Source organism: Odontesthes bonariensis, chromosome 18 (assembly GCF_027942865.1).
Source record: "Odontesthes bonariensis isolate fOdoBon6 chromosome 18, fOdoBon6.hap1, whole genome shotgun sequence".
Classification (NCBI taxonomy): Eukaryota; Metazoa; Chordata; class Actinopteri; order Atheriniformes; family Atherinopsidae; genus Odontesthes; species Odontesthes bonariensis.
The window spans coordinates 13,634,938-13,779,116 of NC_134523.1; the positions used below are offsets into that span (position 1 = coordinate 13,634,938).

The 144,179-nt window shown below is 42.3% G+C and overlaps 1 protein-coding gene across 1 annotated transcript; it reads right to left on the bottom strand.

The window, feature by feature from the left end:
• Positions 1-1,580: 1,580 nt before the first annotated feature.
• On the bottom strand, positions 1,581-104,542 carry jarid2b (jumonji and AT-rich interaction domain containing 2b). Its single transcript, XM_075449714.1, has 18 exons — positions 103,983-104,542; positions 58,293-58,419; positions 48,465-48,591; positions 35,796-36,019; positions 27,634-27,852; positions 22,647-22,873; positions 14,373-15,840; positions 12,611-13,152; positions 9,730-9,822; positions 9,368-9,486; positions 9,173-9,243; positions 8,881-8,995; positions 8,653-8,758; positions 8,333-8,515; positions 7,539-7,669; positions 5,294-5,480; positions 4,880-4,987; positions 1,581-4,123 (listed from the first exon to the last, which is right to left on the bottom strand). Exons 1-18 carry the CDS (start codon positions 104,025-104,027, stop codon positions 3,866-3,868), a joined length of 4,350 nt encoding a protein of 1,449 aa, XP_075305829.1. The 5' UTR covers positions 104,028-104,542; the 3' UTR covers positions 1,581-3,865.
• Positions 104,543-144,179: the final 39,637 nt, after the last annotated feature.

Below are 144,179 nucleotides of genomic sequence, written 5' to 3' on the forward strand. Positions count from 1 at the left end.
TTATGTGCACACAGCTCATTCTGTTTCCTAGAGGAAATAGTCTCTCAGCGCAGTGTCTTTACATTCGTGTTGTAATCTGTCAGTTCACCCCAGTAACAAACCTTGCTTAATTTATGCATTTATCATTAGTCATATCTTACACATAAGCAAATTAATTGGGGTTTACTAATGTTAAGCAGACATAACAACCTATAACAATGATTTTCAAGTTTAAATGGTGAACTGATTGTCACAAATTCCATATACGTAATGCTTTTTACCCCCATGCCCAAGTGTCTGAAAAAAAGACTCATGAATCTTGTGCTCCGTACATTAAAAATTCTTTAAAGTTAGTATCTTGTAGAGATGTATAGGGAAGTGCACCAACGGATCATTGGCGATAATGATCTCAAAAGTTTCTAAATTTCAATGTCTATGAACAACAATACACCATAACATTACAGTGTCATGGTATGAAGATGTCTGTGTTGCATTGCAAACATGACCTGCTCGGAAATGTTCTGCCACCATTGATTTTATCTAGCGGTGCAAAAACAAACAAACAAAAAAAAACCTTGGTATATATACATGCCAATATTCTATCTATTAGCCTTAATCTTTAGAAGACAATGTTTCAAATATGGTGTTTTAAAGAAAGAAAGAATGAATATGGCTCTCATTTTTGTCAGTGGTTACATGTTAGACCAAGATCCTACGAAGAGTTTAGGTGACCTGTTGTGGGCTAAGGTAATCAGGAGCTGCTGTTTAAATGGTGATGTCTTATTTAGTCAGGTTTTCACCAGGTGCATGTATGAGTTAGTTTGAAATGCAATAACAGTTGTGTGATTAGAGGGCTCAGTAATTAATATTAGTTATAACTGTGACTTTTCTTTAATTGAAAAATATGAAAATAAAAAAAAACAGTAAATATTAATATTTAGAATGATTTGCTTAAAAGAAAATTAAAAAAAATAATCAACTGTCAGTTAGACTTTTTTTTTAAATTCATTTTAGCCATTTCAGTGAGGTAGCTCATTTAAAGCAGAGCTGAGCAGTTATTTTAAACTTTTCAAGCAGTCATTGAACTGTAAGAAATGTAATAGTTTGTGACCATCATATTAATATGGAGCTATTTGGATTTAACTGGCAGCTGGTGCTAATGTGTTGCTACCGCCACAAGGTGGCAGTGTTGTACGGAGCTGCTTACCAACCTCCAAGAAAACGACAACTGCCCAGCCCTGCTACAACCTCTCTGGCAATGTGAGCTTAGATGCTGATGATGCTCCAACAAGAGGGAAAGGTGCAACTGATGTATGGAACAGTATGACGATATGACACATTTTGCATAATATTATTCATAGCTTTGCCTTGTTAAAGAACATATGAATATAAACAGGTATATCAATAAGGGTGAGGGGCTGTACATGTACGCGGGTATATGTCGACAGGGTGTGGGGGGGGGGGGGCTTATGGTGCAGTTAAATAATTGGCCTGTGATTTCAAATGGTATTTTGGGTTTTTTCCTGCAAAAAAATGAACTCCGCAAACGAAAAAAAACACAAAAAAAAAAACACAAGCAGGTTGGAAAAAATGACAGTGAATTGTCAGTAAGTTTTTATTAAACCTTAAGTACAAACTCCAAAAGTAAAAAACTGTCAATATAACCAACATGAAACTCTTTCCAAATGGAGGGAAATGCCAAGATACGGCACTAATAAATTAAGTCACCAGAGACCCCGCTGTGAGCAAGTAGTTTATACTGTAGAAAATGGAAGAAAACAAGAGAAACTAAGCAGTAAACAAAAAAAAAAAAAGAAAAACATCCCATCAGAATAAAATATATTGTAAGGCCATAAAAACTTGACAACCACTTTTTTTTTTTTTTTTTTTTTTTCAAATGTTGAAAACACCCGACTTGGTGTTTCATTAAATAGTCCTAAAACAGTTCAGTCTTCTGAAAGGGACAACAACCAACAAACTGGATTATAGGATTTTTTCCTTGACAGTCACCACTGGCAAGCTCAGTGCAACATGAGTAGCTACTACATTTTTGTTGAATTTTCAGTAATGAAAATGTAAAAACCCATTTTTTTTTGTCAACATCTTTTTTTTTTTTCCCTTTTCTTTAAAAAAGTAAAGCTAAACAAACAAAACTAATTGGGGAGGAGGTGGGTGGGGGCAATTGTTGGCTACTCAATATCTTCTTTCTTAGTGATATAAGCAGCACTTAAAAATTTTTTATACACATTTACCAGAGCAACCCTGTAAGCGTCAAACTCACACGGATGAAGAAAGGGAAATGTAAGGCTTTTTCTTCATCAAGCACTCTCCTCTGGAACACTTTCTCTTTTTTCTAGTCCGTCCTTCCTTTCTTACTTACTTAACCTCAGAAAAAGGCTCAAGTATTTAAAGAAATTTACAGGATATATGTACAAAAAGTTGATGTTTGTTTGCGTTGGATTTCTTTCCTCTCTCTCTAAAAATTGCTCAGAATATATCTGGAAAAAGGGAAAAAAAATGCAAAACGATTAAAAAACAAAACAAAACAAAAAAACACAAGAGAAACAAAACTTGGATTTGATATTTCACATTTTACACTCTTTAACTAGTGGCTCTACTTGAGATAACACATCAGATCAACAAAATAATAATAATATAATATAATAATTAATGTTTACTGGTACAGATGAAACAAGAGGACTGGAAGAATGGAATGTTAACACGATTGCACATCTAGAACCAGAAAAGCCCGAAAGCCTTTCTGCCCTGTGGGGTGGGGGTGCGTGAGTTAGCCGACAGCTAGCGCTAACCCCCAGATTTGAACTTTTGTGTTGTTATACAGTAATTATAAGCAACAGCACCAATAAAATGGATCTCCTTTCTATGTATCAGGCACAGTTTTCATTTGCTAGCCAAGAAGGGATCCTTCCGTACTACAAGGAAGTGCTCCCCTCACATCCACAGAAACATCCATGAGGACAAAAAATAAAATACACAGAAAACTTCTCACAAAAAAAAAAAAAAAATCAAAAAGAACTAGCAGAAAACAAAGCTAAAATTCAAAATAGAACTCGAAAAGAAATTGTAGCCAACCAACAGTAAACCAACATAGTTTGTCTTTCAAGTTTTTACCTTGCGTCGCCAAACCCCCCCGATTTAAAAAGACAAATAAACGTTAAAGATGAAGCAACTGCATCGCACTGGAAAAAGAAAAATTAAAAGGGACTCTTCTGCCTCGAATCGAGGACAGAGAGAAACTTTTGGTAACTACTTGATGTCATTCTCATTTAAAAAAAAAAAAAAACTAAAAAAACTGGGGGCCGTCTTTTCATTCATCCCAGGTTCACAGTCAAGTGAAGGGAAGGGGTGGGATTTAGTCTCAGGGACGACAGGAGGGTAGGAAAGAGTGATGCAAGGAAAATGAAACGAATGTAACCCATTTCAATTGTGGAAGGATGAGTTGTTGGGGGGATAAAGGGGGTCTGTGAAATCTTCCTCTGAATGTTACACTAAATGCTTGAATTGTTGACTCAAGGAGGGGTGGAAGTTTTAATATCATCCAGAATTAAAAAAAAAAAAAAAAAAAAAAACGCCAACAAATTCTTCTTTCATACTAGTGCAAAAAAGACATCTTGCTTTTGTTTAGTTTTTTTTTGTGTCCTTTATATAAACAAGCCTGTCGAACTAAAGGTGAGGTGAGTGTATTGGGAAAGGTCAAGAGGGGGGGATTTTTGAACAATTTGTAATATTGAGCGATGGTGGAGAGATTGATAGTGATCATACTTATGAGAATAAAAGAAAACAGTGGTCTGGGGAAGAATGTGGAGGAGGTTGAAGGGTGGGGCGGGACGTGGGTACGGCACACAGAGTGGTGACACCACCCCTCTCAGGATACAGCTGCGGCTTTGGGTATGTGGTTGGAGGACAGGCGTGCCAGGGACACCTCTACAGTGGCACGTTTTCGTGGACCTCGCTTGGCTGGCGATGCTTTGGCAGGGCTTAAGCTGTGACAGGAGTCCCCTCCTCCTCCGCCGCTTACGATGACTCCAACTCCTCCGCCGCCGCCGCCACCACCACCACCACCAGCTCCATTTTTTAACATGGCCCTTCCACACACCTGGTTTACCAAACTGGTGATTTGCTCCTGTTTGGGAACGGGACAGAAGAAAATGTACATTTTAAATTGGTGTTAAATGATCAAATTAATCATTCTTAGTTTTTCTACTGGAGGTGCAATTACAGGGGGAGAATGCACCGGGTGGGCTTTTTGATTACGTACAACTAAAACTAAACTACACAAGCTCAACATTAATTTACTTTAAGGAAAATTAAAACCCTTTTCTAAAGACTTAAACATCGTGACTCAACAGAAGTAGTAGTTCTGTAAGTTATCAACCACTTTCTTTGAGTTGAGCAATAGTAAAGTACTTTTGTTTTTATTTATTTATTATTTCAATCTTGAATATTAGACATTTTCTTCAGGGAAAGAAGATGCATTTTTTCTCAAATTATATACACTGAATTACAGCACTGCCACACTAAAGCCGCATTTCCACTGCAGTCCGGTACGGGTCGGGTCGGAACGGTTCGCTTATTTCAGTATTTCCACTGCCACGTAAGAGTACCGGTCCCATGGAACCCGTTACCATTTTTGTTACCCTTCTGCTTGGGGTACCTAGCACACAGGACCGGTTCCAGGCTCTGCTCTCCGTTGTTGGTGAGGAGGCTGTGCAGCGGGAGCCTTTGTACAGTGGGAACGCAAGCCGACCCCAAAGCAATCCGACCCGTACCGGACTGCATAATGGAAACGAGGCTTAAAACGGTGTCATCCTGACAGGAGTGCTCTCAGACTACGTCGCCCTCTGCTGGACAGAGAGAGAAATTAACTGTGGCAGCTTACCTCATCGTAGCGATACATCATCTTAAGGCCTCTGCAAGACTTGTGCTTCTCCACGTAGCGCAGGGCACACTCCAGACAGAAAACCACATTGTCAGTCTCCTGCACAACCTGCACAGACACAAAACAAGACAAAATGGAACCTTGATTAACTTCACTGCTCCATTACATCACCAATGAGTGCTACACGAGTCACTATAGCTTACACTCTATACATTTTAAATAACACCTAAAACATTTGGTTTAGATTTCTCTTTTTCTACAGATGTTTATTAATTAAATTGAAGTCCTGCTGAGTACAGATACAGTCAGTTTATGCAGTAGTGTTTCACTGGCAAGTTGAAGCCAAACCACTTTAAATAAAAGTCTTCCTGTAACAACCACAGAGTGTTAAGCTGTTGCGCCCTTTGCCCTCACCATGGACAGGTAGCAGAGATGTTGACAGATTTGGCAGCGTCTCTCTGAGGACTCCAGTGCCAGCCATTTTCCGCGGGGCTTCTTGCGCCCCTCGCTGGGCCCCAAGCAGCCATCATGCGTGCCATAGCGAGCAGACGAGAGCAGACCTGCCTTGTAAAGTTCCTGACGTTGATGCATCTCTAGGTTCCTGTTAGATGAGAAAGATGCTCATTTATTAAAAGCAAGAAAAATCTACTAAGGGAAGACAGAGCAGAAACCCTGAGAGTGGTAGCTTATTATTGCCCCGGGAGGATAGGATGAGGGGAAAACTGCTCTATTTAAACTTTTCAGAGGATGAAATTTATCCTGAGCATAATATCAACAAATAAAGTGGAAGCAAAAATACAGATTTACCAAACATAAAAGGACTACACTGTATTACACTGTATTACAAGGGTTCCCAAACTTTTCAACCCGCGACCCCCAAAATAACGGTGCCATGAGACTGGCGACCCCCACCATCCCCGGATGTGACTGGAAAAAAAAAAAAATGTGCGCACAGGCCATACCCACTAGGCTTATCCAAACACGGGCTTAACGACAACACAAAAGAACAGAGAAAGCCTGTTATGATTTTATATATTGAAATTTACTGATTGATAAAAGCAGAATACCTCAGTCAAAATAATATCCATGTAACATGAGTGCACAGTATTACTGTCATGTGCAAACTTAACTTTGAAATATTACTTTAATTTCCATTTGAACAGAAGAATATCTCAGGGTAATTTCCACAAACTGTTATAAACATATGTACATTGTTGCTGGCAACTATATTTCAGCGTTAATCTCATCTAATGAGATGGATGCGCGATATGCGCGGAACACAGCAAGTCGATTCTCGGTTTAATTGCGGAGACGGCCACACGGAGATCATCCTCCACATTTAGCCGTGATCTGTATTTATTTTTAATATATGTCAGTGCAGAGAAAGTTTTTTCGCACAGGTATGTGGAGCCAAACGGCGTCAGTACGTCCATCGCGGCCTTGGACAGCTGTGGATATTCCCTCTCGACTGAAATCCAGAAATCAGCAAGCGTCTTAGAATGAAACTCTGTCTTTAAACTGCGGTTGCACGACAGCTCAACCAGTGCGTCCTCCATGCTGGCTGACAGATGACTTGCAGTGGTTACCGTGAATGATGATCTTATCCAGTCATTTTGTTCCGGAGCCGTTTCCTCAGGGAAATACTTGTTAAAGTGTTCCAGGAGGGCTTGAAGGTGGGTAGTAATTGACGTCTTCACAATGTGAACACTCAGATCATTTTCTTCCATGAATTCGTCCAGCTCATTAAACATGTCAATACTGTCCATTTCAACTCGTGCAGTCCAGCGATCCACTTTTCTCTTGAATACACGGATTTTATCACTCATTGACATGATGCTTGTGTTTTCACCTTGCAATGACAGGTTAAGTCCATTCAGTCTGTCAAAAATGCAAGACAGATACGCTAGCCTTGTTACCCAGGCAGGGTCAGTCAGGTGGTCAGCGAGCTGGGACCCATGCACCATTAGAAATAAGCGCACCTCGTCCCGCAGCTCAAACAGGCGGCTGAGAACATTTCCCCGTGAAAGCCATCTGACTTCTGTGTGGAACAGCAGGCCCTCATGCTGTGATCCCAGTTCGTTGCAGAGAGTGGCAAACAGCCTGGTGTTGAGTGGACGCGATTTAATGTGGTTGACCATTTTTATTGCAGTATCAAGAACACTTTTCAGCTCTGGGCCGAGCGCTAATAAAGCTAGCCGCAGTGAGCAACGCACTTACGGTTATTTTGACAAAATAAAATAACCGTTGCCTTTTATCATAGGGAAAGCCATTACGATAAAAAGGTGCTTTTGTTTTGAAAACAGGAAGTGAACCTACCCTCGTTGTAGCTAGCTTGAAACTGCCGTTTTGACAGGAAATGACGGTATGCCGAGTTATTTGATTTATGAAAATCATTTCATCACCCCCAATTCGGGAACCACTGCTGTATTACACTGTTTCAACTACAGACTGAACTCCACATTTAAAAACGATAACGTAATGCTCTCACAGAAGAGTGCATTTTGTTGCTCTTTATGAGGGGAGATATACCACCACCAGCTCATTCACCCTAAAACCGGAAGAGCATCTTTTCAACTTTCAACCCTGAATGCTACTTTAACTGGATTTGTAGCACCGGTGTGCCATGTTTAAACTGTGAGTGTGCGCTGCCGCATCCTACCTGAGGTCTTTGAGTAAGGTGGAGATAGTGGTGAGGAGAAGGCCATTGTCCCTCTTGGACTCCGCTGTGGCGATCTGATACAGTAGCTTCTCCATGGAGAAGGGTTTGGCTATACAACGACATTTCAGGTCCTGGGCAAACACAAACGGAGAGGATTACACATTCAAAATCTATCTTTGTAAAGATAGTTAACTTGATATATTTTATCATGAAAATCAAAAACACCCTCAACAGTATACAGACATTTTTTTTTTTCTAAGATATGGTCTGATACTCTCTTGCAGTACTGAACCGATATTTCTGCCTTTCTACTCTTACAAGTCAAAAGGTTTGTTTTGACTCTGCCCAGGCAGAGCATTATTATAGAACTCATTGAATGAATGTCATATTACCCTTGAGGGCAGTGTTGGTACAGCTTGTAATATGATCATCATAATGCCTGAGGGTATAAGTGCTTCCATGACCATAATGCCCATTGTGATGATAAGGAACATTTTCTTCTCTTCTATTACGGCTATAACTGTGTTAAGTGGTCCAGAGTCTTATATGTGATCACAGAAATATTATATCCATTTCCATAAAAAATATAAATATATGCCCACAAGGGGACTTGCTGCTAAATTACAGCTTAAAGCCCATCATTCAGGCTTATTAAATAATTAAACTCTGGGTTCCAACTTTATTTCTTTGCTTCAGTTGCTTTGAGAACAAAGCTGGAGTAAAAACAGCAACTCAGTCATTATCGATTTAACATGGACAGCCACAGCTCGGTCCACCCTGATTTATTAGCTGACCTTTGCGGCCTGGTAACCTAGGTTCATCCAGTGTGGCGTGGCAAAGTGCACCGTCTCTGACACGCTGTAGCCACAGCACACTTTAGAGACAAAGGCACCAGGGAAGCAGACCACAAACTGGCCACACCGCTGGACTGTACGGTAAACCTTGATGCCTTCGCGGCACAGCACCTCCGGAGAGATCTGGAAGATTAGGAGGAGAGAAACTCTTAGATTTCTGTGGCTGTTTTTCTTTTCCAGTAACAAAATAGACAGATGGCCAACAAAGATGCCTTTAATGTTGATATCACAATAAACATTAAAACAGAGAAAACACAGACCATGATATTCTTCTCCAGCATTTCTAGTCCTGGGGTGCCATTGGCTTGAAGCAGTGTATGGACCACTTTGTCCAGCTTAGCCTTCTCCTCAGCAGGGACAGAATACCTGTCAGAGGAAAACACGCACACATATTCAAAGTGCACATTGCTCTCTGTTTTTGAAGAGATCATTTCTATGACATGAGGCCGAGCTTTTAGTGATGGAGAGGAAAAAAGGTGCATACTTACCAAATGCAATCAGCACCAGTGTGTAAGTAATCAATATATGGAAGGCGATTTTGGTCTCGAGACCAGCATGAGGTAGAAAAGACCATGCCAACGTTTAGCCAGGGAATGGTCACCCCTGCAGAGACAGGATGATGTGAGAAAAACTAAGCATTCGTGACTCCAAGAAACGCAGCAGCATCTGAGGAGATGCAGCTAGTAAGCATAAACTATTTGCTCTCCCCCAAGAGGAAAGCTTTAAACAATGTTCAAAGCCATAGCCTATAAGCAGTGTAGAGCAGCTTTTAATGCTTACCAGGCACAGCACCCAGATGCCTCAGTATGGATCCAGAGTTATTTGGAAGGACAGCGAGGTTCCATCCATGTCTGAGGAAAAGAAGAAAGAGAGTCACCTCTTTGTTTTTTTTGTTAGCGAGACACGTGAATTTCAGCAGCAAAACTGGCAGATTATTTTGTCCAAATTCATTATAATCAAATAGGAGGTGCTTACTTTGCAAATGGCTCTGACTTTCCTGTGGGGAATCCACTGCCGTGTGTACTGGTGTCCACTTTCCCACAATGCACTGCCACGTGGCAGTCTCTCTGCTCCACAATCCTCCAGTACTCTTGCTGCAAGGAGGAGGGGAAAAAAAGAAAAGGAAAAGGGATGAGTGGAAGAATGCATGGAACAGGTTTCAGGTGTCAGCCATGTTAGTTAATTGTACCAGTGCTGCCAGCTGATATCTATGAGAACATGTCTTTTCTCACACTCTGATCACATGCGCGTTTAATTAACAGCTAACCACTAAAAGCTGTTTTAAAGACTGCAGTTTACATTTATTATGTGTTTAATGAAAGTGTTTGCATGCTAACCTCAACCTCGGCCGCCCCCGGTTCCTTATTAAAGCACATTGTCATTGTGTTCCGGGCTATCCTGAAGAAGTTGGTCAAGGACACCGATTTCCCCTGCAAAAAAGGCAAATTAGACATCGGAAATGACAGCACACCCTGTTGGGGAGAGAAAAATTGCACTCTAAAATGTTATGGTACTCTGTCATGGAAAGGAAACTACAGATGCGAACCAAGAGTTGAAGGTGAATTAAAAAAAAATTAGTACAGCGGGATATCAATGAATTCCCTAGTTTCCCATCTTATATGTACATATTTGCAGAGTCAAAGTATTATAGGGCCTGTTCACACACAAATCATCTGTATATGCATGTGTTCCCGAAAGGCTCCATCTTTTAACTCAGCCATAAGTCCTTAACACATTTCCTCTGGACTTGACCCTCCCTCATGAAGACTCCTGCAGCAGAGAATCTTTTAAGGTGGCCATAAATCTGTTCGCTCCAGGCCTAGAGATGCACAGACCCTGCTAAAAGCTGACCTTGTGGATTCCTCTTGCTCCAACTAACAATTTGTCTTTCTTCTCTTTATTCCTTCTTAAAGTGGGTGTGCAGATGTTCTCAAAATGGTAACAGGCTTTAACCTCCAGTTGAATGAGAAAATATAGTGGCTACATTGTAAGCACTGACAAGCACTGCTTCCTTTTTCCCCGGTCAGAAGAAGCACTTTCCAAGCTTTTTCAAGAGTAATCAGCGTTAGTTATAAACTTGACGTCTACTTTGTTCTCTTGATAGATAAGGTGAAATCAAACCTCCTCTTGGAGGCTTCTCATGATAAACAATGCATAAAAATCTGAGCTGTGCAGAAAAGACAGTCATAATTTGACAAGCATGTCCTGTCAGGATGGTGACAGCAGTTCATATGTCACCACACGGAACGGTACTTCTGTACCTCAAAGGTCTATTGATTGGACTGGGTCAAGTCTGTTGACAATAGCTCAGTTCTTCAGAGGGAGATTATATAGAAGGATTTAGTTACCGATGGAACTGGGAGTAAAGAAAGAAAATCAAATAAGATCCAGATTTGAAATGGGTGGAGTTTTGTGTGGAGTGAGACTGAATGTGAGAGCGAGAGAGACAACACAGAAACAAAAACATTTTAGTGACAGAAGTAGTTGCTGTTTTGCCACATCAAAATGCTGTGGCAAAATACACAGTAACATGGTGGACAATTTTGTACATTTTGGTATGCATAAAAAAACTTGAATTGCATTGCTGCGTGTATACAAATCAGTGCCCTGGGGTTGGGGTGAGGGTTTCAACAGTGGCAGAGGGTTTTGGAAGGGAATTATGCATTCAGGGGTTTGGAGGGAATGAGAAGCCTAGAGATTTGGAGAGTAGGAAAGAGCAAGGACGTCTGCTGGAACCTCGGGGGGGGGGGGTCTTTTCTCTGACATACATTTCTGCCAGCCAGGAGGAAGGGGTGATGGCGATACATCCCGTGTGGGTGCTACACACAAGCAAGCCTACAGCCGCCTTACCAGACACACAGCTGCACAGAAATATGAATACGTGCCGGGTATAAACACTCCTGTCCTATGCTCTCACACTGAAAACCAGTTCTGACTCAAGTTTGCTTATATTAATATCAAGGCGCTGTTATGAATAGCACAAAGTAAGACTCTCAACAGTCCATAACATCTTTATCGTCATGCCAACACTCTTCCTGAATCAGACCCAGTTAAAGTAAGTGGTTGCTGAGGATGCATTTCATTTCAGAGGTCATAAGTCAGACTTAACAAGAACAACACTATCTCACAGTATCAGAGGCCAAATGCTTGGAAAGGAAGTAATAATATTGTGTTTGAGAGGCGAGTGCACTACCGACTGAACTACAGTCGAGGATCATGTTGTACTCTCAGTCCTATTGATGGAAAACAAGAAACACAACACAGACTTGCATAAAAATGCATTGAAATGACAAGTACCATGTCCTAAACAGTGGCATGCTTTCATTTATTTTGTCATATTCCTTGTTGCTTAATGATACAGAAACCAAACCTCTGATGAATAATGCAGAGATTTGAAATTGCAGCAGCACTTCAGCTGCTCCTCTATCGTGAAGAATATGGTGAGGACAAAAAGAGAGTCAGTTAAAGTATTTTGGAAAAAATAGACAACAGGCAAACTTTTCGTTAAGTTTTATGTCTGCTCTTTTCTATCTTAGTGTCTTAGATCGGATGAGAATGACTGACACGGGCATACGATGCTAGATTACGCAACCAAAAGGAATGTGGAATAGAGTTATAAAGTGGGAGGGTCAATGAACCCTTGGCCTCCCTACTTTCGGCATCCTTGGTGGTAAAAGTTCATAGCAAAAGCTGACACGCATATTTTCTCACTTAAGATCTGGCACAATATTGCCAAGTCTCAAATAAGGAAACACGTAGACTTGTTACACCCCGCAGGCGACATTAGACATCAGCTTCGATGCCCACAGCAATGAGACGGCAGAAAGGTATAACATGTAAACAAAAAAATGCACACATTACTTCTGAGTGACAGACCAAATCAAACCGGATAATAGATGTTGAACATCAGAAGTGGTAGCGAGCTAAACCTCTTCCTTATAAGTAGTCTTTCAGCTGGCTAAGATTTAAGTAAACCAAACTATGTTAATGAGGCAGTGAAGAAGCAACATCCACAGATGCTTCCATGCCGTGCTACTGCTGATGGCAGGCCAGCTGTGTGACCTTTAAATGACAATAAGAGTCGTTAACAGCACTTATTGACTTTAGATCACAAGAGGGAAAGTACAGGAAAGAACAAGGAGAGACAAAGATAACACGTCTCTCGTCTGTATGCTTCAAGAGTGTGGCATGAACAGCAAGTGCCTTCCTCATCCTCACCTTGTAAATACATTTGTGCTGGTCACTGAGCACGCCCCTGTTCTCCTCCATCGGCTCCTCTCCATGCTGCCTGTCCTCTTTGCCTTGTTTTTCCTGAGCGAAGAGCCGGCGCCGGCCCGCTTTGACCTGAGCCTCCAGCTCCTTCAGTCGGTGATAGACTCCGTTGGTGCGGTGGTGCCCTGTTGCACCTCCCACTATCCCGCCTACTAGCCCGTTTTTGGGCTCATAGCGTGGCAGCGAGAGTCCATTAGGAACTGAGAAGTCCGAGAGACCCTCCAGAGGACCTCGCCTCGACTCCAGGTTCTTTTTCTCATGCAGCACCTCAGCCAGCAGCCGAAGGCGCTCCTCAGCACCGAGTGAGTCGTAGGAGAGGATGTACTGGAGGTAAGCTTCCTGCAGCTTGGCCAGCCGGTCCTGTGCAGACTTAGGGATGCGGAGAAGGTCAGCGAGCTTGGTCCACTTCTTCAGGTCCATCACCTGCTGCATGCCGCCCATGTCATTGATGAGCTGGAAAAAACATGACAGGTCCACTTCACAGCCACCTGCATGAAGTAAACAGACAAAGAAGTTAAATCAACCAGAGTGGTGAGCCAGTGGCCACAATACAAAATAGTAACAGTTTTCATAGAACTTCACATGTTCTTTATTTTGTTCCATTAAATCAAAAGTGTGTCACCTGAAATCATCTTTGAATAGAGAGATAGATTAGAGACAGATTGAGAGATAGAGATAGATTGCCTGTTTCATATAGTCTCTGGTTTATAAAAGACGAATCAAAAGCAGAACGCTGACATCTTGGACCATCTGCTCCAACCATCCAATTTCCTCCAGCCCATTTTATTTGAAGCAGCCAATTCGCCTTTCAAAAATGATTTGGTCCATCATTGTGCCAAACAGAGACACAAATTGCTGTTAATGTAGAACTGATCTTCTAGGGACACTACAGGAGGTCACTTGGAAGCAGGGTATTCTGGCTGGCTGCAGACACTCCACTGTAGCTCTCTGGCTGCCAGGTCTCTCAGGCTAACAGCTGCAACAGTGCTCACGACACTGAGCTGATCTCTACGCAGCTGTGCGTATATGCTACAAACAGGGCACAGCCCAGTAAACCACAAAGCCCAACCAGTGTAAAACGATCACATATCTACAGCCGCAAATCTGCATGCATGGGAACATTTGCACAGACAGAAACTCATACAGTCGCTGTTTGAACTTGTGCCCTTCAGATTCTCAGAAAATACTAATAAATTCAAGGGAATACGGCAATAATGGAGAAATTTCATCTTTGGTGTCCATCTAGCTTCTTTGTAGAGCTGTTCCAAAATATTACTCTCAACTATAAATGGGAAAATAGAATCTGCTGAAAGAATGTAAAGAGAACCAGATTTGCAATACACTAATGCCGGCTGCTTTCTTTCCAGGCTTTATCAGCCAAGTAAAAATAACAACAGTTGAATTGCAAGCGGTAACCAGCTGTTATTTGCAATTATGCGCCGCTTTCCTTTGATACACTGCATCTTCTTTATTCTCTTTGAAAAAAAAAAAAAAGCAACATGTGTAAGTAGAGTTGAGCCACAATTTAGAATGGTGTGTGTGGGATTAATTCACTCCTGTGAAATCAATAGCTCCCGTCCTCTGTGGCAGTGAGCAGGAAGAAGGTTGGAGCTTATTGTTTAGTCAATTCATGTTATTCTTGACGTAGCTTTGTTTACTATCGCCTTGTGCAAAATCACATTTAAGTGCATGTGTCTGGCTTGCTTACCAATGACAGGTGGCTCATCCATGGTAATGCCCTGAGATTTAAGGTGCTTACGGATGCAAGCCAGCCTCTGCACGTTGGGACCCCAGCGTCGGCCCAGCATGTGGACCCTCTGCACCTGTGTAACAAAACGCATCTCCTCGTTCAGCTTGCACTCCGGCCGCCAGTCTGCTGGTGGCACCACACGGCACATGCCAGCCACCTCGGCCTGTTCCCTCACCGCATCCAAGTACACCAGGGGGTCCTGGAACTCCCTTGGAGCTGGCCGGAAGAGAGGGACTTCGCCCAGCGCCGCCCAGCCCTCTGGCTTGCTCCACTGGCGCTCCCAGTCCTTCCCCTGCTCTCGTTCCTTCTGGCGCGTCAGGTCTTTCTCACGCTCCCAGTCTTTGTCACGGTCAGCTGCCCGCAACGCTGCTGGTTTGAGCTGTCCAGGGCTGTTGGAATCAAGGAGAGAAGAGGTGGAGGAGGAAGAGGAAGAGGACACAGAGGTCTGTTGGGGGTCTGAGGTAGTGCTGGCACGACTGGGATTTGGTGAGTGATTCTGGCCTAATAAAGGGGAGGAAGAGGAGGCGCTTCGACCATGTGATCTGCTTTGCTGCTGCTGTGCTTGTCGTATCAACATCAGCTTGCCGGCCGATGCACGCTTCGGTCGCTGGTTCACAGGCTCCACATTGGCTGCTGGTGTAGAAGGAGGTGGGGTTTGCTGAGGAGGGGGTGTAGAAGGTGGAAGTGAAGCAACAGGTTTAGTTAGTTTGGGAGAGGGGGATGTTTCTGATTCATGTCCATTAGAAATTGGAGTGGTAGGGGTGGCGTTCTGCTTGGTAGCTTTCTCCTCACTGGCCACCTTCTTGCTGCTGCTGCGCGTTTCCAAAGGCGTGGGTAGAAGCTTGGCCTTCTTGGCCTCAGAGCCATTTGTTTTGGCTTTCTGATCAACAACACTTGTCCCTACTGCATTGAGCACCACCTCTAGACGTCGTTTGGAGTTGCGCAGTCCCTCTCGACCCATGCACTCCCCCTGGCCTTGCTGGCACTGTTTCTGCCCGTCCTCCCTGGCCAGGGTGTTGTGCCGCTGCCCATTTAGCCTGCCATTTGGTCGGGCGTTGGCAGCCACATTGTGCAGCCCATTGGATAGTAGCACCTGTTTGCGGGTTTTTGCATTGCTGTAGTGGGCTGGTGCCGCTGCTTTTCCTGAGTTGGCCAGCCCGTTGCTGGCTGCTGGCTGGCTGTGCTGATTGTGATTGTTCGCTGACGATGATGCCGAGGCGGCGTTGCTGTGTTTGTTGCTGCTGCTGAGTTTGGTTTTCTTGCCCATTTCTTTCTGTTTGGCTTTGGTGTAGGTGACGTGGCCCTTGGACACGGTGGCTGTGTACTTCTTCACAGTTTTGGACGGCAGTCGGAAGTCACGGCTCTTTTTGGCACCACCGACAGCTTGTGCCGAGCCTGCCCGCGTCAGACCGTTCACTTTTGAGACCTAAGATGAATAGAAAGAGTAAAACAGAGTTAATTAGATCAACGCAATCTGGATCTGTATTGGTCGTATGTTAGATCACATCAGCATTAAAAAATACCATTGCAGCACTGATAGGTAAAATGTGAAAAAGTTTTCCATTTTACACAGATAAAATGATTAAAAACAACCGAACACATGCAGAAGCGTGGGTGCGCCTACACTCCTAAATGAAGAGGCCAAATGCTCAGTTTCTAGCTGGGTGGTGAAATTTTGGCTGGTCAGACCAAAGCTATTTGTGGACACCTATGCTATTCATTAGGAAACCAATAGACTGTCTAGATTACTATCCTTTCAAATGCAGTGCACTTTCATAAACTGCAGTTCAAACTGCTGTCAACACTATGGCTGAGGTTTAGACAGGGATATGTGAAAACCAAAAGCATGACATCCAAGAGTAAACAACGGTTGAGAAAGAGCTAGGAAAAAGAGATGGCAGACGTGAAATGGAAAGCAGAGACGGTTACACATGGTTTCTGCAAGCAGATGGCTGGACGATATGAGGTAGAAAGTGGGGTCACTCGGGCTTATAAAAATAACTTTCTATTTGCTGTGGGTTTCCTTGAATGTATGTTTTAATGAGCCTGCATGTAAGCAAGAAAGAAAAAGAAAGCCATCGAGTGTGCTGTAACATAGGTGTAAGAAGTCTTTCAGACACCAGCTGTAGATCTGAGGTTGGATGCACTGGTGCTGGTTCCTTCGCTGACTTGGTGGGTTGATCTGTTGGGCGAGACACAGTCGTCCCCTTTCTTGGTTCAAAGATTTTCTTCCCCTTACAGCTGGCTTGGAGGACATTCACAGAGTATTTTTTGACAATTTCCCTCGTTAAGTCTTCCACAGTCTGGCTTTTCAGGATGTGGCCATTTTCACTCACTTTCTCTCCATCACTTCATTTCCTCCAACCCTTTTCTTCCACATCCGTTTCCTCCAATAAGCATTTCTAAAAATATCAATTTCTCCATCTTCCCCCTTAAATCTACATTTCTTTCCCCTTTTACTGACAGGTGGGGCAAGGCCCAACCCAGAGCAAAAAGATCTGACGTATTTAACAAATCTGTTTTGGCAAGGCGAGATCTGAACGGGTTGCTCTGACGACTTTCTAGAGGTGAATTGGCTCTGTCCAACTGTATTGTGGTATTTCGTTTTGAGAATGTTTTCAAACCACCTCAAATGTGATCTTTCTTCCCAAATGTCTATATTGTGCACACAAGGTAGTGACAGACAAACTAATAAATTAATCATTACGGAGTCCTAATTCTGAAAAAAACTACATGAGAAAAATTGCATGTTTGCATGTTGTTGCCAACTGTCTGCAGAGCCTGACAGTCATTCTGTTTCCACAAGCTTAAACTGAGTCACAGATGAAGGACCTAATGGAGGAAGGGAGAGATGGAGTTATCAATCACAGCCAGGACGCCACAGGAGGGAGGTGACAGCCGGTCCATTGACAGGTTTGCCTTTGAAGGGCTCTTGTCTCACATACACACACACACACACACACACACACGTTAATGTGCGTATATGTGAGTGCACATGCACATATATTGTGTTCGTCTCAGGTGGCATGGGGCCGACACAAAGACCAGGCCATTAAAAGATAAGGGGGGGACTGAAACCTAACCCTGCCTCTGTCAATCACTTCTCCCAGCACACATGCACGCTCTTACTCACAATGGAAAAAGGAAAAAAAAAAAAAAAAGCGCGTCAAGGAAAAGGGAGGAGAGAAGGAGCTGCTACAATTGGGTGAGAAAATGAGAGGACAGGGGTGAAAGAGATCCACAACACAATGTGCTGAGTGGTGTGTTTACAAAGTACATACTGTATTTTGTGTCACACTCAAAAATGTTCGCTCCTGATCTGTATTTTTGCTGCTTACTTGAGAGCTCATTATCAAGCCAAGACGTAACCCCACAGTTCAGTTTTTAGAGCAGGTAAAGTTGACAAGTTAACACCATGTTCTGAGTAATCTGGATGATGAAATGGTAACTAACGAATAACAGTAGTTGTTCAAATATTTAGTCCGTTTTGTTCAGCCACAATAGCCGCTTTCGGACAGACCGTTCTAAGAAAGTAGTTATCAGAACTACACTCCTCGAATTTCGTTCTGATAACTATCCTTCCCCAGCGGAACTGTTTCAGTCTGCATTCGCACATGAGTCGGACCTGATAGGGACTGATGCGCCGCGCGCAGCCGTCTGCTTCAGTGACGTGTTAAGGCTGATTCATACTCGGCGCAAACGCGCAACTGTTCTGGCTCGAGAACCATTAATGACGTCATCGAAAGCGCCAGCCCCTTCACAGTTCCTTCAGCTCATAAGCGCAGTTTGCGCCGAGTATGCGTCACATTTGCAGTTCTCTCCAGACCAGCGGGCGTCACTGTTGAGGAAACAAGCTGAAAAGCATACGAAGAAAGCATACACAATGCCACCTGTGGTGTCACGTCAGCAGAGGCTGGCACATCTGATGAGGAATGAATTTACTCTGGGTGTAGAACTGTATATGTATCTCAGAGCTAAGCGGCTGCGGCAAAAACAGAAGAGAAGGTGGAATGTTCGTCCTTTGCAACAAGACGAACTTTGTCAAACGTTGTCCCAGTGTAACTTCATAGACGTGTCGTACAGATGTTTGTAGAGGCGCATCCTCTCGGTCACCGCGGTCTCTGCAGTGTTCATTTTTTCTTTTTCTTCGTCAGCTGTTTCCGGTTGAGCGCGCGCGAAGTCAGAAAAAAAGTTGTGTGCGCGCCCTTGCGCCGCGCGATGATTTTCTTGCTTGCGAAGGGGGGCGTGGCGGAATTTTGGGACACGTGACCGTTTGCGCCATTTGCAACCAGCTAGTATGAGCGAGGTTGCGCCGAGTATGAATCAGCCTTTAGCCGTTAGCCGTTTAGCGCTACATTCAAACACAAAACAAAATGGTAAAAGTAAGGAGAGAAGAAAAAACACCACCAAGAAGCTAATATGGAGAGCGGGGAGGCCACTGTGTTCATGGTCTGCATGATGGTGATATTAATCATGGACAATCACATCAGGCGTCTAATATCGAGGCTGGAAAAGCTCACACAGAGAGTCAGGAGACAATACTTTTTCATTTCATGAAGGAAGAAAGGAGAGCAGAGCGCTGCAGACAAATGAGACCAGTGTAAGTTGAACTAATTAAACACCCGCCGGTTGTGTCTGTGTCTTATGAGGAAACATTTCAGCCGTGACAGCATGACATGGGGCGTAGCTACCGACCACCACACACCTCCGTTAGATTCGTTCTATAGAACCATGAAAAGACCCGACCTCGGAGAAGGAGCTAAATAGTTATAGGAACTAAGGGAGAAAGCCTCGAGTTCCTGTATGTCCGAACACGGGAGAAAACGGCCCCGCGGATTAAAAGGTTATTAGAACTGCCAAAGGTTCCTACAGTCCGAAAGCGGCTATTGTGCCAGCAAAGCTACTCAAAGAGACAAGGTGTCATAACCACTTCCTGCCACCGGAGGGCTCAGTGGACCTATTCTCATCAGGGGGGCTCGACAGGTATCCCTGCTTTCTATCTTTGATCATTCGTTCTGGTGGAAAAGGTGGATAGGAAGGGTGAGAGGGAGGGGAAGGGAAAGAGGGAGAGAAGGGGGGAGACAGAGAGAAAAAAGAAAGATAGATACCATCAGCCACGGCCAGGGAGAGTTAAAAGAGAAATGAAAAGGATGATAAAGAGAAGATAGACAATGAATGGAGGGAAAAAAACATCACACCGGAGTGGAAGAGTGGAGAGGATTTCAGCTGCACGTGAGCAAGGAAGGGGAGGGAGAGTGAGGTGGGTCTAGATGACATCATGTGTTGCTATAGCCCAGCTGAGGCCTGGCAGAAGGAGTTTTTTTTTTTTTTTTTTTTCATGAAAACACAACAACTGCAGGAGTCGGCCCTGAGAGAAGGAGGAGGAGGTAGGAAGGGGGGGGACACAGAGACAGACTGGGAGAAAAGGCCAGCCAGAGGATTGAAGGAGGCAGGAGGAAATTTAACCCTTAAAAATGCATGCTGAATGACAAAGGAGAGGAAATGAAGAGGGTTGGCACCTTGGCTCTTCTGGCTGAGACTATCTCCATTAAATCATCCAAAGATGGTCCACATGCTGCTTAACATAATGGACTCTGCACAACTGAATGGCTTAAACAAGAAAGCAAGTGCAGACTGAGACCGCTTCAGTTCTGCTACAATGGTGACTGTTACAGGGGTCATTCCTGCCCACAGCAATATCCATCTACAATAAATTCTCTCTGGGCTACTGTATATACCTCACTGAAGCTGTTTTCACACATGCACTGCAGTCCTGAAATTTTCCAGAGAGGAACCACAGGGTCACCACGTGAGAACACAAGCGCCTGCGACATTCCTTCCGGAAAAACTGCAGATGTTATCAAGCCAGCTCCTAAATAAAATCTGCCAAAGATTGCAGAGTGAGATCATGTGTAAATGTGGGACATTTACTGCGAGTGTGTGAGCCAGTAAGAGTTACTGCATCATTTTCTTTTTTGCTGACCTGTGTGTTGCTTGCCTCCCGCTCATTGATTTTGCAGATACGTTCAAACACATGAGGTATCGATGTCAACACAAAAAAAAAACACTGATCAAGCAGCCTGCCCCGTCCTCGATGTGCTACAAACAAAACAAAGATCTCCGCGGCATGCATTTGCATCATGTCCTGCATCCTGTTTGCTCTCCCGCTACCCCACCTCACATTTGTGTGAGCGCATCTCCGGTTAAAAAAAAAATTCCCCCACTGCAAGGTATGTGTGTGCACAGCAAGCAGGGAAAAGTCTCATCCTAACTCTTTGCACAAGAAACTCTCTGGTGTTCATGTGTGCATTTTGTCTGTTTGTTAAATCCTATGCTGAATTTAAAGTAATTATTTTGTTCTGGTCATTCATGGCACGGCTGCTCAAACACTTAAACAGCAAGGCATACATCCAACCTATCCCTCTTCCCTTCTGCTGTCTGCCTTGGGTACGTTGATTTTCAAAGAGCAGGGAAATGCCACCGCAGCCTGTTCTAACTACCAACACACACCCAACCCCCCCTCCCATAATTAAACAGAGAGAGATCTACATATAGCTGTGGTGTTCAATCACTAATGGAAGGCATGTCCCAAAAACATGATTTAATCTTAAATGCGCCTTTAATTCCCGGTGGCTTGTCATCTACTGTAATTCCATTCCTGTAGGAGCGCAAGGGAGGTTAATTGAGGAGAAAGGGTGAGTAAACAAGAGGGTCTTCTTCAAAGGGTGCAGAGTCAGCTAAATGGTTTAGCCTCACATACCCCACCTGCCCTCGCCGCTGTGTAAAGCTGCTTCTGCTGACACCCCCCACTTTTGTTATTCAATTAAACTAGAAACAATCATGTTGGGTTTTTTTTTACAGTGCATGTATTCTGTTGGTGCAACCTGCCATTAGATTAGGGAGAAGTGAATTACAGTGATCTGAATTATGATAATGCCTTTACCCTTTGGTTTTACACACACAACCCTGAGTTTGTTTTATGGCAACATGATCACTTAACATTTTTTATGTCTGAGCTAAACAGTTGATCATGCGTATAAATGCACGTGTGTCTTTAAACACACATGGTTAACACACATACTGTTCGTGCTAATTGGAGGGGAAGGGAAGAAGAAAAAAGAAGCATTAATCCTTCCAAATGACTGGAGCTGTGTTGTCAAGGGCAAGATCTGTCTGTCGGGCACAGGGGCAGAAAGAGGTGAGAGCAGAAGTGTGTGAAAGAGACGGAGAGAAAGGCTGAAAGAGCAACTCGAGTAAAAACAAGTCAAAAGAATCACACAGGGTGCCAACAGTGTTAAAAAGAAAGTAGAGGAAGAACAGAACAAAGACGAGCTGGAAAGTGAGGCTGAAGTTCATCTTGGCAGGCAGTCACTCAAATTGAGATTCATTGGGAGTTTTACTAGACACCCCAAGCTGCTTTAAAAACCAGAAGCACATGTTTGTGTCAGCATTAGCAGCTGTATAGCACAACAACAACCACCACAGGATAGAGGTTGGCATTTATTCGTCAGGAAGCCAAAGGGGAGGAAATGGAGAGAAGGTAATATGAGCAAAGAGGATGATAAGAAAATGTGGGGCCTGGGTAGACGATTACTTTTAATTAGCCAGAATGATGAGCAAAATGCCAGGTTTCTGACCAAAGCCATCACAAGCCCTTCTCTTATTGACTTTTTCCTTTCACTTTGTGGGGTTCCTTAAAACCTGCTAAGTGCCATGGAGTGAGGCAAAATTTCACATCCCCTTGCCAGCACTACTAAATATAGAACAGTCACGGCAGGCCAAAACACAATCATTACTCTCCCAGACACAATGGATGAAGGGGGAGGAGAAAGAGAGGAGAGGAAGTGGGAGATATAATAAGATAGGAGCCTCAAAAAGAGAGGGAGGTAACAGGGAGTGTGAAGAACACACGGCAAAGGAAGAAACCGGCAATAAAAATAAGGCAAAGGAGTGAAAAAAGAAGAGCACAGGAGAAATCACAGAGAGGAAGATTAATAAAAGGGGGTGTAGCAGATGGGTAGATGAAAACAAAAGTCAAGAATTGACAGACATAACTGTATGAACACGCTCAAAGATGTTGCACACCATTTCAGTTGGTTTTGGTTACAACCCAGCTAACTTAAACCATTTACAAGGCACGGAACCTTTTTTCTTTGCAATATGAAGTATATTCTCCACAATTTGCGGAACACATTTCTAGCACAATGCCGGGTACTTCCAGCTCCACCGTACCTGCTTCCGTAGCTCCTCAGCCGCTCTCCTTGATGGCAACCCGTTGGCCAGAGCCTGCTGCTCCCTTGCGTGCTCCCGTGCCTCTGCCCGCTCACTGCGCTCTCTCAGTAGGGGTGGAGGAGGAGGCGGAGGGGGGGGCAGCGGAGGGGCAGGTGCTTCCCTGCTGTGAATCCCCGCCTTAGGTCGCGGACTCTCCCTGGTCCCTGCTTTACTGTGGCCGTGAAATACTGCGAAGGAATCAAGAATGAAATAGATAAGGTGGGATGCTTTTTAAATGAACACCAACACAGGGGGAAAAAAAAAACAGCTATTCACATTTTTATGAATAGTGCAGCAGTAAAAGCTCTACATGATCATTTTTTTCAATTTCAATTAATTCAGGTTTAGTTGTATGGCGCCAAGTAACAAATTAGGTAATCTAACAGCACTTCAGTCTAATGTTCAACTGAAGTCCCAATATATACAAGCCCATTCAACCCAATTCAAACTAATTCTATCCAATTAATTCTAATTGGCCAATTTAGTCCAATCCAATTCAGTTCAACCCAATTTAGTCTAATTCAGTCAATTTCAGTTCAACCCATTTAATCCAATTCAAACTAATTAAATCAGATTCAACCTAGTTTGATCTAACTCAGCCCAATTCAAATCAACCCAAGTCAATTAAATTTAATTCAACTCAATTTTATCTAATTATGTCCAATTCAGTTCAACTCAATCCAATAGACTCAATTGAATCTATTTCAGTCAAGTTAAACCCAGTACAATCCAATTCAAACTAATGAAATCTAATTAAATTTAATTGTGTCTAATTTAACCCAACCCAATTTAATTCAACTTAGTTTGATCCAATTCAGCCCAACCAAATTCAGTCCAATCTAATTAAACCCAATCTAATCCATTTTAGTCCAATTTAATTAAACCCAATTCAATACTGAATCCAAGTGAATTCATTATTTATATAATGCCAGTTCGTAAAATGTAGTTTAGGCAACTTGTAGACCAACAGATCGTATCGAAACTTAAAATCGATTCAATCCTCCGTCCACAGAATGCACGGAGCAGCAGGTAACTGTGGAAGAAACCTAGAGCAGAACCAAAGAAGAAAAAAGAAAAGTTAATAGGTGCAATAATGTCAAATACATACAGAGTAAAGAGAACAGAGTTAGGAGAGGTTCTCAGAGTATTATGGGATGTCCCCCATTACTCTAGCCCTCTAATGACACAAGTAAAGGGATGGCTGGGGGCCACCCAGTCATCACCTCTACTACAAGCTTAATAATAATAAAATAATATTAAATATTAATATTAAAAGTGGCAAAGGAATAATGATTTATACACACATGGAGAAAAAAAAGACGCTCAATGTGAGGAGAAATGTTCAGTGCATCATGGGAGGTACCCCGGCAGCTTAGGCCTCTCTATAAAAGTTGCTGCTCCATTCAAAGCGTGATGGATCACATCTCTTCTTTTCAGACCAAGTGTCCCCAGAAAGTTGCCCTGTCATCCAAGTCCAGCCAACTAGACAGTCAGCAGTTGAACAATGATAAATGGCTGAACGTACCGACACTGGTCAAATATGGCAGGGGTCCAGAGAAAACTGCAGATTCCCACATTCTCTCAGTAAATGAAACATTGATTCAACATTCTTTTTGGTGATCTTCAGCTGCTCATTACCGCAAATGTGAATAATAATCTTACTGTATGTTGCTCGCCCAAGGAACACAACTAACAATGGTAGCTGGTGTCTAACTTCATATTTTTGACTACGGATCTGAAAAAAGGATTTGATTCCAAGCATTTGTGTAAAGTCAATAAGAAGCGTGGACCAGCTGGTTATGAACCATGGGCTTGAGTTTAGTTTTACTTTACTCATCCTTCCTGTAACCCAACAGGCTGGGATCTTGGCTGCTCAGCGTCTGCTGAGGATCAGATAATGGGGGGGGGCTCGATGGGCCCGGCTATCAGGATCTACCAGCTACCACACTTTTAACCGATGAAAAGCTGTGGATCAAATTTGGTAAGCTGGTACATTTTCCATTGCAACTAAAGGATGCAGAGGAGTAATTTGACAACGGTGAAGTGAAAGCAGGCGATGCAGACATGAAGACAGCTAGTAGCAATGTTAACTTTATGGCGCTAAGATATACAGCGGCACACCATAAGAAAATAGATGCGAGAGCAGAACACAAGTGTGTTACAGAGTTAAGGAATTTAGTGATATTCAATGAGGAGCTAACAATCTAACAGGGTATCAGCAGGAGGTCATACACGACGCTGTGGTCCTTAAGATCTAGCAGTGTTTTAGCCGTATTCATTTGATTGCTCTTTTTTATTTTGTCTCTAAAACCTGGTAGCAGCTTTTAGTAGATACAAAAAGCCAAAAACAAATAAACAGAATTAAAAAAAAATTGGCTAAGTGGGAAAAAGTGGGAATGTCATAGTCACAGGCCACACTATGCTTTTTCAGGCTACCATCTACCAATGTCAATAAGCCAAATGGACTATAACCACTGAGGACCAAACCACCGCGACCAAGTGGAAAAGCCTGTACAAACACTGAAGTGACAAGCTTTTGGCAAATATGTAGTCCCTAATCAGTAAAATATGCATGATTTAAGGTGTGTATGAAGACGTCTTTATTCTAGTTGTCAATGAACCTGTTCAAAATGGACTAAGACTACATCGACCCCTGGAGATGAGGCTAAGCGAGTCACACAGCAGTGAGGCAATTAACATACACATTCAATAGCTCTCTTTGCAGCTTTAATGAGGCTCAATTTAAAATTTTACCAGGTCTTAAAAGCACCAACACAGAGCGTTTACAGTATATATGTGGTACTCAACACACACACGTGTATGAAGAGAAGCGGTGTGTGTGTGTGTGTGTGTGTGTGTGTGTGTGTGTGTGTGTGTGTGTGTGTGTGTGTCCATGCTTGTTATTCAGCATGTGAGGATCCACACACAACCACAAGTGAGCGTCTGCAGGTCTCTGGGGCCCCTTGCTCGATGAAAAATGAGAGAAATCCTGACATTTTGAAAGTGAGCTAAGGAAGAAACTGAGACCAATAAAAGCTGTTTAATTTAGCTATGTCAACATGGCCGAGAGAGAAATAGAAGTGGAGAGACGGTGCACTGATGAATGGCCTACAATGTTAGAGCGTTCCCATCTCTCTTTACCTCCCAGAATAACACGCGTCTCTCCCCAGTCTTTTTACTAATTCTATTTAGCCTTTCTTTTCCCAACTGCCCACGAGCCCATATAAACCCGCTCCTGTTGGAGAGTGGCCCAAGCGGCATATTAAAGTGTCACTTTTGACACCAATCTTAATACCACAAAATGCACTACAGTGCGAGCGTGCTTTTTCTCCATGTGTGTGCCTGATATCCAACAGAGCATAAACACTGTCAACGCTAGAGCAATGGCCCACTCTTGACTCTGTGTGTGTGTGTGTGTGTGTGTGTGTGTGTGTGTGTGTGTGTGTGTGTGTGTGTGTGTATACACAAACGTCTGTGTCCTTAACCCCCTCATCTCTATTGTCCCTTACAAAGTATATCGGCTTGTTTCCACGTTATCTATTTATTTAGCATATCACAGTGAAGGCGCCAAGCTGCTTTGCAAACAGTGTTTGTGCATGAGATAAGAAAGGAGAATAAGCGGTCCTCATGCACACAACAAGTCTAGATTTGCACAGGTTTCACTATCGTACCGTTTGTGTCGCCTGTACAGTTTTATGTTTTAAGCTGCAGCTACACATGTCCTTAAAAGGATCAGGGGGAACGTGTGCATGTCTGTGGGTGTGATGTGGATAGGCACTGCCAGTTAACCATATAAAAAGGCAGAATATAATTCTCGAAGAGTTCAATGTAAGTAAATCTATAGAACTCTCTCCTTTTCTTAATTCCTCGAGGCCCTTTACTGTGTGTCTCCTTCTCCACAATCCACTGGAAAGGATGACGGGGAGAAAAAAGCTGAACAAAGCATTACCATTGAAAACCATTCAGGTGGCAATTCTACAGACTAAGAAAGAAGTAAGAGTCAGGGAGGGTGAAGAGGAGGAACTGGGAAATTTAGCCCTTGTTTCATTCAAAGTATTCTATATGTCTCCCAGGACTGGCAGAGAGGGAATAAATCAGTCTGGTTGGAACAAATTCACTGAGGCTCTAAATAAAATAGAACAGCATGTATTTAACAAGTAGATGATGATTGCGATTAAAAATGCACACAGAATTTTGGATTCTGTGAAACTTGTAATTTGTTAAAAAAAGGTTTACACCTTTGGGATTTCTATCTATAACTGAGTCCTTAAAATATGATAAAAGACGAAGCACTATGTTTCTATATGTTTGCATGCACATTTCCTAAATGTTATTTATGTATATTTATATGAATGCAACTGCGTGTATTCACCCAAATGTCTACAAGCACCGGGGGCTGTACATATGCTCTCACTGTGTTGCATGTGAGCGTCTAGGGTCCTGGCCAGCTGTTGCAGTGTGTGCATAAACACCTTGTTAGGGCTTAGTAAGCTAAGTGTTAATTGGGGTGGAAAGAGTTGATGCGCTGCCCTGCAATCCCATGTGACTTGTCCCTACTCTGCAGTGGAAAGAAGGAGTGCAAACTCAGGAAATTGCTCACATGCGCACGCAAATGTAAACATAAGCATCAGATCTGTTTTTCGTCTCGTTCTGTGATGCATTCTTTGCTTCTGGACTCTCGAGTCCACTCCAGTTATTCCAGTGGCACGTTCTTCACCCCTGGCAATTCCATCCCCTCACTTTTCTTCCTTCTCCGGCATTTGTGTCCTCTCCCAGAACTCTTGCACCTCTTACTTTGATTTTCTCTCATTCATTTACTTCTCTCCCTGAGACCCTTGTGGTGTATAAGACTAACTGAAAACATCCAGTCCATTGTGTGAACTGAGGATTTTTTTTTTAATAATAAAAACATGGCATGCTTTGTTCCATGCTCTGGGTCCGTCCTTACCGTGTCCATTGAGTGGCTGCTTGGTGGGGAGTTTGCCCTTACGGGGTGTTAAGTGGCAGGAAGAGGAGGCTGAGGCTTGGCTGGTGCTTCCTGCAGCATGGGAGTGGACACCAGCTCCATTTTGCACCTCGTCCTCCTTCTCCTCTTCCTCCTCCTCCAGGTCCTCCTCCTCCTGGGAGCTTCCAAAGTAGGCCATATTACTGGGCAAGGCAGCTGAACCTGAGCACATGGAGATGGAGGGAAGGTGGAGAGAGGGATTAAGAAGGAGAGGAATAAAAGAAAGGTTGAATGAGGAAGGGTAGGGAGTGGAAAGAAGAAGGGGAAAGTTGCAATTTAATATACAAAAAAAAAAAAAAACAAGGGACTGGAAAAACTATGTTTACCAAAAGTTTATTTTATCCCTAAGACACAGAGACACAGTTCTAAGTTCTAAGTTCTATGTGTTAAAATAGATCAACGTCAGCATGTAAGTGTTGAAATATTAATGTTATAATAAAAGTTGCTCTGGGGTTTGAGAATAATGGTGACCAGGTTGCATCTATTATTATCCCAGTCGGTGGCCTATTGAAGCAGCACCATTGTTCCACTCACTCACAGTTAAATGCACAAACATGAGGACATACATGGCGCAATGTCACAATGATGACCATTTTACTTGACTACCGTTGTCATTGTGCCTGAATCACACTACACCACTAACATTTTCTGACCTCCCATTGATAAGCTGCATTGGCACAATTCTAATTTTTAAACTGACCTCGTCATTCACCATTGTGACTGGCGACTGTCCTGTATGTTTTTGAGCTATAGTGCTCTTCAAATGCCCCGGCACAGTATTGGTAGTAATTGTTAACATAGCAGAGGGAAAAGGACTTAACGCTTTCTGATAGCTAGAACTGAAGCCAGAGCACTGAAAGTATATGACAAGCAGTCTTTTCCACAGAGGCCCTTGATGCTGACAGTTTTATTGAGACATATATTATGTACATGTGCTCAAATTTCTAGCCCTGTAGAAGAGTTACTTAAGAAACTCTCTCTTGTTGCAGAGCTAATCCCAAATCTCTCGCTTTCAGTCTTCAAAACAGGATTACTGTCAATCTCTGCCCCTATCGGAGAAGAAAACCAATGTTCTCTCGCTTCCCTTTTTTGTCACACTCAATCACTTTCATTGTCATCTCTCGGAAATCGAGTCCAATAAGAACTCAAAGGAGGTAAATGGTGTTTGGCAGCAGATAGCCTCCAACGTTACCTCAGTAAGCTGAGTGTAGCCACGCTCTCACACTAACAAAAGGTCACAGAGCCCAAAGCTATGTTAAATCAGTGCCCAAACAGCTGGCTTAGTGATCCAGATGCAAGAATTAAAAACAAACAAACAAACAAAAAAAAGACGCTACATCAGGCTTTCCCAGTACAACATCCACTTGTATGTTGCAATTTTACAGACATATAAAATGTTTATGCACAGGCCAAGCTGGAAATGTCAAACGTTCCAAAACTAGATGCCACAAATACAGCAGACAGGAGGAGTACTTAATTGACAAGGATGCAATCATAAGTGGCCCTAAACAAACAAAATGAGCAACAAAACATATGGTTTTTAACCGTTTACTGCAGAGAGCGATAGGTGGCGCAATGCGAACTTTCCCTGTAGCAGTGTGCAGCAGAGAACCGTTTACAAAGCACACCTGTGTGACACCGAGCGGCTTGAAAAAGTGAGCGCAGTCGGCTAATTCAATAAAAATTATTTCAGTTTGCACACTAATAGGTTTTTGATTTTATCTCATGTTTGGGATTGCCGAATCCCAGTAAACAAACTGGTTACACAACATTCTCGCAGCTTTGATTAAATCTGGCTCTGAGCAGGAAACCGTACATTTTATGAAGTTGGGAGGCCTTTATGACTAAATCGATTGCATAGCATGAGCAACTGCTGTGGTTTTTATAACCCTTTTAGGGGCCTTGGTGTTTAAAGGGCATTAATGGAAAGTAATGTGTGATTATAAGCCAATCAAAATAATGCTAAGCCTCTGACAAATAGGCAGATTTCAACTGGTCTGTAATAAACTATACAGAGTACTTAAAATAGCACATAACAAATTAAGACTAAGCCAAGCCATTCATTTAATTACCAGCATACTTGTATTTGGAGAGTGGTAAATGCTCATCTTAGGTTTTATAAATTCCATAAATGTTAAGCAAATTAAGAGATAACGTGATGAGGACACCAATGTAATTATATTTTATGACAGACTAAGAAGAGGGATGTATCTTATGTAAACATTAATCCAGAAATTAATAACAAAATCACACAAGGAATTCACAAAGTCTATGGTTAGACAATAGGCTTTAAATCGCAGGGACTAATATAGCCCCACGCCAAAGCTGTTGGGAGCTGAATTATCATTCAGTAAGTGGCCCGTGTAATCAATATCTTCACAATGTGTCACACATAAACACAATGGCACTAAAGAGCTCTGCCTGGGTGAACTTAGCGACATTTGTGTCCAAGTGTTTATGCAAGAATAAATTGAAAATTTAAGGGACACTGAGTAAGCCTTGGCTTTACTTGTGTTATTATAAATAAATAAAAATACAATGCATAGCTTAACTCAGCAAAATAGAATAAGAAAAAGATGATGACTTAGAGTCTTTAAAGCAGATCTTAGTATCTTTGAGAAGAAGATGGGTTTTGCTTGAAAATTCAACTTTTCGATTCCACTCCTTCTCTACTGAGCTTAGGCTTTGCCTTCAAAGCCCCTCCCTTCAGTGAGGGACTGTCCGGAATGTGTTGGCTTGTAACCAGAGCAACTACAGAACTGACAGTGACTGAAAACTGTGAAAAGTTCCACCACCAAGCCTTTTTTCCCTCAAGAATGGTGGATTCTTACAAATCCACCATTAGACGTCCCTGTAGAAACCAACGGAGAAGCTCATTTTCATCACAGATTGTCTAACTCATTTATTACTGAAACAACACAGGGACTGTTTCAGCGAAAATGACAAGGTTTTTTTTTTCCAAGTTACCAAATTTTGCTTTGTGGAAAAAGTCAATCGTTAAAAAACCTAAAACTAATACTGACAGAATATTGAAATATTTTTCTTTATTCTTTTTATGAGGCACATAATCTATGTTAAGGTGGAGTATTTATTATTTTAAATTGTGTCGACTATCACCAGCAGGCTAAAGGACGCGTGGTTACCACATGTCACATTGCATTAACTTGGAAATTTGGTTGAAATATTTTGCCCATATCAACGGTTTCCCCGACACACAGGCTCTGTCAGTTTCCAGTTATCCCCTTAGAAAACTGTGGGGTTGAGGATTCCCTGTAAATGATTGTTATAGCTACTTTCTTAAACTACTTGTGACAAGTTGGAAGGGAAGAAAATAAAATAAAATTCTTGCTTTTTCTTTACCTTGAAATCGTACAAAGTCACATAAGATTATTTTCTTTACAGTTAACTCAAAAACTAAATCTGATTAATAAGTCACAGTTTAAGTCAGCGGATCAGACCGGAAGAGCTGTAGCGCACATACAGGCCAAACAGTTACAAAAAGCAGCACAAGTGTCCCTTATGCATGCGCACATACACCCACACACACACGCGCAGCAAAAAACATGTCAATTCATTTATCTTGGCGAAGGAGCAAACGCTCTCGAACAGACCAAACAAACACCCAATGCGACGGACACACTGATGCAATCAGTTTGTAATGACTGGCTTCATTACGTAAATGGTTTTAATTTACTGCCCTGAGAAGGTGTCAGTAGGCAAATGGCGACAGACCACAAAGCAGCCTGGGGGCAGAGATGGGGGATGTTTGAGGGTGTTCAGCATTGTAGGGCGTAGAGATGACACAGTGACAATGAACACAACAGAGAAAGCATGATGACTGTGCCTTTACAAAAAGTTTAAGACTTCTGTGATGCAGTGGCACTCTGCATCACATGCATGTTTGGAAGGATTATTGTTCACATATGGATATTGAAGACAGGAAGGCAAGAAGCAGGCTAACCCTGACTAACAGACATAACCCCAGTCCTAACCCTGAGATGGAGGAGAGAAGAAAGACAAACACACACTCAGCCTACAAAACAAATCTAGTGGTCCAACACTGACTGCTGGCATCACATCTATGGGAATGCCAGCAAGAATGTTATCAGAAATTCCCAACCCTCGTCTCCAGCACTGATGTTGAAAATTTATCAGTTATCAGAAAGTGCACAGACACAAACAGACATACACATTCCAGGTGGAGTGAAGAAGAAAAAAACAAAACGCAGCTCATTCTTTGTCCAAGATCTCAAGCAGGGCTTGAGCCCAATCCCCTAATTACACCAGCTTTTCATCCACCTCATTCTGGCCAGACAAATCATAATTAGGTCTGAAAGAGTCTATTAGGATTGTCATTTTTTAACGGGGCTCTTGGGTGGAGGGGGCATAATTATAAACCCTCCCTTTCTCGCTACTCTTCTTTTGTCCCCTTAACTGGAACTGAAACAATGAGGACAATTTAAATAGTCAATCAGGAAGGTTTAGCTGCCATGGGGACATGAAGATGTGATGACTTACAAATAAGTGCTGCATGCATGTGGAGAAAGTATGAGCCATCTTTTTTAAGGAAAGGTAAGAAAAGATAACAAATTTAGGTTCTTCTGGATAAGAGAGAAAAAGTCCTAATGGCTGAGCTCAGAAAAGAAAACTCATTGTTGTTCTCTTCGATGAGAAAAAGACAAGGATTAGGGATTGCATCAATGGTCGACATTTAATATTAGCAAAACTATTAACCTCACAAACTGTGGCTATGCTCATAGAGATGAAGCAGTATTAGACAGTGCTGCACTAAAAAAAGTTCTGCACAATCATCAGTGGGGAAAAAAATAAATAAATCATAGTCAGACTTGCACACAAACATTCAGCCTTCAGGTGTTAATCTAACATCCTTCATACATCAGAGGGAGAGAAAAGTACTTTATCCCAGGAGGGATTTCAGTTGTCACAGCAGCAATGCCCCGTTCCCAGGAGTTAAAATGTACTAATAAAAACATGTTCAGAGAAATCTAGCTGATAATTTGAGCCACCCCTCAGTGCTGCCCCCACCCTGCTGTTAGCAGAACTACCATCCCTCAATGTTTTACCAAAGGCCAAGGGGGCCAGAGGCAGACTGTCTGGCTACTGCCCAAATGGCTTTCTCCATGGATATAAACAGCCCAACAACAGGCCTGGACCACACATAAACACCATGTTGAGATCACAGACGAGGACTGAGCACTCCAGCTCGTGTGCAAGGAGGTCATGTGTGTTTGCAGGAGAAAGACGAACCGTAAGATAAATACATAATATAAGTCCAAAACAATGTGGGTGGCAAACATACATGATGTGCATCATTTCATACAGTAGATATTACTCTGTTCAATTACTCCCACGTTGCATCAGAATAATCAGGAACTCCTGCCCTCCCCCCGGGAGGATTTAAAAAATAACTTTTCCTCTGATTTACTACCACCATTAGAATGATCTGGTGCGATAAAGATGCCAAAAGAGTTTGACATTATAGAATACAGACTCAGTTTGGACATAAAGGTACACAGACAGCGCACAGAGTGATTAGTAAGTTATGATTTTACAATACTGAGCACCAGAGACGTCCTGTTTTTACAACTTCTTTCCCCTCCTCTTTTTTCATATTTCCAATTCTTTTTGTTTCAACTGCTTTTATGTAGCTGTCAGAATGAATGATGGGTAGAGGTCTTTAGGGTGGATGTGTAATGTTTACCAGATAAGATAAGCAAACATTGCAGAGGATGGGTGGGGGAGCAGGATGAGTGTTTACACACTGAACGTTTGACCTCAGACAAATCCCAGAAATCACCTATGCTGAAGTTTCAGGGTAGAAATGTCCCTTAATCTCCATTCCAACTTAAAAAAATAATGTTTGAATTCAACTGAAAAGAAATAGCAAAACGATGGGAAATGGAAAGAGATTATTTTGGAAACATTTTAATAGCAAACAAGGAGGGGCCTAATGTATGAGATACGAGTATCGGAATCTTGAAGGAAATAGAGATTTTAAATCCCATCAAAGACGTGAGCCCCTTTGAAAAGATTAACCTGGCTAACGCAGACGTTGTCATACACAGTCCTTCTACACCCTGAATGATATATAAAGATAGACACACACATACAAACTGGGAGGGCGCACACACAGACATCAGCGGTTAAAGTGGATTTGCACCCACACACACATACACACACACACACACACACACACACACACACACACACACACATATTCTCGCAGACTCATCCTCAAGGGCTCTGCTGACATTCTCCCATGTCCCCTCGCTTGGTAAGCATCCCTGCATTTGGGTCACATGAGAGGCCAAGTAGAAAAAAAACAGAGCAGCGTAAGCCTTGAGAAGGAAAATGTCATCCGCACAGACGAAACACACACACACACACACACACACTCACCCAGACAAAAAAAAAAAGAAAAGTGGGTCTTTAAATACAATAAAAAGCAGTTAGTTGCAGAGTGGTGAAAGCATTAAATCAAGCCTAGCTCCAAAATTAGCATTACTAGCAGAGTAAAGAACAGCACACCTTGCAAACCCTTACTAGAAAACAGCTGGCAAAGCACCAGCTCCAACCTTACAAGAGAGACAGAAATTGATCAATCACTTCAGTATGCACGGCTACCAATAATCTCATCTTCAAAGTATATTAGACATTGCATAGCCCATGCAACACTGTGGCCTATGTATGCAAATCAAGGTCCCTTGCATCGAAGACTTCAGTCAGCTTTAGCAACCTCCAATTATGCATTTTTCAAATGAGGCCCCCCTGAGGTTGAAATTACATTCCATAATGAGAGTATTCTCCCCAGAATAACAACATACAACCATCACGTCTCAGCAGAGACAAATAAGAATTTTCTTTGAAGTTTTGAGCCCACTTTGTGGACTGGCTAGAGGTTAATAATGTTAACAGTAAATTAATCTCGAGTCAAGGCATTTTGTCTTCCAAATGAATAAAAACTGTGCAGGTGGGATATTCAACAAAAGATAAAATTGAGATTGTAAAGACAAGTCAAAAACAAAATTAAGAGAGAATGTTGTACTTCCATTTTTATAATTAAGGCTTCAAATGTGTCACCTGCTCTGCTTTGAGTTTCGCAAGGAATATTCCAGACAGGTGACATGGGTGTCATTTTACTACTGGACTTTTACAATGCTTGTAAACATCTTAGTCCAAAAGAGACATAAATTATACATAATAAGTATGATATAACAAATAAAGGGGCTGTGACGTAAATTAAGCATTTCAAGAGAAGGAGAGAAACGTTTTGCAGGAGCCTGGGAGTGAACGAACTGATTCTGCCTGCTGGCCAGCACAGCATAGATTAAAAGTAACATGAGGTGCCTATTAGCTTTAAAGGGACACGCCTCGTCGAGTTACCCTAATTGTCTTGAAGGGTCTGGGCTACTTTGAGCCATTTCAAACTGGGTTGACACAGGTGCATGGTATCCTCTTGGTGTCAGACAGTTTTCCTTGTTAAAACACTCTCAAACTATGAATCTGTGTAAAAAGATGAAGTGCAGCACACAAAACAAATGCAGTTGCTAATTGCTCTGCCATGGTTTTTACAGTTCATTTGACATCGAAAGTGCTACATAGTCTCGACAAAGCTGAATAATGTTTGTAGAGCGGGGTGCGACTATGCGAGTACTCAATCCACTGACATCTGCTGTAGGACAGGGTTATACGCAGTGTTAAAGAGAAAGATGGTTGTTGAACAGTAGGAGAGGGAGATGTGCGAGCTGATGAGATGCAGAAAAATCTTACCCTCGAGCAGCTTGGCTGCAGTGCAGTTAATTGCAGTATGCGTGGAATTGTGTGTCTAGGTGCGTGGTTGCGTTTATGTGGATGGGCGGGGGGTGATCAAGCCTGACTTAACAAAACTTGCTACTGCATTTGAGTAAACTATGAGTCCATCTTCACGTGCAAAGAGCCAGCAAAATGTTGTCCGGCCTCCAGTGAAATATTAGAACAAGACGTATCTGCAGCTTTCTTGTTGAAAAGCATCCCTCCTGCTCTGCTGCTGGTTCTAAGTGTGCATGTGACTATGTCTCTGCGTGCTCCACTGCTCCGAGTCTTACCTCTGAGACAGAGGAAGGTGAGGAAGTCCTCCGTCTTGGGCTTGCGTCTGGACAGGTCCTGAATGGAGGAGGACAGGGATGAGGAGGAGAGCGATGAGAGGGATGCGGATGGCACGGCGGCCAGGCCGTTGCTCAGGCTGCCGGTGTCGGCCACTTTGACGGGCGTAGTGCTGGGTGAGTTGGGCTGTGACTGCGCAAACTTCCTCTGAGCCTGGAGTCGAGGCCTAAAAAGGAAAAAAAAGACAAAAGAATGACTCGAACTCTCTGTACATGGAAATAAATACAACAGGACGTATCAGATTTGCAATTAATTAAAATCAGGATGTTGCACTTTTTAAAAAAAAAAAACACAAGCACACCCTCAGCTCACGCCCTACAGCTATTGTTTCACTGTAGAGTGGTTTCCTGACACAATTACCCCGTAGTGAAGAATTGATTGTGTACACACATCTGTTCATCGAATGTATTAGACTCCATCATCACACGGCATTCACTGAGCGGGTGCTTATAAATGTTTGCACTTAACCGACACAGAAAACTACATGTGCATAGCCACAGATTCACACACTGGTTCACTTTTAATTACTATGCTGTCAGCGGCGGCTGATATTAAACAAATACAACTACAAACATTCAGAAACTTTCCTAATATTCCCATCTCCATCATAATAATTCATTTGCTCCCCTTTCACCCGTTTTCCGCACTTTCCACCATTTTACTCCTCCCCGCCTGCCTCTACATTGCACTTGCTCTCTTTCGTGGTGCACAAAGCGTTCTCGCTGCTCGTCTCTTTTCTTTCTTTATCTCACAGCATGTGTCAGTGGAGGCAAGGGAAAGAGAAGAATATTAAAGAAGTGTATATCTTAGAGAAAGCAGTGGACTTGTCACACCACCTCCTCCAGACACAGCACAAACACATTTGGACACTCTTTCACACTCTTTAACATGCAAGCACATACACACAAAAACTACAAAAGACCTGAACCATCAGGGGCCACACGAGCCAGCGAGCGGCCTCAATCGATTAGTGCTGCTATATATATATATGTGTGTGTGTGTGCGTCTGTGTGTGTGTGTTTGAGAGCACGTTGAGGAGTAGCGATAGAAGCAATGTGATATCCTGGTGTTATTTGTCAATTTGATGCAGACCGGTCTGAGGTAAGTGGAGATAGGATCATGTCTAGAGATCACCCACAATGCATTTGGCGCATCCACTGAGAGGTGCAGAGCTCCGATTACACTCCAATCAGAGAGATCAGTGCAGAGTTGAAACGTGTCAATTTCCTGCCCCGACATGGACTCAATATGTGAGAAATCGAGAGATGATTGCTCAAACATTGCCAAAGCCCTACATTTGGAGGCAAAGTGCGAAAACAAATGTTTATAGTTGGTCTCCCATGAAACACTGTGTAAACAACATGATAAGCATTTTATAAGCTGAAATACAGCAATATACATGCCCTAAGAGATTTAAAAAAGGTACACAAAGTATGGATTTTTTACAACCTCACAAATGTGGTATGAAGAGGCCACTAATTTCACTGAATGCAAGGTATGATATAGCTGCCTTATCTTATATTTAGTAGAAAGCTATGTGCAAAGGAGATACCGTTATCAACTGTTATTACACAACAAAGAACACAACTATTCAAAAGGCAAAACAGCACACTGGGGACAGATGCCACTTCACTCCAGACTCTGATAAAGTACAACCACAGAGATGATCAACAGTAAAGGAGTAACAGGTAAGAAATAAAAGAGATCAGAAGGGGTAACACATGTAACACACAGGACTTTAGAGTATGAGAGATGAAGATAAATGAGGAGGAAGGAGAGGAAATAGACAAAGGCAATTACACACACTATACCAAGAGACGGTATGATCATACAGTAGTTTGGCAACTTCAACCACAAACATGTCTGAACAGACACTTCAGCATTTCAACAGAGTTCAAGCCAGACATGCACATTTTTCAGTTCTGGTCGAGTGTCTTAGTTCAACTACATCAAAGTGTTTCTAATCTCTTTTTTCATGCACAATCCATCTTGATCTTAAAGTTCTGTCTACCTGAATACTTTAATAACATTAATTACAATATGGAATATTATCAGTATTATCAGCCACTGTACGGACAACTAGATGCTAAGAAGCACTTTGCCTTTGATCATGAAAAACAGAGAGAAAGAAAATGTTTGAAAGCATTATTTTTTTGTCCGTAAAGACCCAAATGCATAGTTTGATTTTTTAGCCGTCTTTATTCAAAGTATTTAACCCTCCATCTTAATGTAAGAGCTGTCGAAAAGACAGTGTGCATGTGAACTTTAATGCATTATTGATGAAAAATCTTTTTGTTAAAAATAGTCATTTAAAAAAGAAAAAAAAAAGATGTGCATTTTAAAAGCCCAAAAACATGTCAAAACATCAATAAATTCAGAGTGCTCAGAGTAACCAAAGCAGGGGGTAGACTGAGCCCATTTAAAAAAAACAAAAAAAACTCTTTGGCTAGCTGGTCGTGTCATAGCTCCAGCCTAAGATGAACAGGACTTAATGGTTTAAAGAGAAAGGGGATTGAGAAGGAGGTGTCAGGTATGTGACATACAAAAATAGAAGAACAGCGAGAGACGACATAAATAAAGCACAAGCAATTGTGGAAAAGAATAAGGACAGACACAGATGAGCTAAGAAAGCAATGTGCTTGCTACATCCAGTCTAGACAGTCAACCATAGCCTGCTTAGAAGAGGTTAATGTTTTTCTGGTTCACTGTTATCTGTTACGCATTAACAGGGGAGATATGGTGTACAGCCTTTCAATGAAAATACATCAAGGTAAGTCTTTGGACCCAACTGGAAGCATTTGGACTGGACCAAATTCTATTTCTGTACATTTTATGTTCAGCATCAATTCTCATCTCCTCTCCCTTTCAATGGTGTGCTAACAGCAGAGCCGTGGCCAACAAAAAAAGGTAATAAAACGGGCCTGCTTCACTGGTGATGTAATAACACAGGGCTTTGCAGAGAATAGAAAAGCTGTGGAGTTGATAAATGACACCACAGCACTTCATATTGCAGAGACTATAACTCTTTTTCTTTTTCTTCTAAACAGTGGTTAGTGGTCAAAACCGGATTAGTGATAGTATCAGTATTACTGGGGCAAAAAACAAAAGTCATGGAAAACAATCACGTGAACACATATTTACCAACTTTAACCCATTTCCTAACAAAAAATATGGACGGTTCTGCCATACATCAAGGCTCTTTAGTGGAAGCAGTTGAGGAGACAAACAAAGTCAGCAGGCAGTGATGAAGAGTCCAAGGGTCCAGGTGAATATTGAGAAATCAGCATGGGAACAATTTGCAACGACATGGCTGTTTTGTAAGTGCTGCCACTGCGCTACGAGCTGAGTGGTAACATGAGCCTCTGGATTAACTCCTCCGTGTGCCCCCGGGAGCATTGGCTGTGTTTGTGTGCGAGCATGTAGAAGTCAGGGTACACCATGTTCCCACGCATATCGAGCTATAGAATACACATTAGTAAGGTGCCCCTGTAGGAGAGTGAGGCATACGCAAGCTAAAATTAGACTGATTGCCCTGATTAAAAGAGAATGAGAGGAGAGTTGGAGAGACACAGCAGGGGGAAAATGAGGAAACCAAGATCCAATGGCGGAAGAAAAAGCAGAAAGATTACAGCAGGATGTCCCCATTCATCCCTTTCTAATCCACCTATCATCCATCCTTTCCCCTTTCCATTCCTTCCTGCTGCCACCCACCCACCTTCCTTCCTTTCAAAGAGCTGCTCTAATGTCTAATATTACACATGCCAGTGTCGGCGCGAGAGCAGAGCAGAGCAGAGCAGAGCATCGATTATCTCGGAGAGAGGCAGAGTGAGAAAATTTGACAGCCTTTTCAGTAAGCAACCCCAGCGAAGGCAGTCAGGAAGGAAAGGAGGAGGCCCATTTGTGATGTTCGGCTAACGTATAAAACAAAGTAAGAATGAAAAAGAGGGAGAAAGTTGGGAGAAGGCGTGCTCTGGCAGCACAGCTATGGACAGCTGTCCCAGATCACACATGCATGCGGACCCTGTCATTCAAAGACGGTGCGGCTTTCAGCTCGCTTCTTCAGCCTCCATCTTATCGACATCCTTACTGATGAGAATTTCCATGGGAACTGTTAAGAAGGCCGGACTTGTCCATGAGGTCATACAACAAGCAGAGGCAGCCACCCCGCTGAGGTGGCACTGAATGAGTAACTAACCCCCATCTCTGACCTGTGCAGGTGGAGGGGGGCAAAGGAAAAAAACAAACAAAACAAAACAGGATTTATTCTGCACAGCTGTACTCTTTAGCATGGGGAAGTAGTGTCTCAAAATAAAAACTACACCCTCAGTGAACCAGTTTATCGTCTGCCAAAGCACACGATGACTAAGCACATATGTGTTTGTTTTTTAAAGCGCAGACACCTGCTGATTTATTAAACTGCATATCAACTCCTTTGAGCACAAAAGACTAATAACAGGTTCACAAGAAAACAGGTTCAATGCCAATTAAACAAGACTGATTGTTGAAAAAGAGTCGACGTGAGTGTTATAGAATGAACCTTTGCTCAGCACATCAGCATCTTTCCGTTCTTTACATAGATTATATCAAACACTGATGAATGGTGTGTTTTATGTGAAACTACAAGTGACAAGGGGGGGACTAAAAGAATGAAAATACTTTCTGCAAGTTGCGCAGGTTTTTAGTTTGAAAAAAAATTTGTATTTGGAGCTCATATTAATGAGTAAACTCAAGCTGAAAGCAAATAACCAAGAGCAGATATCGAGCATGCTTCCAATTCCAAAAATAAACTCGAAGCCAATGTACTGCGGCCACGAGAGCTCAACGCCCTGCAACTTAGAGGAACATGTGCAAACAGACACAAAACGCAGACCAAAAAAAAACAAAAAAAAACAAACATCTTAATCGCTTACCAAAACATGCTGTGAACACAACACCTTGTAATGGAGGCTTGCTTAAAAAAGGCAAACACAGAAACATGCTCCTAATAGCACAGGCAAAGGCAGTGTTCATGAGGACAGAAAAAAGTAAAGGATCAGTCAAGGACACACTTGTTCATTCACACCTTGTGACTTTTCAAGTCATTCAAATTTTCACGTGTTAGCGATGAGCAGGGAGGGGGATTCTAAAAAATCTTGACAGCATGACTAATGCTACGATGTCTTTTTCAAATCACAACGGTCTGATGCATCACTTTTTGTCCAAGGAAACATGTTCAGGCGGAAACTTTCAATTTTCTACCCCAAATATCAGATAACAGGGCTTTGATGAGTTAGACTGACGCACTGAATGAATGAGCAGCACCTACATGACAACACCTTTTAACTCGAGAGTGCCCGCGGATCTGAGGTCACATAGTGTACACTCTGTCCCTTGTCGAGGCAACGTGGGCTCTCTGCAGTAGAAGACTGGCTATAATGTGGCGCAGTCGCTGTGTGGTTTGGTTTTCAGACCTTTGCTGTACCGCTGTAACCAGATATTTGGATAAGGCTGGCGAGGGGAACATGAGCTGCAAGTCCCCGTGTCGGTTTGTGCACCTTTAAAGCCCTCAATACTGTCAAGTTCCGTGGATGCACGCAGTCACCACAGTGATGCAGAAAATGAACTATTAATTAGAAACAGCTGCATTTTACTATAGGTACTTTCAAGCTAAACCCCTCAATCAAAGCAAATCAAAAAGAAAAGCAAGACAGGGTGAAAAGCAATTATTTTAAAGCATAAATAATCCTCAGGTTATGTCCAACATTAAAACATTGGCTGCTGTTTTTTTCTTTTTTCTTGTTTTTTCAAATAATTGTAGCACATAAATGAATGACTCTTGAGCTTGTGTACAGTGTGCCAAAAGTCTGATAAATACTGGCATGAGGCTGAGCTACAATCAGACTGTGTACACCCTCGCACGGTAAAGGTTATGGTTTGAAGAGAGGAGCGCTGATCCAGAGTCTGTACCTCAGGGGCTGTATTAATTAGCTCCAGATGGCCCACATGGTCCTTATAAAGCACTACCTTGCTGCAGCTGGCTCTGTGAGAGCATGTGTGCGAGGGTGCGCCTGGATCCATTTCATCCACATAAGAGCATTGCAAACGTGCGTGTTTATATGCTTAAGAGTGAAAAGTGTATGAATGTTTATATGTACCTATTAATCTCGACAATGTGTACGAGTTTAACCAAAAGCGCCTGTCAACTCATTTGCTTACTGCAAATTTGTCTGCATGTCTGTTCAGATCAAATCCAACAGCAAATCAGCAGATAAATGAGTTACAAATGTGCAGAACAACTTCTTAAGCTGGTGAAGATTTTCAGACATCAAAATCTAATGCAGACATGACATCATGTGCGTGTGCGCATACCGGCAGGACAGCATGCATATGACAGAAACAAGGCTCCAAAACTACATTTAAGCACAAATATGAAACTTTCTCAACAAGCTTTTAGTATTGCATTAAACAAATGAAAAATCCTGTGTCTTTTCATCAGCTAACCTCTTTAGAGATGTTAACTTATTAGCCTGCATGGAGCAACTGCGAGGACTGAGTGTACAAAGACCTATGAAAGTCTGCAGACCCTTCTGTGCAAAAGCCAACATCCGCAAACCCTGAAAATAAATGAGTCTTCAGTGTAAACACTCTTAAGTGAGTGCCCCCTTTCTTCAATGTGTTTGTTTTTTCTGTCTGCCTGCATTTAGGAGAGGGGTGATACTGCAGTGAAATGACCCGTCGACCCTTTGACCGTCACATATGCAAACATCATAGACCCCGGTCACATGTACACGGAGCATGCGCACACTAAACAAAAATAAACATTCATTAGTCAGCGAGTCAAGGCTACCATGAGGACAAACGCTTCACAAATCATCCTCTATATTTGCCCCCATACAAATTACAAATGGTAGTTCACTAGGACAGTCTGTCATAATAGTGACAGTGAAGTATATAGCAACGTTTTGTCTTTTAGGTTCTACCGTTTTGCACCCACATCAAGATAAAGGTATGAGAGTGATACTTAGAAGAGTGTGTGTTCGATCCTGTGTGTTGAAACCTATATGCTTCAAACAGGTCCAAAAAGACTGGCGTGCTTTTCAGATAAATGATAAAGCTAGTGCTGTGTGTATATTTAACTATAACCTTGATCCCCCTCCCACTCCTCTGTTTTTTGGGGGAGCGAAAGGATGAGAGGGGAGATAGCGTGATAGGCAGATGTGAAGAGAAAAGACATCTTGACAATAGATTAAGCTAAGCCGATCTCTGTGAATATATAAATGTTATATTAGGTCAGTTGGAAGTCACCTATTGTCCCCGTTGTCACTTTAAACATGCTAATGTATGAGTGGTGCTGCACTTGTGATAAATGGGACTAAAACAACCACTTTGAAAATGCATCAGAGGTTCGACCTGATGTCTCCAAGAAAGATTGAAAAGTAAAACAAGTACTTTTTGCTTTGCGTCTTTTTCCTCATGGTCAAGAACATTAAACGTCTAAATGTAACCTCCACATGGTCCACTGCACAAGGCTATTTGCCAACACCCCCAAACCCTTTACAACACATGCTGAACCCAAAGCCCTGTGACCTTTGACCCCGCAGTCCATCTTAAATCACCCATGGGAGTGGCTAACCACTGCCAGGTTGTCAGGTCAATAAATATCAGAGATGCTGTTCGTGTTTAGTGGTTTCTCTAATTTTAACCGAGTCCCATATGTAGACCTTCTAAGGTTTCAGGGGTAGTAACACAGGAAAAAGGATACAAAAAAGATAAAGAAGAGATGTAAAGGTTGCCAGCTAAGATGACCGTTGTGTCCTATCAGAAAAAAAACAAGCAGACCAATTTCAAAGAAACCGATATACACACGAACCCAGATTCATTCTTATCTGAAAACTAAACATACACACAGATCTAATCAGTCAGCCCCCCCCTCCCCCCGTCAGTGGGTCTTTGCTCTGCAACAGGACACTTCTTGTCAACTCTTCTGAAACAATTTCTGAGCCCTGCCTCCAATGCCATGGTAGTTGAAGTTAACTCGTCTTCAGTTTAGGTCTGCTTCCAAAAAACCTTTTATACATGCTGCTATAATACAAATTTTGGCTTACAGCAGATGTAGTCACAGCTCACAAAACTATTTTAGACTAAAGGAACGCAGCCAGGAACAGCAACCAGACCTCTTTTAATAGGCTTCATCGACGGTATAATCACATTTGTGTTCAACAAGGATTATGCGAGGGAGTTTGTGCGCTGAGTGACAGCGTGCACAGTGGTGGATGTTTAAAACTTCTTTATCCCGTCATTTCACTGGCATGGAAGCACTGAGACGAGAGACTTTTTTTGGGAGATTTTGGAGAGCGGCCTGCGACATTCGGTGTGAGTCACAGGCAGGGCAAGAAAAAAAGAGAAGAAAAAAAAAAGAGCTGGAAACAAAAAGTAGAAAACGTCAAGGGTGGTGAGCACAGACAATGTTTACAGACAATGTTTACTGGTGTTTCAAGTTTTTCCAGGATTTCAAAACATAAATGGAGCCAACATTTGACAGAAACACCAAGGGTACTATTCCTACTGACTAATAGATGAGTTTGCTATCCATCCACTTTTGCCCCACAGCAACTGAATAATTGTAAAACACATATATTAGCCATCTTTGGGTTTGTTTACATCAGCTGTACACTTTGTATTCATTGTTCCATTAACTGTTGGTCTAACAGCAAGGTGTTGTGCTGCATGTACTTTTTCCTCCGAATACCATCTAAAACAAATCAATACACACATTAAGGCCCTTAATGGCTCTAAAACGTGTGTGTGAGTGCACGGCTGCACGCACATCCTCATAAATGGAAACGGTGATTATGCATCACTGACAAGAGTCATTGGTTATGCTAGACAAGTGTGTGCGTCTGTGTGTGTGTGTGTACACACACTTGGCATTCATTAAGTCGAAACAAAACAAGCAGCAGCAGCTTAGTGTGTGTCTTGGCTCAGACAACAGAGAGAACAGATTCAAAGGGAGCCAAAAGTGGGGTTCAGTGAAGAGCGGGGAGAAAAAAAGAAGAAGAAAAGAAGAGGAGAAAAAAAAGGGCGAGAAAACGAAGAAATAAAGTTAAGTCTGAGAGGGGCACTCAACTTGTGATCCACACAATCGCACTCCACCCACGCTTTTGCAGTGCCTCAAAAGTTTGCATCGCTTTCACACAGAGCAACGCTGCTGGGGGCAACGCAGTGAAAACCTCTTTTAATCAGCTGAGCTGGAGTGAGACGGTCCTATCCTTTCATTTCTGGTTCCATCCTCGACTCAAAAACTCATTGATGCCATCAGATGTGCTCAAGACTTTACAATGTGATTTGCTGCACAACTGACAGGCTATTTAGGAAACACCTGGATGGCTCATGAATCGCATTGCATGAGAAGCAGACTTTAATCAGATTAATGAAGCGCAAAGCCGAATGGTACGGAGGCCGCCTCCGTCGGTTGTCAGCATTCACCTAAAAACCTGCTTGGCAAGATGGCTTACCGACTGAATGGGGCTTTGCAAATCACTTAAGAATGCAGCTACCTCACAAGGTCAAACCTTACACTCCATTATGAATAAACACACAACCCAAAAAAATGTTATAGCTTAAAAGGAAATATTAGAAGAGTCCTTTTTACCACAGTGTATCACTGAACGACTCATTTCCTTTAAGAGATGCTGAATAAGTTTGAGAACTGTGACAAAGGAGCTTCTTTTCCAAAAAGTTAAGTGCCCCCCCCCCCCCCCCCCCCCCCCCCCCCAAAAAAAAAACGACTTTTGAATAAAAACAGGCTTGTTTTTGGAAATAGTTGTTTGTACTGACAGGTAAACAAACAGGGGGGCATTTCTAATTCAATTATGGGAGAAGAACAGAAGAGCTGGACTGTAACTAGGTCAGTAAACCATGTGTTAGCTTGTGGATCGAAGTGTGGGTGTCCAGGGCCAAAGCTTGGCAGGGGGAGCCCATTTAGAGAATATGGTCTTGCTGGTAAGAGAAGGCTACAATGAGCTGGCATGTCTGAGGGATGAGACGCCAGTCTTTAAACCAATCTCAGGAGCATGGGAAGACAAACACAGAGTTGATCTCAAAGACTTCTAAATGGGGCCGCTTCCTGCCAAAAATCACCCGCACCTGTCCTTCTGTTTCTGACTCTGTGCTGCCCCACCCAGAGTTTTTCTCTCCGCCTAGACTCGATTCCTGCACCCTCTCCTCGCTAACTTCTTTCTTTTTCACTCAAAAGTGGATGCAGTCACACCACAGCTCCCCTCTTTTTCTGTTTTGGCCAGTGCCAGGTGTAAAAGCTCCTGGCATCGTCTCACTCAGTCCCGTCATGGAACAGCACAGCCCACCCAAGCCAAGGAACTAGACTCATCCTTCACACATGAAGCGAACACACGTCAATACACACAGATTCAAAAAATAATCCTTTTGAGAGGGCATGAGGCACTGCCAATCACTGGTTAGGCTTGTGTTTCATCAACATCGGATGGGAAGCCTTTCTCCACCCAGTCTAACCGATTGAATGTGCTCGTGTGCAATGAAGTAATAAAATTCCACCAAGCAGGCCGGCCTGTAGCTGAACTCCACTCAACACAGAGCGCTACAGGCCATCGGGGCAAGAGAAAATAAAATGTGAACGTCTTTGTTTCATTTCATTCCTTCGGTGCTTTACTTCTTTATTTGGTAAATAGAAGAGTACTTGTGCTCTACCGTCATTTAGACCACACTATCACTTCAGTACAACCCTTTCCAATTTCCAAACTGCAATTCTCTTTCTGTGCAATTCAGCCTCATGGTAGATTTTCTTATCTACTGGCAGGAAAAAAAAGAAAAATACATTTTCTGTCTTTCTTTTTACACTTTTATTCAAAAGTCAAGGCCACTTTATTTCTATAAATTCTAAAGTGCCAAAAAAAAGAAAGAAAGAAAAAAAAAGTATTTTCATCCGAGTTTCTGTAACGGCCCGTGAAATCTTTAATATCACCTGTTCCAGTTGACACCTGTTTCAAAGCCAGGTACACGGAAGCTTGTAATGACCACGCTGAGATTGTGAGTGAGACTACAGTATCAAATGACAGCTAGGAGGACTCGGGCAGGTGCTTGACACGCAGTGAATAGAGCCTGTATGGGCTGCTCATTACAGAAGGACATCTGCTGCAGTCCCCCGCCCCCTCCTTCCTGTCAGACTCCGCCTCTAGCTTTACACTGATGTTTGGATGCCCTGTCAATGCGTGCGAGGGACCAGCGGCAGAACAGAACCACACACCAAACCAAGCTGGCGTGCGTCAACGCTCACGCACACCTGCCACTAACAGCAGCCGACTGCTTGAAAGTTAAAAAAAAGGAACGAAAAACCAGTATTGGGACTGCTGGTTTTAAGCACCGAAATAAACGACGAACGGAAGTCATTTATTGCGAGTGCTGTGTTATCGGTGTGTGGATGCAATGCAGAGGAAAAACAAACTTTGAGACTCACCGGCCATTTTAAATTCGCCATACACCCAGCAGAGCTCGATTTACTCTCAATCATCGTTTCCAGCTTGCGACCGTCCTCGAGCTGAATTAATTAAAAGCCTATCGTTTTCCAAAGATAGTTTAAATCATTTTCCAACATTGTCTGTCGAAGAGAGAACTGTTTGGTCAGAGTCTCTCAAACTAATTGCCATTTTTTACAGACAAAATCAGTTTGAGTAATTCAGACATCGACAGATATGCATTAGAAAAGAGGAAAAAAGAAAATAACGTGGGCTGGAAATCAACAGATTTTTGTACTCTGCAACAACTCCAATTCTTAAACGATTCATTTGGAAATGCTCAGCAACGTTCTTTTAAGTAGGTAACTATCAATGATTTATTTATCAATGGTATTTATCAATGAAATTTCATTTGCATTAAAAAGATTAGGAGTGCTGCCATCTATCAATGTTTGTACTATATACACCTCTGTGTTGACTCGCATACCACGACAAAAAACTAGCAGGAGTCCTCCTCCTCAAAGGATTTTACCGCCAAACACCGATGGAGAAAGAGAAAGAAGAAGCCGGTCTCAGGAGAAAGAGGCAAAATATGACAAAGTGAGTGCACGCGTTCGGTTTATAAATCAGTGCAATAAATGTTGTTGCTCTGCAACATTCTGAATTGATTTTGCCGGGGATGTTGTAACAGAGGATATATACGGGAGTTACGGGGAGACGGGGCGAATAAATTACAGGAAGAGGGAACAGTTGTGAGAAAGAGGAAGATGGGCCGCGTGTGTGCGCGCGAAATAACGAGGAGAACTTGAGAGTGACTGGCATTGTGTGGCAACTCACGAGGCCTCAGAGTTTAGAAAAGTCATCATTACCGAGCCACGATTGCAATTTATATATCATGTGTGCAAAATGTCCCATCACACTCACAGTATCGGCAGCAGCAATGTTTGTTACAAATTCGTATTTACAGACACCAACAGGGCGACAGCTCCGCACTAAAACAAGATGCAGGGCTCTGTAAAGTTCTTTATGACCCAGTGAGACAGGAACAGCTATGGGAACTGTACACAGACACACACACACACACAAAAAAAAAAAAAAAAAAAAAAATCTCTCACACACACACACACACACACACACGCATACCTCTTTTTTGCAGGACCGTCCTCGCTGTACTCATTGCTCCCATGGATACCCTGAGAGCGCAAAGACCCATCTTCTTTGTGGCTGCCCTTTGACCCCGAGCCATTCAGCTGCCCATTGGCTAGGGAACCTGAAAACACAACACATAAAAACAGTTACAGTCCGGCCGCCACAACATGTTTAGAGACTACTTAACAGAAATCCTCCAACTCTAGGTATCTGACAAGCTTCTTTGTACACTAACCATTTCTGGAGCTCATGGAGCCTGTAGGGTAAACAGTATTTTTTTCTTTTTTTTATTCGCATGGCAGTGTTAATAAAGCTCTTCGTTTTGTCTTTGATTAGATATAAAGTGAAGTGGAATGACGATTATTCGATACGATTATGGTAGATCTGCCGAGCAGAGATCGTGGAAAAGAAAAAGTAAAGTGGATGAACAAGAGGGTATACTAATCATAACATGTCAAAACACACAGCTACAAACACAATTGCAGTCAATGCTAAAATCCGAGCAAATCTGTAATTACAAACCTACATACAGTTGCTGTAATGCCATCGCGCTTTTTGAGACAAGGAAAAGCTACTTATTCGTTTCCCCATCCATATTTTCCCCTGTCGAATGCTCCCGTTGTTGTTCTCCTGACATATGTGACGTGCGCCCTCAGACAAAGACTTTCTTTTCTTTTTATATAAACAAGCCAGAGGCAGTCTGAGAAATGGACAGCTACTGCTGGACTTGACATTCTCAATGAGCCCAATCGAGAGAGCCCCGATTAAATATTTAGCAACCAACTCACATAAACAAAAAAAGGCCCCAGACAGATTCTTAAATCAAAAGCAACAACAGGCACCGAGAATTCAAATTAGGTCAAAGAGTGGAGTGGAAGTCAATGGTAATTAATGGAGACACCTGAATTAAACAGATCTCACAAGGCTGCATTTCCTCACAGGCAGTAGTTGTAATTCTTAGATCGTGTCAGTCATAAAGGCCTGTCTGACTCAACAATATTATGTGCGATTGGGCAAACATTTCGGGGGAACAACTGGGGAAGTTGTAAGCATTTAGGATCAAGAAAAAGAGAATGATAAAAGGAGCCGCAGAATGGAGACCGAGGAGCAGTAACATATATTCAAAAGCAACCACTCTCTTGCACTCAAGTGCAGTTTCACAGAGCTGAAGGTTTAAGGTTGGGATGAGCAGAGGAGGAAAGCAGAAATAAGACACACGACGTATCAGTTCATCACATTTAAGCGCTTTCTGCCTGTTTTGACAAGTATCTGTGCCTGCCTGGACTTTAATGTGGCAGGTTATTAAATCAGTCAGATTCAGTTAGCAAAGACCGGTGATGATTCATAGGCTCCGAGGGTTTGTTTAACCAAGAACTTTGCAATCATAAACGTCCATTCACCAACACCTTTCCCTCAGGTATGTCACGCTCTCGGCCACAAGTTCTTAGCATCGAGCCTTCCCAGCGCACCCTGCGAATTCCATCTGAGTGATGACAAATGTGTCACCCGCCCTGCTTTGCACACCCCTAATAGTGGGTATCAAAAGAAGATGAATTGAGAGAATTACAACAGTGAGGCACAAGCTAGGATGAGTGGCAAGTTGAGTGATATTCTGTTAGTGAAGTTGCTGCTGTTGAACAAGTCCAGGGAGTAGTAAGATCAAATGACAATGCAGGAGGCAGGATGATAGATTAACGATTAAAATCTGTTTTTACCCACTCCAGAAACATGTGATTTAAGATTGCACTTTAGGCTAAATGAGCATGTGCACTCTCTTACACGCACTCACACACACACACACACAAACACACACACACGCGGGAGCACACGTTCTCATTATTATATAAACACTGCTTGGGTTTGCTAACACACGGAGGGCAAGTCAGTACCTGAATGCAGAAGTACAGTCATCAGAAACATCCTTGCGGTCGGAGAGTTAACAAGAAACGGTGGGATGAGTAAGGCTATTGCATTTCTGGCAATGCTTTATGTTGGTACTGAAGAGCCGCTAAGTCTATAGGCCACAGGTGAATCACTGCCTTACAATGTCTTAGTTTGCACGAAAGGCTTACATTTATTGAACCAGTTTGACTAAAAAGGCTTTTGAAGTTCCTCTTTGCGAGTAAAGGCATGAGAAAGGCAACACGGAATTCAATTAAGCTACATTTGAATATAACAAAAAGAAATCTAAAACAATCCCTCCACTTTCGCAAATGATAAACATTTCCATTTCAAATGCTGAGCATATTTAAATGCCTTTTAGGTCTCAAAGTCCCCATCCTCTGCTTAGTTATAAGTACAAAACTTTGATTTTATTATTGAATGTTGAAAAAACTGCTAAACTCTTCTGTGCAATTTTACGCCAAGCCTCTCAAAACACCAAGATTTTCTTGATTAGCCTAAATTAGCAAAGCAGTAGTGGTGGTATAAAGCAGATCTTGAGAATGGGTTGTACAAGCAACTGGGCTGATATAATGTGCTGTGAATCAACTTCATGACGATGCCATTAAATCCCAGATTAAAAGGAAGCCTGAAATCCAATGAGCGTTTGTATGCAGTTCAGGAACCCTTTCTGTGAAAGAATAACTCTTTCTCATCGACAAGGCTTCAGTAATATTGACCAAATTTAACAAGGATGAAAAGCTGCACAACAAACTGACTGAAAGGGAAAACCCAAAAAGCATAACATGGGCTCTTAAATATGTGACCATGAAAAGAAATGTTGGTACAGAAATCTAAGAGAGCAGATAAGGACTGATATGAATATCATGCACATGGTCCCATCTCAACTTCTGGACAATATTTTGCCAGTGAAGCTCGCGCCACAGCGAGAACAGATCAGCTCATTAACTTTAATTGTGCTCAGAAAATGACTGACGCATGGCGTCCCCAGAGAACGGTAACAAACAAGCAGAGGCCCATTTCACCAGCCTCCCTTCTTCTTCTGCCCACCCTCCATCCATCCATCTCCTCCATTCCTCCAAAGAGTTGTTTGACATATGCTGGTTGCACATGAGTGCCCATCTGAGGGGCAGAGCTGGGAAACTTGGGAAAGCAGAGGCCGGGGATGGGCGGGTGCAGCGGAGAGCCTTGGATCCTCCGCTCGAACTCTTGGAGCTGCGAACACGCCATGCTAGTGTGCCATCCCTATAGCTGCTCCTATGGGGGTGGGGTCTAATCAGATTTAGCCGTGCTTAACTAAGCCCATCGCTGTGCTACGTTCACCTCGATGTCTCAAGGGAGCAGGAGGTAGTGAACAGAGGTACAAGGCATAACGTGGCATATCACAGGGCAGAGAGGAGCCTATTAGTGTGAGCTACAGTGATAAGTAGAACTAAAGCAGGGCACTCATGCTATTGAAAAGATAATAATCGAGGGCAGAAATTGACCTTATAGGCTCTTTATTGCACCATTCTTCATCGGCAGAGGATTAAACACAGGCTTTGAATGCAGCCATTAAAAAAAATAGTTCCTTATTATGTTGAGCAGATGTTGCATATGATTTGCTTTTCAGAACAACCTGAGAGACAGTCTCTAACGACTAAAAAGTGATTGTCGAACTCTACGGATTTCCTCCCCCACAGAATAGTCCAACACCTAAGCATTATGAATTAAAAACTCCAGCGAATGTTCACTACAACGTCTTAATACGTGCATCTGCAACAACTTTCCACCCCCCTCACACAGACCACAGATGGCAAAGAGATATTGGTGAAAACAGAATCCTCAGAACAAATGGAAGATAACATTGAACTGATGACAATTACGCTCATCACCAAGTTCCCATGTGAGTAAAAAGTCAGTATTACTGTAGACCGACTGTTAAGCAGGCTTGGCAAGTCATGAGGAACATTAAGGCAAAAAAAATATGACTAAATACAGTCACTTTTAGATGTTGAAGAAGTGATGATGTTATGCATCGGGTGACATGTAAGGATCAAAGTTAGAAGACACATGTGAGCAATTTTTTCAGCGCCCTTCTCATGACGTGTATGCTGTACGGTTAATATTCAAATGTTACTGGAATCTCCCTTTTCTGTCTTGAAAAAACTAAACATGTAAAATTCTATATCCTGCCCTTTGCCCAAGTATTTCTCCCTGCTCGTATGCAATTAAAACAGCATGACAAAATAAAAATACACGATGGGCAATTTCATTCTAGGAAAACCCCTCATAGTATACATTCCCAGACATTTTTCAAAGTAGAGGAACATACTAAAATTTACTGCCTGGCAAGATTATCTGAAATGGCCCAGAATATATTGCTGTTCCTCCCAAAATGGGACCTCACAACACAGCGTGACACTTTACCACAAGCTGGAACAAAAGCCTACAACAATGTGCAGTTCTGAAACATGGCATCTGCTTTGTGCAAGTTCAGGGCAATAAATCTAAATGATCAAAGGCAAAGATGGGCTCCTGCAATGGCTTGAGTTGTTGTGGAGAAAGAGCATGTAAGGACAGAACAGATGCAATCTCTTACCCCAACATGATTTGATAGCTAATCTCTCCCTCTTTCGTCGACTTTGATTCTTTTAAGTCATCCATTCCTTTATACCTCAGTCTATTAAGATACTGAATAAACTTGGGAAAAAATGGGATTGAGTGGGACAAAAAGGGACCTCTGCAGTTAGTGTTTGTACTGTAGGTGGTGATGGAATGGAGAAATGACCATGAGGGTACTAGCTGAGAGGGGGGTATACATGGACGAATGTATCCTTGTTTTACTATTTTTCTTAAATTATGGAATGAAGGAATTCTAGATATTTATTATAGAGTGAATGTGTGTTTGGTTCTGGAGGATGGGTTGGTATTGGGGGTGTGTATGTGTGTGTGTGTGTGTGTGTGTGTGTGTGGGGGGGGGGGGGACAGGAGCAGTGGGTTAGGACATTCAATGTTTCTGTTTCTGAGCCTGTACCTTACATTTTAATGTTGTCCGTTTTGTCTGTTGGTGTTGTCTTCTTATGTGTTTTATGGTGCTGTAACCTCCCTGTCTACGAGACAGATTTCTCCTTTGTGGAGACTAATAAAGAAACCTAACCTAACCATTACTATCTGGCCTTTTATAACTTTCTCTCTGGGCTGGTATACCACCTTCTGTCCAGCTCTGTCCAGTGACACCATCACCAGACAGAGAACAGAGGTCCCTCACAGTGTTTTAGCTGCCGCTCTGGTAATGCAAGATGCTGGCACCACGGGAAATACAGACAGACAGCAGACTGAGTGATGAAGGAAATGGCATGATGTGTCTAAAAAAGCCAGGAATAGCAAGTCCTGAGATGTGCGGACCAACAGCAAAAGAAGGAAAGGGGAGAGTCAGAGAAAATGGCAAACAAGGAGCCCTCTCTTCAGCCCCCACTGGTATTTGGCCAACAGCCAACTCCTCCATCAATAGCACTCAGTAAAATGGAGAGGGAGAAAAGGAAAAGATTGGAGGAGAGACCGTCAGAAGAATACAGCAGAGGGAGATGGCGAGGTGGGGACATAGCTATAGAGATAAAGCTTCAGCCAGTCAGAGAACAAGAGAGGAAGAGTGGGAAACAGGACAGAGGGAAACGAAGGGAGGGTGGCAATGGAGCAAGAATGGAGAAAGAGGGAGGGACCGGTTGCGTGACAGTGTAGATAGTTAAGATGGATGTGCAGAGGACGGGAAGGACAAAACAGAAAAGAGGGAGATGGTGAGAAAAAGATGAAGACAGATGAAGGAAGCAGGAGGGAGAAAGGGGGATTGAGGGTTTGGAGATATCCAATCGAGGAGACTGAGCGGCAGAAGGAGGAGAGGAGACAGGAGCTTGCGGAGGAGGCAGTAACCAGAGTCCTATTGATGTGTAATGAAACCCTGCATCGAGGGAGAGACTAACGGAAGGACAAATGGTTGAAGGGAGATGCGGAAGCGAAAAGGAGATGAGGAATGTGGCTGGGTGAAGTATGCTTGGGTGAATGAGGAGAAGACGGGTTGCAGAAGGGCATAATGTCATTTGTTAAATAATGCAGGGAGGGAGCACGAGAGGCAGGGAGTGCAATGGAGACACACGGCTGCCAACAGCGAAAGGTAAAGAGGCTGGGGAGATGGCATGATTGCTGGTTATGGACAGGGAGAAGGCTGGGTGGGTGGGAAGACAGTCTGACACATACAGCTAACTGACAGGCAGCCACACCCCCTCGAAAACAGGAACCAAAGCCACTGCTGCCACACAGTGACCGAAAAGGGGAGGAAGAGGGGGTGGACGGAGATCTGTGGGGACAGGAAGATGGACAGGCAGATGCCCTATAAGGAGGAAGAAGATGCTTTACATTGGCTTAGAAGCTAGGTTTAACACAAAACTCCTAGTTCTCAAAATGGCAGACACATAATGAAGCAGGGAGGGTCATGTCAGATTTTACATTCATCCCAGCAAATAAGTAAATAAATAGCAATATTTTTCTGTAACTGGTGTCTTAAATGCTGCCTGGTAGAGCCTGGTACTGCGAGGCCTCCATAAAAAACACAAGTGTATTTGAAGACTCTTTAAAGATGCTTAGAAACCTTTGTGTAACCAGGGGGAAAACTGAGTTTTAGTAGGTAGTAGTATGCACCTAAGAGCTGGTGCATTACAGCAGTAAAGCATCTGCAAAACCCCAGATATGAATAATCCCAATGTTTCTGAAGCTCAACTGGGAAAGAACTGGCCGCAAACAACACTTGACACAAGGAGAAAATGCGCTGGCACCTTACCAGGAAACGATAGGCTTCCACTTTTGCCATGAAGACATAAGCAAAGTATCGTGTGAAACTTTTTTTTTTTTTTGCCTTAGAGTCCGTCATGATTCCCCTGTAAAGAGAACCGTTTCCTTTTCACTTGCTGTTTGGCTTGGGCTCCAAAAATAGTTGGTTAGATTTAGAAAACGATCATGGTTTGGCTTGAAATGCAGTCTTTCATGGCCCTGTGCATGTAAAAGATAGCCCAGAGAGTTGCAGTGTGAAGCAAGGGGTTCTGACAACGCTTTCTTATGGGATCAGATTGGAGTGAGGCTGTACTGTAAGTTATACATATCGACAATCATCAGAGATGTAAAAAGCCAATGTTTTATATGGCGGTTGGGCTGCCATAAAAACACAAAGTAGAAGAATGAGTTGGTTTGGCTCGCTCTTGACTGTTTTTATGTGAAGAGATTTTCCTTTTTTTCCCCCATTTTTTAAAGAGCAGTGCATATATATATATATACATATATATATATATATATATATATATATATACATATATATAAATTAATTAATAGAGAGAGAGAGAAGGGGTCAACAAAAAAGAGAGAAACCCGGTAACCCATATCCGATTAAAATCCAAGCAGTCCAAATATACTCATTACAGATTCAAGCAGAAAACAAACTATAGATTTTTATACCTGAGAAACAAACCAGCAAATGTTTACTGCTTTTGTTTAAACACTGATGCACTTACCACTTCTCATCAATTTACTGCCTATCAAGTTTCCTTGAAGCAAGGTATTTATATATGAAATCTGTCTCTAATTCATCATCTTATCCAGCTCTACAATAAGACTTATATATATATATATATACTTATATATATATTTATATTTTCAAGCACAGCCTGAATCTCCAAAATGGCTGTTCCAAACAAAAAAGTGTGGCACATGTCTGGCCCCAACATAAGCCCAGACTCTCTAACCCACAGTCCTCTAAAACAGCAGGGGCTGCCCATTCAGGATGTAGTGCCTGCTGAGCATGATCCTCCAAAATGGCTGACAGTTTCACCACAATGTCTATGCTAGATGGGAAACTGTGGCGCTCATACAGCGTCCAAAGCCTCAGTAACCCATGGTGCTCTAAAACAGCAGGGCCCGTCTATTCAGCCCGGCTCCCTTTTGTGTCAGCGTGGGCTGCTGTCGTTACCCCCGGTGCGACGGGCCGCCGACGCTTTCTAATGAGTCATTTTTATTCAGGCGATAAGGTCAGCTACCCGCAGCGGCTTAAAAGGCCCCAAGGAGCGCTGGAGTGGCAGCTATGAGAAGCCAGACAGACAGACAGAGATGCACCAGCCAAAAGGAAGGGAGGGGGCACTCCACACTGGCATACAGTGAATAAATTAAGGTGTGGAAAAAGAAAAAACATAATAAAGAAAACCTGACAGAAATGGGGAAGGAAAAGAAGGCTGGATATAAAAGCTGAATTTCAAAAGAGACTTCCCTCCTGTCCCCCACGTCAGCTGAACTGGATGGCTCCTCCTGGTTCATTTCTTTCTGTGTCTGGCTTGTGTTATCGTCAACTGAGAATAGCTTCTGAGGCACGTGTGAAGTTCAAATCTCTGCTGCTGGCTGACTGAGGACTTTTTGTCAGACTTAGACATGGTGGCTGCTTGGTTCAAAACAAGCTGTTCAGCTGCCTGTGCCCTCACTCTCCTTGTATTGTTTTAAGTTTAAACACCAAAACCCCTCAACTCCTAATGTAGAAAGCTTCCAACTTGGATTAGATTTCAGTCGGTGGAAGTGATTTCTAATTCTTGTTGTAGTTCCTATGAGCACATGATGCAATGAATCTTGACCCCTGGGTGAGTGTAAATGGATTAACAGCACTTGGACACTCATTCTGTTTTAGTAGCTGTGGAAAACCACATCGCAGTCCCTCTATTTGCTGCTTAAAACAACTTTCTTTTTTCTTTTTTTCCCAAAAAAAGGAAAACACTCACCACATTTACATTCACAGTTAAATTGAGCAATAGTTACAGCTCGACTGGGCCAATTGACTGGACCACCATCCAGAGCCAAAGTCTGGAAATGCTTTAAACGACTGCACACCGACACATAATCTTAACGGGACGATATTCAGTCACAATTTCTGACATATTTAGTCATCTGACAACAGAAACTGAAAAATATATGACTGGGAGCAGCTTCACTGGGAATTCCGTTGAATTAATATACACTATTTTAAACCGCTTTTTCCAATGGGAAAGTGTTTTAATCGGCCTTCATTCCTATGTTAAATGACTGCAGCAGTCATGGATTTCAAGCTCATCAGCTCAATCTTGGCACAGTATTGATGGGAATGCAACACCCTGGTGAATACACCAATTTTCGCTGCTGCCTTTGCAGTGACATCTCTCTTGGAGGCACTGCAAGTGTCAGCAAAAAATGGCGGACAAAAAGAAACAAGAACGATTGATTGAGCTTTTTTTAACCTGTTGTCAAGACAGCCGACACCTTCCTCTGTCCAGCTGTGTGGAGCCAACATCCGCACTCCAATCAAAAATACTTAAATAGCTCAAAAAAAAAAAAAAAAAAAAAACTCTAATCTAATCCGATACAAGGTCAATGAGCTTTAATTCCAAGTCACCAAAACAAAATGAAATCTTGTTATAAAAACCTTCAAATTTACTTCTCTGATGTTCCTACCAATTAGTCTGGAAACAACACAATTAAGCTCAGTGCTGCCAGATGACAAATGTTACAGTATTGCACAAGAGGCTTAAGATTCTGACTAAATTCATCATGCGTGTGTCATAACCAAGAGAGGAAGCCCTAAAACACTACCTGCACATGCTGCTTCCCCTGCATTTTTTTTATGTTGTAAGGATCCCCTGCATTACTCAGCAATGTGTCACACGTTTCACTGCCCTGACTGGTGGCAGTTCTATCAAAGTGCATCCAAGAGGTTTTGGTTTGTGCCTGTCAGTAACTCTCCTTGGAAACTGTTAATGAACCGAATGCTTCTCAACCTCTTTGAACGTTTGTCTGGCAATCCCAAGATATTCATTGTGTCCATCACACTACAAAACTACAATACAGTAAATGAATGGAGTAAAAAAACGCATTTAAGCTCACCACTGGAGTTTGTGGTTCCGTCACCATCAAGCTGCCGTTTCTGTGCGGTCCTAAACTCCTTCAGAGAAAGGTAAAGCACCTTTCGCATCACCCGCTCCTCCGACCACGGGATCCCATCACTGTCATCCTGTGAAAAACATACAAAGAACAAACTGAGTCAGTACAAATGATTAAAAGGGATAAAACAGAGTACATACTTTCTTTTTCATTTTTTTAGAAACATTGTCATTGTTTCTGTGCTCACAGGGAGGGAATTCTCACACTATTATAGCAGGGAAAAAAAAGAAACATTTAGTATGGGGGGGTGTCTCCACAAGTTGAGCAGTTGTTTATTTCTGAGACTTTTTCTTCTGTTGCCAGACAAATGCGTTGCAGTAAAACCGTGACCTCAGGTCACGGTCAGGAAATGCTCGCAGGCCAGTTGGGACATCCAAAACAAAACAATACTGCCTGTAAAACTTCAGTTTTCTGCCAAGAAATGCATACACTTTCTCTCTACCTTTTATCTACTTTGGAATCTATAATGAGCCTGGAAAAATATTTGTTTACAACAAGATAATCAGCCGACAATAGCTGCAGCCCGACTGTGGCTGAATGTGGAATTTACATCGTGAATTTGTGTTCCAAAAACAGCAATCGAATGTGGAGAAACACAAAGCCGTCATTAAGAGATCTGTTGTACAAATCCATGAAAAGTTTTTTTTTCCTTTTAAAAAAAAAAAAAAAAAAAAAAAAAAAGCTTTACCCTGGTTTTTCATGATGGGGAAACCCCCCTTACATACTGTTCTCCTCCTCTCACTATATCATGAAGCAACATTAGCATAACACAGCATTAGCTTGCCGTTTGATGCAGGGCAAAGCATTTGCAAAACAACCCATTAAGGACTCGCATATCCCCACAATGCCATGATGGTGCGTTATAGTGCTGAATATGTAGGAAGCAAATGGAGAAAGCATCACGGGACTGTGAGTTCATGTGCTGCTAATCTCTCCAAGCGAAACTGAGACAAAAGAGGTTATTGTCAGAGAGGTCACAGAGTCACACACACAGCACATCCTTTTCCAAGGCATGGCCGTCACTCTCAGCCAAGATCGGTTACCATCAAAACGTTACGGCAGAACATTTGAAAGCATCTCAGCCATTTTTATATCAAATGAATTACAAATGGCTTATTAAAACCCTCTATTGCTCATAACGAGCTTTAACAGCTTATCAGGAAACTAATTCTAATGGATGGGGCACTGTTTGGGTGAATGGCTAAACTTTATCTCAACAAAAGAAAAGCAAATAAAGTGATAGAATATATACTAATTATTGCACACATTGACCCAACTCTTCAAGCTCTTCAAATATAACTTGACGCAGGAGGCAGATGTTTAAAAAAAACAAACAAAAAAAAAACAATCTGTGTTCTGATCATTCAGTTGACTTAGATCACTTGAGTTTGCTCAGCTAAGAAGCTGGTGGGAATCACAAAGACGTTAGCTGTGGTTAGCTATACTAAAGATTTCCACCTGAAAAGAAAATGTAACAGTGTTGTCGCTGTTGTAATAAAAATATTGGCCACAGTACTGAAAAAACAAAAAGGCTGATGCGATGCTGAAACTGTGACATTGGGAGCTTGTGTATCTCTGAGTGTGTGTGTGTGTGTGTGTGTGTGTGTGTGTGTGAAACATTGAAACCTAATCTTATCATAATATTATGCATTCTCCCGCAGCCAGAGAATACAATGCCACTGAAATGACTGTTGCTCAAACATCTTTCTTTCAGAGCCGCTGAAATACACACGCAAACGTGTAAAGCTCGAGATGTTATGATGGATTTAAAAAGAAAGAAAAAAAATAAATCCGTGCTCTGATCAGTGCAGACAACCCGCTGCTAATAATAGCAGCATCACAACAGGATGTGCACAAATATGTCTATGTCTGACACCTCCGTGACATTTCTGAATGATTTCGGTGTCAAAACTTTACTCAGGGGAAAGAAAAAAAGAAAAGAAAAGCTGCTAGACTATTCGTCGTGATTTGGGTTAAAGGCCAGATTCACTGCTTCATTACTCACTCTGTAGTGTATGATAGTAAGTAAAAAAAAAATGGTCTTCTCATTGAGTCCATTAAAAGATGGTGATGGCTTACAAGCAAATAATTACTAATATCTTTCTGTATTTGGCTTTTCATTTGAAGTGCCTGAGAACAGATTAAACATTCACGAGCTCATGACATTTTTTGACAAGACTGAAGATTTAGTTTGGTTTCTTTTTTTTTTTTTTTAACTGTGCTTTTGTGTCTCCATCAGATAAAAAAAAATAAGATTCTGCAGGTCTGCTCGAGGTCCTTAGATGATAGGACCTCAGCAGAGCTTGGGGGGGGGCATTAAAATATGTGTGTCTGCGCATGATGGAGTTGATGGGTGGCAGCCATCTCTGCTGCATGCAGTACCCAATGCGTACACACACACACACACACACACACACACACACACACACACACACACACACACAGAAGCAGCCAAAGCACTCAGTGCACTGATGCTTTGCAGCCTCTGACAAAGGTGGATAGGATATGTTTTGTGGGGAAACGTGCGGTCCCTCATTACACTGTCACACGTGAGCGCGCATGTACACACACTCAGTAGCGAGAGAGGTAGCGCAAGTATTCAATTATGCCATTTCCTCCTGTAGTTAATGTCATCTAATCCATTCTTTGTGTGCGCGCGGGTGCATGTGTGCAAAAGCCTGCCAGGTAAGCACCAATTACCTAGACAGCTCACTAGCACTCTTTTCCTCACACTGTGGCACAAGGCCAAACGCACACTGACACACACAGCAAAGACAGTAGATCTCATGGTTGCAAACATTCTCAGGGAGCTGACAGCGAACACACACAAACACAACACTCAGCTCTACCGAGGGGAGACACAGTCTCCTCTCCAAAAACTGGCCTTAAACTTCATGTCTGCAATTCTTTTTCTCTCACGTTCTCTGTGGTTTCCTCTTAGTAGTTGGCGGGGGGGGGGGGGCGCGCACAGATATTTCCTGAACTGTGTACACACAGTAACAAGGAAAGGATGGAGAAAGAAAAAAAAAGGTGGAGTGCTGCGGTCACTGACCGACTTTTCATCAGGGGAAAAAAAAGTCCCGGCAACAGTAGCAGCTGTTGTTCCCCGAAACCCCCAAAATACTTCTACATAACCACAGATGATCAGTTAAATGGGCCCCTGCAAGCACAGCTCAACAGCAGAGTAACTGATTCTTTATTCTCTTGAGTTTAACAAAAAAAAAAGAGATGTCAAATCCTGGTGTTAGGGTCAGAAGTAATCATTTGAAAAATCTCTGCCTGCCACAGGGCGAGTTGGGGGTGGCAGAGGAAGCAAAACATCAATTCAAATATATACAAAATACAATATACTAAAGTGAGTTGCATCTCGGCATCCAAGTCAAACGTTGTCGTGCGTGTGTGTGTGCGTGTGTGTGTGCTCATCTGAGGTATTGCCAGATATTGTTATACACAGACAAATTTCACACATAAAGCTACCTGGCACCAACACACACATTTACACCCAAACCAGCTCCCACCAGGCGAGTGGAATTCCACTAATGAGCGCAGGGATCTTTTGAGTGCACCTGTGCGTGTGTGACTGTGTGTGTGTGGGAACAATCAAGAGATGCCTCAGGAACATAGTACACCCACTGTCACCCAGCAACACTTTACCCCCAACTCTGCAGAGCTGACAGATAATCCATCCTGCAACAATAAAGCAAATGCACACAGACACCATTGAAGCATCTATTGAGTTACTGTGCAATTTATGATCATTACATCTCTTCCTCTCCTGCAATGTCACAATTTTTTTCCCGTTCAAGACTACGCGAAGACTGTACTTAAAAAAATCCTGTAATTATACACCCAGAAAACCGCTCCAATACAGTTTCGCCCACAATAGAGCAATAACGGCGACCACGACTAGGAGAATTAGGAAAATGTTAAAAAGCTGTCTGGAGTGTGCCCCTGATAAGACCTCAGAGCCTGAACAGGATTAAATCTCCAGCTGCATATGCATATGCTCATCATTCTGGATGAAAAGTGGTGGCAGTTCCGCTTCATAACCCGAGCCTGGCTTGAATGAACCTCTCTGGAAGACAGACAGACAGACCCAATAATCCTGCTGGCCGCTGAAGAAACAAGTGAATTTAATTTGCTGTGCGCAACAATAGATGCTGAGAAGATATTGTGGATGTAGTACACGATAAAGGATTGACAGCTGCAGGATGTCTATTGAAAACTTGGAAAGAATAAAAATCTCATTATTGGCATCAAAATCAAATCCGACCACTCGTGTATCCAGTGGAGATTAATGGGTGCTATATCCTAAGAGACCACGATTAAATACTCAAACATTATTTGACGGTGAATTAATTTTGACAACAACACTATGTAAGCCCTCTGCCCAAAATACCCATAAGCAAACATTCTGACCAATACTGTCCAGTATCATCTGAGATACTTATCTAAAAAAAGCTTATTACAGCATTCTGCAACAAACGCACACTGTGCCTTTAAGAGCATCACAAAGCCCTTCCGTGCTCTGCTCTTGGCCTTTGTGTGAAAGTATGACAAAGTCACACCAACGTCGACCACGATGTCATAGGGGTTTATTCTACAACAGGGATGTTAACCTATGACTTACCAGCAGTGCTGATTTCCATTTTCACACAAGTTTGCAATCATTACTCGTCATTTAACTGTTAAAACAGATCATCTTAGCTTTGATCAGTGAGAACATTTATGCGTTTCCACATCTGTATATCAATCCAGTGTGTATGCTGCATATAAGACGCATGTGCGTGCGTGCGGGTGTGTGTATAAATGTGCACACACTAGCTGTTCCAAAAATAGTGCTGCGTTGCTGCCGACTGTGCAGACGTCACAGAAGAGGAATGTGGGCCATGCACCAGCTGCGATCTGCTCTACAAAACTGCTCCAAAATCTGTTATTCTAACACACATTTCCTCTTGGAAGAAGGACCAAGAGATAGAGGGACGGATGGATCGATGGAGCAGAAATGTTATTTTAACAAAGCCGGGGTTATTACATCCAGTAGCCATTACACTCCCGTTCCCACTGCTACTAGCTGTCTTCCTCACATCTTGCTCTTTTGTACCGTTTCACAGACACATGGGCCCCATATGACTGGCTGCAAAGAAATTACTGCTCATAGTTCACAAGTGGAGCAGATGACCAAGATAATAATTGCTTAATTTTCAAGTGCATTACTGTAATCCATCTTAAGGTCGTGACCAGCCATTTGCAGATTAAAAATATTTATAGCATCCAAATTATGGCCTTGTGGAGAGACAAAAACATGTGCAAAGTATTAATGGAAATCTTCACAGTGCCGCAAAAGGCCCAAATTATTCCTGCCGCAATATTAGAGGGTCCTGCCAGTTAAAAATAAACATGCAAATGAGACCATCTATGCAGACTTGTCCTTTTGTACAGAAGATTATTAATTAGGAAGTGATAGATTTGGAAACTGTCTTTTCAAGCCCACAGCATATATGTAAATAATGGCAGCAGTTTCCAATAAGCACCCTGGTCCTGACCTTATATCAGCAAGATCTGCAAACATCTGACATAGTTTCTAAAACTAGGTCAACTTCCTCTAATACAAAAGCGCACGTTGACTCCCAAAATTTACATTCCAGTCCTAACTACATCCTGGTCCCCATGTCTCATATGGCTTCAAGTAGACCGGATGCTTAGCTCAGAGAAAAGGCGAAGAGAACAAGGTTTTTTGGGGTTGCTGGGGACAAGAGGCCCTATATAATCGCCTCATTACACAACAAGCTCACTGCATTGGAATGCATGCAGCTACAGGGCCTTCCCTTTATAACTAGTTGCACTTGGATAGCCCCAACAGCTTCAGAGCATTCCTGCCTGCAGGAGAGGAAAGCTTCAAAGACAAAAAAGTACATCCTGCAGTAGAGTGAAAACTTAAATACGCTGTTTGAATGCCGTTTAACATAACCTTCTCAAGCATATACAACAGAACCACATTTCTCCGAGTTCAACAATTCAACTGTGGTCTCTTCTGCGAACCTCTTTCATTTAAAGTGTGTATGACATCAGCTGCCTGCATTTGCACACTCATGCACGGATACATCCTCCAAGTCTCTGAGGATACTGGAGTGACAGAAATCCAGCATCATCTACATTAACACAGTTATTGTCAACAGCTTGTTATTTTCAAAGTTCCTTTGTCCACATTAAATGTGGAAACAGAAAACACTCCTCCCACTGGACCTCAGCTTCCAGTCACTTTGTGCACACTGTTTGTTGCAGGAATTTTACACAACGAAATCCAGGACATCTCTGTTTGACAGCCGTCCTCCTCCTAAAACAGCATAGGTATTTATCTGTGCGTGTCAGATACATTTGCAGAACAACCATTAAGCTGCACGTGAGGCGTTTGGGGAACACTGGTAAATTTGAGCTTCTTCCTGCTGAATACATGTCAGGGGGTTAGGGGATATCTGTCATTTCTATCTACAGATAACAGACTAAGTTATGTTGTCCTCAAACAGGCCTGCACTAGTTACAACAGCTGTGGCTTTGTGACAAAGCGACCAGAGGTCAAACTGCTTTTAAAGGCTTTAATACACCAAACAGTAGTCGTGAACAAGCATTGATGAAATGGCCTGCTGTTTGTGAAAGAAAAGAAAAGAAAAAAAAAAAAAAAAAAAAAAAAGAGTGAGAAAAGGAAAATGAGGAGAAACCTCACTAGGCTACTGAACTCATGGATTCTCCAGAAGGGCCAGACAGCCAATCAGAATGATCTCTTTCACCGACAGACCGAACGGAGATTCAAAATGCTGTGTCGGCAAAGACAAAAAGAAAAACATGACAAGGTCCGACAGTGCAGATGGTGTTCCTAAAGGAAAATTGTCAGATTGGTGTAGAAGGGCCTTAAGAAATACAGACAGGAGCATTATCACAAAATGCTGGGCTCAAAGCAACCGTTTCCTGTTCATTTGGTGCAACACAGCCAAGAAAGCATTGTAGAATTGTTGCCCCGGGAATTTTAAGTGTCTCATAAAGCGAAATGTTAAAGTAATCGTATGGCATCAGGTTTTTAGTGGTGTCTGAGTTTCATAGTCTTGTTGCCATGGTTTTTAGGGCACAGCTGAGGAAAATTCCTCAAACTAAGAAGTTACATCTGGCAGGTTGAGAGAGCCGAGCCACGTCTGGTCTTACCGGAGAGTGGCATAAAGGCCTCACGGTAGATGTTTTATGTGGAAATCCGCAATAAAATGTGTGTATGTGTGTCTTTTCTGATCTGACAAGTTGCACAACAAACGTCTCCTGCTCAGCCATAAACAACCGCATTCAACACAATTACCCTACAACCCCGTCACAATACTTTTTTCACTCTGGCCGCTGACCGGAGGTCTGACTCACTTTCATACACTGCACACACAATCAAAAACGCACTCACTGTGGTCACAAGGACTGTAAGATTTGATGGACAGCACTCCCCAACATGGTGTCATTCATCATGGAAGCAGCAGCAATGGCTGCTACGTCCCCCTGCTTCTCTCCGGGGACCTTAGAAGAACCAGCTGCTGAACCCACTTAGCAGACTGCCTTTCCAACCCCCTCGCGTCCTCACAACAAACTGACTCGTTCCACAGAGGCAAATATTAAAAAGTTTATTTAAATTCATACAGTCGAAGAAACGTGCTCTGCAGGGTAGCTGACAGCAGGTGCCGTGTGTCTTTGGAGATTAGGAAACTCCTTCACCTTCTAAAGAGACTCCTGACAGGACATTTATTTACTAAGATTACTGTCAAATTTCAATCATTCATGCTTAAGGGTATTAACAAGGCGTGATGGTATATAAAATAGTAAAGGCTACGTAATAGAAGAGGAGTTTGTGTCATCAAGGTAATGTCCAACACTTCAGAAATAAAAATAACAAAAAAAATCTCACGCAGCTCTTTCTAACTGTTTTCTCTCCTTCCAATCACAGTCATACATTTACTGTAGGACCTAAAAAAAAACAACCTAAATAAGTAAAAGTGAATCTTATGTGACAGATTCGGAAAAAAATGTAGGTGGGGGTGTTGTGGATGATAACACCATTAACGCATGAAAAATAAGCGCAAAAAATTAAACTGAAGTATTATCTTGTTACCATCATACAGGCTTCAACTTCTCAGGTTGATAGCCTGCCAGATTTGGCCTTTAATTGTGGGGCCTGACACATTTTAGTGTTTGGTTGAATTAAAAAGGCACCATTTGATTCAATGGCCCATGCTTTCATTCCAGTCTAATCCATCTTATCATACAGACGCAAAACAAGCGAAATGCATGCTGTGGCGCACTGAGAAATGTGTTCTGATGCATATGGAAGACACAATGTGTATCATGCCAAAGAGCTAAAGCCTTCCCGTACACATGAACACAAGGAGGGGACAGGAAGGCCAAAAGAGGAAATGGAGTAACCTCATTAGCCTTGTGCCTGGTCTGTCAGGAACAGCCTGCAGGCTTGTATGAATTCATACAGAAAACCACCGACCTCTGGTCAGTTTGTGAAGCATCTGTCTGCTACTTAGGGAAGAAACTGGACCAGACACAGTCAGGACTGCACATTTACATCTGTATCCCGGTTAGGTTAGGCTGTAAACAATCAGCGAGGAAGAAGCACACGAGCACCATCACACAAGGGTACACTTACACACCAATAACAACAACTACTACTACTACTACTACTACTACTACTACTACTACTACTCGTAGCCTGAGGCTTTAACCTCATTTAATAAAACATTAAAAAAAATGTTTTTGAATCTGCACAAGCTCAGACAAGCTGCTTTGCTAGAAAGTCATTAATCCCCCTTTACACAACCAAGACACCGAAAAGACATTGAGCATGTGGAAAAAAAGGCTACCACTTGCCCACAAGTGCAGAGCTCACGAAAAGTAGCCAGCTGGATGATCCCAAATGAGTGCAAGTGAGAAGAAAAGAAGCCACTTCACAAGCATTTCTTGCATGTTATAGAGACACCCAACATGTTGCAAGGAATATTTCAATTCTACTTGCATTGTAGCAATTCACCTGCTGTTCACCTTAGGTGAGCCCTATTCTGGGTTTCTGCAGTGAGGAAAACTTACTTTATGTTTTGGATTTTGGATAATAATTTAATATCTTGTGATTTAATCACCTTGTTTGCCAAGTCTCACAGGAGAGCAGATAAGAGTGTTGATAAAAGTGTGTGTGCACACCGATTCCTTAACAAGTCTCTGAGTGATGTTCACCTTGAAACCTTTTTTTCCAGCATCCTGATGCAAAGACATTAACCTCCACTTCCACCGAGGCATCAATTAGCACTTAATTTACAGACTTAGCAGCTCGGACGGAACAACAGAGTAGTATCACATGTCTATCATAAAGAGGCATTGTGTGCTTTTACACGACACACAAAAGAGATTACATGGCAAAAAGGAAAAACAAAAAACAATCCGCCGGGAGAGGAGTATAAAGGCAAGCCTACATTTCAGCACCGCACACTGCCTCTTTCTGTCACTCGTGACATACACTGGCCACTGTTGTTCACTGAAATAGATGGCAGCCCTAAAGTGGTCCGTGCATTCACAGCGCACGCGCACACACAAAGTGAAATTTTATACCTAAATATTGAAGAGAAAAGAAGAGAGGAGAGAAAAGAGAGCAGACAAGAAGTCAAGTCTGTGTGGCCACTCTGGGCCTGGTGCCGCTTGGCAATGTTTGGCATCACCCCCTATGCAGCTGGTAGCAATATTAACCCAACTGTTGGCAGACTGCTGGGGGGGGCAGGTGGGACGCAACTCGCCAGGCTGGCATTGAAGCGGTGAGTGTGCATGTCCTGAGTTGCACTTGGTTGGCCTTGATGCATGTCCACGCTTGTGCTTAAGTCACTTAAGGGCTCGTCTGACTTTGTATAGACTCACACCCAGGGCATGTGTGCAAAGTTTCATACACAAACCTCAAGTGGCAGCTTGCCGTGGTGGATGCCCCACCATCAACAAACCAGACGGAGCAGAGGATCCCATGCTGAAACATTTTCAGGATAACCTAAAAACTCACAGCAGGTCAGGCGCTCAGGCTGCATCTCCCCTGAAAGTTTTTGTAAACAGCTACTTTTCATTTGATACAACTTGCTGACATCATATACCTGCAAAACTATAAGAAATAAAAATCCATATGGATTAGGACTGCTGTTCAACGCAAGTAGACCCATTTTCTACCGGTGTGACTGGGCCTGTTGGACGGCAACAACAGAGTAGCTTGTACAACCATGTACGGTCAAGTCTCTCTCTGGCTGACAATCTCACTAACAAGCACATGTCAACACGGCACCGTCGCTGAAGGACTTAAAAGCTCATAGTACACAAGCACTAGTCTGGATCGTTACCGGCGGCCTGTGTACATGCTGTGTACATATACTGGCATATACTACATATACCCAATTAATGGCCGAGGTACATATCTGCTCCATCTTCTAGCACAGTGTTTCCCAACCGGGGGTACGCGTACCCCTAGTGGTACGAAGAGGTACTGCAGGGGGTACGCGGCGCACAGGGAGTTTTTTTTTTTTTTTAAACAAAGGAAGATTATTTTGATTTAGTATTTATACCATTTTGGTTAATTATTTATATTTCAAGAAAATGTTTTTTATTCTTATGTTGAATTCAACTGAGGTTAAAAAAAAGAGAGAGAAAGCCTGAGAATTTTATGTTCAAGTTAAGGATATTAAATAAAATGATTCTTATGTAATAACCACTGTGTTGCTCTACTTTTGGAGAATTATCGCACGCGTTGTATGTGTGAGGGGGTACTCGTGGTGTGACAAGAAGGTTCAGGGGGTACTCCGGCCCAAAAAGGTTGGGAAACACTGTTCTAGCAGCTACTAAAAAAAATAAACAAATTTGAAAAAAAAGAATGAGTGGCGTGTGAGCAAGCTACGAGCATCCTTTGGGTGACGAGTTACTTTAAAATACAAAACGTAAAACTCTGGCTCCAGGTCCGCACACAGAGGGTAGAGGTTTGTGTTGCATTAAGGGGAACTGACATCAGCAGTGTTGCACAGAAAGGGGCCGTGCAGAAAGGCCAAAAGATAAGACTTGTTACACCGTTGCCTCTGTGTATCACTGTGGTAGTTCAGTAGCGAAGAGCCAAAAGTTGAGCAGCAGGAAATGTGAAGGGCTGTGACGTTCATTCATTATTCCGAAACTTGTCTTAAACTTCCCACCGTGCGCTTGTCATTCATCTTCAGCAAGTGCACACACACACAAACACTGAAAAGTCCTCCACTACAGTCCCATACCCACATATGCCGGCAGTAATTGAGAACAACTGGAGTCACAGCAAACATATGTTAAACATGACAGACTGCAGAGCGATGAGGGGGGGGGGGGGGGGTGTTCCTACTGGAAACACTTCACCGTGTAAACATGTATACACAGACACATGACCGAGTGCTTTCCTCAACAAAATGGCTTCTTTGTGGCCTCCGCAATCCCAGCTACATACCAATGAGTTTTTTGGGTTTTTTTTTTTCTTCTTAGAATTTGGCAACAAAGAGCGACTTCTGTCTTCCCAGTTATAAGCTGTATAGAGACGGCAGCTGTGTGAGCAGTGTGCAAAATCTCAAATGAGCGGCGATGTTCAGTCGGTGCGCCAGAGCAACTAAATTAAGACACTGCGAAGACTCTTCAATACAAAGTCCGAAAGATATTAATGTACAAGGTTGAACAAAATCCATCACGCGTACACACACAAATACACAAACACCTACAATCATTATTTATCGCCCCATTTTAAAAGGCTTAGTTAGCCCAAAAGCTAAATGCATGGCAAGCCTTCTGGGATAAATCTATAATCCTTCACATGAGTGGAAAAATCAGTGCAACCTCTTATTCACACACCGTCTCATCATTTGACTCACTTTATTGCTGTCCAGATACATTCTGTTTATCTACCCGTAACACCGTGGCCAAAATTTAGCTTGAATGAGGGAAATTAAATCAGGCCTTGTGAAATCGCCTCACTTCCCAGCCCTTGTTTTGTCCATTAAATTGTCATTGTTGGCCAGCCTTTTACGAGACACGGAGATGCGAGTGCAATGCTCAAGGAGCAGAGCAGAAAGCAGCAGAACAACGCGCTACGCGGGTGGGAAATCTGGGGAGGGGGTACTTGGGTCAAATTGGAAATCAGTTTCTGAAACATTCAACTGAATACATAGTTTTTGGTAAAAATAAAGGAAAATGTAATTTACCAATAGCAAAATTAAAAAGAAAAAAAGAAGAAAAAAAATTATATTTAAAATAAATAATTGGATTTCTTTGAAATTTACAAGATATTGGTCAAAATGCAATCTGTATGAAGAGAAAAAAAAACTCACCCAAGCTTACTGTCAATAATATTCTCTAATCTATATAAGATCTTGTGGTTTAAGCTCCACATTGACTTCACGTCTTGGACATTTTGGCGAATAAGTCCAGCTGAAAAGGTCATGGGTTGGGGCCGAGCAGGTGGCCGGAAAGGGGTCAAAGTTGACCTCCTGACAGACACATCGGTGGGCGGGCTTGAGCCACTCTTCTCAAAGGACCTGCCAGTCACAGTCACTTACTTACCATGCGTCAATTTCTTTTGGCCCCCAGGGATCCGGCCAGCTATTTCTCCCCAGCTCCTTTACCCCCCAACCAGAGCCAGATAAGGGCCTCTTTACATGACAAAGTGCTGTGGACGAGCAGGACAGAGAAAAGAAAGGGGTTCCTTTCATTTGCTGATGGGGAGCAAATCCTCCTCACGAAGAGGTTGTGGTCACATGGTTCTAATCTAAAACTGAAAGGTGAAATAGTAGTTCTGGATTCCTTGATACCCGCTCGTATGAAGCGTCTCCCATCTGCTTGATCTCAAATGGCTGTAAACCTGAAATAACTAAAGTCATATCAGTGTGTCTAATCTTTAAAGCTTTAGATACACTCTCTTTGACTATTAATTGCTTTAGCTTTTAAATCTGAGCTGGTGCACAGCGTGTTACAACTTTAGCTTGCAGCTTCAAGGACACGCCAAACTTCTCGATCATTAAAGATGAGCAATGTGCAGCATTAAATCAAAGAGGACCGAGAAAAACACCTCCTTTTGTCTCGAAATAAGCTTCGATTCAGAAAGAGATTGTTTTTTTTCCCCCTTTTTGGCAAGTGAAAACAAACATTTCTGAAATGCAGAAACAAGATGTGAAAAAGGGGAAGCCTGGTATCTACAGTTTACAAAAACTGGCAGACAAACAAGGCGTCTGTCGCAGTGAGTAAAATATGAAGGCAAAAAAAAAAAAAAAAAAAAAAAGAGAAGAGAGAACTGTATTAGCATAGAGAAGATGGGGGATTTAGGGTCTGGTTTTGTTCTAAGTCTGAGCCGGAATAGCTCTCGTTTGAGCCATCTGCCCGTGTGAAAGCAAATCTAAGAGCTGGACAGTTTCTGCCAGCCAAAAGAAGAAAAAAAAAGGGGGGGGGGTGTAAAAAGAAGGGATGTCTCATGGGAACTGATAGGAGAAAGACAGGAAGGGAGAACAGGTAAGCATTGTGTCTCTAGTTTCCCTTTTCATTGATTCACCCTGGTTCCTTTTTGGTCTCTTGGGTTTGACGGTAACTGAGGAGGGTGTTAGAAATGTGTTAGGAAGTTTCGTATGCGGTACTTCGTAACGATGAGGGAATTCAGTCAGCTGGCATCCGTGTAGGACAAAGAGCCCCCTGGATAGCGAAAGCTCCAGGACTTCAAAGAGATGCGTCACACATTTGCAGCCGAATGTAAACTGATGACTCAAATGCTGCAGCAATACTCGCAATAAAACTGTGTTCCGTAAAAAGGTTGACTAGCCTACAGCCTATTGTCTGCATGACTTCTAATAGAATGACAAATGCATATGAAAGCATATAAAGCAACTGAACTCACAACATTCTAAGTGCTCCACATTCTTCTATCTTATTTGCTTCCACACAAAAAAAAACCAAAAAACTATTTGCACTACAAAGAATATGATTGTTTACAGTCCGACAGAGGGGTGATAAAAAGGTGATTGGCGAGTCACCGCTGCACTACGGGGGACATTTAATTTCACACGAGGTGAAGGAATGATGAAAGGCTGTCCCACAGGCCTGCTGCATTTTCTCCTTTTAAACGACCCCTCCCCCTGCTCGTCACCATATTTCACGACGGCTTTTCAAATGCGCACAAATCTTCATCCATCACTGACAGCAAGGCAAAGTTAACAATCATACTGTAGATCAATCACTGTCTGTTTAATGCCGCACAGCGCGGACACGGCGAGGTGCAGAGGTTTAACATAGTGGCATGTGTGACTGTGGTGGAATAAAAAAGAAAAGGCAACCAGGGGGAGCTAAATAAAACAAAACAGATGACAGGAGTCTCCATGGACGGGGGGAGGGGGGGGACCTGACAGTCAGGGGAAAATTTAGAAAAAGAACTGGCAATATTCTCTTGTCCCAACAAACTAGGTTTAAAATATAGTCTACTACTTCTGTTGGAAATGTGTTCAAATTTAAATTTTGCCTCACAAAGAAATGTGTTACATTCATAAAAAAAAGCCTGAGATGAAACAACATTTGACACTACTGTAAATACTACAACAGAGGGGTGTATCAAGCTCTGTGCTGATATCGGTGCTGCCCCGGCTGATCCCGTCTTTAATCTAAAGCTCAGATCTGGGCTCTGTAACACCGTGTCTGATTTAGACCCAAAGTCTACTGGCCGTCATCACCTGGCCTTCCCTCCTCTCATCTAACACTTCATAAAGACCATTCATCCCACCATCCTTTCATCCGTCTATACCAGGGGCCTCGTTAATCCTCCTCTCCATCCTGACCCTCTACCACTCTACTGGACTGGGACAAACTTCAAAGAGGGAGACGGCAAGCGCTAGTGTGTGTGTTAGTGGGAGAGTGTGTGTGAGCAAATGTGGGGGAGAGAGAGAGACAGATTGGATGGGTGGGCAGCTGTGTTGTGCTTGGCCTACACCACAAAGCCTTTAGAGGACAAGGGCCCACACACACACACCTACTCTCAAGCAGTAGTTAATCTCTAAAGAAATTGAGTAACTGGGCACAGAAAACAGATTTATCATAAATTGGGCATAACCCAGAGTAAAATAGTGTACGTTAGAGGAGCATCTAACATCCAAAATAATGCCCATCACAAGTTCACACCTTAACCCAAACGTCTAACTGAAAAAAAATTCATAAAATGAACACACACATACACTATATCATAACACACTATAAATGCAAGAAACTTTATCAATCAAGCCTATACATGACTAATTAAAAATCATAGAGAAGATTATGACCAATTACAGCTATCAAATGACAGGGACACATCATTTCCCCCAGTGGAAGTTGTCCCATTTACCGGCTGGGGTAGAATTACACTACATTGCTGCCATTAACTGCGCTGGTACAGAGTGTGCTAAGCTAATGCCCAGCCCCATATGTGCTCCGATGTGCCTGAGGAGGGGTGCTAACACAGCGAGGGCTTTGACAGACAAGCCTCAGCTGAAAGTGACAGTCCATGTTGGAAATAGACTCGCACACATGCATCAAATAACACACTACTGATGACAGCTAAGGGAGCCTGACATGCCTGCCACCACCACTGGCGGATGTATGTTTATTTTATTAACCTGGAACAGACTCGGCAGGAATGGCGGAGGAAGGGGTGGCGGAGGAGGGGGGGGACAGAAAAGGCTCAATGTGTGCGTGCGCATGCTGTGACCTCCATTTTTGGGAATCATATAGGTTTGTGTGATGATCTGCGTTTCGTGCTTTGGAAATGTTTTCCCTCGTCAGCTCAGAGCCTGCGACACTTCATGGAGTGCGTGCGTTTCCCTGTGGGAAGGTACTGAAGACCGACATTTTAGTTTGTGTCCGACTGTGACCTACTGTGTACAGATACGGACACGGCAGAAAGTCGGTCGGTTACAACAGAGGCCTGACACGACCGCTCTGTCACAAAAGCGACAGAACGGGTGAAAAGGATAAACGGCACCCAACTGGGATCTTTTATTGCCAACATATTTTTCTTCCATTTTGTCATATGGCAATTATAGCTCTTAACATGCAGCTGTTCTTTAAAAGGCTACATATTACGAGGAGGAAAAAAAACAACATTTTCTGTGCTGGAGAGCACATGCTTGAGTGACAACTAACTCAAAACTCTCAAACCAAGAAAAGACACGTCCCTAATATTTTATTTGGGACAAATTGGCCCTGAAAAATCGAATGTCATGACACAGGCCCAACTCGGGAATTAAAAAAAAATAAATAAATCAGCCAGTCAAATAATGTTGGTTTTTTTGCAGTACCTCTGAAATGGGAAGTTGAAACTGATATGTTCTTGCTTTTTGACATTCTCAGCAGTGGTTATGTAGTTCAGTAATCTCCAGAAAAAAATATTAGCCCAACGGTACTTTGTCAAACATTTTCAATCTCAAGTAGGAAAATCAATCTTCTTGTTGTAGCTTTCCCCCGTCAGAAGTTAGAAATTGCGAGATCCCATTTTGTTTTGCATGCGCCAACAGCAGCATCACAGCATTCTGATATTAGATGAAAAGAATATGTTAAAAAACACATTAAAAAAACCAACAAAAAAAAAAAAACAAGGAGGAACAGGCCGACAGTTACCGAGTTTTTGTTGCCAATTTGGTTCACATTTAGTTGTAAAGAAGAAAAAGCGAAAGAAAAAATGTACAATAAAAACCATCAATTTATAAGCACAGAGTTTATGCTCTCTCGAGGTAGTCGTTACCCGTTTCGAAGACTTAAGGCTGAGTTATACTTCTTTTAACTGCCCTTGCGCTTGCGTCTTGCGTTAATGGCTCGAGACGTTTATGCTTCATTTTGCTTTGTCGGCGGTTGCGTGTGCTGCTTGGCGATTCACCGCCAGGACAGTAGGTGGAGTAGCGGGTTTTTTCAATGACAAGCCTACTACGATGAAAGGAAATTCACCGCCAGGACCTCTTCGGCAAGTCTCTCTTCGACTGGATTCATGCTTCTTCTTCTTCTTCGCTTTCTACCTTGGCGTTTGAAAACAGCGGTCTTTTATTAGGCGATGAAACCGGAAGATGAACACGCCACGGATGTGATGTAGATAGTGGCTTGCGCTCGCGTCTTGCGTGAAGTTTAGAAAATTGAGGTGACACACGCAAGCACGCAAGGGGGGGGCTTGCGTTGCGTCACCGACCATAAATCAGGCTTTAATGCACAATCGGGACAATAGAATCCATGTGCAGCTCCAGAAACTGCTGTTTCCAACGTGAGCAAATAAACAATAAAGCCACGTGACTGACAATCGTCTTTCTGGGTACGATGTAATGTCTCAGATATTCCCAGAGATTAAAGCAATTCCTGAGGAAGAGCTCTCTCAGTTCTCTCAGTTCTCTTCTCGTCTGTGTCCACCACACCTGCTGGTGTTTTTGTTGGTCCTCAAAGTTTCTCTTCTGTGTTACAGCAACTAGCAATGAAGCCTATACTGTGATTGTCATTTGCTTCAGAACAGACATTAGAATCTAATTCACATTTCTTTTTTTGTTTTTCAAAAGGCCACTTCAGATTTGCTTTGTTAGTAAACGGAAACCCATCTGGTGAAGCCCACTGCATCCCATAAAACAGGCTGCTATGAACAGCGGTGCAGAGAGGGGGTTGAGAAGAGAGCTGTGTTACTGTACTCCTGTAGTATTTTGACCACAGCATGTCACCGTCCTTTTGGGGAAAAAAATAAAGACACGTCTCCTTGCTGACACCTTAATGCTGACACAGCTGAGATGCTTTATGCCTCTGATAAAGAAAGCTGATCAGATGTTAGCAACCCACCGACATCAGAAAAGATAACAGCCTCATGTAGAAATGGGCCATTCCAGTTTCACCTGTTCTTCCTGATACAGACCCACACTATCAACCTAACTGCCTCCCTTATCACAGGACAGGCTGGTAACTGACACCCAGCCATGCATGGCACACCCTACCCTGGTGCAAGCCATTGCTGTTCTGCTCATTATTGACACACACTCTTTTCCTGGTTGGGGAAAAGAGTGTGCGCGCATCCGTTTCCCCTTCACCGTGGTTCCCCAGCAACTGATTCATGTGCTTTAATAAAAAGCCCTCGCCTGCCCAGAGGAATGCACCTGTCACATGAAATCAGCAGATGAGATGTGCGAACAACATGAGGCTTTTTAGCTCCCATGCCAAAGCTTCCTAGACACACTTATGCAAAGAACAGAACAGCACAAAGTGTGTTTGTAGAAGAGCAGACAGTTGCAGCTGATGTAAATGTGCAGCTTGAAAGTATGTCAGTAGAAACCTGTGCTCTCTGTGGCTAAAGTGAGTGTGTGGTGCTCTTTGTGAGCAGTGTGGGTCAGCTGTTGCTCTTGGCTCGGTCTACTCGTACAGCTTCTTGGCCTAACAGCACAGCGACACCCTGCCGTCATTTCTCTTTGTCTAACAAATGCAGCACTTGATATAACAGCCCGCTCACCATGAAACACACTTACATTAGGTGAGGCCGGGCCCCTTTGAATAATATTCTGAATCAAAAAAAATACTTCACTCCTGGCTGAGGCAGCTAATAGTGCTTTTCCATTTACCATCCAGCACCTTTCCAAGAAATAAGGTGCCATTGCTTTAAGTACCTTTAATTGTACCCAACGTACCATTTAAAGCAAAGCTTGTGTTTTTTTAAATGTCTTGAACTGAGTTGCGTGATTTACAGGACTCTCATAAAATGTGCCATTTAATTTAAGCTGATGTTCTGCAAGCAAGCGCTCACAATCATTTTCCTGTTGGAGCTCAGCAAGAAACCATCAGTGGTTTTATTTCTTCTGTGGCGTTTACAACACTGGAGTGGAAACAGAGACCAAAGGAGTGAGTAAGAAGGGAGAGCGGGACGGAGGCGTAAGGAAATACACTGGCGGAATTACACGCCACTTGTAATCAACTTGAATTCTGCTTTTGTGCAGATTGAAAAAAAGCAGAAAAACGTGTGCTAAAGACATCAGGAATATTGGAATCAAATCAAGATGCTGTCATTTAAAAAAAAGATTTTAAAAAATGTTTTTCTACTCTTGTTGAAGGAATTGTCAACTCACATTAAGGCAAGACGAAAGACAGGGAGAAGCGGATTGGTGGAAATAAAAAAGGAAAAAAGAAAATTTGTGGATTGAAATGTTGCAGCTTGAGCTCTTATGGGAGAGTAAAATACCTAAAATTACATTGAAAATAATGGCAGGCCGTCATTCACACCTTGTCGTCTCGCCTGGAATTACTGAAGCCGGTATAAAGCCATCACAAACATATGATGAACAAAACTGTGATGAACAGCTGCATTTTGTCATCGTATGTCTATCGGCGCATAATTTCAGGAAAATGTGAAAGGTGCCCATTTCTGCTGCTAAAGCCACCAGAAAGTTTTCCATCTGACAAAGCCCAGTTGAAGCAGGAAAACTTTGCTAAACACGGAGGATCGTTTTGGGTGTCACCAAGAGTCATAAATAAAGAATCTAAATATAAAATGGATTTAATGGTGATATAAATGTCCCATTGGCATGAGGAGCAAGAAGTTTGGAAATTATATACGACTTAGAATTAGACTTTACAATTGCTGTTAGAATGTGGCCCAATTAGCAAAGTGTTAAAACATTACAACACGAGGCGCTTTCTTCTAAGCCCAGACAAGGCAGCTAGAGAGCCGTTTGCCAAACAACAAATGCTTGTTCAATTACTCTCACCTGCCAAAAAAAAATGCTGTAAATATTGCTGTAGGCAGGGAGGGCTGGCTGGGGAATAGCCCCAAGCTCCAGGGCCAAGCAGTTTGTTGGCCCTTATAGAGTCTGCTTGTTTCTCTGCACCCTCTCCAACCCCGAAACATCGAAACATGCCCTCTCCGGACCGAGTCCACTTAGCTTAGCCTCCGTCCAGCTCATAGCAGAAAACAAAAGCCGCACACAGCATACTTCCTGCAGAAGGCGTAAAAAAAAAAATTCAAATAAAATCAGGAAATTTGCCACCCTCCTGCCATCACAGCTGCCCACCATGTTCTGTATTTAGAATGAACGAATCCAAATATATGTACAGTTTCGCACGTACACAGATGAACACGCTCAAAGTCTGCTGGCCAGGCGAGTGCTGCCAGAGTGAGGCAGGAAAGAAAAAGGAGAAGAGAAAGAGAAAGAGAAGAAACATCCAGGAGGCACCGCAACAAACGACTCCTGAGTGAGATCATCTCTTTCCCGTCGGTTGCCATTTTTATCCATATCCCAGTCAGCCCCACCTTCCCTTTACTGCCCTTTGCTACTCAGCACATCAGGACAAAATACAAATCTTGGGGAACTAGAAACACTGGTACCACCATCTCTGGGGGGCCTCTGCTGCTTAATTAGATTTGGGAATGGTGGATGGGGTGAATGAACGGTGAAGCCAAAGCAGCAAGCTGCTGCGATTTCAATGCACTTCTCCGGCTTTTGAAAATGTTAGCCTTGGATCCTTGATAAATGAAGTCTCGAGCACTGCTGGTGGCATTTCCTGTGAGGTGGGAAAAAAAAAAAAAACACACACACAACTCAGCAGATTCAGAAAATTAACCTTCTCAGAAGCAGTCTCTTGCTCGTTGATTTTAAAAGATTAGTTCAACTGCGTGGCCAAACAGTGTGCGCAGAGTTTCAAAGGCACTCTCATAATCTTATGTGGATTTGACAGCAATATTAACCTCAGGCTGATTCTAGTGGTAAATAAGCAAAAGGGAATAAAAGCTTGTAATGCCACAGTACATCCTCATGCTCACATAAACTTAACACTGAGATAAAGAACTCAAACCTTCTTGCAGGTAAAGTGGCCTCTATGCTTCATTTAACATGTTGTGATTCCCCTGGCCCTGCTACGTTTACCCAATTTAGACAGGAAATGACATTAGCCCCTTTCACACTGCCGAATAACCCGCGTTTAATCCACGAATTTAGCGTGTCCGCTGCTGCGTTCACACTGCCGACCCGGGCTGCTGCGTCAACTCCACTCGCCTTTCGACCCGCGTCGGACCCTAGTCTTTTTGCCGAGCCGAGTTTGGTGTGAACGCAATCGACGCGGGTCGGACGTGGGCGTGGCATGACGTGAGGAGTTTAAAAGACAGAATGGACAGCTGATTCAGAACAACAGCGACAGGTGAGTACAAGTTTCACATCAAGTTCGAGACATTTTTTAATATGGCCAACTGGGGAGACAAGGAGGTCCGCGAGCTCCTCAGCCTCCGAGCAGAGGACATTTACCGCCACATTTCGGGGACTATAGTGCTCTTGTATTCTCCGCATATGTTCTTCGGCGGCATCCCACGTTGTAACCATCCACTCCCCGTAAAATAACATCTCCATGAACTGCATATAGAATTGCAAAAATGAGTCCTCAAGGTGTATTTAACCCTACCTCCGACGCATGGCTTGTGCCTACGTCATTGTACACGCCCAGCATTTTATGTGTTTCGTGTGACGCTCTGCCACTAGGCAACGCCCCCTGAACTCGGCTTCAGGCGACATGGGTCACCTAACACGCCAAGCGTTCACATTGCTCGACGCGGGTCGAAGGTGCAATTTGGACCCGCTAAGGTAGCGGGTCGCAGTGTGAAAGGGGCTATTGTGTTAGCAGTGAAGGGAGGAGTGTTGAGGGGAAAGAAGGGGTGAAAAGAAGTGAGCAATATTAGATTTAGAATAGTCTGAACGGGCTACCATGAAACCACGCAGAGGTTTGAATAAGTGAATTATCACACAGCAGAGGTCCACAGGAAAGAGCCCCTGCGTGGCATTACCTCAGCTGCGACAGCAAATAGAGGGAGGTGGGCGGAAGAGGCAGAAAAAGTGTAAGAGAAAAAGAAGGACAAAGAAAACAGCATGCTGGAAGCAGGCACACAAGCTTAATCACATTAACACCGACTGGAGGAAGGATGGAGGGAGGAAGGAAGGATGAAACAGAGTGCTGTAAGACAAAGCCATATTGGAAATCAAGTCTCGTTCTGTGAGCTAAAAGGTCAGTGTGGTCACGGCGCTCATGTGTGTATATGTGTGTGTACTTAGCACGTTGAGGCCACTAGAGAGCCCAAGGTCTGCAAAGTAGAGGAGGTCGATAGTGCATTATAGATGGAGAGAGGAAGGGGAAAAAAAAAACAAGACTGCTGCTGTCTGCGTACAAGGTCCTGCCTGTCTATTTGTACTCTGCTGCAGTGTCTGAGGCGCTATCTCCTCTGGGAGTCAACATCCGCCTGTAACTGAGTGTGTATGCACAAGTTTGACAAGAGGATGGTAAATGAGTCAGCAGGCTAAGCAGCATTCTTTAAGTGTCTTCAGAGAGATATAAATACCTACAGCAACTTCCCCAAAATACTCCCTCCAGCTGCAATGAGGAAAGAAAAAAAAGTAAGATACTGATACTCAATCTCACAGCTTTAGTCAGATTTCTGTCACTCTGGCAGACATTACATCATGAGGCTGGGCCTGAGAATGATGTGGGAAAGATTCTCACATGCGGCACTCCTCCAAATACCCAGTTCCCTTCCTTCAGAGTAAACAACAACCGTCGTGGATTAGGCTGAGAAGTTTCGTCTTCCTCTCGAAGGCGAGATTGAGGTCATTATTACACCTCCACTTTCCTGAGTTTGAACTTTGATGATTTGAAAGATGGGAAAAGGACAGGTGGAAAAATAAAGCAACTACAGGAGAGGAACGGCGAGAGAGCAGAAGAGACGGAGCTGAGTGGGAGTGAAGTCACAAACTGACTAACAGTCCGGCTGAGGGCTAGCAGCCGACACACACACACACACACACACACACACACACACACTTATTTACACAAACACGCTTCCACACAAGCAACGTCGGCCAAGGCATCTGTGCTGGAGACCTGTGTGATTCAGGCTGATGAGATGACGAGCAGTCGCACAGAGAGAAATCGAGCCTGAGTGAGGGAACGTGATCTTGATTTGCAGCCAAGCAAATGTAGCTTCATCACAGCAAGTACAAAACGGATACGGAGACATGCACCCAAACACATAGCACGACGGCAGAAGGTCAAGCAGAAAGCTATGAGACCAATGTATCTTCTAATCTTCCTCTTACAATTTGCACTTGTATCATTTAATGTTTCAACGCATTTGACAGCAGATCACGCCCCTAATCCAGTAGCTTATCTTGGCCCAATCCCTCCATTTTGTGTACTCGCATGTGGGTTGGGATGTCTTTTCTTTTGAGGAGGAAAAGGCCGTTATCATCTGGCCCTCAAAATGGCCTTTCCTGCTCAGTTTGAAGGTGAGGTCAGATGATTATCGCGAGGAAAGAAGAAAGAGTTCAGAATAACACATCTGTCTTCAGTTCTTAGAGTTTTAGAAGTATAAGCACGTGAAATTTTAACACAACTACGGTACTAGAGTAATTGTTATCAGTTACTCTCCACCACCGATCTCACCTGTTTAAATAACTACCTGATTTACCACCTTTTTAGAGAAACATCCCACATTCCGCTGCAACTACAATAGTTTAACGTTCTAACATAACCAACAAAGAGCTTTGATATAATCCTTCCTAACTGCACTCAAAGCTCTGCTGCCTACCATAAATCCATATAAGAGCATCAGAATTTCCACATCATAGTGTACGCTGCATTCCAGCACTCCCCCATGCAGTGTCCCCACTTTAAAAACACAGACAAGACACTCTGGCTCCAGCTCAGGCCATCCGTCTCCATCCACTCCCCTACGATGGAATCAGGGCCTAAATCTTTTTTCTTTCCACGATGGTCTATTGCAAAAGCATGTGTATTTGTCTATAAATCGCTTAGGGAAACAGCTTTGCCGTTTTAGAAGGCATCATCCAACATCACACTCCTTAGACAGGCCTAGCGTATTGTACATACACACCCAGTCTGCTTCCTCAACTCTGAAGTCCTTTGCTTAATAATGGGCCACGTGCAGAGGGTGGGGGAAGGGTTTCCTCAGCAAGATCAAAGCAAGCTCAAACACAAAACCTAAACAACTAAAAGAGCACGGTCGGGTGAACAATATGGTGTTCCGACCACATTAAAGCCCCTCAATTTATAGGCCACTTTACTGGGTCTCCTAAATGACTCCAGCCAAATGGGCTCTTAATGAAACACGGAAACCCAGTCAGAGAGACCTATGTGATGTGTGCAGCGTCACTGGTGAGTAAGACTGTCTGTGCTTTCATAAGGCAAAAAGAAACATTGACATAGGGGAAAAGAAGTGGAAAGAAGGTTCAGCTTTGTGTCAATAGGTGACTGAGGTATCTGGTTAAAAGGTCCATAAGTGTTTAAAAAGTCAACTTGGATCAATCCCCTCCTCTTTAGCTTCTTGTATCACCGCCTTAAAAATCAGTTTTTGTCAAGTGATTAATAGCTGGTTGCAAAAAGTGTTGCAGTGACTCAAACAAGCTACAAGAGACACAAGCGCTTGGAACCACAAATGAGAATTTGATATTCACCACAGACCGAGCTGCAACAAGCTGCTTAATATCAACTAAAATCTTGGGTTGCCTTTCTCCCTTTCAGGGAATCTCTATCCTGGTTTGCCTGTTCTAATCTGCCCAGTGATAGGCTGTTTGCCTCTCTGGCCACAAGAAGTGTCTTTAGCTGGAAAATTGTATACTTAAGAGGATAGGTTAAAGCACCATGTCAAACCACAGAGCTAATAACAATGAAAACAGAAAACACATTTCAACCAAAGCCATGGGTTCATGTTTATCTCTAAAGAACCCAATGAGAGGCTAAGTCATGGCAGTTACCATTACGTCATCAACCCGTGGCCACTGTCTGGGAAATACCTTTAAGGCTTGACGTGTGTTTGCCTCAGGAAAATAACCCGGAAACAACAACCACAACAAAGCATGACAACTTCACCGTTTAGCTGACTCGATTCTCTGTCAGTGACATGGTGTGGTGACCCATTACGGTTACAAAGAGAAAAATCACACACTAGAAATGAGTTATGGCGATGGCCAGGGTAAAGGAAAAAGAGGGAGGGAGGGTTGGTGGAGGTGAATCCAGGTCTGAGTCAGAATCCCTTGAATTACTCTTTCATGTCAGCGTCATTATTTAATGAAACCCAGAGTTTGCTCGTGAGGAAACGTTTGTGCACAGCGGCGAGAGAACAGTATGTAGGAATCAGCAAAAACAAAAAAGAACCGGCTTCAAGTGAGCCGAGGGAAAAAAGGCTGTGCTAATGTTGACTGTGTGGGCATGCTGTCATCAAGCGCTGAAAACAAAAAATATTTATATAGTTGACAGGTTTCCATTGGTCGTGTGTGCTTCTGCCAGCTACTCAAAGCTCCCCTCGCTGCTTCAATTTTGGAATAGGGCAAAAAACATATTTGCTCATAAATCTTCCCCTTCAACTGTGCTGTATGACAGCATCTTGAGACCCAGAGAAATCTTATTGTTTCCATGCCAAATACCTCCTGCTCTACCCAGACATTAAAAAAAATAAATCTCGCTTTAACCTGGCAACGACCCCCTTTTCCCCATGAACATTGCTTATTACCCCACTTGCAGAAAAAAAGTTGAGAGCTGACGTTCAAATTTCCCAAATGTAGAGCATGGGATTCAGACGATGACTCGAATAGACCTACAACTCTATTGTTGTTTTAGACTGGCCCCCACTTTATAGGGCCGACCATAAATTTCACCCTCAAAAGGGCAACAAGCACATAAAAACAATCCGAATCATTCTTGTGAGCATCCTTATCTCTGCTGAGCAAAAAGAACAAGCTCAGAATGATTTGCAACGCATTTATGCCGTCCTAAAAGCCAAACACCCATGCGCACACACAAGCACAAAGGGTCACTGAAAGAAATTGATCGGAGGGTGACACCAAAGAAAAATGTTCACGGTCGCCCGTACAAAAAAAAAAAAAAAAAATCAATCAATCTTAATCTATCGCATCCCTTTTATTTTACATCCACATGGGGTGGTGGGAGGAAACCTCGATCAATAGAAGAGAAATGTGTTGTGGAGACAATGACACGGCACTACGCAGAGATGTTGAAGTCTTTACCGACATTCCAGGGATTCCTGAGGCTAAGCCTTTGGGCTGACCTGAGCAACCTGACAGTCAGGATGGAGGAGAGAAAAAGGAAAATAATTAAAAAGCACATTAACAGACACCCTTTGGAAACAGTATTGTAAAAACTGAGCATGGTGTAATGTTGCCAGGCTGAGTGTGAACCCTACACACCCCGGTGTCGGGGGGCACCGTGACTTTGGTCCTCTAAAACCACAACTCCCAGGAAGCCCTTGGGATTTATTGACCACGGGGGCAGTCTGGGAGTCTGGAGCAAACGCAGTCTCTAACCAAACCCAATGGGAGATGAAGCAGAGTTAGTACAGGAAAGGCCACAGGGGAATGTCTCCGTGTGTGTCAGAGCTTGCACAGACAAACGCCGCCGTGCACTGGAGACAGGTTAACTGCCAGTGTCTGCATGCAACGGAAGGCAGGCCAAAGAGCTGCCGCCCCAAAACATCCGCTATTTAGAGGACAGCCATTGATCTCCCTCCCCTCGTCTCCTATTCGCTCTCTCTCTACACCTGCTCCCTCTCTGCCTTAACTCCTCCCCTCGGTCTGCTCCTTGCCCCGAACCTATTCTGCCCTCCCTCCTTCCGTGTCTCAGTGCCTGCCTCTCCCCTCTCTTTTTAGATCAGTCGGCAGTTTGACCACCAAAGTCCTGTTTTTTGCTTGCCTTCTCCATTACCATATGAGCGGGGATGGAGGAGGGTTTGTGTGGCGAGGAAACTGATTGACTCAAGTTAGCCTTGATGGTGTGTTACTGGTAGCCATGCAAACAACTTGAAAAGGAAGAACGTGAAAAGGACCCCCCCCCCCCCCCCCCCCCCCCCCCCCCTCCTCCCCTTTCTTCCATTTCCCCAAGATTGTTTTCCCACACAGTCAGTTCGCTTGCATTTCTGCAGCATGATGTGAATCTCAGGAGGCCTGTTTTTTTTTTTCTCTTTCCAACCATAAAACCACTAAATGGGAGACTCAAGAATTTTGACGATTGTAAAGGTCTTCCCCTAGTTTGTAATCACTCACTATCTGGGGTCCTCTTTCCCACTAATGTGTCAACAGTTTGGGGGAGAATGGTATCCTCTCAGAAAGATCCAGCAATACTGTGTGTGAGCAGGATTCAGTGGGAAGAGAAGCCCAGACACTGAAGCCTTTGTGACTTGTGAGACAGCCAGCTACCAACATGAGCTACTAGGCCTGCATTTGAACCATACTGCTGTACAGGCTAACAAAATGAAGCATACACTTTTTTTTTGTGCACAGCTTTGTCAACCAGAGCGGTCACAAACAAACACTCAAGCTCCGAGTTTGGAATGAGGCAACCAATTAAAGAGACATTTAAGAGAAATTATTTTCCTCCCCGACAATTAAACTTTCTCCTCTTTTCAAGTTTGTGCGGCCGTGAGTTCCTTTGAATAAGCTTCTCCAAAGTACACTAAAAAAAAAAAGAGAAAAAGAAAAGAAAATCTAAATCTGACAACCAGACCATCTTTGTATGAATAGTCAATGAGAATTCGTCACTCCTCCAACGAGACTGAGCGATTGCTGCCATTTCTTTATCTGTGGTACAGGCGAACGAAAAGCCCCGTCCGTTTGGTACAGATCGGGATCAGTCTTGTTAAAATGGAGAAATCTAGTCACTCATTTTTCAGAAATGACAAAAACTAAAATGCCTTAGCTGTGAGTGAGGCAGCTTTAACATATACATTGGTGCCTACGTACAGGCTTGCCTACTTTCCTAAACGACTCTAAAGCCTTTGTGTTTTCACAGTGCGCCACATCACAACGGAGGAGTATGAGTGAGCGCGTGGCTTTGCATCATCTCCGCTTTGCTCATCACAATGGAGGAGTATGTGTCAGGGCATTTACGTTGGTTAAAAACTGCACCCCGTCTAGTTTCCACACCTCCACTTGCCTCCCAGGTCACACCTGCCACTTTCCCGGCAAAGTGAATAGCTCCTATAAGCCTGTACAGTGAGAGCAAATATGGCCTGTCGCTTCGAACAAACGCTGCTCCCCTGCTCGCATACACCTACGCACGCAGTCACTCACTCTGTCACGCGTACACAAACACGAGCTCTCTGAAATTAACATCTACCTGAAGTAATGATGTGGCTTGCAATATAGACTCAGCGCGGTGGCATTTCTCTTTTGTAAGCCATGCATCAGTGGGATCAAAGAAAGTACACCATAGCAAGAAAAATGTCAGCTTCTGTTTCCAACTATTGCTTGAAAACAGCGTGGCCATGTACAGCACAGCATACTGAAAAATCTCTTTGCATTAAAGCAATCCACGGGGCAAGAATTACAAGCACTTTTGTTTTGGGGAGAAAGAAATACATATATCATTACCAACGTGGGATCTGTTTCCAGACACACAAAAGAGATTGTGGATGTGGCTGCTCTTTGGAAAACCAGAAGTGATGTAATGAGTTTTCCCCTCTGAGTTTTTGTAAGTTTTTTGGTGATGGAGGCTTTTACTTGCAAGCTGTGTCATAATGAAACTCGTCTGAAAATCAAGTAGTCTTCCTGTCAATACAGCTGGGGGGGAGAGAGGTTGAGGTGGTGATGCAGGGGAAAGTGTAAAGATGACAAAGATTAAAGTATTATCTGAAAGTCATGCTTCATGCCAGCGCATCTGGCTGAAGGTTTTCATTTTAACATTTGCCACGGGCTTTATCCTTGACACACACTTAAAGCAAGAGAATCACAAACATACATTCAAAGTGTGTAACTTACATTTAAAGAATGTGTTTTTAACCGCAGCTCCCAACTAGTTTGCATGTCCAAAGTGCAGGAGGCCGAGACAAGGCCCCCACATTCTCTCTGGGGAAACCCTGTGCATCTTTGCGTGCCAGGCATCTCTCACGCTGGTTTGAATAATTAATTAGGGGCCTGTTTATCCTCTGGGCTTATTCAGAGTTGCTGGACCGTTGACTCACCCTTTAATTCCTTCAGATTTTGGCTAAAAATGGCGAGACGGTGATGGGTCTTACGGGGCTGTACTAAAACATGCCACACACTTTCTCCTCTTCGGGGAGCGAAAGTCTGTGGTTTGTGGCGACCGTGTCATTTCAGAAAGAAAACAAGAAAGACTGAGGCACGCTGCCTCTGATCTGTTCCAAGTTACCCAAAACATGGGGATTTCTACAAAATATGTACGTATTTCTGAGGCTGACTGACGGGGTAGGCATAGATAGAATACCGTTATGATGAGAAATGTGCATAATGTGAAACACCACGGTTAAGAAAACAGTCACAATGAATGGAATACATGCGTTTCTCTTCTTCTAATCAAGTGTTGATCAGATTTTTCCCCAAATACTCCCACGCTGAAGCTTTGAAGAAAGGGAAACGCACTGCTCTGTCACTTTCTTATAGTTTGGTCGTTGTATAGAAACACTTTATTACGCGAGAGGAAGCAGAAATATTTTGCTGGCTTATTTCCATAGTTTTCCTGACCCACAGTTCCTCAAAAGGATGATCAATGATTTATTGATGTGACTGGTGGCAAGCAACAGTTTTTATTGTATTTGGCAGGCCATTGATTTAAACATGTGCTAATGTCTCCCCTCATCTATATTCGTTTGGTGCTGCGGGCATCTTAGGAGGCCCATAGAAAGGAGGGTTGTGATCACAGGTACATGCTAAAATTAGACAACTAAAGGCTAATATGCTTATACATATTCTTTTCTTCTTTTTCCTCTGCCTTTATACCAAATTTATTTCAAATGCAGCTCTTGCAGAGTGTACGACATTTCCAAGGACATAGCTCAGAGGCTATTACAGAGAAATCTCCATCTCTAGTTTCCCACTAGCCATTCAGAACAGTAATACCCAGGGGTGGGGAAATTGCACAGCCATGGTTTCAACTCTCTGCTAAGACCCCCGTGTTACTTAGCTCTTTCTCTCTCAGCAGCCAGGGAACTCCTGTGTTTTGCAATATGATAAACTTTCTTCATTCAGTCTGTTAACATAACAACAACCCCCCTCCCCCACTCACCCCTCACCCATATCAAAAAAGGTAAGAGTGTGCAACATTCCAGTCAACTTCTAACCTGAGCAGCCCCAAAGAGACATCATGGCTGGAAAAAGAAGCTACAATAATGTACTTAAAATAACTACTAAGTGTGGCATATTGACACGTTACATCAAGTGTGAACATAGCCATTTGTATCCCTTTCAAACATTCAGAAGGAAGATTTGATTCTTTAATGATTAATTTAAAAAAAAAAGAAAGAAAAAAAAGTAATGCAATTCATGTAATTAATGCAGCTGTATCAAATTGCTCAGTCTTGCCTGGTAACAGTAACCCAGAGACTGTGTTGATCTAACCTTACCCCTGCCACGAGCCCCTGCCACCCTTCCTTCTGCTCCAGTCCCAGATTACCCATCAATTCCATTTCATTCCTCTGGCTCAAAAAACTGACCAATCAGAAAGCAGGATGGGGAGGAATATGATAGTAGATTGGCTCGTGGGGGGGGGAGGGGTGGAGCAGCTCTCCCCAACAACAGCAGCGAGCTGTGAAATGAGTGAGTACTGGAGACGGAGAATTCACTCGTCCTGTTTCGCTTTCTGTGGTATTCAGTTTTTCCTTTTCCTCTCCGTTCCTTTCTGGTCTCTCGTGCCAGAGGCCTTCTGTTTCGGCTCTGCAGTTCTCCTGCACACTTGCGCCATCTCAAAAAGTGCTTTCCCTGCCCGGTGTCCTCCTCCCTTCCCTTTTCTCAGCTGTCAGTCTGCATTTGACTGCTGACTCTGCTGGACAGAGCTCTGCCGGGGCTTCGGCCGTCACCTACATAAAAAAAAAAAAAAAAACACAGTTCCCCGACGCCGGTGAAGCAGGGGGAGGTCAGGCTTGCTCCTGCCGGAAGGAAACAAATTACACACTGTGCCACACATGCCCACACACAAGGCGTACATGTACACACACATATGCACTTGCACACACATGCATTAGCAGCTCAGCTCCAGTTGAGCAGGGTCTCTTCGATGACCTACTTCTTTTTTCTGACTCAGAGGCAAACACTCGCTCAACATAAACTCTGCCAGAGAGCCAGCAATGAAGACTGCTGCTCGATGATGAGGATGTTCAGGACCAAGCCTTTCGAGTCCCCCACACCACACACACACTTTTTCTTGTAGTGAGGAAACAGCAAAAAAAAAAAAAAAAAAAAAAAAAAAAAAACGGGGAAGAATAGTTCCCCTTGTGAGGACTGGAGGTGTTAACAGCCGGCTACATACTCAAGCAGCCATCTTGTCTGTTTGTGCGTATGATAAGACCAGAATGAGAGTATGAGTCAGAGATAGAGATAGAAAGATGGCATGAGATATCAAGGCTTATTAACACATGTTCACCTTTCAACTTCAGAATGACTGATCATTTTCAGCATGTTTCTAATAGTGTCCTATGATCCTCTTATAACAACAGAAGATCCTTTTCCACAGCCGTGGACCTAACACAGCACCTTCATTCATACATCCTTCACCATAAAGACCTTGAAAAGCTGCGTCATCTGCCTTCCTTTAAGAAATTCTTTTTAATAAACAAATGTTTCTCCAAAAGTAACCGTAAAAGCTGCGATTCTTAAAGCATCGCAGCGTTTGAATGACATCTGAGCACAAAGCAAGACTACAGTACATTGTTCATAGCCTTCATATAATGCCCTTTTTGTTCACACTGCATCTGCATTGTTATCTCCTCCCTGCTTACGGTCCCCGGTGTGAGAGAAACCATCAATGATTAAGTGTACCATCGACTGCATGCATAAATGTAATCATCTATAAAAAAGGTAAAGCATGCTAACAGCAACTCAACAAAACCAAGGCCCGATTAAATCTGTGTGCGACTGATGAAATACATGATTTTTTTCTCAAACAAACTGCCAAGTCATTTCACTGTTTGTAAGGGCAGAATGGAAACGGCTAATCGGTCCAGAAAGTCACCTCTTGGATTACTGTAAATAAATCCAGACTAAGTCTCTGGCCGACTTTAACAGAAAGTTATTGTTCAAAGTTCTTCACGGAGAAACAACCAGTAAAAGTTGCACTGGCATATCGCGTGCGGACTCAAATTTGACAGTTTCAAATTGCAACATCATAATGCGCAGAGATCCTTGCACTGAAACTGACATATTTGGTTTGGCCTTCTTAATTAGAGGCTTCAAGGTAAACACAAGAAACTTGTGCTAAAGAAAAAAAATGGACCAGACTCAGTGAATAATTCCCTATACTCCCTATATAGATCAGTGAGCAGTGCTGACCAACATGTCATTGGTCACATTGATTAAATAGAGGCTAAATAAGAAGGTAGTTTCCAGGTAGAATTTGAGAAGCACTTTTTAGCCAAATCACTGAGCTGTAGCGGCCAGCTGTGGTGTACTTTTTTGGACGGTCACGGTCGTGGCGTCATAGCTAGTTGATTGTAACTGTTCCAGAACACCTGCAGCTGGAACAGGTGAATACATGAGAGGCAGGAGAGGTGCTTCCCAGACACACAAAGGCTTAATCACAGACTTCCAACCACTACACACACACACGACACAGGCAGCTCACAGAGAGGAAGCATGTGCCCATTGTCTGAGGGTCTCATGAGCCCCCCTGCTCTTTGAGCCCTGACAATAGCTGCATTGACAACACCTACCAGTAAGAGGGATACCTAAGGAAAGGGAGAAGGAACAGAAGAGCTACAAAGAGAAATGGAAGAAAAATGACCTGCCGTCTGTGAATGGATGTACATTCACATCATTGCAGTGCAAAGCATTTCTGCCACAAGGAAAGAGGGAAGTATGGTGGCAGAAAACTGTTATTCCCTTTTCTTTTCACAACAGAATAAGATGCTGAAGTTGGAGGATATAAGAGGAAAAAGAAATAACCTCACACTGTTTATCAGTCAGTCCCTCAATCATTCATTTAGCCATTCAGTAATCTCATGATGGGTTGGGTTTAAGCACGATCACAATAAACTCAGCCAGTGAATGACAGCCACCTTCATACGTCAATCCATCTGACAAGTTATTCATACATCACCAACCTAGTTTATGGAAATTATATGCAAACTCGCTGTCAAGCACTGGACGCATTTACAAGGGTTGGACTTATTCAATTCTCCCTTGAGATTATTTTTTTGTTATTACCGTGCAGGAGCAGAGATCATTTTTATGGCAAGCCTTTCACTAACTAGGGGAGCAAATGATGAACTGCACATCACACATGCACACGTTTCTTGGTAAAGTGAAGAAAGACTGTTTAGACATAAATGTGGCTGCTATTAGGATTACTTCCAAAACAAAAAAAAAAGATAGATAAGAACCACTTTGTAACAAGGCTGCAGGGAAAATAAATCCGCTTGTAAGCGCATGCGCAACTAGGAATTATGGGCCTCATGTCAACAGCTCACTTTGGATCTGAAAAAGTGAGCTGAAACCTACGTGTACCTCTGCCCAAAGCTAAAAGAGTTTGGGAAAGCCGACAGGAAGGTGGAGTCTCTCATGATACTATCCTGGCGACTAGCTCCAAACAAGACAGTGTGTCAAAAGGTTAAATGGCTTAGCTGAATCCTAGACACAGCCATTCAAGGGTCAATGAGTCCGAGCAGAGTAACAACTTCTTCTGCAGTGATGATTCCGTGCTGGGCTTATAAATCCAGCTCTTCACTTGTCATCTTCAACTAGTTCAATGCTAGGAGCCACAGAGAAGCTGCAGTCCCCCGACCACACTGATCGGGATGAGGAGTACGTGGTGCGAGCTGGTGTCGACACAGAGATTAAAAATTCAATATAGGCCAAGTCACTGGATATCACAACCATCATATTTCAATCATGCTAATCAAATCCACCAGCATGACCTCTGGGGTATATTAAATGTGTGTACAACATGTGTCATCTCTCAGACGTTTGCAGGGGAGATATCCATCTACTCCGGTAAATGCAGTGTTAAGGCGAGCCAGCAGCAGTCACAGTAGCTACAGCAAATTCGCTCCCCATAAAAATGAGCAGTGGATAGATTTCAGCATGCAGCCTGCCAGAGCCACGGGAGGGAGACTAAATGATTATGTTACAACAACACCACTCCAGCTCTCAGAAAACAACAATCAAGGTCTAGGTAGGATATTGCGGCCGAGTAAAATTAAAGGGGAGTGGGAGCGAGACAGACAGAGGGAGGGTGAGTGGGAGGGTGATTTCATGGAGATCATCAGAGGCTGCAAGCATGTTTGGCTGTTTGTTTCCAACTGTGCTGCTGAGTGAGGCAATGAGCAAGCACCATGTCCTGAAATATATACGTTCACTCTACGAGTTGACAGATGGAGGAAGCAAGACAAAGATAACTTCCCTCCATGTCCAAACAGCTACGACGGGCTGAACCTATGCAGACCATGACCTGTCAGTCAGACTGTGTGGGCCTTTTCAGCACCAACGTTTAGACCCTAAAAAACAACAAATCATCTCAACACCATGTACAGCACTCATCTGAATGGAAAACAACTTGACCAAAAAGGTCAACTGGAAGCAGGTTGAGCCGAACTGGGGCGGAAGAAGATTACCAGCTGGGGTGATGGGTAATGAAAGCCACCAAAGTCCTCCACTGTCACTTAAAGCTGCCGTCGGCAACTTTTTTTTAGACATATTAGCTTGAACTGTCATGGGATTCTGAAAGGAGAATATTAAATAGGCTGTTTAGGAAAAATCCGGAATTCTGTAGCTCCCTCTGAAGCCTGTAATCGTGCTTGCAAAAATCGAGCGCTCTCGGCTGTTTTTAACCAATCACGTTAGGTTTATTATTGATCTATTATCTGAGCAGAACAGTCACCAACCACGTCTTCCATGCTGAGCGTGAGTCTGCCCCCAGCTTGTGTACGCGCACACTGGTGTGAACTCACGTGCACAACCTCGTCCACAGAGGGGGAGGGGTTTGGGGATGGACCTGAAAGATGTATCAGTTCGAATTTTCCGACTTTAGACTCGGAATTTTGAAAACCTGCCGACGGCAGCTTTAACAGGAAAAGCAGCGATGGCCTGACCACAAGCAGCTGAAACACAAGACTTTCTCCAAACCAAAGAAAAGTGTGAACATTATGTTGACACACAATACATACATTCCCATTTACCCTCAAGGGAAGAGTACTATATCCAAAATCGGCATGATAAAAAGGCACAAAACAAAAGCAACAGCTTCAAGTTTCCAAAAAAAAAATTTGACAAAGGTATCTACTACCAAACAAACGTTTAACATTTACATGGAAGAGCACTCTGTGTTAAATGCAACACCTCTGCTCATTTACAACTCACCTAGACATCATAGTACTACAACCAAACCCTATTTTCTTTGCATTCCGCTGTGTCCAACATCTTAAGCCCTGTTAGAGCTTCTGTTTGTGTGCATTTTGTGTGTGTTGCTGTATGACTGCAGATTACACTGTAGTCAGAGAATGCTATGAAACAAATCCAGGGCTTAGGTAAGGGAGTTCCTCTGCTTTGGAACTTGCAACGCAGGCTCGTGACAATCATTAACTCGAAGGAAAAAAAAAAACGAGACAATTAAGAAATGATTTTCACCTCACAGCTTGGGACAAAACTCTCACCACTCACTCCCCTAACAGTAGACACAGAGGCAAATTCTTTGAGTCCAAAGAAAGAGGGGGCGTATATAAATAGAGAAAACAGAGAAAAGATGTATGTAGGTGTTTGTGGAGGAAAAAGCGGTGTAGGGAGAAGTACTTTGGAGAGCAAAAGAAGGTCGGAAAAGGTGAATAATGGTGTTCGTACAAAGAATCAAAGGTGATGCATGAGGGGCAATTAGATGGCGTCAGAGAAGCCAATAACTTCCAGAAGAGCAAGGCGCCCACACCATTATAGAAGCCACCGTCACTGGTAGTTGATCTCAAAAGAAGCCAGAATTGAGGTAAAATGTATTAATTTAGGCCAGGCACAGAAAAGACGTGGGTACAACACTCAACTCAGAAGTTATGCCATTAAAGGCGACGGTGCACCTAATACTTCACAGTTGTCAGTTAAATTTTGAGTCACTTGGCTAGCAGACAGTCAAACTGCGTAACTTCATTACTAAAGATATTCATCTGACTCAACCTTAGAAACAAATACGAAAAGGTCAATTTAGCGAAGGAGATACAGAGTCCCCCACTCACAGTTTGTTCAAAGTTGTTGAAAATCAGTGGCTGATCATGCAGGAGATGAAATCTCTAGAATTGCTCGAGCTCACTTTTAGACACACAGCTCCAACTGCTGCACGTTCAACACGTTAGACACTAATGTACGCAACTACATGAAGCAAATTAAGCCTGCAGCATCGCAAACGGTGCCACCAATAAGCATCGGCGGTTTAACTACACAGAATTGTGACACACGTTCCCCAAAGGTGTAAATGCTCACAACAAAAATAGGTCACTTACAAAGGCTGCACTGCAGGTTCGATATATCAAAGCAGTATAAATTCAATTTGAAAGACAAAGGCACTTTATACGGTTTCGGATTTATGGGGCTAGATTTTAAACATATTCCCTCAGATTTATGCTGGAATGCAGTGTGGACACATCCATCTTCCTCTACTCAAAACATCAGAAAGAAGTCTTAAGGTGCTGGTCCTAAAGAAAGCTCAGGAGAAAAAAAGTCAAACTCAGAATTTACAGCGCGGCCTTTCAAATGCAACTACACGATTACAGATGTACCAACAGGAAATACATCACTCGCATTTGTACAGCTACTCTGTACAATTGTAATTCACATACTCGTGAATTCACATATCTTATTAAGACAACATGACTCAATAAAGCAAAATAAATGTATGTATAATTTTTCCAGTCATGCACCATCACAGGAATTAAAAACAACTGTCATATGTGGCTTAGTGTTATGAGTAATATGAAATTCCACTCTTGATTTCAGCAACCGAGTAATGTGACTGCTTGTTCATAATGAAAAACATTGTCAACAATGATAAAATAAACAATTTACTGTCAGGAAACAGGTCACCATAAACTGTGAAAGTTACCCGGTTTCTTATAACGAGTCATGCAAAGTTATCAGAATTCATCAAAACATCTGGGTAATACAAGGATAAGAAGATGACAAACTAAGGAAGAATATTAGCCAAAAGTATAATTTCTGTTCTCTGAAACGGTTCCCTAATAATCACAATGTTAGCATGTGTTTTTCCTCTTATGTCACATGTACTGCCTCTGAAGGAGCTGGAATTTCTATTTAATTTTCTTTTATACATATATGGAAAAAAAAACTTGCACATAATGCCCACCAATATTTTGCATTTTTAAATGTCCCTTCTTGACTATATTTTCTCAGTTTCATGGTTACACATGTGATTTCTCTGACTCACATGATTGTAAGAAAGCTCTCATAACTTCCCCAGAATGCAGCCAGGAACCAGATGCTCTAATAACAATCTAACTTCGCCATTCATCTTGTTCCACACCCTCATACGCTATCTGTGCAACAAAAAAGAAGAGATGTTTGACTTGCTCAGAAACATTGTCAGCACATCTGTTTCTATAGGAACCTGAGTGGGGGGGGGTTAGTCCCCCTGATAACGCATGCACTTTCCACATGCGCATATATACAAAGAGACATATAGATGAATGGTAAGCTGTCCTTTTATTCCATGGTAACTTTCTGCTAGTTGGCTGACAAGTTCTATTTAGTTTATCCAGAGTCTGTTTCCTCATTTCCTAAATTCCTCATCTCAACCTGTGAAAGTGAGCATGCGTCTAAGACAGCCAAGCTTCGAGTCAACCAGTGGTTTGCACATTTCTCATCCACAGTCTAAAACAATTAAAGCCAAAAACAGCAAAAGCACTGCATTTTGCACAGACAGCCACTGGAACAGATAAGTAGACGGGCCGTGCATTTACTGCCATCACAGTAGATTCCATTTGAGATGGTGCTTAATTTGATTATTGCCATCTTCCTGGGTTTGTTCTCCTCAACGATCACAGGTTGTGAATTCCAGGCCTGCCTGTCGCCCCCCTCTCCCCCAAAGGCCTTCTGATGTTTGATCCAGGGCCAGGGGGAGGCTAGCCAGACATTCAGCCCAGGCCCTGGCGCCCTTCCCTCAGTGTAGCTTGCACTATAGCTCCCTGCTGTGAGGCCTGGAGGAAATCACGTAGCCACGAGAATTGTAAAAGCACTCTTCTATTGAGCCGAGGTTAAAATAGAGGGAACAATACCTTTGACTCCCACTCTGCATCTCCCAGTGGAAAAGCTAAAGAAAAAAAATCTATACTGCTTTACTGACTATCAATTGATATATTTTTCATAATACTTTCTATTCATAGGCATTAAACAACCCTAAGGACAACCTGTTTCAAGAAACCTTTCAACACAATATCACAGCAAAAGATAATCTATTCATAATCGTGAAAAAAAAGAAGTGCTTATAGCAAAAACTAGACATTTAATAAAGAATAAAAAAAATCTAATCAAAATCTTAGAGGTGATTTGTCAAACTGTTTCCTTTGGAGGACCAAGTGAAAAAGAAAATGAACGGAAGATGTTGACTGAGTGGGATTTCTGAAGAAAACCGAGAAGCTGGGGGTGTCAGGTGGATGAAAAGGAAACGTCTACTTTGGACTTGCAACTGCAGATCAAATAAGTAGTTTATTCTGCCTCTTACAGTTCCAAACCACCTACTATTTCCACTACTTCCTCTTTTTTTCTCACAGCTCTGCAGCGTCAGAAACCCTCCCCCACAAAGATGTTTCAGCATGAAAACATGTCATTGTCCACTTCTCTAAATAAGGTTTGGAAGGCAGAATTGTTCCAAGTGGGGGCCAGATGTGGTTCACACATTTCTGTAGCCACTCATTATACTCATATCAGTCAAGATTAAAAGCTTTGCATAAAACATCTTTACCCCTTCTCATACCTACTTTTCTTAATCATTCTGCAAGCCCTGTGAAGTACACATGAGGTAGAAACAGTGGTCACCCAGCCATAGGGTTTCATCCCTCCTGCTGTTTAGTGGGTGGGTTAGTCTGCCATCCCGAACGCAGGTCTCCCTGGTGAGGGGTCAAATGCTTGGAGAACAGAGATGTACACTAGATCACTTTAACAGGGGCAAGTTGACCATCCCATAACTAGTCACAAATGGTTAGCCTAAAGGGTTATAACCATCAAATATATATATTTATAAAAATAAATAAAAAAAACTGGAAAATGCCCTCATGAGAGATTAAATGAGTGCAAATCACCAGCCAAGGCAGCACAATGCCAAAGAGGATCTGAATAGAGTGGCCAGTGACATGTTGGCAGAAAGAGACGAACTGCTCCATCACAATCGGAATGATTCATAGATTACTGCGCTTGGTAGAAAGCCTGCGAAACCGTAACACAGAACAAGAACTGTTATGAATGTACACCGAATGGTAAAAATGAATAGGATTCCCGGACTGAAATCTCTTGATTCTGTATAACCAGCTATCTTCACAGTAAATACTCTATGTCAGTGCTTAGCAAAAAGCCCGTCTCAGGATTTCCTAATCTTAGCACCACAGCCGTGACGTTTTATGATGTTGTATACACTCTTGTGCTGGTATGTGTTTGACAGCAAAACTGTGACAGTTTAGGCAGAAAAGAGAGGGAGTAACAGAGGATCAATACTGACTGAGCCTCCGCTCTGTTGCTTCATCCCTCGAGGCTTAATTCACTGGATGTTTAAAGACGACCGAGTCACAATAGGGGATCAGATGGGATTGACCACAGGATGAAAATGTGAGGAGTGTTTATTAAACCGATGTAGCCAAGATAAAAAGCAGGAAGGAGGTGAGCAGAGATGGGTCAAGAGGTTGTCTGAGAGATGCACATAATGGTTATTAAAAGCTAATGCCAGTCGAAGCTACAATCACTCTGTGATTCAAAAAAAAAAAAAAAAAAAAAAAAAAAAAAGGCTGGAAAACAACTTAATACCTCCTCTTTAAGCTTTACAGTGCTTAAATCGAAGCCAGGGGCTAATCTGAATGTTGAACTACAAACAAAAAGCACCTGAAGATTACATGGTGTATCAACTTAATAAACTTAAAAAGAAAAAGAAATTAAATATGACAATGACTGGAGAAAGATGGATGATTAAAACGGTCCCATTTTTGTTCCACTGTTGCCGAATGTCCTTTACGTGCCTCTTTAAAGCCCGCAAGGCCAAAGCAAAGACAAAGCTAAAATGTTGATTCAGCTTCATGGGGATCCTGAACGGATAAGCTGTGGCAACCACTCACTCATTCATACACACACACACACACACACGCACACACACACACACACACGCATGAGTGAGCATGTGTGTTCATAGACACACACGCATGCACGCAGCCTCTCAGGCCCTGACCAGCTGTCTCACTCCCCCATCTCCATCCAAACCTGCGGGGGCAGAGAGATATAAATCACTCGAATGAAGACCGGCAGAGAGGGAACACAAGTGGTGTTCATGATACACACACACATATATGCCCCCATCCACACTGAATCCAAACATACCTTGCGTTAACTATCAAAGCACGTACTACCAAACACAACTACACGGGCTCACACACACACAGTAACAAAGAAAGTCACACCCAGTTTTATGTCATTACTCACGCAAACGGCCTACGCTGCCAATATATGCATATTGCTCAAGATAAGCGTTAGACATCAGTTTATCTCACCTGCTGACTGCAGGTGTACACTTAAAGACCTTTGCCTGTGTGTATGGTGTGTGCGTGCGTGTGCCGTTACCAGTAAAGAGCCAGAGATTGTGCTCGGTGCCAACAGCTGATAAGCGAAAAGGTCGTATTGCATAACAGGAGTTTGTACAGTGCGTGTGACATAATGTTGTCGATGCAGAGAAGAGGAAGACAGAGAGTAAAGGGTAAAGGGAGCCTATTTATGTCGGAGCAAAGAGCTGAGCTGAGCTGTGATGCATTTGGCCCTTGAACATCCTTCGGTAGTCCAAATTGAAGCCGGCAGCTCACAGAGCGCCTGTAACGATGCAGTAAACTCACTCTTGGCAAAGCAGACTTTAGTTAAGAAATAACACAGAAACAGCCATCTCCCCTATTTCAGTTCAAACTTAATAAATACATAAGCAAGACGGGATTAAAAGAGCAGAGGCTTGCCAACTTCACTCCCTCAAATTCTTCTGGCAGTGCCGGCCGAGTCAGCACGTCCTGCGAGAGGGAAGATGAGGCCAAAGGGATGCGAGGCAGGGCCTGCAGCGTGGGAAGGCTTCTTCCTCTCTGCTTCAAGGGAACACGTGAGCTTAAAGTGCGAGTGACAAACTCCTAGATTGCCTCGCTTATTTTTATTGTTTAAATAGCTGTAAATCCACATGCTGACTTTGATATTCCTGGCAGTTGCTTTCATGTCGTGCTGATATTCTTTGCACTATTCGTGGATTTTCTTTGGAAAACTGACCAAACAGAGCACAAGCGAGCACGTACGGACAGCACTTCTGCGATAGTGCCACGTGGAACAGAACCATCGTGAGTGTAGTAAAACAAACAGGCAGTAAAACGTTGCTTTTGCCACAGTACTTAGGTTTGCCCTGGTAGCCATGGCGACAAAGGGGTTGCAAAGTGAACCCTGCCATGTTGCACACGTGAGGAGAAGGGAGCTTATGAAAGGAGAATTTGCATTGAAACATAAGGTTAAATGAAGCGCACTGAGGCTGAAGCACGGTGAAAAAACAACCCTGTGACCCTCTCTTCATGGTCCAACATGAGGCCCACATTTCATTTGGACAGCCCGAAAACGACAGAGCGAGACAGAAAGACACGGCGAGAGGGGGATAAAGAGAGGAAAAGGAGGAGAGGGGGGAGTCTGCGCCTTTGCACTCCCCATTCTGCCCCTGCTCTCTATTTTTGTTTCCTCTTTTTGTGCACGCTCAACGCACACACTCGCAGTGCAATGGATTTTCAACTTGGCCCTCATCAGTTGTGTGCCTGATGAAACAAACACTGACAGCCTCTTTACATTTGTAAAGGCCCCTGCAGCAGCTGTGCTTGTCCCACACACACAAGCATGCTCTCACACACACATGCATACAACCTTTGAATCAGAGGCCTAGCCCCAGCTGGGGCCTACAGGAAGAGCCGACTCTGCACAAAATGGCCCTGACTGCACTCTGCTGTGCTCTACTGCTACTCTCGCTTACATCCATTCTCACTCACACACACACACAGAGAGTGTGTGTGTCATGTTTAGTTAGACAGAACGACACTGCCACACATTAGTGCTTGATACCACCATCATTACAAGTCTTTACCCCTCAACCACTGGCTTTAAAGGGCAACAACTTAAAAAAAAAAAAGGGAGGCCAACCAGACACCGCACTCTCTTCTTTGAGCTTGTTTTCTTGCTCTTGTGACACTAAAGCAGACATCAGGAGCTACGAACCTCTGGAGAAGAAGACTGACGAAGCAATTTGGCATTTTGGTTCAGTTCATATCGATGCTGGTGGTAAATGATAATTACCTCGCCCTGTTTGCTTTTATCAGAGACCCATCATCTTATTTCAAAGTATTTTATGAGCGATAAATTTTAATATCATTTGCTGACAGTGAGTGTTTGTTGGTTGCAGAAGGTGACGGTGGGGTGGGGGGATAACAACTCACACTTATGTTTCAGGGGAAATGGTTAAGCCAAGCATGCATAATTGTCTTACGCTAATTAGGGGAGGTAGAGGAGGGGGAAATGGGGGAGGGGAGGAGAGGGTCAGTCCGTCTCCAAGCCTGGAGAGGGACTTAAGGATCTGGACACTTCCAGTTCCTTGTTGAAATGCACATTTGGAGCCTCTTTCGGTCTAGGCTGGATATCATGCATCAGTTGCAGCTGCCAAAAAAAACACGACAGATGTGGCACACATGCACGCGACTGTAACATGCTTCCTGCAGTCGGGCACACAACTACACCATTTCCTTCTGCCTTTATGCCCAGTCTCCTGTTCCAATTATACAAGAGAGTTACGAATAGACGAAATAAAATTAGCGCAACCAGTTTTAGAACGGATGACAAATGTTGTTCAACATATTCCAGCTCGATGCTTAACAAGCACTTCTTTCTTTCTATTAATGGCACATGATGCATTTCCTCAAAAAAGAAAAAAAAAGGGGGGGGGGCACTAAGCCATTTGTTTGAAACTCATCTTTCAAACAACAGACAAACAAAACAATGCCCATAGCATGGGTTATTAACACCAGTGTTAATTATCAAGTAGTGAAACTACTTGATCATGATCAGAGAATGGTCACTCATGTAAAAGAGGAGAGTGGACGAACATAATGTATTCCTATGCCAAAAAAAAAGAACACTGAGCTGCTACTTTCTCGGCCCTTTGAAACATCTGCGTCCTTAGAGATGACTCACATTTGCGCTGCTTTCCAATAAATAAAAGGCAGATACATCAGCATGTGTGGAAAAGTAACAAAAACATCTGTTGGCCATAAGAGGTCATGCAGTTGTGTTAAAAGTGAGATCCCTTAGAAGAGATGGAATTCTTTTTCGCCTTTAAAATCCAAAGTCCACACATTGAACTAGACCATTGAGGCCACTCCAAAAGCGGTAAATTAGAAGTTGCTGCAGCCATATCTGATTTATTTGTTCACTATTTTACAAGCACAGTTATGAGGCAGAAACCGTGAAGACACAGGCTGGAAACATTCCTGAGATAAATGCAATTCAGGACTTTACATCGAGTCCACGGGCTATTCAGCCCCTGAAACGTTTTCAGGAGTATCAGAAAAGCCTTCTGTTGAACTCACGAGACGCTTAAGAACTACAAACCCGTGTGCATTTCGCCTTATTGTTCACTTGCTCGTACAAACCTGTTGCTGTGTCACTCAATATTTTTCGGTCAACGGAAACTTAATGTGATGGACCGTATTCTGTAACCAAACTGTCCGAGAAGAGGAAACAGTTGTTGTTTTTTTTGTTTGTTTTTTTAGACTCACTCCACATGGTGTTTTGGTGGCGATATGGTGGTGGTGGTGGTGGTGGTGGTGGTGGGGGGGGGGGGGCTAAGCTCTGCGGACTTCAGCTTCGGAGCATATGCACTCGAGACGCCTCGTGCGTGCATTTCAACGTAACAATGTGTCCGTGTAGCGCGTGACGGCAATTCATAGCAGCAATGTTGCACATCAGAGAAACGCACCAAACTTTAAATCTCCAACCACGGAGGCCCCGGCCGGCGTGCAGTCGAGAAAAGCGATACGTAGCCGAGTCAAGCGATATGTCGAGCCATTCGCACTTTGCGAGCTCAGGTCTTTGTCTCGGTCGTGAAGGTGGACTGTTATTTGTTCGACCTAAACCGAGATAACAGGTAAATCCCAGACAAGGCTGAACTGTGCAGTTTCACAGCCCCTTCCTCATAAATTCGCCAGTGTTACTTGCAGAAAGAAAATGGTCGCTTCATACATAAGCCCCTGCAATGCGACTGAACAGAGCCTCCTTAAAAGACAGGCTCGTGCGGGAACACGGTGCTCGAACACGCGAACCAAGTAATGTGCCGTTTATTGGGAATTCGGTTGCCGAGGACGATACTCTAACGTTGCAGAGCTAAGCTCCCCCGGTACTGCAAAAATGGTGTTGTCCCTCAGTGAGCTGCTGCAATATCTGCTCCTTAACAGAGGTCACACCGATACCTGCGAAATTACTTCAAGCCTAACGGACTGAACAGGTCTATGGGGTTAACAGCAAAGGCAAGCGGGTATCAACAAACCCCAAAGTGTCCCCAAGCCGTTCAAAGTGGGGGGAATTAAACGAATATGCGGAATCGCATGACCCCCTTTCCTCCTGCTCTGCTTCACTCTTTATGGAGAAATTAAAGAGCCACAACAGTCCGCGAAACATGTCGGTTTGCCAGCCCTACAGCGAAATTACGTGCCGCCAACAGACACATACCGCCTTAAAGGCCAACTCTTTACATGCTTTTCAGCATGCGATTGGTTTTTATTTGCGCTATGTGTTCTTCCGACAGCTCCGTTTAAAGCGGAGATGAAATGCTCAGCATGGGACGAAATGGAAGCCGAAAAGCCGAGCTATGGCCGACAGGCTTGTCTTCACGGCTGTGAATAGCAAGAGGGAGAGCGAACAAAAGCCCTTTCTGAGAAGCCTTTGCCGAATATTTTAATTTAAAACCTTTTAAGGCCTTGCATCACAGTCAGGACACACCGTGCATCCCCCCCAACACGCGTTAAAACGAGTCAAATGAGCGAAGCAATCCCCCAAAGCCTCCGATGTTCAAGCCTAAAACATGTCTGATATCGAATAAAGGTTGCAACACAGACAGACACTGAATAAATACAGCTGTCCCTTTAAATAATAAAACACACACACAACATCGCTGTTAACACGCCGAGGCAACTTAAGGCCATTACATTTTTGAAGAATAATCGACCCAAATTGTGGACGAGCTGCCTGATGGTAACCTTCACAGTCTACGACGAAAGTTTATGCATTTTCATCGAGGCGAGCAAGGCAAACTTGAATAAAGCGGCTGCAATTGTGAGCATTTCCAGGCAAACGCGGGTGTACTTACATATTTCTTTTGAATGATATTCCTCTTAGGTCTTTCCTTGCTCATTATGCAATTCCAAAAATGTTTGGCTGTAGAGAGAATGGCCACATGAATTTCTTTCTTTGACTCTAGCCTCTCCCGGAGCTCCACCAAATGACGATTTAAATCCCTGGCTCTGTAGGAAAAGCCTGCTGGCTTTGCAGAATCCTCCTTCGGTGTTTCCCCTTAAAGTAGTCGGATATAAATCCCACAAATCAAGGGTCGACGACGAACAGAGACGGACTGGACCCAAACTCACTTGGGGATAACATAGTCAAAACAAATGCACAACAATAAGTTCCATTCGCCCGAACAGCTCGGCTTCTCGTCTCTGCGCACTCACTCCCGGCTCCTTTCAAACACATGAATACAGCTGAGGTTATGACATCAAGTCACATCTTGTTTGAGGTGAAGATACGATAAGAAAGCAATAAATAAAATTAAAAAATTAAACGTTAGGTGTTTAGACGTCTTTCTAGCTGGAGCCTGCAGTCGACGAGAGAGCTCTCCAGCGGTACTGCTCTGCTGACTGAGAGCAACTCCTTTCTTCGCCAGCCTCAGCCTCCCAGCCTATCATGTCCTTCACCATTCAGCGGCAACTTCAAAATCCCAGTGAGACAGCCCTCAAGAACAAGGCTCTACCTGGTAGCTGCACTGCGTTTTTTTTTACTGCATCGTGTTTTTAACTTGCAGCCATCGACTGGGAATTCACCACTCAAAGGCGCATTAAATTTCCTATAATCTTTGTAAAGATGCGTAAAGTTGCGATGGCATTTCAAGGAGATATAAGTTGCTGTAAAGTTTCTTCTTCACGGCGTTGGCACTTCTTAGAATTCCCCGTTTCACTTCTATTTCTTAAACGGCAACAACGAAGAGTTCTCAGAAGGAGCAAAAGGGACAACAAGAAACAAGAAACAACAACAAGAAAAAATGAGGGGTGCCCACATTTTTTAAGCAAATGACGACACCCCAAACCCCCACAACCTCAAACCATGTGGTTGAACATTAAAGGACATGCTTCCATTTTGTTAAATGCCCTATTTAAGGAACCTTGTTCCGCAAAAAAAAGTTTCGTTTTGCACGATGAATTTCAAGACTAATGTGCTTCATTTTAGCATTGATTTTCTTTGTTTTTAGTGCAACCTGCCGCGCAAAGGATACAGACGTGTTTTAAAAACAAAATTTACATATTTATTTAACTCAAAAAATGGGGCCCCTGGCTTTTGCACGTGGTCGCTTAAACTCCAGGCCTTGTCACCAGACGGTAATGCTCGTATTTGATGACCATCGACCACACAATGGTGGAGATTTTGATGTTAATGATGGGCTCCAGATTCGAGGATGAACTGATATTCACATTTTCTGTCATTGTTTGCCCTGCCTAGACTTGTTCAGCAGACTAGTTGTTCCTTTAACTAGAAGTTCCCGTGCTTTGTCATTCTTTTTTTGTACCCAGTGGGATTGTTGTTCTGTTTGAAGCCCAGAGGAAGTAACACTCAACGTGAAATAATGTGTTTGTGTGTCAGCTACTACCAGACGTGGTTAACTTGAAAACTGCTATTTTGGGTAAGTCCAACAGCTTTGTTTATACGACAATATTTTCATACTAGATTTTTCAGACTTGCTGGTTGGTTGGTCTGACTTTTTCTTTAATGTCACCAAGATGCTGCTTTTTTTTTGCTTTTTTTGGGGGGCTATCTCTATAACGGTTGCTTGGATCGTGCATAAGTTTACTACAGATGTCCAGACAGGAGGACGAAAGTATGGATTCTGGTAGCTGATTAAATACTTTGCACACGTAAAGAGATATATTGTCCAGAATGTCAAACAGAAAATAGATTTTGGTACCAGAAGCCTTTTATTTTCTCATTGTTGTGTAAATACTAACAGTATGTAGAGAACAATGAAAGCAGCGGGTTCGTCCAAAAACACTATCTATTAAGCAACTGCTGTTCTAAGGTAATCATTTTTATGTTTTTTTTTTCCAAAACAAACCGACTGCTTTCAAACAAGCACACTAAACTGGGAGTCTCGGTCAAGACAACCATTATCCATCCACTAGGTACTCTGTAAACTGACATATATTGGTAATTGACGGTAGTTGTGGATACCGTTCAACTTTAATCTAAAAGCCTTTTCACACGTGACTTGGAAGGCAGGACTAATGTGCCTTTGTTATATATCAGTGTCTTGTGTTAAAGTAGAGGCAAAATGGTGAGTTGAAGTTGATCAACCACTATTACGCCTCTAATCTGGCAAGGGAGGTCGTCACAGAGGTGAAACGGTCTAGGTGTGCAGGAGAGAGCAGGCATTGGGGAAAATGCAGCTCTGACCAACAACGCTGCCATCACTCAGCTTATTCTGGGACAGTCAGTGCGGTTACATGGCAATGAAAGGATCAGATAATTGGCTAAATTACAATAAGAATGAGTTCAGCAAGGGTAATTATCCTTGGATATATGGCGGTGAATGAATTGGATCAGAAGCACAAAGCATGTCATTCACCGATACGATAGGTGGCGCTGTACCCATTTCAACTATTTTTTTATAGAGCCACTTCCGGTTGACCGCTTCAACACCAAACTCAGGCATTCGAGAAAATGGCGAATGAAGAGCAAGATGAAGGTTCGTCCCTCTATATTTCGTTTGTGATGAGCTGCTTATTGCACAAACGCGATGCACAACGGCGCATTCTCCATCGCGTTGTTTTTCTTTCTGACTCGACTACAACAGTAATATCGTCTCTTCCAACTTCCGGTTCCCGACCCCGGGAAAAAATCTCGAGCATGCGCAGAGCGCAAAGTCCAATTCACCACGTGCTTCACCGTCTACAAGCACGTTTATTTTGACTTTCAACCGAGTTATCTCATGGTCTTAATCGGATCGCGAGTAACTTGATTCGATTCAATTTCTTGTCGGATTAAGATGTCTACATGCACTTAATAACTCAATCTCATTGTAAATTAGCCAGTTATCTGATCCTTTCAGTGTCATGTTACCCCACTGACTGATGTAGCACTCCTCTTGGTTTGTGGGAATTACTAGAGAGGACCAGCGATTTATAACAATGTCTTTTTTGTGCCAAAGTAAAAAATAAAGTCAAAGTAAATTTTTTAAATAAATTTCAAAGTTCAGAGAAAAAAACATACATGGGAAGGTGGTGGTCAGCTGGTTTTCCTTCTGCTGACACCATCAGGTTGACATTTGTGGTTCTGAGTAAATTCTCTCAACAACTTATCGAAGTATCATGCCATTTGCTACACACTTTCATGTCCCTTTCCGAAAAATTGCAATACATTTATGTGTTTCTAGCGCCATCATCAGGTAAAAAATGTTTTTTTATTTATGTTGACTCTTTGCTGTCAAACTCAAGCTTAACCCCAAAAAAATTTTCCTGTCTCATTTGAAAGGCTTTTTAGTACCTTAGTTTACAAACAAATACCTGTATAGATAGTTCAATCAGCCACGGCTGTATCGCTTGTTTTGTGCTCCTTAACAAATTCTGGTAAGCAAATGTGCTAATATAAGATGGAGGATAATAAGTATGCACAACTTCAGCATGTTGTTCATTGTCGAGATGCTAATGTCAGTGTTAAACTCAAAGTCAAGGTTCTTCAGGTTCCTTAAATGTACTTTGACGGGACAAGGAGATAGGAGTGGGATGGCTTTTGGAGGGGCTTAGAGCCAGGGAACATAAGTTTATCCAGCACGAAAGTCTTTTATCAACTGGTGTGACATTAAAGTGCTTCAACTCTGCAAGTGGCATACAATCTGGACTTACTTAAGTACTACGGCCCCTCTTCTGAGCTTACATCTTTTTGAGGCGACGGGATAAAACACAAAGAAGAGATACAAGTGATAAGACAAAACCTCGAGAAAAACATCTCTGTTTTTCATATGCAGTTGCACAAGATTATTAACTTTACACTTAACTCCACTGAGAGTAAAGCTGATTCTCTGAGCTGAGGTGTAGCTACTCCAACATCTGCTGTGTCGTGTTTCTATTTTGCACTTCAAAGAATTTAATCCAGTTTTTTTTTATCTCAATATTCCTCTGTAACACAGATGGGTGGCCCAAATTCAGACACCATGGGAAGAAGCATTTCTGAAATGAAAGCAAAACAGTTAGTTAGGCAGATCTATAGGTAGAACGCATGATTGGCTTGTTTCAGGCTAATGCAATGTTCATCCATCCATTTTCTATACCCACCCCAATCCAATTCAGGGTCACAGGGGGGCTGCAGCCTATCCCAGCTGCCATTGGGCAAGGTACACCCTGCACAGGTCCCCAACCCATCACAGAGACAAACAACTACACACGCTCAAATGCACTCCTATGGACAAGAATCACCAATTACCCTCACGTGTGTTTTTGGATAGTGGGAAGAAGCCAGAGTACCCCAAGAGAAGCCATATATGCAGTGTGAGAACATGCAAACTCCACATATACAGCGATCAAGGTGGGGTTGATTTTTGTCTGTCAGTAAAAACCATTTTAAATACCATTTAATACCGTTGGCTGCATCAAGGAGCCCTGATATCATTCCAGACAAGACAATCAGTTGAAAACAGCCTTACTTCACAACTCAGTACAACATAGTTCTTAGTCTTTTAAAAAGCTTTTGTCTAACAAGCATGACATGCTTTCATGCAAATCTGGCTTTACTCTGACTTTGATAAAAAGGCGTCCTTTGTTCAATATTTTACCACATTCTCAACTGAGTTGCTTCTTCGTAAGTCTCACAAATTCAAACTCACACTCAAAACTACAGGTGTTTTATTTTATTTTTTTACTTATTTACTGGCAGATTGGAAACCAAGGTAAAGGTATTAGTAAGAAAAAGAAGATCGGCACCTCTCTGATTTCCTAACGAAAAGGCTATAATCAATCACAGCCATCCGTGTAATCATACTGATTTAATTTTTATTCATGTAACGAGGTGGAGCTATTGATTCCTCCAGTGTGTTTGATGTAGATTTAGCATAGCGTACCAAATGATCAAAGTGCTGAACTTACCCACGAATGCATGAACAAAGACGTCAAATCAATAGTTCACGGGTCAATAATTCAAAGCATGGCATGCAGATGATATGATATTTATGTAGTAAGCCAGTAATACGAAAAACAAAAGAACCTAAAGAACATCGAATGATCATAGAACTGAAGAAATCATAGTGTGGATAAAACCTGGACTGTGAAGATTGAGAGTTTACTGCAGTGTGAATTGATAGAAATAACAATTATTTTCAGGAGATTCTATGATTACGGATCACAAAATAATCTAAATTCCTTTGTCCTCAATCAGTGATGTATTTTCCTTTAACAGTTTGGGAGTCAAGTGGGCTATTCTGAGATGAGGCCATGGAACACATTGCCTTTAGCCTCGATCACCCTGCACTCTAAGGGAGTTCATCAGGGTCTTCTGCCCTGCTGGTGCTGACATTTAGGCCCACATGAATCAATGAGACAAGCCGTGGAGGGATGCTTGAGTTGCGCCGCAGCCCCCCTCACGGTTCACATTTAGCCCTTGCTATGCAGACACAGAAGGGTTGCAAGGTCTTAGGGATATTTTAGCCCAGTTTCAACGTATACCGATCTGTAAAACGTGGCGTCATCTTCAAATCTTGTTTAAAGTGCCCTGAAAATGTTCATTATTTCCAAACTCAAATGAAAAACTTTAATGTAGGGACTGGCTGCCTGTAACTGCAACTCTGCCTCTGCCTAATGACAAATGCATGTTAGATAATGATGATAATGGAAGTGCATGGAAGCCTCTGAGGAGCTTTAAAGTTGTTAGTCAAAAGCAAGAAAGGGTTCAGCTGTCGATCTGTTTTTTATTCATAATTTATGCAAGTAAAAGCACAAGAGACAGAGTGTGTTTGTGTCAGTGTTTGTTTGTGTGTGTCCTTAAAGGCACAGCAGTTTTCAAAAGTGCTGTTTAGACTACATAAATGGCAGAATCATTTACGCCAATTGAGGAGTGTGTGCGTGTGCTTGTATGCGTATATGTGTGTGTGATGGAGAAGGCCAGGGATTGATTAGAGCTTTCACTCTCAATGTGGTTAATTGCCCAGTGAGGCTTAGCAGACGGTGCTGGCTAGATTGATGTCCGATAGCCAAGAAGAGGGGGAGTCAGGGAGTGTTGGTGTGCGTGTGTGTTTGTGTGTGCTGGAAGGAGGGTGGGGTGGTGGCAACAAATCCCAAATTAACGTTGAAAGATTGAATGGTTAAATATTGTACACACTGTGGAAATAAACCCAAAGGAGGTTCGCTCCAAAGAAAGGGAAAATCCATCCATTGTGATCACATCTGCTGAAAAATGAAAGAAGAAACATTCAAATAAAGAAAAAAAAATATTGAGCCATGTCACCTTTTGTTTCATTCCCCGGTAACAGGGTTTGAAGCTCCCTCTGGGTTTAGTTTCACATTGTCCTGATGTTTTCATCTCTTCTCAGTTCCTCTCAACTTATTCAAGCTTTAAAAGCAATTGTCTCATTCTGGTGCTGAATCAAGCTGTTGAAATCCTTACTAAGCTGTCTCTGTCTCTAAGTAGACACAAAGAGCTTCCGAGAAAGGCAAAAATAGTTCAAATAGCACGAGCATTCAATCTTGCATCAAGAAGTTTATGGAATTTCAAACGTCATTATAAATGTTAACATTGAAGCACAAGAGAGACCATTTTGTCCTTGTCATTTACAGTAGAAATAGTGAACATTGCACATGATCTTTGTATCCTTTCGCACTTATTGTAAACATGGCTCATAAAAAAGAAAAGGAGGATTAGAAGATATGTGCATGGTGAGGCTTGGAATTAACTAGCTCTGCTTGATACTGTGGAACTGCAACAAGCTAGCCACTGTATTGGCGGGGGGTTGGGTGGGTAAGGAAGTAGTAAAATCATGGCTCTTACAATTCACTCCTTTAATGCAGGCTATTAAATCTCTAAGGGATATAAGGATCGGGGGAATTGAATATAACCTACAAAAGAAAAAGAGGAAAAGGAAGAGAGAGAAAAAAAAATAATTGTCATGGGTATGTTGGGTTTTTCGAGTTTGTATTAGTAACTGCAAGACCATTGTAATTCATATTTTCATCTGGGATTTGGAAAACTAGACAAAGAAGTCAGTTAATTCAAATAAACATGATAGAGATGGCAACATATTCCTACACTTAATCTGCAATGTCCACAGCAAAACTAAGTACACTGTAAATGGGTTACATTTACTTAGCAGTTTTTAGCGCGACAGTACAAGCAACACACTCATAAAGTGCTTATTAATCAATTTTTACACCTGAATATTTCAGATTTTCCGTCAAATTTGTGGACAATTAAAGGCAGTTTTTTTGCTGCTTGCTACTCTCCTCTGGTATCGACATAAACACGAAACAGCCTTCCCTTAGTGTCATCTGACAACCTCAATACATTTCTGTTTTGCCTCATGTGCACTTTAGACAGATGCTCCCTCGCATTTGCAGCTATGAGAGCAAATCTCCAACAGAACAGTGTTTAAGTGTAACTGCAAAGTGAATGTGAGACAAGCTGCCACAGTAAAAGTCCGGACCAAATTGTCCGCCTGTTCTTCTGATAATCTCCCGTGTTCACACTTGGAAGTGGTTGGAGTGAAAAAACAATAGTGTCACGCTAGATTCAAATGCTGCTTTGGAGGAAAAAGGTCTGGAAAAATGATTCCACATAACTAATCTAAACCACCACATGGTTTGTTACACAGAACCATATGGGAAATCCTGAGAGGTAGAAACAAAGGAAGGGTGGGCGCTTTGAGGAAAATACTTAACAGGTGAATAGATTACGTATCTCTCTATCAACGTCCGTCCCAATCAAACAAGTGCAGCTGTCAATTCAGGACTTTTGTGTTTTGCCTAAAACAGAGAGTTTAGAACTTGGTGGATTGCAATCTCAAAAACCTAACCACTTCGCACCTCCAAACTAAGCATTGTTTACAGCTACCTCATAAAGTATGTAGTGATGCAGGTTGACACAGACATTTTTTGCATGGGGCGAGAGCTTTTGCGTAGAAATTTGATTTAGAAATAATTTAAATTCTGATTATATTCAATCAGAGTTGAAGCAAGGCCTAAAATGGATTTCTCTGAATGTTTTAATTTGATTTCAACCTTTTTCTTTTGTTCTGCTCCCAAGAAATATCATGACTTTTAGGACAGAGGTTTACTTGACTTGAAATAGCAGACAGTTTTTCTCTTCTTTGGGGTTGTGGCGTTTGACGTTTGACAGGCTGGATGTTGTGGTGGCTTTAAATTACTCCTGCTGAAATTCGAATCGTATAAGTACTCTCATTAAAGTGAGGTTAACCTTCTCCCCACCGACCCCCATTTCTCCCTTTGCAATGTTCAGGGACTTGTTGGGATCACAAACACAATTTATTTTTCAACAGCCCCTCCAACACACACACACACACACACACACACCCACCTCCCCTTCTGAAGGGACTTTGAGAGTCCCCACTCTACTCCCATGCATAATTGGACACCTTCAGCTTGAGAAATCCCCAGCCACAACAAAACAGGCACTAACTGTGTAGGCTAATATCAGGTTTGACAAACATTGAGGATGAGACAGACAGACACTCTGTCAAAGCTGTAACTACAAGATAAATTTGAAAGTTACACAAAACTCCTTTGAAAGTGCTTCTTTCTGACTCCATTCACTCATTGGAAATCTCACTTCCTGGGCTGTGGTGCAGCATGGCAGGATCAACAGGACTAATATCCACGCCCTCAGGCTCCTGTGTAAAGGTTGTCCTCAGGGCATGCGTCTCACTGGGACTGAGGTTGACCCATCTGGAAGCTAAATGCAAAAGCGTCTGAGGATTACAACTAAGGGATGACTTGCCTTTATTTCAGCACCCGAGGCTGTTGTTGTGTTTCACTAATGAGGCAGATCTTCTCAGGTTCACCTGGCAACTGCAATCCCACATGAGCCTAATCTGGTAAACTGCAGCCGTTAAAGATATAAAAGTCAAAAGGGCCTCAAATTTGATTTTTCTTTTAATATTTTAAATAGACCCATTAACCTGACCCCTTAACTCACCTGGTAGAGCATGTGCACCAAAGGATGATTCATTTGTCCTTGCAAACACCCAATTCTCCTGACAGACATGTCAACAAAGTCTGAAATAAGGAAAAAGACGGAATTTCCATTTCCAGTTTTAATTGGTTTCTCTATTGTTTCACTTGGCCAGTGTTTTGAAATTAGATAACCATCAATGTCAGCCATAAAAAAATTCACTTCATTTAATTGCATATATAGAAATTCACTCATTCCACTGCATAGCTTATATAAATCCAGATCCCGCACCATGTTTGTCATCATTCAACATTCTTGTACCGCCATCTCACTTCAAACCAGTGCAGACTGGAGTACAGGATGGATGAACAGCTAACCATGAATCGCTGATGAGGAGCAAGCAGAGTTATGGCAGTGCGAGGTCTCTCGTGTGTATGTAGCCACACAGAGAATAATAATGATCAGCCACAAAGGTTCCATAGTCCAGGGATGACTGGCTGACTCATGTGGGTCAAGACCTGCCACAGGTGGGGGATCCGAGGCTGAATAAACTCACCCCCTGACGGTAGGCGGCCACAGCCTCTGTGCCCCTTTTCACCCACCCAGAACACCTGCACTGGATACAAAAGCCGCCTCTCTCCGATTCTTTGAGCCTGAGCAACGAGAGGAAAAACACATGGGGAAGGATGGCGCAAGTGAAAGAGAAATGGGGTTGGATGGGTCGAGGTGGGGGCCGCCTCAATCGTAGCCATGCGGAAACAAAGTAACACAAACTCAGGCCACAGCAGGGGAACAGCTGGAGCACACAGGGACAGCTGTCTGGGTGGTCTGAAACAGAGAGAGAAAAGAGAGGGTGTGAGCTTGCAGGAGAAATGAGTGAGAATGGAATACACAGGGAGGGGTTGGCTTAGAGATGTTGAAAATAGAGGCTATTAAAAGTAGAAGTAGTAGAGACAAAAAAAAAACAGATAGGCTTACAAACTACTGATGACAGCAGCTACTTGTGAGTGTCCTCTTTAATCCATGCAATTATGGCAAATCAATCTAATCTATATCTAATTACTCAAGAGAGCCCCATGCACTAACAGCCAATGTAATTCAAAGTGCGGTATTAGCCATTGCTGTGCAAAAACAAACTAAAAATAATTTGTGAATAGCTCTTTCCCCTTACCTTGATAAAAAATGTATTTCTAGAAGCTACATACTACAGTAAACTGAACAAAAGTGTGGACAATTAAACTATTCCACAATCTCTCCCTGACTTTTACTGTGGCCATTTAAAAGTTGTACTAATTCAGCCGCTGTTATCGGAACAATTTAATTAATCATTTGGCATTACTAAAGCTGAGCGCAGGTTATTTGGAAAGCATTTGATAACCTTCTAACAAAAGACAAGCATTCACTCCCACACACCAAGCCACTATCCCTGTGCTTTTTCTTGTGAGGCTTATCACACCAACATGGTTTGCATGATAAAAAAGAAGGTAAGTCATGCGGGAGGTCCTGTGCATTTGCATATCCCCAGGGTGCATGCTGTAATTTAGCTACATATGTCCCTTCCCTAATAGGCTGGAGTTGGCTTAACGTGAGGCTTGTGTTTATGGAAGCGACCTTACTTGATTGTCTATTCGGATTCACAGCTCTACTCTGATTTGCAAATGAAAGGCATGTAATTGTACTTGAACTAACTGAATAACTATGTTTTTTTTTTAGGGAGATTGCATGAGGGTGAAAGGTGGTTTTCCGCATGCTGATTTTAAGCTTGTCATCCCCAAGAGCCATTCTCTCCACTGGAAATATTTCATAGTTCAGTGTATTCCCTTTTATAAAGAAGTTGTTCTTTAATATGGAAAAAAATGCAGTACATGGGATGGGGAGGTCAGCCTCATGGCTTCACTCTGCAAATTCGGCCTTTATCATTCCTCTGAATTCATAATGTTACTAATCTGCCTCCATGTTTCCCCTCGTAATACATAATATATCTGACTCAAACAAATGGAAATATATTCATGATATGCATTCACTTATTCCGGTCTAAGTTTGACATTTTTCTTTCCACTCCACTGAGATTCAGACAACATTTGTTAGGTTGGTACATTACCAACCTGAAGGGCCTACCTTGGTCATGGTCATAGCCCTCTGCTTATCTGTCCTGTATTTGACTACCTTAATTTGCCTCTCAAATGCTCTGCTGTGTGATTGTCATTGGCTAACAATATCTGAAAATGCATACTCCTCTGATGCAAGGAGTCTCGGGTGTGTTAATCCGAACTTGTTATCCATGAAATCAAATCCAATTTATCCTGATCTAACATCAATTCTCAGTTCAATGAAGGGGAAAAGCACCGGAATATGATTTTTTTTTCTCCCCTAAATCGTTATTAATAACAACCCCGCCACTCTTGCAAAACAGTTTTCACTTTTCTCTTTCTCCAATATTAAACAAGATTAGGCTAGCTGAAAGGTTAATGAGATTCCCCCTCTTTGAACAAACTGTGCTTTATTTCTGCCTTTCAACGGAAGCAATAAACATCCTCCCTGTAACAACGAATGGTGATTATACCGATGATATTAATTATCATTACTTTCAATTACTACACCCAGCTAGGCCCTGTCAGTTATGAGGGCAGCTCCCCGTGGAGGAGCCGCCACCCGCCGCTGTACATTCATTAGCTGAGCCGAGTGATTGTGCGACTCTCTGTCTCTCTCCTTCTTCATCTCTGCCTCTTTTCCTCCTCATCTCTTTGCTTTTGTTTCATCCTTTCTTTTATTCCTAGTCGTCACGCTTTTTCTAGACAGTATCAATGAACCCGAGAAGCCTCACATAATGTCAAGATTAGGCCAATGAATGAATGAGGTGAGATGGAAGTTAATTGCGCAGAGATCTGAGATGAACTGAGAGGAATTCTGAGGCACAGATTGCACAGATTTCTCTATCACTCTCTTTTTCCCATCTCGTGCCTTCGTCTTTGTTCTTGTAACCGGGCCAGTGATTATTCTATTTGCTTTGTCTCCTCCGTTTCGACTTTTGCTCCCACCTGACATGAAACATCCATTTCCACCCCATGAAATATGAAGAGGGCTCTCATGAATTGTTTACAGGTTAGCAACAAGCATGCCTATGGCAGCAGGGGGACAGGCTCAGGTTTTCAAGAAGGCCGTAGTGGATGAATGGTAGTGCTCCCGAGAAGGGCTGGCACAACATGCTGTAAAAGCTGTGAGGTCTGTGTGACCTGACTTAAACTTATTCGAGGGAGATTCCAGAGAGGGCAACATAAAGTAGTTACAAATTAGTCATCATAAAGCTCACACTGGTCAAGTTTGTTCAGTTATCTTGGACACAAACACTAAAGTAACTTCACATAAATGTGCTTTAAATTTCCATTCATCTGTTCGAAATTGCCCATATGGTCTCATCTTTGCTAATGACAAAATCACAAGAGTAGAAGTTTTCTCTGCCTCACCATTTGTTTTCAGATCTCTAATCTCTACCTGTCCAGATTTAAATCTCCTCTTCTTAAAGATACAAAATATCTATCACAACATCAAAGCTGTTATGCATGGTTTTTTTCAGTTTCATTAAGCGTAGAAAGCTATTATTGCAGGCGCAGAATTTACAAATTTTGACACTTATTATATTTTGACTACTATCAATCATCCGATACCCGCAGGAAGCAGTTTAATTGGTCCTAAATTCCCTTTGCAGCATTACAATAACTCTAAGGGACAAGAGTCAGCATGACTACGTTGAAGTTCCCCTCTAATTGAAAAAAAACTAAGTTTATGATCTTGTTTTCATGTCCATTAAGTCCGGTTTTTTTAAAGTGGGTCTGATGAAGTACCAATGAGTATACAATATCATAGGTGTTGTAGACAGTGGTCAGAGTGCTCTCTGTGTGGACAATCAGAAACTTTCCCAAGATGAGCTAAAGCTAAAGGTTTCTCAGACATTTTCAGAACAACGCAAACAAATTTCACAGTGGTTCCAGCTAACACTATATTGTAGGTATTATGCCACATCACCTCAGCATCAGATAGTTGTAGGAATAGATCCACATAACACGGTTCATATTGCCACATGGTGATGCTCGACTGTTTATGTTACTAGTGTAATGCAACATCTTCCAACTCATTTTCTTTACTCAGTATTGTGTTTGACCAGCATTATACAAGAGCATTTGTTTCATGGCATTATGGAATATGAGTTCAACCGTACAGCAAAGAGGGAACACTAATTGAATCAAAGAAAACCAGACAGGATATCATTGTGGCAAAAGTCCAAAGTACAAATCACTGAGGTATATTTCCTTATTTCTCAACATTTAACATTCAATGACACTAAAGCTTTTTTAAGCAATGTCTGCCACTACGAGGAGAGCTGAAATTGTAGGCTAGACACCCTGGGGCGCTGAAACGTTCAGCTCATAAACGTCCAAAGAGGCACAGAGAGAGTACGAGGAAATGAGCTAGGTGCTGTAATGTGAGCGGTCAGATGGTTGGGGATATTTATTTGGTTGGTCTCGCTGGATGAAACATGGCCTGTTGAGTTGGTTAATTTCCTCCTGATGAGCTTGTAGATCACATCAGTGTTGTACCACCGGGACATGAAGAATGGATGAAGCATCAATTAAGATGCACTTCTGCGAGGGTTTTAACAGTCGTGTTTTTTGTGCTTTTTTTTCCTTCTTCAGGGCTAATGGCTTCTGATTGATAGAGGTGAACTTAGACACGAGGGGTGTGCATTTCAGATGGACCGATAGAGTGTTTTGAGGGCTTGCAAACTGAAGTGCTTTACTGCAGCTTGCGTATTTGTGGTTGTGATGGAGTGCTTGGGAGTCTCACCGCTTGCAAGATTGTGTGGATATATTATTAATTTGTTCCCCTCGCCAACGCTATGGCACCAAAATATGGGCCCGGCCGTACGAATTCTCTTGTGGTGCCATCAGCCTCTTATCTACCTCTTGTCTCCTCCACTCTTGCTTTGCCTCTATCCTCTCCCCTGTCTTTGTCACTCACCCAATGCCTGAGAGAGCTGTGTGAGAAAGCAGCAAGATGAGGGGAGGAGGAGATGATCAGATCAATATAGCTCTCAGGAAATGGGCTTCCACTCTCTATCTGTTTCTCCTCTTCTGTCTCTGCCTGTCTGTTGTATAGCCAGTTGTCTAACCATATCATCAGAGCATCATGGCCAATATCACGAGCAAGTCAGATAAAGAGCCATACTCAGCTTGTCAGAGGGTGCATGACAAGCTTGACACACAGTTCCCATGAAATGGGTGGGGGGTGGGGGATGTGATCGAGATAAAGAAAGGGAAGTTCTGTGGTCATCTGTTTCTCAATGTCATGACTAAGTTACAAGCTGCATGCTGACAGCTACCCATTTGCAATTCACATATGCTCAAAGTGATGCCTCTGTATTATTTTGGGTTTGCACAAAGTGATAATTTAGTGGATACTACCCTAGTTGCGGACAAGAGATTTTCATTTTGTATTATTTTCAGATATTCTGAAATGAAGACCTGTTACATGTGTAGTGTTTTCACATTGTAAACAGCTCTTTGTTACAGTACAGGTCAGGTCTCACAGCAATCAGCTCCCCTTCTGTTTCTTAAAGTAGTGTTGTTTTTTCTAAAAAAGCTTCTCCCTTGAGCACAAACTGTGCTTCCATGCAGACATCCATCCATCCATTTTCTATACCCGCTGAATCCATCGGGGGGGTGGGTTGGAGCCTATCCCAGCTGTCCCATGCAGACATATTTACTGTAAAACATCAACATAAATATGTCCTTCGGTACATTCGGAAAACATCCTGTGATGTCACTGCAGGTCATGTTTTTTTAGAGTTTTAATATGTGATGATATAATTTCAGTTATCTTTGATTTCCCAGAAAGAAGTAATGCTGGGGTATTGGTAAATTCATTCATTCATATATAATTTTTAAAATATGTCACCAAGTACTTTATAAAGGTAAACTCATATGAAACAATTCAATACAACACAATAAATACTAGCAGGCACTAAATGTACAGAGAACAAATAAAGCCACCAATCAATAGGAAGTGTGGGGATGCATCAGAGACAGTAAGAAAGATTTTTAGTACAATCTTTATTAGTGGCATATATTTTGAAAGGCTTTTTTAAAAGGTGACTGAGTAAGATTACAGGCACAGTTAAGTCTCGCAATGGTTACGCCATTTGATATGACTACTGTCATTGTCCCAGATTTCAAATTTATTGACTCAAGCATTTCCAACTCTGCTACAATGAGTGGTGATATATCTCCTTTCAGCTTGTTATTGTGGGTCTTTTTTATGCTGACACCTGAACTAACAGACCAAAACAAGTAAATATTAATTGATTTAGCTCACAGCGAATTGTTGAGCTGTGATCTGGACAGCGCTACATCTCTACATAGGCACTCTTAAGTACAGTGTGCTTTGTTTCTTGTTCTTAACAAGTAAGAGGAACGTTATCTCTTGTGATTTTTCTGTGTTTACTCAATCGTGTTATATTTGTGTGTTAATCCAAATTTCAGAAATTCACTTGAGTAACATTTCATTCCAACTACCATGTTTTTTTACAAACATCATCTTAACATAGTGACTGAGTTCCAGAGCTGAGGAGCTTGCGCTGAAAAAGTCTCCTTTGTATTGAGACTAGTCTTGAGAACAGATAGACACATCCCCCAGAGGGCAGAAGGCTGTGATCAGGTTCGTAGGTTTGTTGCTATTTGTCAGTACAGTGTGGATGATCTGAATCTTAAACTCAAAGATGACTGGTAACCAGTGAAGAGAGGCTAAAACAGGGGTCTCAAACGGATCTGTGAAAGGGCCGGTGTGGCTGCAGGTTTTTGTTCCAACCCTGCAGCAGCACAGGAGACTTGTTTCATTCAATCAGCTGAACTGTCTGCACTGAAGGTCTTGACCAGTTCAGTTAAATGAATGAAACAAGTCAGCTGTGCTGCTGCAGTGTTGGAACAAAAACCTGCAGCCACACCGGCCCTTTCACAGATCAGTTTGAGACCACTGGGCTAAAAATAGTTCTGATTTGCTTTTGTGTTTTTGGGTGTTTACATTGGCATTAAATAGCAATTTGGCCCCAATTCTGACTAAAATGAACTACAGTGGTCAAAACACGATGATCATGTGAAAGCACGTTTCACCTTCTTAAAGTCAGTGCAAGTGAGGAAGTGTGTCATATTTTATCTTCGATTTAATCTTTCATTTTTTCACTGGAGGACACACATCTGGGCTAGTGTGGCGTATCTAATTTGAGATAAAATCACAAGATAATTTTCACACATGAAACATAAAATTCTTTCTTAATTCTTTTGTGATATGCAATTATGCCCTCCGACTTAAAGTGATACTCCGGAGTAGATTCAACCTGGGGTCATTTGAACCGTGATATCCAGCCAAGTAGCCCACCCGCAGTTTTTTCGACATTGGCTGAACATCAGCTGAGTTACTGACTTATCCCGAATAGCTTCGTACAAGGGTTAATGGATCCTGGTCCGTATCTCCAAAATTACCACACTAAAATCACATGCCATGACACCAAACTTCTACAGTAGTACAAATATGGTCTGTACTCGCCAAACGATGCATTTGGAAGTTTGAAAATAGTCCAGGAGTTTATTATTATCAACACAAGCCTGATAGCTTCTCTGCTGCTAAAGCTGCGTCGACGTCACTTCAGGGAGCTGGGAGCTTCAAAGTAAGATGAGGGTTGATCTACTACTGTAGACAACAAAGTATATGCTATATTCTACATGTTTTTTTTATGAATTTTTATGTTGTAGAGTTGTGAATTTATTTTATCAATGGAGAAATTGAGCAGCCTTGCTTTGTCTACAGTAGTAGATCAACCCTCATCTTACTTTGAAGCTCCCAGCTCTCTGAAGTGACGTCGACGCAGCTTTAGCAGCAGAGAAGCTATCAGGCTTGTGTTGATAATAATAAACTCCTGGACTATTTTCAAACTTCCAAATGCATCGTTTGGTGGGTACAGACCATATTTGTACGACTGTAGAAGTTTGGTGTCATGGCATGTGATTTTAGTGTGGTAATTTTGGAGATACTGCCAGGATCCATTAGCGCTTGTCTGAAGCTATTCGGAATAACTCAGTAACTCAGCTGATGTTCAGCCAATGTCGAAAAAACTGCGGGTGGGCTACTTGGCTGGATATCACGGTTCAAATGACCCCAGGTTGAATCTACTCCGGAGTATCACTTTAACCTCTAGTTCAAGGAAAACTCAATGCACATGGTAACAGGTGAGGAAGTCTAACAGTTTCATGTGATACATTTGTCAGGAGAAAGAGAAGTTAGAAAAATAGTCTTGTTGGTAACAGGAAGTTTCTTAAGAAAAAGTAACAGGCAAAAAAATCATTTCAGACAACATATAAAATGGATTAAACTAAATAGACAAAGAGTAGCAAGCAAAAACACATCAGCTAAAGTGGCATTGGATCTTAAACTACAGGGACTGCGATCATCATTTGATTAAAATCAGCATTTCCTCAGCAGTGAAGATGATTATGAAGTCTTCATCTTGGTTTTAATCTGTCATCTATCACTGGAGACTTTTCCTGTTCTGTGTTTTGACCATTGATGAGATGAAGCTGTGACCACAAACTGGGTGTCAGCTGGAACAGCATCCAGATGTCACAGTTGGTAAACGCCATTTCAATTATATCATGTAAGCATGTACTTTGTCAGATATTTGCGGTGTAAGGTCACAGTGAAAATGACCAAAATGATCACAGTAGTGAAAGAGGAGGAAGTCACTGTGTGTGACACCACAACGGTAGGCTGGTGTTACTGAGGATACTGTATTATTTATTATATTTTTGAGTTTCCATTGCAACCACAAACTGATATCCCCATGAGTTGTGTGTGATACTTCCCAGCTCCATTGCTTCCTAATGTTCACACAAACACACACTTTCAGACACTATCTTGTGAAGCTGCTACCTAGAGATTAGCTTCCCCACAGAGGGGTGTGGCTGTGCCGTTGACCACTGTCCAATCAGGCGTGACCCAGCAATGACAACCAGCCAACCACCACTCCCAGATCCCTCTGCCAAGGGGACGTCACATGATGGGACCAACTGTCACCACACATGCTCTCCTTCTTTCTCAAATCTGTACATTTGAATCAGAGAAACAATCCATCCATTCATGCTGGTTATCTGAGATGAAAAAGAAATTCCTCTTTTTCCTCTGTTTTTGATCCGAACAATATCATCTTCTTGCCTCTCTGTCCTTACTTTTTCTTTTTTTTTTCCCCAACGCAAGGACACTCTTTGTGCTCAGAGAGTTAAGTGGTTCAATCCACTGCTTCTTGAGCTGCACAGACTCCCCTGATGGCAATGAATCTTGCAGAACTCTCTTCTGCCTTCCTCTCTGCTTTCCAACAGTCTGGTTAAAGAAAAGAAAGAAGAAAAAAAGATGAAAGTGAAAAAGAATTCCCCCTTTCTTTTTTGGTCAAAATTAAAAACTCTGCGCTTCTCACAAAAGATTTTTCCACAGGTGCATAAACATTATCACCCTCTTTGTTGCAGCCTGCACTGACCTGACTGATGACTTGTTTTCTGTGTCTACAGCACCTGGCATTTTTCAGCTTCATTTGATTCTAAATACAGCAATTCTCCTCTGGATATTCACACTACATTAACTTTCCAAGGGACAGCAAACACCTTGTTTGTTTTGGACATAAAGTAAAGGACATCTTGGCTTCAGTTGGATCCCTTCAGATAAAATATCGCTGTTTGAGGCAAACCTACAACACTTTGTTCCAAATTGCACACAGCCAGTTATCTGCAGCGGGTCCTATGTGGTTTCGTTAACGCAACCTCTCATGATTTTTGTTCGCAGGACTTATGTAAAGTACTGTAAGGTTGATGTTTCCCAGTGGGACTACTTTCAAACCTCGCATCCTGTGCAACTATAATGAACTGAAATTCGTGCAAATGTGAGAAAATGTCGTATTCATGTTGCAGATTTTTACAGAGTTTGACAAAGTAGCCCCTCATTAAAAGCTCAGTCCTTTATTTGCTGCTCTTGATGTGTCTTTTTTTTTTGTTTCTGTACTCGAAGGCTGGGATTTTTCATATCATTACAAACGTTTTTCTGTTTATTTTACTCAAGGTATGCTTGCAAGTGAGGGTTAAGCTAAAATAAATAAAGAAATAAAACGCTCTGTCTCTCCATGTCTCACTCTAGGTCTCCCTCTGGAAATGATTAGGGCTGCTGGGGCAGCCTGAAACCATTACTGATATACACTGATGAAGTCCCATTTGTTTGAAGTGCAAGCACTCTGTCTAAACTCTCATACTTGTGTGTGTGTATGTGTGTATACGTACATCTGATAGTCCCTCTGTGTGTGTGTGTGTGTTCCTCCTTCCTCTCCTCCCTCAGTCAAGCTCACACCACTAAAATCTCTTTGCGGGGAGGAACTGGATATAAACTAGTGAGGAAACCCGATCTCTTTGAAGTGTCAGGCTCATAGTTCAAACCATTGCCGGCCATCAAATATATGTCATCAGCCCCCAATTTAAGTATAAGAGTGTTTTCTTTGGCAGCAGACGCGTTCCGCCATTCTCGCGTGGCTCCTGGTGCTTTGACAAGATAACACAACAGCTTTTTCCTGTACCTGACATTATTTTAGCCACAGAATGTCAGTTTGGAGGAGACACATTACCAGTAAATTGGACGTTTCTTTGGACATCTTCACGCATGTTGATGGCTTTCGGAAGTTCTGAAGGTCTGGAGCACATTGTCCAAGCACTGATTTGATTAATTGAAACCGCTCTGTCAAACAAACGATAAATCTGTTTTTGGTTTTGGGGGGAAAAGAAAAACCCAAGCTGGTTTTCAACTTAGACTTTTTCAGTTAGAAGTCAAAAAACACACTTTGGTGTTGTGAAATATATGCCCTTGAACTACAAATATTCTTTTTAGAGCAAGTGATTTGAATGAAAATCGAAAAAAAATCTATTTTTTGTGTGCTATCAAATAATTCTGTGCACTTTTCAGTCAAATTAAGTAAGCTGTGGAAACTGTTTATTTCACAGAAAGAGAATTCTTTATAGGTATGAAATGTTTTTATTATGTTATTCTTTTAATTTACTTTATTTTAAATGAAAATGAAAATGAACTACAGCGATAAAACTAAATAAAGTGTAAAAAAAAAAGAAAATAGAAAGCAGGCTAATCAAGGATAATGGGAATAAACCAGTTGTTTTGGATTAAGTTTTTTGAGTTCATGTACACAAAAAACTACATTTTTTCCTATGAGTGAACAGATTGAGAAACGACCTTGCATGAATATCCAACAAAATAAAATTTTATCTATTTAAAATCTATTTAACTTGGAGAGGAAAAATAAATTCCTCTTTTGCACAAAATCATCTTGTTGCCTTTCTGTCCCTGCTGTCCTTTTTACCCCACAAATGATTAAATTGCATTGCCAGAAAATATCCAACAAATTACTATGAGTCTGTGTTTTGACAATGTAATGTCATCCTAAATCACGAGGACAACAAGTCGCTCATTCACCAGAAATGTGATTGAAACATTTGACTGTGACTGTTACAGGAGGTGCTATTTTTATAGAATATTCACTAGTCGTGTATGGTAAACAACTCAAATACAAATATGTTTTTAAACCAGTCAGCAGCGGAATATGTTGCCATATTACTTATTCAGGAAACCACATGCATGTACATTTTTTACATCACATATGCAGCAATTTTATGTCTGCATTGACATATTTATCTGTTTTAAACATGCGTGACAGACTTTAGTGCAAATCGGTTTTTATCAAGCAGCAGAGGAGCACTGATGAATGGGTAGGAAGGGTGGTGGAGCTGTGACCTCAGAGACCTGCGTTTTACTTTACCTGCAGGAAACTGTTCTTGCCCTCTTCGTTTTAGCATGGGTATCACATTTGTACTCTGTGGTAAATCCTGTCTGATTATGTATATGCAACAATGCAGTGATGTGCACATCAGCAGCAACCCAAGAACCAGTTCAAAGTTTGGTTCACATAAAAATGAAAGTTGAAGAAGTTCATGTTCATAGCTCAGCATTTGACATTTTAGCAGGGTTCACAGCCACAAAAGGAAATGGCTCACACTCATTTCTCACTTCTTTTAGGACCTCTTCTCAGTTATCTCCTCCATGTACTACATAGCATTATGGAACCATCTGAGTAGATGCACTGACATCTCTGGATTATGTTTTTTCAGGTTGTACATTGAAATGAAAACAGTTTCTCAATCATGTCTAGTTAAACAATTCATTTAAAGTGAATATTTGCTTAAAATGTTATTTACAACGGTGTGGAATCTGTAAAGGGTTCTTAAATTGTCTAAGCCTGGGCCTTGTGTTGAAAACCTGGTTGGTCTCCACAGAGACCAGGTTATTTATACTAATGCAATCAATTTAGACTAAGCAAAAACCCTCAGCAACCAATAGATGTATTATTTTGTTGTTCTGTCATCTCCTTGCAAGACTTGAAAGGGAAAAAATAGCATGAAGAAAGAGCAAAGGGTTGCTTAAAGGAGACATACGGATGTCCTTGCTAATGGATGATCCACTTTACTCACCAGTTCACAATACTGTACACCTCTATTCAAATTCAGATTGCACCATTTTAGCATCAGGCCATTTGCGTGTATGTGTGTATGAGGGGTGGGCTATAGTAGGTCCCTTTTGTGATGTTTATTGTTGAACAATGAGGTTGAACCTCTCTTAAAAAGCGAAACAAAAGCAGAGAGGTGCTAAGAGGCAGGAAACAGCTCACTACTTCTCTTCCATTTCCTTTTAGCAAGTACACTCATGCACTCATCTACACACACACTCTGCTAATTACATATGCAACCACTAAAGATGCAAAGCTCTCATTGTGGAACCACAAGTGGCCTTGACTATAAATAGACTGACTTATTATAAGTAACGGTCTATCTTGCAGTCTATGGCAGCAGTAAACTTCAAGCTTCAGATTATTATTACTTACCATCTATAAAGTTCTATTGTTTCTTTTTTACCTCTTCTTATCATTTAGAAAGTTTAGGGCTTTCAGACTATGCAATAACCAATTTCTGCAGTCTGCCTGTAAAAGCACCCTTGGGCAAGATATTGAACCCCATATTGCCCCCAATGTGTTCTTCCCTTATACTTCAAGTGTCAACTAAATGAGCTATGTAAAATGCTTCTTCTTTCTTTTTCTTTTTCTTTTTTTTTTTAAAGGCAATTAGGTCAGTAGTGCGAGACCATGAAATTGAGTTTTCACAATGTTTTTATAGTTTGCATGTGCTTTAGTGGCCTTCGGTATGATGAAGCAATGCAAAATGATTGAGTCCAGGGTCACTGGATAAAGAAGAAAATGAAAGATTAATGTTGTGATTGGTCCAAAAAGTTTTAAGAAGCTTAAGTCGACAAAGAAACAGACACAGACTCCAATAATCATATCATAGGATTACTGGTGGAAGAATAAAGTCAAGTGGCCTTTGCAACATTTTGTAGTGACAATGAAAAGAACCACAGCATTTTTTTTTTAAAGTAATGATCAAAATTCATGATTAAAACAAATTAAAGGGTTTTAAATTGAATGATCGAATCAGATGATCTTTCTTTCAGTCAGAAAACTGTTGATTTTTATGTTGGGTTATTGCTTTTTTTGTATATATTTCTTAAATGAGGCTTCGTTAATTGAAAAAGTGTATATTGAGTGTTTTTAAGGGATATAAGTCAAAGCATTCATTCACTATTCACTTCATTTTTAACTGAAATACAGTATCAAAAATCCATTTGTTTAACTGAAAAGTGCTTTGTCTTACTACTAAATGTAAGGTTGTTTCTGTGTAATGTAAGGATCTCTTAACAAGAACTGAATCCACTATCTAAATATATCTAAATATCTATATAAAATTTATATAAAATATCTATCTATCTATCTATCGATCTATATTATCAAAATGCCATGAAATTACAAAACATATTTTTGAGCAGTCATACAAGAACTCCTGTTGAGAAGCCAGAGTACATAGTGAGCTCGTCTTTTCTCTCTTTACACTTAAGAAGTTAATGGTGAATTATAAGTAATTCAAACAAACTCACTGTGCTGCTCCAAGGCAGCAGACCTCAACAAACTGGTATATTATCAGTGTGCAGTGGCGGCAAGCCTGGTGAGTTCCTAATGATAGCTATTCCCTTCGCCACAGACTAAATCTAGGCATGCTGGGTAAACCAACTCATTGAAACCACTTAACCCTCGTCTGCCCCTTCCCCCCACAAAGCTAAAAATGTCTCTGTATTTGTATGCAAATCGGTAAGAACCACCTGACCAAAATGTATCCAGACATCACTTGCAGACAGAAGCAGCAAGTCTTCTCTGAAAAAAACCGCCACAGTTTCCATTTCCCGTGCCAAAACAGACGCTTATGATATCAGACTAAAAGGTTTGTAGATGTCGCTTTCTGCTGACCTTTTTAGCTGCAAATTCAAACTCCCTCCTCTGATTTCTTACAGAAAATCTTTTTCTCTTCAAAATCTCTTTTTCCACTCCTGCTCCACTCCACTTTTTGCATTTTGTGTCACCTTAAAAATTTGGGAAGGACAACAGAAATAGATCCACAGACTTTGAAATTCCAACTGGGATGTGTTTGCAGTGTTTTGAAAAAAATGCAAAAGCTTCTGGACATGTATTTGTCTCCGTCATGCGCAACTTTCAGCACTTGAGAATCCTGTGAAAGAGACACTGAAAAGGCTTGCCCCTTGACTTTGGGTTTTTAAGTAAGTCATTAGATCACATTTGGGAATGAATAGCGTATGTGTGTGCGTGGTTGGACTTGGTGCCCCAGGGCTCCAGGTGTATTCACCTGTCTGCCATTTGCATCTCTTCAAAGAGATCGTGGCACTCAGGATGTTCTGAGATCATGTTACGCTTCTGTGCCTGTCTGTTCTTCATCCTTCACGCAAAAACATGAACACACACACACACACACACACACAAACCACTGCATGAGAGTTATGCAGGAGGTCCGTGATCCATGAAATGGGGAGTAAGGGCTTGAGGCCAGCGTGATGGTTGTAGAAAGGAAGGGAGCAGCATGATTGATGGCAGGGATCAGGAAGTTGTGCAGTTAGTGTTACAGGTAGCCGCGGGACGTGGGTGGAGATATGGGCTACGAGGCAGGTTTATTAGATGACAGAGAGAAAAAACAAGAGGAGAAGTTCATGCGGAGAAGAGAAGGGAAATGAGAGTGAAATTCAAGCAGTTTGAGGACACAGCAGACAGACACTGGTGAGAGCCGAAGTGAGCAATGAAGGGTGGAGTAACAAAGAAAGAGAGGAAGCGCATGACTGGATATGTGCCAGTTGTGGCTGTGATAGTTGCAGCCTTTCATAGAGGTGTAAAATATATGAGCTGAGCTTTGGGTTTATTGCTGTGCTGACAAACTTTGAGGTGGCACGAAAGTTTGAGCCTCTGACACTTCAGAATCACTTCGCTTCTGTCTGTGTTTCTGGAGTTCCTCCATAAACGTCCATCTTGCTGCGTGACACGACAGCTGCAATTAGACAGAACACAGCCTTTAAATCAGCTTTATTACAAGTTTTGTGCTCCTTTACAAAAAGTGGCAAAAAAACATCAATCCGATAATCAACAAAGATACATAACTCATAGACGAGGAGACTCAACTAACAAAAGTACAGGGCTGAGGTGGTGGAGGGGTTCTTGTGTAAATGTGACCTAAGTATAAACATTTCATTTTCCAAGACCGCAATTTCCTGTTTTCCCAGGCGATTAGAGTGAAGTGTAAGCCTGAGGGAGTCATGGCACGGTCATGTTTCCTCCTGTGCTTTAAAAGGGCTGGAAGAAGAGAGCCGAAGAAGGCCAAACTGCTTTGAGCTGAGTCGAGCCAAATTTTGAATATGTGCGTAGCAGCTGAGTTTATCCAGAGCACATTGTTTCACTTAGTCTCCTGCATTCGTCACTGAAAGTATAAGCTAAGAGCTCTTCCAGACACAGAATCACCTGTATGTATCATGAAAGCATTCTGTCAGCTCTTAGCAAAAATGCCTTACACCAGGTGAGAATGATAGGGATGATGTATAAGTCCAAAGTCAATTACTGACTTTTACAGCAACTATGAAATATCAACAGAATGTCTGAGTGAGGAAGCACACAGATTCACAAGCTAAAAAAATGATGCCTTAAAAAAATCAACCTGCAACTGTCGATGCAAATACATGGTTCTTTACATTTTTGTTTTCATAACGGACTCAATTTCCAAATTAGGTCAAAAAGCACAGCTTTAAGCATTGCTAAAGTGATGATTCCAAGCTGGCAGACTGGGGAACATTAAGAATAGAGTTTATGGTGTTGAAGAGAACTCGACGCTTGTGACAGTTTGATTAAATGATTTCAGAAAAATATTTGGTCCCTCAACATGTCAAAAGACACCTGCATCTTGTCCTTCTTCCACCTACGCTCAGCTTTGCTGCATTCAGGTCTGACAGCATGAGTAATGTCATTCAGCCAGGACTGAGGTGTAGGTTTGGGATGCCTGCTTTTTAATGGAGCCACCGTGTTCGAGGTTACAGTGGTGGAGTGAAACCGCAAAGTCAACTCCTCACTATCAAAACATATGGAGGACCCCGGGTTAATGTCCACGTTTCCATTAAAAACAGCTGAGAATCGAGCAGCAGAGAAGGGTTTAAACATGCTACAGCTCCGAGCAGGAGCATGTGGTGTAACCAGACAGGAAAGAGAGATGTCGAAATGTCCAACTTATCGACTGATAACCCCCACAACGAAACCAGGTCAAGTGTGTGTTTGTGTTCGTGTGTGGGACCAGCTATGGACTTCACAAGATTAAAATAGTCTATGTGATTTGAGAAGTCTTTAGCCTGAAGCTTATCAGGAAAACACACATGGATATTAAAATTCCCAACAATGTGGATCCGATCACATTCGGGCATAATTTCAGCCGGAAAAAAAGTCCTTATCATATTTACGTGGTCGGTAGATCAATACGCACAGGACTGGGTGAGAGCGACCCAATTCGAACAAAATCAGTTCAAAGCTGGAGGAAGTGATCGGTGCCAAGAGTTGCTTACAATTATAAATGTTCTTAAAAACAATTGCTCTTCCTCCTCCTCGACCAGATGCCCTCGGGGCGTGAAAATATGTACAGGCAGTTGGTAACAGTTGGAAGAAAGCGCTGGACTCACCAATGCTTAGCCAAGTTTCAGTCACACAGAGGACATCGAGTCCACATGAGATGAAGAAATGCTTCAGGATCCACCCCACGACTAAGGAGACGGAGAGGACAGCTGCAAGGGAGTTCAAAGGGACCAGGCCCAGGTACCAGGCAGGTGTCAACGGGCTCCAGTGAACACCAAGAGACAGAGAGGCGATCCCGAACAGGAACGGAGAACATGCAGTTTTTCACTTATCGTGTTAATCTCTTCTCCAGTTTTTGGTAGCAAAACTAAGATTCAAAGAAACACTGGCAGCAAGTTAACATTGTCCAATCACCAACAGAACTGACACCATCTTGTCCCTCTTGACTTAAAGAAGAGCTTTGAGAGTGAAAGCACTCAAAGCCTTCACTCTCAAAGCTCCATGTTTGTATCTGCATCCACCTTTACTAACTGCAATCTCTTCAAGTTGTGTCATGACAATGCGCCCTTTACTAAACTCTTTCTGATCCCTTTGAATATCAGATCACATTTTTGTATACCTACTCAATAGCCAAAATTGATATTAAAGCAACATTCACTGGACTGCATTATGAGCTTATAAGGTGTTTTTTAACCCAAGTTTCTGTCTTGAAGAGTGTTTCTGCACAGTCACAGAAATCCGCTCCACCCATACAAACAACCTGAAAACATGATCACATGACCACTTACATGCACTCACTGAGCATGTGCAAGCAGGTATAAACAGGATACTTTGGAGCTATGGAGGAAAAACTGCAGTTTTTTTTTTAATTTTTAGCAGAACCGTGTTTAACGAATCAGCAGGATTTACATGCCCAACATTATTCTGATTATGACTGGATTTTTTTGGGGAGTATACATAGTATATACTGTATATATATGTGTTGGCACATGCAAACATTATTTCCATGGTAGTTATCACCGGAGTACATTCAGCCTACAGTAAGACTGCCTGCCAAACACACATCTACCTTCTACAGTGTTATTCCTGGGTTAGGGTGAAAAACAACATGTCAACCTCCAGTAAATCAACAGTAGTGTTCAAGCTACCCGATCGTTTTAAGGACAGTTCTCCTTTCAGAAACTGCAACTTGTACAGTTCTACTGTATCCTCACTGAAGCTCAGCCTGTAGCATAGCTGCTAAATAGCTCTTACTGTTTGAACTGACTCTAGTCCAAAAGAAGAGTAACAGAGGTACTCATAACTTTTTGTCAACTAAGCCTTTATTTCCACTCCAGAGGCCATGAACACAGTGAACAACTTTTAGATGACAGTTTCTCTGGAGTCTGGGTTAATCTACACAATGAAAAATAAATCTAAGTAATGTAATTACCTCTTGGCATGCATTTGCTGTGTCTCTGTCAATTAATCACTTTCTTCCCAGGCAAGCCATCCATATGCAACCTTCTTAAAAGGGACAAGACTGGTCGGTGATTCATTTATTTGGAGCATATTTGCATTTAAAAATGGTCGCATTTCTTTTCCTTGAGTGAAATATAAACCAAATACAAAATTCATTTGTGATCAACTGTTGTTTACTACACGCAGTCGTGTAATTACTTGTGATTAAAAATCTGAATCACTCAACAGGCCTAGTTTATTTACGTTTAACCACGACTTTAATTTTTTTCCCATTACCGTGCACACCCATCATCACTGCCAGCCACATCCTGCTTTTTCTTTTTGCAGCTCATAAACTTCATTTATCAAAAACGAAGTTGTTGTTTCCGAAACAAGATTAAGCCAGAGAAGATTTTGCACTTCTGTGTAAGTGGGAGAGCGATCGAGCTCCATCAAAAAGTAACAGAGTTGTCTTGTGGGTCGTGTGTGATACTGATAAATTTGTATTATCTGCTGTCTTAAATGTCACAAGTAAAAAATATAAAAAAGAATAAATCATAAAAAAAAAGATACAATAGTGTGCAAATATTGCTCAGTCTCATAGATCTGTAATTTAATTTGAATTACTCGCTGCCTGAGGAAATTATATGAAATTTGGTTTAAAATTATTCATAGGAAATGCAGAATAGCTTTGAATATGACAAATATGACATTGCATGTATTTCAAAACAAGAGAAATACATTAGTAATAATATGTTAATGGATTCATTTATTTTCAAATTTTAGTTTATACTTAATATGATATCAGCAAGTTCCAGTGAAGCAGCAACTTAGCGTAAATCAGCCATCACTAACCTGTAAACTGGACTCTGAAAAAGTCATAATCTGTTCTGCCAAAATTAATTCCCCTCTTTTCTCCTTCACACGAACTGAACTGAATCCATCTACCACGTGCCGTACTGTATGTAGGTGACATCTGGCATCCAACACAGCCCTGATACTGTGGGATAACTAGCAAAACAACCCACAGGATGAGTCACTGAGCCCTGACTAAATGAGTGGTTTTTACCCAAGTGTGTCACTCCTCTTTTCTGCTAGGCTTTTCAGCATCTACAATAAGTTGTCAGAAGAACACGATGAGTCGTCGGATGAGGAAACTTTAGTCATTCGACTGTCGGAGATGAGCCTCAATGAATATTTTCTGATCCAATTTACAGTAATAACTCAGCACTTGGTAAAAGCAGTAAATGCTGGTGCCCTATCTCTGTCTGGTTTTTAATATCAGCGTTTCTTGCCAAGATAAAAGGACATTTGGAAGTCCTCGGAGACTTCCTTATCTGATCTGTGCCTTTATTGGAGATTCTCCACTGCCTCCCTGTCTCATTTCGCCCCACTTTATCTCCCTCATTTCATCTGTCTCCCTCTATTCTCTCTATCTCTGTCTTTTCTTCTTCGGGGCTTGTGCTTCCAGTCAGTCTTTTTCCTTTCTTCTTCCAGTCTTTTATTTCTTCTTTCGCTCTGTTTCATCCACCGATCATGTCTCTTATGGACTGTGTCGAAGTTTATTTCTGACTTAAAAGCCTGACAATATTTTATTGCTTTCTCTTCTCCTCTTTCTTTTTCTCTAAAACGATGTAACAGGAAAAGGAGGAGGAGTAAAGGAAGACTAAAGTAACTCAGGGAGATAAACTGAAAGCAAAGCTGTGAGGTTTCCCTGGAAAGAGTGTGCCATGCTGTACCTATCACCTCCCTCTTTGCCCCTTCTGTCTGTCTCCTCAACCCTTATCCTTCTGCCTTGTCTTGCCTCCCTAGTGTTTATTATCACTGGTGTGTGTTTGGGTCCATGTGTATTTCAAAGTGTGTGTGTGTCCCCGAACAAGGGAAAACCCCAAAAGTTGGCCCCATGACAAGTGACCCCCTTCTTCTCCTCAATTCCCCGCAGCAGAAACCTTCAAGAAAAGCAGACAGTGCTGCACACACAAAAGGAGAAAGGGGAAAAAAGGAAGGGGAGCTGGAGAACAGAGTGGAGAAAGAGAGCAGGGAAGGAGGGCAAGGCCAGCTGTAAGCAGTACAATGCAAACGAGAGCTTGGCAGAGACTCAAAGCCGCTCCGAACGAGTGCATCTAACTACCCCACCCACCCCCACCCCTCCCTGACAAATTAAAAGCGTTTGGTGCTGTAAAGCATGGGGGAGAGAGGGAGAGAAGAAAGAGGGGGAGATAGGAGAGGTATCCCTATGGGATATGGAGAGGGGGACACGGGAAGGATTAGGAATTAATGTGTTTCTGCACCAGCTTAATCCTAATGATTACACCAAAATAAATACAACTGAGCTCTGTGTTTTTAGTTTCATATTTGATGTTGGTGACAGATGCCACAGGGCGAAAGTAGAGCAGAGCTTCACTCTGAATGAACTAAAAAATTATTTCATCAAATAAAGAAAATGTGTTTCATGATATTACTTTAAAAAAAAATAATAATAATAATTATAAAGGCATAAAGGAGCACAAAGAAAGGACAAAGACGCGTGTTACGTGGGATAGAAAAACAGTGGGCATATCGAGATACAGAGGATGAAGAGACTTCAGTGAATCAGTAGATAACAGGATACTTTGTGCACCCACAGCCAAACACACACGCACATACACACAAACACACACACACACACACACACACCTAGAAGAGTCACGCCAAACTCCACGCACTAGAGGAAGACTGAAGTTAAATCAGTCACAGATGAACCAAACCTGGCTCTCACCACTTCCATCTTCAAACTCATAACCACGAAACATAAAAACATACCACATTCAGAGAAGAATACAGTGGACCTATTTATTGCATTCCACATTTGGAGCCTATCCTTCGCTGTGTGTACTTACACAGCCTTCAAAAAAGACATTTAAAAAAAAAAACAACAACAAAAGCATGTGGGCTTCCATCTGTGTGGCATCTTTAGCTTCACTCGTACTGTTCCGTACCAGCAGCAACACTGCAGTGTGCATGTTGGAGAGATAATGGAGTTACTGTCAAAAGGTTGGATTTAATATTATTAGAAAACATTACTGAAATTCCTCTTGTTAACAACATTCATGTTAACTTTCCAGTAGAGTAAAAAAACGCTTTTAGAGAATAAAAGCTCTGAACATATTGATTTTGATGTGCATCTTTTCTTTGGTTATTTCAGGTTTCAACAGAATTAGGTCAAATCTACCAAGCCAGACGTCATAAAACCTGGTGGAGAAGAAAGGAAGAACCCAGCTTATTTTTAGGGTGGTCGTCTGCTTTAATTGTAGTGGACTGCATTTTAAACAGCTGCCTTGATTGGTCTGTGTGGACTAAATTTCTTTGATATGACGATTTAGTTCATAAATCAGTCAAGGAGCTGTTCCTTCAGAAAAATAAATTTTTCTTGGAAGTGAAAATCGGCCCGTAGAACATGATGTGCACTCCTTAAACGTCTGAGTTCGAGCCCCAACTCCCCCAGCCCTTCCCTCTTCTCCTGACCTTCTTTTCTTTTCACCCGGGTGTGAAATGGAATACCCTGCCCAGTGAGACAGCCCCAACATTCCTCCTTTACAGATGACAAGCTGAGGGCTCCCACCCCACCACCACAAACACCACAGCCATAAACCTGAGCATATGGACTCTGCAGCCTGCTGTTTCACACGCTTCAGGTTTTGGCTGATCGAAAAAATACTACTTTTGAGAGGCTTGAACTTGACCACCTCCACTGCAAGATCTCCACACACTCTTTCGGGTAAATATCTGATTGCTCAGTCCTTCCTTGCCAAAATCTTTCTGTCCCTTTTTTCGTTTGTTGAAATCCTTCCAAAACCCAACTGAGCTGCTGCGATTGATGGTGGTGAGGGTCCATCTCTGACTGCTCTAATTAAACAAGTAGCTCCAGTGAGATGCAGTAACTCACCATTTGTGACTCACCGTCCTGTTTTTTTGGGGTTTTTTTGTTCATTTTGTCCTCACAAATCAGGTGATAAAGAGCTGGCAACCTTGCCGCATTTTATCAGCAGCGCCTTCTGACTTTGTGAGTTTTCAACACAGTAGGGTGGGCGCATGCGATGCCAGCAGGGATCCAAGGGTCTACAGTCCAATCAATCAACACTGTCATGTTTAGTCTGTGCTTTCACTATAGGAGGGCTGTCTGCCACTGTTCTGGAAAACAATGCATGAACCCCATTTTATGGCTTTTTTTTTTTTTTTTACTTCTGTAAAAATTAATCTTTGATTAACAATTGAGACATTTAATACCTCAGGTATGTCATGTACTTATGGATGTAAATAACAGTGAATCTAAATCTTTGTTCCATCAGCATGCTCACTGTCTCAAAAACCTCTGTTAACAAAGCTGTGGGTAAATGTGTGTGAAGCCTCTTTTCAATTAAAGACCACCAATGATTACACGACCAAAGCAAAGGGAAGTGATGCTACATCCTGATGGATCCTTCCTAATCACAGTCATGTGTACATGAGTTTCATGTGGCCCTTTTATGATCACTCTCAATTAAAGCTGAAATATGAAACCTTTCAAGAAACAGAGTACATCAAAGATGACGGAGCACCTGGTGTGAAGTTTATGCAGTCGTTGCACTTTATGGGTGCACGTGATAATTTATTTCCAAACAACATGTATGCAAATATGCTTTCTATGCACATTACTGTATTTACTGTTTTTCATTCATAAACACTTGATAGAGGTTTATTCAATAATTCCAGTTTGTTTACACTACTTTTTCCAGATGTATCACATTCATTCTATACCTAAAACAGTAAGAAAGCAGCAATTAATTGAAATCCTTCCTTTTTTATTAGTCAAAAAAACTGATGTGTTAAATGGATAACCTATTCACCCATCCTATGTGTAACTGTGAAGTCCCCCTTCTTTCTGCCAAAACAATTACCCTTTGGGATATGGACCTTAGGGGATATCCTGTAGTGTTCAACACCGACACATTGGCAGCTGAAATTTTGAATTATGGAACGCCATCTCTGTAGATGGGGCTCATTACACCACATCTTTTGGAAGCTTGACTGGATTTAGCTCTCTGGGTTTGGAGGACAGGGCCTTTGTCGTGTTCTTCAAGCTATACCTAAAAGTCATCGTTAGATTTAAAACATTTGTACAACTTTGTGTGAAAGATGAAAATCAAAATGTCCACTCTCCAGACTTCAATGTAAGATCTACCTTTAAAACTTTCATTTGTATTCTATAAAAACTTACAAATACAGCTCAGTTTCTGTACACTCTTTTCATTTACACTGCTGTTAAAGCTCAATGAAACAGACAAATGTTCTCATGCAGTGCAATGGATTAAAAACTGACTCTCAACCTTGACCACATCTTTATATTCTGTCATTCTCATCTCCCTCCACCATTTACAATGTAATGAGTTAAAATTGCCATAAAATTCCTCATCCATCTCTCGTGCCACAAAGAGTGAAATTCGCAGGTTGCCCGAGGACACTTCCATTCATTAAGTCCCTCCACCCCAGAAAAGGAATTGGACCGTGGGCTCCCAAGTGCATCACCATGTCACCTTGAACAAATCCAGATGATTAAGTGACAAGCACTCCCACGTGAGGACCCTTTATTTCCCAGGAAACCCCCAACATTTTCCCTCTTGTCTAATTTTTAAGATGCAAATCTCATCTGTTGTGCTGAGGAAAAAAAAAAAAAGAAGGAAACACACCTAGCTTTCTCTCTCCGTCCTTCTTCCTGATGCCATGTAAACGGTACTAATTGCCTTTCATAATTAGGCCAGTGACAATAATTGGCGAACTGATAAAGCCGTGTGCTCTGTATGTTCCTGCATGTGTGAAGTCACGGCTCTCCTCATTCTTCCTCATGTGCATCCAGAGAAAATGGGTCATTAATGAAATGCCCCACATTAATATCACACAAGGACACTTTTCCGAGCATATTTCCTGGCAAGTTTACTCGTTGCTTCTGTGTTGCTCCACAGTTTTCTTTAAGCAGGAGGGAGTGAGAGTTTTGGTTCATAAAATTCATCCTGCCGATGGAGCCCGTGCACCCTCACAGACAGAAGCTGGCATGTAAATTGGAGAAAAGCAAGACATGGAAGAGTTTTAATTAGCCTGGTTAAGAAGGAGCTCACAAGCCGCCGGGGCTCACCGGGGGGATTACGACAGATTTATTTAGCCAATGCTGCAGGAGACACTGTGATATTATATATTCCAACAACAACAATAGCTGTGTAATCACACCCCAACCCGAAAACTCCAGCTAATCTATTCCCGTCTCAAAACGAGCTCTTATTTTATTCCCCCTCATCAAGAAGTCAAGAGTTTTAGTTTTCTGTTGTTGTTTTTTTTTCTTCCTAAGTCTCTCCTTCTCTCCTGTCTCCCCTCCCTCCTCTCTCCTGCGTTCAACCCTTGTGGGCAATTTAGTGAGGCACTCAGACATGCTAACACAATCAACAATCAGGTCGTTTGCTCTCTCTAATAGGCACTCTGGTTTTCAGTAAAAGAAGCCACATTGTTTATTTGATTGTGTTCACCGGGGGGAGAGTCCGCTGAGGAAGTATTTGTTACACGTGGAAGGCGGAGGTGGAGTATACCAGCAAAGCATTGTTGCCTTTGTTTAGGTGAGACTACTACAGGATGTTGGAACACTGAGACACAATGCAAAACCATAAAAAAAAAAAAAAAGTTCAACTCAGTTCAAAGCACTGCATTCAGAGCGTAGTGTCACTTTGGGATGCTTGTGGATCACTTGTTAAGCACACTTGGTCATAAAGCGAATGGATGTTAGTGTATCAAGAGCCTTTATGGCAGAATCATTGAATTTGTTTAGATATGAAGTCATTACTTTGGTGAAGCTTTGATAAGTGTTATTTTATTTTCATTGATAACTACTGCGCCTCTTTTAAAATTACATTCCTTCAATAAAAGGCTAAATGTATTTTTTGATGCGCCAAATAAATGTGTAATTTGCATGAAGGTCATTAGAAGACACGTTCCTGCTATGTAAAAAAAGCACTGCTAAAGCAAACATCACAGATAAACACAAAAAGAGAAAGGAAAATAAAAGCATAATTTGCTGATAGCTGCTGATAAAAAACAAACTAAAAGCCCTCAGTGTGTAAAATTGTTCCTTTACACACTGTAGGCTGGATGAAAGATCTCACTAAAGCAACCCCATGAGAGAATTTGTAAGGCCTGTTGTTTTCTTTTCAAGTTTTTGACATGTTGTCACCTGTCCAAATACCCATCAAAACCATTTGGGACCACACACACACACACACACACACTAAACACAGTAAATCATGAAAGGAGGAAGTGTACATGGTAATTATTGACAACACATAACACCTGTTTCCATTCCGCATGGGTGGAGAACTTAGAAAACCCAAATGAGACATGTTGTTTATCCTGAAAGGCTTTTGAAGATTGTCTTATTCATGTAACTTATAGCAATTTGTGAACTGCAGCAACTTGAGCCAGAAATGCAGCAACCTGGTCTCGAAGAAATTACAGAAGCACAAACTCTTTCAAATTTATTATGTGATAAAGGCATTGTGCTGAAAATTAAGCGCTTGTACCACGACAATAATCCTATAATTTATTTTTTTTTTTTACAAAGTCAATATTTGTCATGGTACAAATCCCCTGGTTATAGGAAGATAATACAAAAATAACAGTAAAGACAGTAAAGACCTTTCACAATGATAAAAGAAAAAACGTGCTGACACCAGAATACTGCCACATGGAGGATTTAATCGGCCTCATCTCGGCTCTGAATCAATAGAAATACAACGCCCAGGTGTACACTTAATTTTTACTGGGGTTGGCCAACAGAAATGAGCACAGTTCACATAGAGAATCTGAAACTGACAGCAACAACTCAAGGAAAAAAAAGAGATAAGATCGATCAAACACCTCTGTGGTCCAGTCAAAGCGTTAACTAGCCTGATTTTTACCTTTTTAGTTTGAACAAATCAGCTTTGGATCATCTTCAGACTTTAACTGGGACCAACAGAAGGTCCCGCATCACTCTGGTTTTGGAATTCATTTAAAAATTTTAGTCTTAACTTTTAGGGTCCTACGTGGTCACGCTCCCCAGTATATCTCTGACCTGCCGAAACCTCGTTCTTATATCCCGGGCTCTTAGGTCATCAGGTCAGAGGTTGCTGCTGCCCCTACACACCAGGTTCAAAAGTCATGGGGATCGAACATTTCAGGCAGTGGCACGAGGATGTGAAATGATCTTCTTCTGTCTTTACGCTGTGCAGACTCCAATGAGTCTTTTAAAACACAGCTGAAGACATTTTTATCCAGACAAATTTGAATGAACTTAGTGTTCAATGTTAAAAGTTATTTAGACCTTTAGTGTAGGACTGTCTAAGGGCTCAATGCTGGGACCACTGGTATTCTGTTTTTATTGTTGTGACATATTGTACTTTTATTGCTTGTGTTTTGGGTTAGGGTTAGTGGTAGGTATTTGGAACCGCAGCACTGTTACGGATTTGATATCATTTTACTGTGAGTTCACAGCAGCATCTTAAGCCATTCCCACACATGAATGCAGAAGATGTTTAGGATAATGTACAGACAGGTTGGCCGGGACTTTTTCCACAGTTGTTGTTTACACATGTATTTCACAGTGGGAGATTATTTCCCGTGGAGATGCACCTTCATGGAAGGGAGGGGGTGCAGAGTGCAGCATAGGCAGGACAAAAAGCAAAGCAACCTACGGAAACCGTTGTGCTTTTTTTGGACCACGTCGAGAATGGCAGATGAGGCTCCTTGATGATGGATTTTGTACTGATATAAACCACATGCATTTAAATGTATCCACAAAAGAGAGAATGGAAAATAACCAAAAGGCCCAGCTCCAACAGGGCTGACACATTCACACATTATCTCTGCCAGTGAATTCCGGATGATCCGGGCTGAGTGGAAAAGTCTGGAGATTCAAACCAGGAACCTCCTTACGCTGATGTGACAGTGCAAACCACCACACCACCATGCAGCCCTCATTCCGAGAAATCCCTAGAACATTTAAAGACTGCAGTCCTTAAAAACAGCTTTTCTGTGTTTCATGATAAAATAAAAATGATACGATGTTCAGTATATTGTGACATCTTGGGGCTCAAGCTGCAAACTGCAACCAATTGTGCATGGAAAATACAAACATCCCATTTGAGAGCCAGGGTTTTGGTATGACCCTACAGGGCTCTTGCATCAACATGTTTGCACAACATGGGGAAGGAGCAGAGACAGCAACCTGCTGCATTTTGGTTATTACTCTTTTTGCTCCAAGATAATGAAATACAATAATTCTTAGTTTTATTCACACCGATACTAAACAAAATAATAGGTGAAAATATTACATAGCATTTATGAACCTAAAAAAACATATATTCTGGGAAGCAGCCTTGCCACACACACTCACTCCACTCCACGGAATGGGTTGAACCAGCCGTCAACCAGTACCTGTTTATTTGCTGTAGTCTGCAGTTGTGGGTGTGTCTCGAAAGTTCTGGCCTTGTAGTGACAAATCTTAGAAACATTAACTGAAATATAATGTATTTCTTGTCGTTCTGAGTTGTTCCGTTTGTCCCATTATGCTTACTGCTCACTTGCTCTGGATGTAATTTATTACCTTACTGACACTGCAAGTGCAGTAGGTCGCTGAGATTTCTGATTTATATCTAAATGGAAGCATAGCCTTGCAAGTGAAATGTAATGTGTTGCCTCTGAGTAGAGGTTAGTCTAAGAAGTATAAATGAATTGCAGAGCAAACATTTACCTGTTGCCATTGTGGGAATTTCTTTCATTTTTTTTCATTTTTTTTTAAATCCATAGCTACTACACACTCACACACATACTACAATAAAGTAGTTTTAGAGTAAAGACAACACCAAAATGTCACTGTTTGTTACCAGTATTTTGAGTTACTTTTTGCAGTTGTGCTACTGAAGTGCAGGTGATATTTCAGACTTTTTCACACAAGCAATGGTGTCATTACTACCATCTGGGGCGGGAGTCATCACCCTAGTAATGTGACAATGGAGGGGAAGTGTGTTGCTTTTCATACTGACCCAAATTTTTATCCATTTTGTGCCTCACGATGAGACATGGGTTAAGACCATGGTAATGTCACACGTTTCCTTGAGACCAGGCTGTAACTGAGCCTTGCACACTTTCCTTATCTTTTCAAAACTAGTCAAACTATTGAAGATTTGAACGATTAAATCCAAAGTATACTGAGACCCAAAAAGAGCTGTTTGATTTTTCTGGACTTGTGGTGGGGGATGAGACATAAATCTGCTTGTGTTTGGGGGAGTGAAAACTTTTTTTTTAAGTGTGGGGTGAGCAGCTTTCACTGGCATGACTGTGCTCATCCATTACATTGTGAAATACAGTACACCCATGTGTTTTTATTCAGAAATAAACATAACGATTGAATGTCGGTCCTTGTCCAATGACTTTTCTTCAAAGTAAAAGTAGAATTAACACACTACAAAAAAAAGAAAGAAAAGTAATTTGAGGTAAAGTTTATGCCTTTTATGAAACCACCATATTCTCACACACATGCACATGTGCTTGAATAGTGGCCACAACACAGACATGCTTTGTGGGAGAACTCTCCCCCTTCAAAACAATTCAAAACAATCTGCAAAGGAAAAACGTGGCTGAAAGCAATCAGGAGACAGACAAAGAGCAGGGACAGACACAATTTAATAATCATAAAGGCCATGCCAATGTTTCTGCTTCACTGTGCCAGTGTACGTGGAACTATGTGTCTCTGTGTGTGGTACCTGCCTCTGTATGACCGTGTATGATGAGTCAGCTCACTGCCTCAGCTACATACACATGCCCACATCGCCTTCCCACATCGCTGGTGAGAGCTCCTTTAATCGAAAAATTGCACATTTTGTGCACTCATCAGAGCACTGACATCAATGACTTACAGAAGGGGAGTGAGACACAGCAAGAGATGACAGGATGTGAGGGACGTGGTAACCACTCAGTCCTAATATCTCCCTCTGATTCCGTCAGTGTCGGCACTGTCAGCAGGAAAGCGTGACTGTGGGCTGACAGGTCCAAAACACACACACACGTTGATGCCTCATAGGCATCTTTTCGTCACAGCAAGCTTAAAATGTATGTTGTTGTTTTTTTCTTGTCACAATTTGTATTCATTTGCTTCAACACCCTGAATTGTTTAATAAATGATCAGAGAATTGAAAGACTTCCTTGTTCTAAGTACAAGCCATTTTTGCCACATGTGCTTATGCAAACGCAGCACTTGTATCACACATGGAGGTGATTCATCAAAATCATACAGCCGGGAGGAAAGCAGCTGCCGTGTTCATGGAGATACTGGCAGCTTTGTCAAATCAAAAGGTTAAAAATGTTTATCTTATTATAAATTTCCCTTTTTCATTAATATTGAACATAAGGGCTCTGTTTTGGCTATTAGTGGGGGGGGGATGGGGGGCTGTCGAGGTGGAAGCCAGGCATATTTGATGGGACAGACTGAATGTACTCAGAGGGAAACTTACAAATTAGCCTCCGCTGAGGATTCTGACAAGCCTTCCCTGAAATAAAAGGCCATGACAATTAGCATGAAGCTCCTGTCCCAGCTCAGCCGTCTGCCACGGCAAGCTGAACTTGAGGGGGGAGCCTGCATTTTTCTCACTGTTGTAACAATTTGCGTTTTCTTTTTAATTAACACCTCAGTTACTTAAGGTGTTTGGGTTTCCTCAGAGGGAGCCTATCTTTTTTTTTTTCTCTCCCTTGAAGATAGTCACACCTGTTCATTTAGCAGGTGCTCCAGACGTCTCAGCTGAGGTGGAGAGAGAGAAGAAGAAGAAAAAAAGGAAAACTCCAGAAATAGGAAGCACTGGAATCTGACATTGTGTGGATTTGATCAGAAATAGTGAGAATGCAGTAAATGGAAATAATTAGCTGATTTTGTTACCACCCGAAGAGTAATTTTGCCCTAAATATGGTATTTTCAACATGCTTTTTCCTTCAATTTATAAGGTTTCTTTTTTAAAATATATTAGGCAACAAAACAAGTCAACACCATTGTCAGGTGCATTAAGTATTCAGTTATTCTGTTTTTTGTTCCTCACAGAATGCTTGAGTGTCTACATTTGAATATCGACCAGGACTGTCACACACCTTTCAGGTGAGCATGGAAGCATAAATGTACAACCCAATAACAATCCTTGGCTGCTGGCGTATTTTTCTTTTGTTTTCCAGAGTAAATATGAATGCTTATTTTGCACTGTTAAAATCTGGCACTGTTTTATTTCACGTCAAAGGACTTGCATTGCTTTCATTAATCTATCCCACTTGGCAGTTATTTGGTCCGAATTTGATTTGCTGCTGTTGATTTTGATCGTGTCTGTATTGGGAATGATGTGAAAGCATTTCAGCCTCCATAGTGAATCCATAATGAATTTACGGCGTCTTTTTTACGTTATTGCAGCAAACGGATTTGTGTGCTTTAATATTCTGTCTACATGCATACGATGGGGAAGAGAGTGATGCAGATGTCTTTCC

Excerpts from the sequence above, each read along its gene's own strand:
- jarid2b (XM_075449714.1), bottom strand. The coding sequence starts at position 104,027 with ATGAGCAAGGAAAGACCTAAGAGGAATATCATTCAAAAGAAATAT. Across the intron at positions 36,020-48,464 it reads GACGGTCCTGCAAAAAAGAG|GCCTCGACTCCAGGCTCAGA; the intron begins GTATGCGTGTGT and ends TTTCCTTTTTAG. Across the intron at positions 4,988-5,293 it reads ATCTCTGCTACCTGTCCATG|GTTGTGCAGGAGACTGACAA; the intron begins GTGAGGGCAAAG and ends GTGTCTGTGCAG.